This window comes from Mobula hypostoma, chromosome X2 (assembly GCF_963921235.1).
Source record: "Mobula hypostoma chromosome X2, sMobHyp1.1, whole genome shotgun sequence".
Classification (NCBI taxonomy): Eukaryota; Metazoa; Chordata; class Chondrichthyes; order Myliobatiformes; family Myliobatidae; genus Mobula; species Mobula hypostoma.
In genome coordinates this window covers 6332837-6468611 of record NC_086129.1, presented here as the reverse complement: position 1 = coordinate 6468611, position 135775 = coordinate 6332837, and the positions used below count along the sequence as shown (strand labels likewise).

General features: G+C 44.4%; 2 protein-coding genes across 2 annotated transcripts; one reads left to right on the top strand and one right to left on the bottom strand.

Moving 5' to 3' along the window:
- Positions 1-22117: 22117 nt before the first annotated feature.
- On the bottom strand, positions 22118-125610 carry LOC134340933 (zinc-binding protein A33-like). Its single transcript, XM_063038534.1, has 6 exons — positions 125200-125610; positions 44824-44919; positions 44173-44406; positions 35487-35509; positions 35282-35400; positions 22118-22650 (listed from the first exon to the last, which is right to left on the bottom strand). The coding sequence occupies exons 1-6, from the start codon at positions 125608-125610 to the stop codon at positions 22118-22120; spliced, it is 1416 nt and encodes a 471-aa protein (XP_062894604.1).
- Positions 105466-121881, top strand: LOC134340940 (zinc-binding protein A33-like). The gene is made up of 6 exons (XM_063038539.1): positions 105466-105891; positions 106585-106680; positions 107582-107815; positions 110501-110523; positions 110611-110729; positions 120998-121881. The coding sequence occupies exons 1-6, from the start codon at positions 105481-105483 to the stop codon at positions 121549-121551; spliced, it is 1437 nt and encodes a 478-aa protein (XP_062894609.1). The 5' UTR covers positions 105466-105480; the 3' UTR covers positions 121552-121881.
- Positions 125611-135775: the final 10165 nt, after the last annotated feature.

Here is a 135775-nt window from a genome sequence, read left to right as displayed (position 1 = left end):
TGTGTTTAACAGTTTCATAATGTCAAAATGTACATGACACAGAATGAAGTTTTCCAATTAGATACAAGGTATAATTAAGCATAGTGTGGACAATTCTAAGTTGTGTCAATATAATTCCTTCCCTTCTTGTTTTCAGGCCTTCTTCTATAAACCCAACAGGTTTATGTATTCTGTAAAGGTGTCTGTCCTTGTGTCCATAATCTTACAAGCCTTGCCATAAGCCACTAATTCTTAACCCTTAGCTTCTGATTTGCTAAGTGGAAGGTTGATTTCCACAGCTGAACTTTTAACAGGTTTTTTTGCTAAACAGTCAGCCTGATCATTTCCCTTAACAGTGCACCGTGCAAGATCCATAATGTGCAGACATATGAACCAAACCTTGTATATGAAATACTGTTTGATGAGTTTCTAACAGCAAATCTGACCTACTGCTAGAATAACCTGTTTCAAGTCTTATCAAAACCGAAAAGGATTCTGAAGAAATTACAAATTTGCAAGGACCAAATTCTTCCACCCACTGTAAGCCTAAAAGGATGGCAATTAATTTTGCTTCATGTACTGATTAGTAGCTGGTAAGTCATTTCTTTATCATTACCTGCAATTCAGACACAAAGAAAGAAAACAGCCACACCAACATTCCCAGTTAAATTATCATTTCATCCATCTGCAAAAATGGTTACCGTATGATGATAATTTTCATTAATATACTGATGAACCAGCAGACTCTCAGGCAGAACATAATCCTATTGTGTTACCTAAAATCAACTGAAGTCATTGGAAAAACAAGGTGGTGCTACAGAGAAAGCTACAGTGGGACATGTTGTATCATCCAATACACCCATATTCCCAGCCACCCAAAACTAAAAACATTCTTCTTGTGATGGTCCCAACAGTCCTCCAGCACACATTTAACATGATGATATTTCTTTACCCCTCAAATTAATCCAGTATGTTAACAGCAACTTCACCCTCTGTCATTGTGAGGGCAATTGTCCCATTTCAACCAGTAAAGCTGAAACAGGAGACGACCTTACTGCACCACAACACAATCTTAAAGCCTGTGCTGGTATCACACCCAAACAGAATAAAGTTGAAGATGAAGCTGATCCTTAAGTCACACAGCCAGAATCAAGAACAGATCGAATTAAACAAATATAGAAAATCAACAAAGATTTTCCTGTTGCACCCTAGAATATCCACACATATAAATTAATTTACTGATAGGGTGCTTCCATGTCAGTTTATTATCCATCCGCATGTCTGGAAAACTTATGACAGACTATTAAACATAGAAACATAGAAAATAGGTGCAGGAGCAGGCCATTCGGCCCTTCGAGCCTGCACCGCCATTTATTATGATCATGGCTGATCATCCAACTCAGAACCCCGCCCCAGCCTTCCCTCCATACCCCCTGACCCCCGTAGCCACAAGGGCCATACCTAACTCCCTCTTAAATATAGCCAGTGAACTGGCCTCAACAGTTTCCTGTGGCAGAGAATTCTACAGATTCACCACTCTCTGTGTGAAGAAGTTTTTCCTAATCTCGGTCCTAAAAGGCTTCCCCTCTATCCTCAAACTGTGACCCCTCGTTCTGGACTTCCCCAACATCAGGAACAATCTTCCTGCATCTAGCCTGTCCAATCCCTTTAGGATCTTATACGTTTCAATCAGATCCCCCCTCAATCTTCTAAATTCCAATGAGTACAAGCCCAATTCATCCAGTCTTTCTTCATATGAAAGTCCCGCCATCCCAGGAATCAATCTGGTGAACATTCTTTGTACTCCCTCTATGGCAAAGATGTCTTTCCTCAGATGAGGGGACCAAAACTGCACACAATACTCCAGGTGTGGTCTCACCAAGGCCTTGTACAACTGCAGTAGTACGTCCCTGCTCCTGTACTCGAATCCTCTCGCTATAAATGCCAGCATACCATTCACCTTTTTCACCGCATGCTGTACCTGCATGCCCACTTTCAATGACTGGTGTATAATGACACCCAGGTCTCGTTGCACCTCCCCTTTTCCTAATCGGCCACCATTCAGATAATAATCTGTTTTCCTATTTTTGCCACCAAAGTGGATAACTTCACATTTATCCACATTAAATTGCATCTGCCATGAATTTGCCCACTCACCCAACCTATCCAAGTCACCCTGCATCCTCCTCACTGCTAACACTGCCACCCAGCTTCGTGTCATCCGCAAACTTGGAGATGCTGCATTTAATTCCCTCATCCAAGTCATTAATATATAAATTGTAAACAACTGGGGTCCCAGCACTGAGCCTTGCGGTACCCCACTAGTCACCGCCTGCCATTCTGAAAAGGTCCCGTTTATTCCCACTCTTTGCTTCCTGTCTGCTAACCAATTCTCCACCCACACCAATACCTTACCCCCCAATACCGTGTGCTTTAAGTTTGCACACTAATCTCCTGTGTGGGACCTTGTCAAAAGCCTTTTGAAAATCCAAATATACCACATCCACTGGTTCTCCCCTATCCACTCTACTAGTTACATCCTCAAAAAATTCTATGAGATTCGTCAGACATGATTTTCCTTTCACAAATCCATGCTGACTTTGTCCGATCATTTCACCGCTTTCCAAATGTGCTGTTATCACATCCTTGATAACTGACTCCAGCAGTTTCCCCACCACCGACGTTAGGCTAACCGGTCTATAATTCCCCGGTTTCTCTCTCCCTCCTTTTTTAAAAAGTGCGGTTACATTAGCCACCCTCCAATCCTCAGGAACTCGTCCAGAATCTAACGAGTTTTGAAAAATTATCACTAATGCATCCACTATTTCTTGGGCTACTTCTTTAAGCACTCTAGGATGCAGACCATCTGGCCCTGGGGATTTATCTGCCTTCAATCCCTTCAATTTACCTAACACCACTTCCCTACTAACATGTATTTCGCTCAGTTCCTCCATCCCACTGGACCCTCTGTCCCTTACTATTTCTGGAAGATTATTTATGTCCTCCTTAGTGAAGACAGAACCAAAGTAACTATTCAATTGGTCTGCCATGTCCTTGCTACCCATAATCAATTCACCTGTTTCTGTCTGCAGGGGACCTACATTTGTCTTTACCAGTCTTTTCCTTTTTACATATCTATAAAAGCTTTTACAGTCCGTTTCTATGTTCCCCACCAGTTTTCTCTCATAATCTTTTTTCCCCTTCCTAATTAAGCCCTTTGTCCTCCTCTGCTGAACTCTGAATTTCTCCCAGTCCTCAGGTGAGCCACTTTCTCTCTTATTCCTCAAGAATTTAATCATATAATTTCATATCATATTCAGGTCTATTAATACTGTTTGTAAAACACATAACGTGTTTTAGCGACTGAAAGCTCAAAATCTTTATCCATTTCCCCACTGTTTGACCTATTAATTGTAAATTGCATCCTATTTACAGAGAAATTGAAATATCACCTCTAATCTATAAAGTTACATCATCTGCATGTAGTGATTTACCCACCAGAGTACTTATCTCAGAGAAAATAACATTAATTATAATATTAAATAATAAAGGGCTACAAATACTGCCTGGTGGGGTCCCATTCTCTATCTCGTAGAAACACAAACATAACATGCCCACCCATTCCTGCACAGTCCGTCCAAATAAAAAACTCAGATAAATTATGCAATCTGCCCTCATTCCTAATTTCCAAAATTTAATCAAAAATCCTTCCTTCCATAACATATCATATGCGTTTACAATATTAAAGAATATTGCTATTACAACATCTTTATTTAACTGTGCTTTCCCAATATCACCTTCCAAACTGAAAACTGAATCTAATGTTATTCTGCCCTTCCAAACTCCACTCTGATAAAACGCTATATCACCACTCTTTTCCAAAACGTAACTCAAGTGCTTGATTACCATACATTCCATCAGTTTACATAAATGAGTAATTAACGATATAGGCCCAAAACGAGAGGGATCGGACGGGGATCTCCCAGGTTTCAGAACAGGCACAACTGCTGCCATATTCCATGAGGGAGGAAGATGGCCTGATCTCCAAACACAATTCAAACATTTAATATTTTCACAAGAGAGAATTACAATTACATACATCACCCTTCCCTGGGGTGCCTGACCTGAATTAATAATAGACTTCTTAAATTCCGACAAAGAAAACTCTACATCAGTGATACTATGACTGGGTTCCAACACATCAGGCTATTTATTTACTGAAAAACATGTCCCTACATTGTTTAACTTCTTCACTTAAATGGTCTTGATTTTGAATGACAGTAAATGACACAGCCAGTAACACAACCTCCCCTGTTTCAATCACAATCATTTTGCCCTCACTAATCGACACTGGAATAATATGATCATTTCAAATCCCCCCCCCCCATCACATCTCAAACATCTCCAAGTTTAATATCCCTTCAAATATTATCTCAATATAATTCCACTAAATCACCGCCTTCCTCATCACGGCCTTCTATTATTAATAGTGTTACTCGGAGACTGATGCATCATCACATAAAAACTTACATTTCTCCCAATTTGCTTTACCAAATACTTTAAATATCCTGGCGACCTGTCCCCGATATACAGTAAATCCAAACTCCACCTCGTCCAGACAGAAGGCTGACTGACGTTCATATTAACTAATCACCGTCAGAGTTCTCATTTGACCGACAGGCACTATAGCCACTGACAGCAGGGGTAGTGGCGGGTCTGAGCTACGATAGGCTGATGGAAATCTGCCCCCTGTTAGCCCCTCCTCTTCCGCTCCATGGCCATGGCGAAGTTCAGCGAGTCGCTGCTGTCGATGGTCGCCGGACTCGGCGTCCACAGGGACGGGCGCGGTTCCCCTTCATCGCCTCAGACAGTCCGTTCCGGCAAAGCTTGCGGTGTCTGAGAAAAAATGTCTTTGCAGGGAGCTTGCGAGGAGACGAGGAGTATGACTACAACTCCCAGAAGGCCCCGCTGATTACAGACATTCGCACCGCACGCTGCCCCGCAAAGCTAACAGTACTGTGAAGGGTCCCACGCACCAGTGGCAGGTATTTCTGGGAATAATACAGAAGGTGCAGGGTCAGTTCATTCCAAAGAGGAAGAAAGATCCGAAGGGGAGTAAGGGGCGACGGTGGCTGACAAGGGAAGTCAAGGACAGTATAAAAATAAAAGAGAAGAATATAACATAGTAAAGATGAGCGGGAAGCCAGAGGATTGGGAAACTTTTAAAGAGCAACAGAAGATAACTATAAAGACAATACGGGGAGAAAAGATGAGGTAAGCTAGCCAAGAATATAAAGGAGAATAGTGAGAGCTTCTTTAGATATGTGATGAGGAAAAAAATAATTCTGACCAAAGTTGGGCCCTTGAAGATAGAAATGGGTGAATTTATTATGGGAACAATGAAATGGCAAACGAGTTAAACAGGTACTCTGGATCTATCTTCACTGGGGAATCTCCCAGATGTAATAATGGCCAGAGGACCTAAGGTAACGGAGGAACTGAAGGAAATTCACATTAGGCAGAAAATGGTGTTGGATAGACTGGTGGGACTGAAGGGGGATAAATCCCCAGGGTCTGATGATCTGCATCCCAGGGTACTAAAGGAGCAGGCTCTAGAAATCGTGGACACATTGGTAATCATTTTCCAATGCCCTAGATTCAGGTTCAGTTCCTGTGGATTGGAGGGTAGCTAATGTTATCCCACTTTTTAAGAAAGGAGGGAGAGTGAAAACAGGGAATTGTAGACCAGTTAATCTGAGATCAGTGGTGGGGAAGATGCTGGAGACAATTATTAAAGATGAAATAGCGGCACATCTGGATAGCAGTAACAGCATCGGTCCGAGTCAGCATGGATTTACGAAGGGGAAATCACGCTTGACTAATCTTCTGGAACTTTTTGAGGATGTATCTGAAAATGGACAAGGGAGAGCCAGTGGATGTAGTGTACCTGGACTTTCAGAAAGTCTTTGATATGGTCCAACATAGGAGATTAGTGGGCAAAATTAGGGCTCATGGTATTGGGGGTAGGGTACTGACATAGATAGAAAATTGGCTGGCAGACAGGAAACAAAGAGTAGAGATTAACGGGTCCCTTTCAGAATGGCAGGCAGTGAGTAGTGGGGTACCGCAAGGCTTGGTGCTGGGACCGCAGATATTTACAATATACATTAAAGATTTAGATGAAGGGATTAAAAGTAACATTAGGAAATTTGCAGATGACACAAAGCCGAGTGGCAGTGTGAAATGTGAGGAGGATGTTATGAGAATGCAGGGTGACTTGGACAGGTTGGGTGAATGGGCGGATGCATGGCAGATGCAGTTTAATGTGGATAAGTGTGAGGTTATCCACTTTGGTGGCAGGAACAGGAAGGCAGATTACGCTCTGAATGGTGTCAAGTTCCGAAAAGGGGAAGTAAAACAAGATCTGGGTGTTCTTGTACATCAGTCACTGAAAGTAAGCATGCAGGTACAGCAGGCAGTGAAGAAAGCTAATGGCATGTTGGCATTCATAACAAGGGGAATTGAGTATAGGATCAAAGAGGTCGTTCTGCAGTTGTACAGGGCCCTGGTGAGACCACACCTGGAGTACTGTGTGCAGTTTTGGTCTCCAAATTTGAGGAAGGACATTCTTGCTGTTGAGGGAGTGCAGCGTTGGTTCACGAGGTTAATTCCCGGGATGGCGGGATTGTCATATGTTCAAAGATTGGAGCGACTGGGCTTGTATACACTAGAATTTAGAAGGATGAGAGGGGATCTGATTGAAACATACAAGATTATTAAGGGATTGGACACGCTGGAGTCAGAAAACATGTTCCCGATGTTGGGGGAGTACAGAACAGGGCCACAGTTTGAGAATAAGGGGTAGGCCATTTAGAACAGGGTTGAGGAAAAATATTTTCACCCTGAGAGCTGTGGATCTGTGGAATGCTCTGCCTCAGAAGGCAGTAGAGGCCATTTCTCTGGATGCTTTCAAGAAGGAGTTAGATAGAACCCTTAATGATAGCGGAGTCAATGGAAATGGGAATAATGCGGGAACGGGGTACTGATTGTGGATGATCAGCCATGATCACAGTGAATGGCAGTTCTGGCTCGAAGGGCCGAATGGCCTACTCCTGCACCTATTGTCTATTGCACCTTTCATACAAACTCTTCTCCCTCCTGCCATCTGGCAAAAGGTACTGAAGCATTCGGGCTCTCACGACCAGACTGTGCAACAGTTTCTTCCCCCCAGCCATCAGACTCCTCAATACCCAGAGTCTGGACTGACATCTACATTGTTTATTATTCTATTGTAATTTGTCCTCTACTGTGCCTATTGTCTTGTTTATTAATTATTGTACTGCCCTGCACTGTTTTGTGCACTTTATGTAGTGCTGTGCAGGGCTGTAGTCTAGTGCAGTTTTTATGTTGTTTTATGTAGTCTAGTGTAGCCTTGTGCTGTCTCACATAGTCTAGTGTAGTTTTGTGTTGTTTTATGTAGCACCAGGGTCCTGGAGGAACGTGGTTTTGTTTTTACTGTGTATTGTACCAGCAGTTTATGGTCAAAATGACAATAAACTTGACTTGACTTGATGACACAAAAGTTGGGGGTGTTGTGGAGAGTCTGGAGGGTTGTCAGAGATCACAGCGGGAAATAGATAGGATGCAGAACTGGGCTGAGAAGTGACAGTTGGAGTTCAACACAGATACGTGTGAAGTGGTTCATTTCGACAGGTCAATTTTGAACACAGAATATAACATTAATGGTAAGACTCTTGGCACTGTGGCGGATCAGAGAGATCTTGGGGTCCGTGTCCATACGACACTGAAAGCTGCTGTACAGGTTGGCAGTGTTGTTCAGAAGGCGTCTGGTGTGATGGCCTTCATCAACCGTGGGACTGAGTTCAAGAGCTGTGAGGGAATGTTGAAGCTATATTAGGAGACATTTAGTCCCCACTTGCAGTACTGTGCTCAGTTCTGGTCACCTCACTACAAAAAGAATGTGGATATGAAAGAGGGAGTGAAATAACTAACACGAGGGGATATAGTTTTAAGGCGCTTGGAAGTCGGTACAAGGGGGATGTCAGGGGTAAGTTTTTCACACAGAGATTGGATGGGGTGTGGAATGCACTGCCAGTGACAGTGGTAGACGCAGATACAATAGGATATTGTAAGAGACTCTTAGATAGGTTCATGGAGCTTAGGAAAATTGATGGCGATATGATAGGGAAATCCTAGACAGTTTCTAGAGTAGGTTACATGGTCGACACAACATTGTGGGCCGAAGGGCCTGTAATGTGCTGTAGATTTCTATGTTCTATGTCAAGGGCAGGCAGAGGGATTAGTTTAAATGGACACCAGGACAGCATGGAAAGGTTGGGCCGAAGGGCCTGTGTCAATGCTGTCAGGGAGGGGTTCTGTTCCAAACATCGACTCCATTCCCCCCAATAGATGCTGCCTGACTTGCCAAAGTTCTTGAAAAGTTGTATTCAGTTCTGCTTAGCATTCTGTACAAAGGGTGTTTTGTGCTGGAAGAATGCAGAGGAGATTCATCATGATTGAGGGGGTTTGTGTCCATAAGACCACAAGTCATAAGGGCAGAATTAGGCCATTCAGGCCATTGAGTCTGCTGCCTTTCTGTCATGGCTGATCTCGGATCACTCAATCCCATACACCTGGCCTCACGCCAAATCCTTTGATGCCCAGACCGATCGGGAAATGATCAACTTCCGCCTTAAATATACCCACAGACTTGGCCTCTACTGTAGTCTGTGCAGAGCATTCCACAGATCCAACACTCCCTGGCTAATAAAAAAAAAATCCTCCTTACCTCTGTTTGAAAAGGTGGCCCCTCAACTTTGTGGATATGCCCTCTAGATCTTGATAGCCCCACCATCGGAAACATCCTCTCCACATCCACCTTATCTGGTCCTTTCAACATTCTGCAGATTTCAATGAGATCCCCTCTGCATTCTTCAGAATTCCAGGCTGTACATGCTCAAAGTTGACAAATGCTCCTCACATGTTAACCCCTTCATTCCCAAAATCATCCTTCTGAACCTCCTTTGGACTCTCTCCAATGACAACACATCCTTTCTGAGATATGGGGCCCAACGCTGTTGACAATACTCCAAGTGTGGCCTGACTAGTGTCTTATAAAGGCTCAGTTTTATCCTCTTGCTGTTATATTCATGGGGCGAGATTGGACACCAGGACAGCATGGAAAGTTTGGGCCGAATTGATTTGCAGAGGGAGCTCAGGCAGTTATGGTGCATCTGGAGAATTGCATTCTCATATAGGAATAACGCAGGAGTTTTTGGATGGTGAGTGGAAGAGGAATAACAGGATGCTGCCTGGGTAAAGTGAGACTGGACAATCTCGGAGAATTTTCTCTGGTGCTATGGAGGCTGAGGGAGGTCTGACAGAAATTTACAGGATCGTGAGAGGCACAGACAGAATGGACACTGGGTATTTTCTCTCTAAGGAGGAAATGTCCAATGCCAGTGGGCATGCACTTCAGGAGAAAGGGAGAACGTCACCTCATTGATCCTGTTTGCACTATTTATGTGTTTTGTAATTTAGTTTAATTTTGTGTCTTTGCTCTACACAACTGCTGTTTAAAAAAAACAATTACAAAATACAATGATTTTAACAACCTGACTCTGAATGTTTAAAGGAGATTTGCGTTTCAAGTTTTGTTTTTCATACCCATCGTGGTGAGTGTCTGGAATGAATGTCAGGGGTGGTGCTGGGGGCAGATGTGATGGAGGCTATTAGATACCACATGAATGTGTGGAGAATGGAGTGATGTGGACCTTGTGTAGGCAGAGGGATTGGTTTAGTAAGCCATGAAATGACCAGTTCAGTTGGTTCAGAACAACAGAGTGAGCAGAAGGGCCTGTTCAAGGACAAGTACAGCAAGCAGAGTAGGTAAATTTGACAAAGCGATCCCACTCAGAGAACAGACTGTGCCGTCAGTGGATATGCCGGCATCACAGTTCTCCCACCAAAGATACTTTACTGCCGGATAAAATGAAGTTTGTGATGCTTATAACTGATGTGGTGAATTGTACTGCTCAGACATCTCATCCTACTGAGGAAATTAAAACGACTTAGAGAGCTGTAGAAGGTTATCCTGGTGTAACTGGTGTTTTGTGGGAAGCGTTAAATGAAGTTTTGTTAGGTGGGGTATCTGTATGCCAGTCTACGTGTGAACATACATAATACGATTAAAATATTGCAATGAAATGCGAGAACTCTGATTTACAATGGTCAAGACTTTAAGAAGTTTATTTCTGATTTGTCAGATTCTTCCAATGTTATATCTATTCAGGAAACCTGCACATTTTTTTTTTATTCCTGTGCAGGGTTATATTGCCGTTCGGCTTGACAGGTTAGTTGGCAGAGGGGTGGTGTTGCCAGTTTTATAAGGAAAGGGGCAGGGTATAGAGTTGTTAATGGGAACAAAATATATGCGGTTCTGTCGTAGAAATTCTTGATTCAACAAGAATGTATGTAATTTTCCTTTGTGAAAACATTAACTGTTTGAATCGTATTTGGAGGTTTGGCCATCGACTTTCCTGGTGGAAAATCATTGTAGTTGTGCCCATTCTAAAATCTGGAGCTCTCCGTCTGATCCTCCTTGTTATAGGCCAATATCAATAACGTCTCCTTTATGTAAACTTGTGGAAGGTATGGTAATCGAGTAAATGGCGGTGCAGGCTCGAAGGGCCGAATGGCCTACTCCTGCACCTATTTTCTATGTTTCTATGTTTCTATGTATGGTAATCGAGTGTTTGAATTCATATTTTCAATAAAAGAAGTGATTTCACGTTTTATCAGAGGGGAATTCGGAATAGTAGAATAACATTGGAATCAGTTTTGGGTTTGGAAAGTACAGTTATATAAAGATGTAATAGCAATATTTCTATTATTAAAAAGGCCAATGGTATTTATTGAAGGACGGACTTCTGATGATTTTTTGGAAATGCAATTGAGGGTGTTATTGTGCAATTTTTTTCTGATTGTTTTTATTTGAAAGTCTAGAAGAAACATCCTGGACCCTGGCACCTGGGAGGCAAACTACCCTCTGAGTTACTTTCTTGCATCCACAATATCGCCCATCTGACCCTCTAACTATAGAGTCCCCTACCACTGCCTTCCTCTTCCCTTCCCTACCCTTCTAAGTTACAGTGCCAGACTCTGTGCCAGAGGCACGGCCACTGCTGCTTCCCCGAGGTAGTCTGTCCCCATCCCCAATCAAACAGGAGTACTTGTTGTCAAGGGGTACAGCCACAGAGGTACTCTCTAATACCTGACAATTCCCCTTCCCCCTCCTGACTCAGACCCACTTGTCTGTCTCCCGTGGCCCCTCTGTGACCACCTGCCTATAACTCCTCTCTCTCACCTCCTCACTTTCCCTGACCAGGCGAAGGTCATCGAGCTGAATCTCCAGTTCCCTAACTCGGTCCCTCAGGAGCTGCAGCTTGACACACCTGGTGCAGGTATGGCCATCCGGGCGGCTGGCAGACTCCAGGACCTCCCATATCTGACACTGAGCACAGAAAACTGGCCTCACACTCATACTACCTCCTTTCTGAAATTAACACATTTAAAGCTACCTCGCCTCGTCCCGTTAGCACCTCAGCCCATTGAGACAAAGCCCTATCACTCTGCTGCCTCTCACTCCGCTGCCTGCTCTGAACGCTGCCCGCTGGATATGGCGGACTTCTTTCTAAACCTTTTGCGCTCTACTGGCTGACGTCACGCGCCTGTGCAGTCTCACCTCTCTTTTACCCTGAGTAGTGAAAAACTCTCTTCGCTCCAGAAAATCAGCCGTTTACTTGCAGTCTTCTTGCTCGGAATCAAAAATGTTGTAACAGCCGTATTATTACTATTCAAAAGGGCAGATGGTATTTACGGAAGGAAAGACTTTTTTAATGAAATTTTGGAAATCAGGATGGAGGGGGTAATTATCTAACTTTTTCTGAGTTTTTAATTTGGACGTCTTGTGTCAGGTACAGCTGGGCAAGTTATATTTGGGTTGTTATGAGACAGAGATTGGGATCCAACAAAGCAGTATTTATTACTTAATATTATAATTAATGATATTTTCTTCTGAGATAGGTTTTGGGGTGTGTAAATCACTAGATGCAGATGATGGAGGTTTATGGATTAGAGGTAGAAATATCAATTTCACTGTATATAGAAACATAGGAACAAAGAAAATAGGTGCAGGAGTAGGCCATTCGGCCCTTCGAGCCTGCACCGCCATTTATTATGATCATGGCTGATCATCCAACTCAGAACCCCGCCCCAGCCTTCCCTCCATACCCCCTGACCCCCGTAGCAACAAGGGCTATATCTAACTCGCTCTTAAATATAGCCAATGAACTGGCCTCAACAGTTTCCTGTGGCAGAGAATTCCACAGATTCACCACTCTCTGTGTGAAGAAGTTTTTCCTAATCTCGGTCCTAAAAGGCTTCCCCTTTATCCTCAAACTGTGACCCCTCGTTCTGGACTTCCCCAACATCGGTAACAATCTTCCAGCATCTAGCCTGTCCAATCCCTTTAGGATCTTATACGTTTCAATCAGATCCCCCCTCAATCTTCTAAATTCCAATGAGTACAAGCCCAATTCATCCAGTCTTCCTTCATATGAAAGTCCTGCCATCCCAGGAATCAATCTGGTGAACCTTCTTTGTACTCCCTCTATGGCAAAGATGTCTTTCCTCAGATTAGGGGACCAAAACTGCACACAATACTCCAGGTGTGGTCTCACCAAGGCCTTGTACAACTGCAGTAGTACCTCCCTGCTCCTGTACTCGAATCCTCTCGCTATAAATGCCAGCATACCATTCGCCTTTTTCACCGCCTGCTGTACCTGCATGCCCACTTTCAATGACCGGTGTATAATGACACCCAGGTCTCGTTGCACCTCCCCTTTTCCTAATCGGCCACCATTCAGATAATAATCTGTTTTCCTATTTTTGCCACCAAAGTGGATAACTTCACATTTATCCACATTAAATTGCATCTGCCATGAATTTGCCCACTCACCCAACCTATCCAAGTCACCCTGCATCCTCTTAGCATCCTCCTCACTGCTAACACTGCCACCCAGCTTCGTGTCATCCGCAAACTTGGAGATGCTGCATTTAATTCCCTCATCCAAGTCATTAATATATATTGTAAGCAACTGGGGTCCCAGCACTGAGAAAAATATTAGATATAATAGGACTTGATAGGATAAATTTATTCAATCAAAAAAAATTATGAAATTGAAACCTTATTCGTATTGTATGTTTAGTTATTGGATTTATTGTTTGTTTATTCAGTTTAGTAAGTGCAAAGGGAAGCGAAGCCCCTAAAATAGAAGCCAATGTGAACCTCTGTACAGACTCACACTCGAGATTCACCCATCGTGGACACTGAATTTCGTCAACTCTTATGTCCAGAATGTTAAAAATCAAATATTTATTGCCCAATGATAGAATCTACAGTTCGGCAATGCCAAACCCCCTTCTTTTTTTTTTGATTTCTGTAAATATTTCTTACTTAACCTAGGATTTTTATTCTGCCATATCTATGAAGAAATTTTAGAATCACCAATAACAAAAAAGAATTTAGAGATGAAAATTGATACCGCCTGAAGTAGATACAGAACTTTAGGTAAAATAATCATCTTAATAGCATGAATTCGACCAATCAATGATGAGGACAGTGGGGACCATTTAGTAAACACTTGTTTAACATGATCAATTAAGGGTAAAAAATTAACTTTAAATACATCCTTATGCTTCTGTCACCAAGGGGGCGCTGGCAGCGGACCCAAATCCAAGACACAGACATTGAAGTACGAGGAACAGGACAAAGATGCAGGACCTGGGCTAGAACATGGACAAGAAACAGGGAAACCGGACAAGGAACTGTGAACTAGGAGCCTGGGCTTGAACCCCGAGCCAGAGACTGGACAAGGACCGAGAACCTGGGTCTTGCCTCGGGCTCGGGCCCCAGAACCAGGCAAGGACATGACATGACTGCAGGACTGGAGGTTGGGGTCTAGAGGCTTGAGGCTTGGAGACAGGCTTGGGGTCTTGAGGCTTCAGGCTTGGAGACAGGCTTGGGGTCTTGAGGCTTGTGGCTTGGAGGCAGGCTTGGGGTCTTGAAGCTTAAGGCTTGGAGACAGGCTTGGGGTCTTGAGGCTTGAGACTTGGAGATAGGCTTGGGGGCTTGAGGCTTGGAGACTGGCTTGGGGCATTGAGGCTTGAGGCTTGGAGACAGGCTGGGGGTCTAGAGTACTTCGAGGCTTGGGTATGGAATCCGAGCCAGAGACTGGGCAAGGACCTAGAACCTGGGACTTGACTCGGGCTCAGACTCCAGAACTAGGCAAGGACAAGACGAGGCTACAGGGCTGGACATGGCTTGGGTGAGGAACTCCTGGGTAGGGCGAAACACGGAGGTACATGGACAGGACTCGGATAGGACTGGACTAGGCACAGACTGGACGAGGGCCTTCAGGAGCACGGAGCCTTGGACTAGAAGAGACGGGAGCACGGAACACAGAGCCGGGACCCTCCCCCCTTGGGAACAGGACATAGGGCCGGGACTCATACACAGATCGCTGAACATGAAGAGCTGGATCCCAACACAAGGTGGAGACAAAAGGCCGGACCCACCTAGTGCAGGCGAGGATACAGAGACAGTTCCCAACACTAGGTAGCGGCAAACGGCTGGACCTACCTAGCGAAGGTGTGGACACAGAGAGACATTTCCAGACAAAGAAAGACAGTTCCTTTTCTTGACCGAACAAGGCTTCGGTCTTGCTCCGTCGGTAAAACATCAGCGATACAGGCAGGTTATCCAGGCTAGGTGAGCAGCCGGAGAATCAGGCGAGGTATCCAGGCAGAGAGTCAGGCGAGGTATCCAGGCATGGAGTCAGGCGAGGTATCCAGACAGAGAGTCAGGCGGGGGGGGTGGAGGGAATGACAGGGAGGGGAACAGGACAGTCCAGCAGGGAATCCCTGGTTTGCAGAGGTATTTGTGTCTCAGCCCCAAATGAGAATCATTTGCCGACAACAGAAATTGAGGAAAACCAGAAACCTTGGAATAAGGAACCATGGACCGAACCGTCAACCGGAATACGGACTTCACGGACCTGACCATGACAACTTCTTAGTAATTTTAACACCCAAATAAGTAAAATAATCATTAACCAGTCTAAATGGTAATTGTCTATACATTGGAATTTGCATATGTAATGGGAAAAGCTCACTCCTATTAAAATTCAATTTATAACCAGGAAGAAACAACTACTAAACTGAGCAGGTAGTGATATTAATACAGGGATGGATTTTTCTGGGTTAGAGATATATAGTAACAGGTCATCTGCATATAGTGATACCTTCTGCGTCCCATTTCCACAGATAATGCCAAATATATTGGGTGAATCACGAAGAGCGATTGCCAAGGGTTCCAAGGCAATATCAAATAGTAAAGGGCTTAAAGGACAGCCCTGTCTAGTACCTCGAAAAAGCCTAAAAAAAAGGGGGATCTCCTATTATTGGTAAGTACAGAAGCCGAAGGTGTATGATATATCATTTTAATCAAAGATATGAATTTTGGGCTAAAATTAAATTTCTCAAGCACGTCAAATAAATATTCCCATTCAAATCTATCAAACGCCTTCTCGGCGTCAAGCGAAATAACACATTCCGGAGTGTTAGATGAAGAAGTATATACAATGTTCATTAACCTCCTAACATTAAAATATGAATAACGATTTTTGATAAATCCTGTCTGATCCTCGGAGACAATTTGTGGCAATACAGTTTCCAATCTAACATCAGTTAATTGAATTGATAGTTTCAAAGGCGCATGATCAGAGATGGCAATTACATCATTCATACTCACAGGCAATAACAGAGCACATGATCAGAGATGATGATGATCATGATCACTAATCAGCAGTCTATAAAAAAAGTAATCAATTCTGGAGCAGTTATGAGATACATGAGAAAAGAATGAAAACTCTTTATCGTTAGGATATAAAACCTCCAAACTTCTAAAATTCCGGAGTCAACTAAAAAGAAATTAGTAAGAATAGCAGATTTGTTTGGAAGTACCTGATTAGGCGCAGACCTATCCAACAAATGATTCAGGGGATAACAGTTAAAATCTCCTCCCATTATCAATGTATATTCATTTAAGTTAGGAAGAGATGCAAATAAATGCTTAAGGAATTCAGGATAGTTGGCATTTGCTGCATAAATATTAGCCATAACAACTTTTTGGTTATAAAGTAAACCAGTAATTTATAGAAATCTACCATACGGGTCTCAGATTGTTTCATAGTGAACAAATGAAATTGAGGAGTCTATAAAAACAGAGACACCTTGCACCTTAATCAGTGAGTTGGAGTGAAATTGTTCACCCTTCCAAAACCTGAAAAAAATCACTGATTATCCTCCTTCCTTACATGAGTCTCCTGGGCAAAGATAATCTGAACATTCAATCTATGAAAAACCTTGAAAATCTTCTTCCGTTTAATAGGGTAATTCAAACCGTTCGTATTCCAAGGAACAAAGTTAATAATATTATCCATTTTCCTTAAGTAAACCATGTGGTAATTAAAGGGTAACCATGTTGCATAGAAAACTCATGAATCAGGAAGAGGGAGAAAAGTTTAAAGAGGAACCAGAAGTTATGACAATTCAGATATTTTTGCAGTTCCAGATCAGCCCAGATGAAAAAAAACTAAACTAAAATTAGCCAACCTCCCACTCGCAAAAGCCCAAAATCTGGCCAATAGACAGCCAGAAAACTATCTAAAAACTCCCCTAGCCCCATCTGTCTTGAAGGCAAATCTCCAAAATTGAAAAGAATGTAAAATACCGCCCGCAGTCAAAACATAGAGAAAAGAATGCCAAACAAATGTTTAAAAAACAGCCATTTGCAAAACATTTTAAAAGGCGAAGCCTTGAAAAGTGAAACAGAATACAATCTTATTAATATTTCAAGAAAAAAAGAATCAATCACCAAGTCAAAATCTTAATTATTTTCAAAAACGAAACAATTAAAAATATTAAAATAAAATAATAAAGGAAACAAAGAAACTTTAACATAAAAGCATGGTAAACATCCATACTCCAAAACAGGTACAAGTAAAATCAACCCAGGGGCAAAGTTCTACAACCTTTGAGTGTCCAAGTCTATGAATTCGTTATTAACATATAAGCCAAATGAATACAAACATGAAGAAACAGCAAATTTATTAGACATCTGAGCTTGAATCTTGATCCTCAAGAAACTGATATGCTTCTTCCACGGAGGTAAAACATTTACGCGATTTATCAGGCAGAGCAACCCTTAAGCAAGCGGAAAATAGCAGAGCTGGTCGGAAATTTCTTTGACATAACTTGGACATCACCGGTTTAAAAAAGCGATCCTTCTTGCATTACCTCAGGACTGTACCCTTCAACCAGACGAAACTTGAGATTTTCATGTTCAACAACCGCTGTCCGACGAGAAATTTGAATTAAATGCTCCTTAGTACGCACAGAGTGGAATCGGAGTATCGCAGATCGAGGTTTCAACTCCTTAGGGGGTTTAGCTGTTAAAGACTGGTGAGCGCAATTGAGTATGGGGGAGAATAAAAAACATCAGAACTGAATACCTCCATTAAAAATTGAGAAAAAAATTTAGTAAGGTCACCGCTCTGAATATCTTCACTGAATCCTATTATTCGCAAATTCTGTCTCCAACTACGACTCTCCGAGTCAATAGTCTTGACTTTATAGTGTTTTTGAGTAGTCAAAGTTAAATTCTTTCCCAATAGATCCATACTCTGATCTCTGTCTCCCAGCTTCAAAGAGTTCAGAAATTTGCCGTTGTTGTTTTCCGCTCTCCTGCATAATTACTGCCAATCTACCTTCGATCTTCTTTAACAATACTTACAAAGTAGCAAATCTGTTATCGAATTTATCATCCAGGAGCTTCGAGATAACCTCCAAAGTAAGTTGAGACGGTTTAGGCCGTTCAAAAACACATTGTTTCTTTCTTTCCATTTCCATTAGAGGCTTCCCTGCCTTCAGCTTATGGCTTTCAGCTCATGACTCTCTTGGGGCGCTAGATGGAGGAGTTCGCATCTTGACTTCGTTTAGGAGGCAGGGTTCTTATCACGCTGGGAAGATGGGTGTATTGGATGCTACAAAAGGCCTTGGTGAGTAGGATAAAGGAAAACCCCAAGGCATTCTTCAATTATGTGAAGAACAAAAGGATGACAGGAGTGAAGGTAGGACCGATTGGAGATAAAGGTGGGAAGATGTGCCTGGAGGCTGTGGAAGTGAGCGAGGTTCTCAATGAATACATCTCTTCGTTATTCACCAATGTGAGGGAACTTGATGATGGTGAGGACAATGTGAGTAAGGTTGATGTTCTGGAGCACGTTGATATTAAGGGAGAGGAGGTGTTGGAGTTGTTAAAATACATTAGGACAGATAAGTCCCCGGGGCCTGACGGAATATTCCCCAGGCTGCTCCACGAGGCGAGAGAAGAGATTGCTGAGCCTCTGGCTAGGATCGTTATGTCCTCGTTGTCCACGGGAATGGTACCGGAGGATTGGAGGGAGGCGAATGTTGTCTCCTTGTTCAAAAAAGGTAATAGGGATAGTCCGGGTAATTATAGACCAGTGAGCCTTACGTCTGTGGTGGGAAAGTTGTTGGAAAAGATTCTTAGAGATAGGATCTATAGGCATTTAGAGAATCATGGTCTGATCAGGGACAATCAGCATGGCTTTGTGAAGGGCAGATCGTGTCTAACAAGCCTGATAGAGTTATTTGAGGAGGAGACCAGGCATATAGATGAAGGTAGTGCAGTGGATGTGATCTATATGGATTTTAGTAAGGCATTTGACAAGGTTCCACACAGTAGGCTTATTCAGAAAGTCAGAATGCATGGGATCCAGGGGAGGTTTGGCCAGGTGGATTCAGAATTGGCTTGCCTGCAGAAGGCAGAGCGTCGTGGTAGAGGGAGTACATTCAAATTGGAGGATTGTGACTAGTTGTGTCCCACAAGGATCTGTTCTGGGATCTCTACTTTTCGTGACTTTTAAGAACGACCTGGATGTTGGGGAAGAAGGGTGGGTTGCCAAGTTTGCAGACGACACAAAGGTTAGTGGTGTTGTAGATAGTGTAGGGGATTGTTAAAGATTGCAGAGACACATTGATAGGATGCAGAAGTGGGCTGAGAAGTGGCAGATGGAGTTCAACCCGGAGAAGTGTGAGGTGGTACACTTTGGACGGACAAACTCCAAGGCAGAGTACAAAGTAAATGGCAGGATACTTGGTGGTGTGGAGGAGCAGAGGGATCTGGGGGTACATGTCAACAGATCCCTGAAAGTTGCCTCACAGGTGGATAGGGCAGTTAAGAAAGCTTATGGTGTGTTAGCTTTCATAAGTCGAGGGATAGAGTTTAAGAGTCACGATGTAATGATGCAGCTCTATAAAACTCTGGTTTGGCCACACTTGGAGTTCTGTGTCCAGTTCTGGTCGCCTCACTATAGGAAGTATGTGGAAGCATTGGAAAGGGTACAGAGGAGATTTACCAGGATGCTGCCTGGTTTAGTAGAGTATGCATTATGATCAGAGATTAAGTGAACTAGGGCTTTACTCTTTGGAGAGAAGGAGGATGAGAGGAGACATGATAGAGGTGTACAAGATAATAAGAGGAATAGATAGAGTGGATAGCCAGCGCCTCTTCCCCAGGGCACCACTGCTCAATACAAGAGGATGTGGCTTTAAGTTAAGGGGTGGAAAGTTCAAGGGGGATATTAGAGGAAGGTTTTTCACTCAGAGAGTGGTTGGTGTGTGGAATGCACTGCCTGAGTCAGTGGTGGAGGCAGATACACTAGTGAAGTTTAAGAGACTACTAGACAGGTATATGGAGGAATTGAAGGTGGGGGCTTATATGGAGGCAGGGTTTGAGGGTCAGCACAACATTGTGGGCCGAAGGGCCTGTACTGTGCTGTACTATTCTATGTTCTATATGTCCCACTGTATCTTTATCACTAACCTCACCTTGTTTCTTCCAATGGTTTTAGCTGATTTTAGGTTACATGATTGGATTTGGTTCTGCTGGAGCGGCTGTTAGTTCATGAGTATATTAGTGAACATTATTATCATACAGTAACCATTTCTACAGATGGATTGAAACATAATTTAACTGGGAATGTTGGTGTGTCTGTTTTCTTTTTGTGTGTGTCTGAATTGCAGGTACCGTAATGATAAAAGAAAAATGACTTACCAGCTATTTATCGGTATATGAAGCAGAATTGTTTGCCATCATTTTAGGCTTACAGTGGGTGGAGGAAATTAGTCCTTGACAAATTTGTTCAGTGTTTGATGAGCCTTTTCAGGTTTGATAAGCCTTAAAACAGGTCATTCTATCAGTGTGTCAGATTGACTTTTGGAAACTCATCAAGCAGTATTTCATGTACAAAGTTCGGTTTATATGTCTGCACCTTATGGGCCCTGCACAGCGCACTATTGAGGGAAATGATGGGGTTGACTGTTTAGCAACAAAAGCTGTTAAAAGTTCAACTGTGGATATAGACTTTCCACTTAGCAAATCAGAATCTAAGATTTAAGAATTAGTGACTTATGGCAAGACTTGTAGGACAATGGACATAAGGACAGACACCTTTACAGAATACATAAACCTGTTGGGTTTATAGAAGAAGGGTTTAAAACGAAAAGGGATGGAATTATATTGACACGACTTAGAATTGCCCACATGATGGTTAATTATACCTTGTATCTAATTGAAAACTCCATTCTGTGTCGTGTACATTTTGTAATTATGAAACTGTTACACACATACTATTTCAGTGTGAAGCATATAAGGCTGAAAAATCAATTGCAGTCTCAGTACAAATCTTTGGGTGGGCTTTTCATAGTTTTCAGATAAAACTTTATTAATTTATGGGAGTGACTTTAAGTTAATTCGCAATCTGGAGCTGGAAAAGGCATGTAATAATGGTAATGTCAGAATTGTTTAGGGAGACATCGATATGCAATGGGGTTGGGAAAATCAGGTTGGATTCAAATCTCAAAAGAGGGAATTTCTTGAATGCCTACAAGGCGGCTTTTTAGATCAACTTGTGTTGGGGCCTACTTGGGGAAAGTCCATCTCAGATTGGGTTTTGTGTAATAATCCTGACCCTATTCGGGAAATTAAAGTAAAAGAACCCTTAGGAAGCAGTGATCATAGTATAATTGAATTCATTCTGCAATTTCATCGGGAGAAACCTAAGTCACATGTATCAGTCTCGCAATGGAATAAAGGGAATTACAGAGGCATGAGAGAGGAACTTGCCCAGGTGAATTGGAGGAGGATACTGGTGGGATGACGGTGAACAGAGGTGGCTGAAGCATCTGGGAACAGTTTACAAGGAGCAGGATAGACATGTCCCACAGAAGGAGTTCTCAAATGACAGGTGTAGGCATCCAAAGCTGACAAGGGAAGTTAAGGACACCGTAAAATCTGTGGAAATGGCATATAAGGAAGCAAAGGTGAGTGGGGTTGGATTATTGGGATGTTTTTAAAATCTAAGTAAGAGCAAATTAAAAACCCGTTTAAGGAGGGATATTTTCAGGCAGAGTCGTAAACCTGTGGAATGCTCTGCCACAGACTGCGGTGGAGGCCAATTCTGTGGGTATATTTAAGGCGAAAGTTGATCATTTCTGATCGATCAGGCCATCAAATGATATGCCGAGAAGGCAGGTGTATGGGGTTGAGTGGGATCCGGGATCAGCCAGGATTGAATGCCGGAGCAGAGTCGATGGGCTGAACAGCCTAATTCTGCTCCTGTGTGTTATGGTCTGACCAAGATTCACCCTGACCCCCCTCTCCCAGTCAGCAGCACCCCCACCTGTCCCATTTAACCTGTCTCAGTGCGGGTGTACTTTAGGACCCGGGGGAGCTCAGGACCCGCCGCCCGCGGCTGCTGCTGAATCCGCGGTGTTTCTGTTCTGTTGTTGGATGCGGTGAACGAGTTAAAATTAACGGATCGATAATTCTCATCTCTTGTTTATTTCACTCTCCGGACATTTATATTTACAGGGACTTTACTCTTGATGCCGGTCCCGGAACCCGACCCGTTTACACACCCGGAGCGGAACCGGAGTAGATTCTCAGCCACTGGTTTCCATCCCAAGTCATGAAGAAAGGATAAAGTTTCCCCGTGAATTTATTCCCAGTGAAGGTGTGGAGATGGGACTTGGTCTCTGCGTTGTAAAACGAAACTGTCCCGGACTGGTAACTGAGATAAACTCCCACCCTCCCGGGGATGGGACCGGCAGGAAGACGGGACTCGGGGGAGGTGAGAACCTTCATCACATCATAAAACCACCCGATGACCCAGAATCCGGTCTCCGGACTCAGTCTGACTCCTCCCTTCCTCTCCACAGACTCTGCGGCAACTCCCAGACCCCAGCCCCGATTCCCCACCACATCCACCTCCCAGTAATGTCTCCCCGATGTGAATCCCGCCGATGCCAGCCCACAAGCCCAGAATGTGAATCTCTTCCCGGTGTCAGGGAGATCCCTCCGGGTCCCGGTGAATCTCACACTCTTCCGATCCTCAGACACCTCGAGCCACGGATTCGCCGTTTCAGCATCCAGGGTGAGAGAGACTGGGGGGAGAAGCAGAGAATTAGAGAGTCCCCGGGGATCGGGGGGAGACTCGGGCAGCGCGGCCCCGGGAATCGGGAGGAGACTCGGGCAATGCAGCTCTGGGACCGGTGGAAAGGCCAACGGATCTCAGGTGAGGTCGGGTGGCCGACATGAACCTTTCCTGTGATTTGACCCAACGGAAGTGGATGGACAACTATTGTTTTCTGCTGGACGGAGAGCAGAGATTTCCCGATCAAACAGACACAAACTGCTGGAGGAACGGAGTGGGTCAGGCAGCATATGTGGAGAGCGATTAACAGTCTACATTTCAGATCGAGATCCACCCCCAAAATAGTAATGAATAAGGGAGATAGACAGCAGAAACAAGTGCGGCAAAGGGGTGGATTAAGATAGGAAGGGGGTGGGTGAATGGATTTAAACAGCCGTCACAGAGGTTCTTCGGCCCAACTTGTTCGTGCCGACCAATTGCTTTAATGAACTAGTTCCATTTGCCCATTATTCCTTTCCACCTTTCTTATCCACATACCTGCGAAGATGAATTTTAAAACATTGTAACTGAACCCACCTCTACAATTGATCATGGGCCCGGTCTAAACAGAGATAACCCTCTTCCCTGTCCACTATACCATGTATTTTATTGTCACCCACAGACCTACTAACAATGTCACCAATATCATACAAATCATTAACATGAATGACAAACAACCGTGGCCCCAGCACCGTCCTCTCCAGGAACAGGCCTCCAGTCCTCTGGTTTGAGAGACACTTGGACAGACACTTCAATAGGCAAGGCACAGAAGGAGACTGACCTAATGCCGGCCAATGGGATGATGTAGATGGGTAAATAGGTCAGCACGAAGGTGATGGGTTGAAGGGCATATTTCTATGCTGTACGACGATGGCTCTGTGATTTTAAATGCACTGAATGTCTGTGAGCCCACTCCCACCCATGCCGTGCAGAAAATCCCAAAGAGACAGTAACCCCTGAACCTTGACACATCAGACAGAGGAAACATCCTCACTCTATCCTGCCTGTTGACTCCTGGAGGAATTTTGTATTTTCCTGAGATCTCCTCTCATTCTTCCAAACAGGGAACAGAGAACAGTACAGCACAGGAACTGACCCTTCATTCAATGTTAACATTCATTTGTGAGTGTGAAGTGAGGGAGTGTGAAGGTTCGAAACAGTAAAGGAGGTAATAATGGGAACCAGCAGGGGAGCGATAAACGGCAGATTGAACCAGAACCAGGTGGGGGAGGGGTGCAAAGCCTGTGGGTGAACTGTGTGTGTAGATATAACGAGAAGGTGGCGGGGGATAAAGATGGGAGATGGGGATCCCTTTGTCCCCTTTCCCACAGCCCCATCACCCGCAGCCCCTCATTAGGACACGGGAAGAATTTGCAGTGACCCTGAAGCAGCACAGGTTCTGATGAAGTGTTTCGTCCCCAACTGTCGACTGTTTACTCTTTTCCACAGATGCTTTCTGGACTGCTGAGTTCCTCCAGCATTTTGTGTGTGTTGCTCTGCTTTAAGTATACTTAATTAGTTAAGTAGCCTATGGCAGATTCACTATTCTGTGTTTAAAGGAATTCCTTCTCATCCTCTAGTCGGAGGATGAGCCTTCTGTCCTCGACCCATCCACTAAAGGAAACATCCTCCCGACATCAGCTCTCTCTAGCTAGATTTCAGAGAGATCAGGCTGAGACCCTTCATCAGGGCCTGTGTTGCTTGCGTTACCAGCATCCGCAGACTTTCTCGTGTGTGATTGTTAAAGCAAGAGTTGACAGGTAAACTTGTTGATTAGTCAGGGCATCAAAGGTTATGGGGAGGAGGTGGGAGAATAGGGTTGAGAGGGATTCTTCTCCACTCCTGTGAGTACAGTCCCAGAACCATCAATCACTCCTCATATATCAACTCTTTCATTCTCGAATCATTCTTGTGAACCTCCTGGACCCTCTCCAATGCCAGCACCACTTTTCCAATATAAGAGACCCAAAACTGCTCACAATATTCCAGTGTGGTCTGACTAATGCCTTATAAAACCTCAGAATTACACCCTTGCTCTTGTATTCTAATCCTCTCGAAATGAATGTTCACATTGAGTTTGCCAATCTTACCACTGACACACACTGCAAGTTAACCTTTAGGGAATCCTGCACAAGGACACACAAGTTTGTGCATCTGATTTTTAAAATTTCCCCCTGTTTACAAAATCATCTATGCCTTTATTCCTTCTACCAAAGTGAATGCATGACTTGTCTTAGAACCATAGAACATTACAGCACAGAAACAGGCCTTTTGGCCCTTCTTGGCTGTGCCGAACCATTTTTCTGCTCAGTTCCACTGACCTGCACCTGGGCCATGCCCCTCCATATACCTCTCGTGCCCAAGACTTTCTTAAATGTTAAAAGTGAGCCCGCATTTACCACTTCATCTGGCAGCTCATTCCACACTTTCAGCACTCTGTGTGAAGAAGCCCCCCTAATGTTCCCTTTAAACTTTTCCCCCTTCACCCTTAACCCATGTCCTCTGTTTTTTTTTCTCCCCTTGCCTCAGTGGAAAAAGCCTGTTTGCATTCACTCTATCTGTACCCATCATAATTTTATATACCTCTATCAAATCTCCCCTCATTCTTCTACGCTCCAGGGATTAAAGCCCTAACCTATTCAACCTTTCTCTGTAACTCAGTTTCTCAAGTCCCGGCAACATCCTTGTAAACCTTCTCTGCACTCTTTCAATCTTAATAATATCCTTCCTGTAATTTGGTGACCAAAACTGTACACAATACTCCAAATACGGCCTCACCAATGCCTTATACAACCTCACCATAACATTCCAACTCTTATACTCAATACTTTAATATATAAAGGCCAATGTACCAAAAGCTCTATTTAAGGCCTTATCTACCAGTGACACCACTTTCAGGGAATTTTGTATCTGTATTCCCATATCCCTCTGTTCTACTGCACTCCTCAGTGCCATACCATTTACCCGGTATGCTCTGCCTTGGTTTGTCCTTCCAAAGTCCAATGCCTCACACTTGTCTGTATTAAATTCCATCTGCCATTTTTCAGCCCATTTTTTCAGCTGGTCCAAATCCCTCTGCAAGCTTTGAAAACCATCCTCACTGTCCACTACACCTCTAAGCTTTGTATCATCAGCAAATTTGCTGATACAATTTACCACACAATTATCCAGATCATTGATAAGGATGAAAAATAACAATGGAGCCAGCACTGATCCATATAACAATTACAGCACAGAAACAGGCCATCTCGGCTCTTCTAGTCCAAGCCAAACGCTTACTCTCACCTAGTCCCACCGACCTGCACTCAGCCCATAGCCCTCCATTCCTTTCCTGTCCATATAGCTATCCAATTTTACTTTAAATGACAATATCAAACCTGCCTCTTCCACTTCTGCTGGGAGCTCGTTCCACACAGCTACCAAGCTACCCATCTCTGAGTAAAGAAGTTCCCCCTCATGTTTCCCCTAAACTTTTGCCCCCAACTCTTAACTCATGTCCTCTTGTTTGAATCTTCCCTACTCTCAATGGAAAAAGCCTATCTATGTCAATTTTATCTATCCCACTCATCATTTTACATACCTCTATTAAGAACCCCCTCAACCTTCTACGCTCCAAAGAATAAAGACCCAACTTGTTCAACCTTTCTCTGTAACTTAGGTGCTGAAACCCAGGTAACATTCTAGTAAATCTTCTCTGCACTGCCTCTATTTTGTTGACACCTGTCCTATAATTCCGTGACCAGAACTGTACACAATACTCCAAATTTTGCCTCACCAACACCTTGTACAATTTTAACATTACATACCAACTCCTATACTCAATGCTCTGATTTATAAAAGCCAGTATAACAAAAGCTTTCTTCACCAGCGTATCCACATGAGATTCCTCCTTCGGGGAACTATGCACCATTATTCCTAGATCCCTCTGTTCTCCTGCATTCTTCAATCCCTACCATTTACCATGTGTTTTATTTTGATTATTCCCACCAAAATGTAGCACATCACATATATATCAGCATTAAACTTCATCTGCCATCTTTCAGCCCACTCCTCTAACTGGTTCAAATCTCTCTGCACGCTTTGAAAACCTACTTCATTATCCACAATGCCACCTATCTTAGTATCATCTGCATACTTACTAATCCAATATATCACCCCATTATCCAGATCATTAATGTATATGACAAACAACATTGGACCCAGTACAGATCCCTGAGGCACACCACTTGTCACTGGCCTCCAATCTGACAAACAGTTATCCACCACCACTCTCTGGCGTCTCCTATCCAGCCACTGCTGAATCCATTTTACTACTTCAATATTAATACCTAACGATTGAACCTTCCTAACTAACCTTCCGTGTGGAACCTTGTCAAAGGCCTTACTGAAGTCCATATAGACAACATCCTCTGCTTTATCCTCATCAACTTTCCTGGTAACCTCTTCAAAAAATTCAGTAAGATTTGTCAAACATGACCTTCCACACACAAATCCATGTTGACTGTTCCTAATCAGACACTGTCTATCTAGATAGTTATATATACCATCTCTAAGAATACTTTCCATCAATTTACCCACCACTGATGTCAAATTCACAGGCCGATAATTGCTAGGTTTACTCTTAGAACCCTTTTTAAACAATGGAACAACATGAGCAATATGCCAATCCTCCGGCACCATCCCTGTTTCTAATGACATTTGAAATATTTCTGTCAGAGCCCCTTCTATTTCTACACTTACTTCCCTCTAGGTCCTAGGGATTATCCTATCAGGACCTGGAGACTTATTAACTTGTATATTCCTTAAAAACACCAGTACTTCCTCTTCTTTATTCATCATAGTTTCCATAACTTCCCTAACTGTTTCCCTTGCCTTACACAATTCAATATCTTTCTCCTTAGTGAATACCGAAGAAAAGAAATTGTTTAAAATCTCCCCCATCTCTTTTGATTCCACACATAGCCGTCCACTCTGATTCTCCAAGGGACCAATTTTATCCCTCACTATCCTTTTGCTATTAATATAACTGTAGAAACCCTTTGGATTTATTTTCTCTTTACTTGCTGAAGCAAACTCGTATCTTCTTTTAGCTTTTCTAATTTCTTTCTGATGATTCTTTTTACATTCTTTGTTTACATTTTTACAGATCCCTGTTGCACACCACTAATTACAGGCCTCCACTCAGAGAAGCAATCCTCCACTACCACTCTCTGGCTTCTTCCATTGAACCAATGTCTAATCTAATTTACTACCTCTCCATGTATACGTGGCGTCTGAATCTTCCGAACTAACCTGCCATGTGGGACCTTGTCCCTACTCGATAATCTTTGCCCAGTTTCCTCATCTCGCTATGTCCAGATTCTGAGTTTATACAGCACTACTTGTCCCTTCACCTATCTTCATATCATCTGCAAGCTTGGCCACAAAGACAAGAATCCTTTCATCCAAATCATTCTTTTTTCTACGTTGGCTTTGTGTTCCTCGAAGAATTCCAACAGATTTGTCAGGCAAGATTTCCCTTTCAGGGAAGGCATGCTCTACTTGCCCTATTTTATTATGGGCCTCCATGTACCCAAAAGCTCATCCTTAATACTGGACTCCAACATCTTCCCAAGCACCCCACCTCCAGACTAACACTCCTATAATTTACTTTCCCCAGCTGCTCTCTCTTCATAAAGAGTGAAGTGGCCTTTGCAGTTTCCAGTCGTTCTGAATGACCAAGTATCCAGTGATTCTTGAAAGATCATTCTTAATGCCCCCATATTCTCTTCAGCCAACTCTTTCCAAAAACTGGGCTGTAGTCCATCTGGTCCAGGTACCTTAAGACCATCAATCTTCCCACGCACTTTCTCCTTAGTAACATCAGCAACACTCATTTCTGTCCCCGGACACTCTCACATTTCTGACATACAGCTGGTATCTTCCACAGTGAGGATTGACACAAAATATTAAATAATTACCTCTGGCATGTCTTAATCTCACATTTCTCCTCTCCGGTGGCATTTTCCAGGGGTCCAATATCCACTCTCATCTCTCTTTTACGCTTTACAGTTTTGTGACATCCGAGTATGGTTCGTAAGGTTTCCCTCATATCTCATTTTCTCTCCTTCTGGCTTTGATATTGCTTTGTGTTGATTATCAAAATCTTCTCGATACTCCAAAGTCCTGCTAATTTTTGTTCTATTCTATGCCCTGTCTTTAGCTTTTATGCTGTCTTTGACTTCCCTTATATAATACTACATCATGTTTGGGATTCATCTATCTGAATTGCCCCTGGAACTTCAGGCTTTGCTGTTCTGCTATCATCCCTGCTCGTGTCACCTTTCAATCTACATTGGCTAGCTACTCTCTCAATCCTCTGCAATTATCTTTACTCCTCTCTAATACTGATATATCTGAATTTATCTCCCCCTCAAACTCTGGAGTGAATTCTATCATTTTATGATCACTGCTTCCTAAAGGTTCTTTCACCTTAACCGCCCAAATCATACCTTTACATTATACAAATCCCACTCCAGCCTTGCCTTTCATTGCCTTTCTCCCATTTGGCTCAACTGCAGGTTGTACTAAAAAGCCATCTTGGGGGCATTCTACAAATCCCTCTCTTGGGAGGCAGCACCAACAGGATTTTCCCAATCTACCTGCATGTTGAAATCCCCCATTCCTATCATCACCTTGCCCTTTTTGTCTATCTATGGTGTAATTTGACTCCCATTTTTATCCTTGCTAGTGTTTGGATGCCACATCATCTACCTTATTCCGTATACTGGAGCATTCAAATATAACACCTTCAGTCCTGTATTCATCAGCCTATTCGACACTGTCCACAGGAACTTAAGCCAGGCCTCTGTCACTGATAAACCACACTGGGGGTATTGTCTGCATTTCTGGTTCCCCTAATATGGGGAGGATGTCATTACACTGGACAGGAAGCTTCAGGAGGATGTTACCAGGACTGTGCGGCTTGGTTTAAAAAAGAGAGAGTGGATAAGCTGGGGCTATTTCCCTGGAGTGTAGGATGTTGAGGGTTGACCCCTTATCGAGGTAAATAAATTTATAAGGGCTTAGATAAAGTAAGAGTATTTTTCCCAGAACATGGGAGTGGAGAACCGGAAAGCTCAGATTTAAGGTGAGGGGGATCTATGGGGTAACTTTCTCACAGTTACCCCATAAGAGGTGAATACTTGGAATTTGCTGTCAGCAGAAACTGTTGAAACAGATAAACAGATAATTGAACTATTCTTTTTTAAAAGTTAGACAGGTACACAAATAGGAAATGGTCAGAGGGATATTGGACAAACACACACAAATGGGACCTGTTCAAGGAGACAACTTTGTCTTGCAGACGGATGAAGTGGGCCGTGAGTTCAACATCTGCTAAAGTCCTTCCTAGATCGTCGTCCTGAGGAGTCTCACCCTGGAGTCTGTCTGTGAACTGTTGATGTGACAGAGGGCAGCTCAGAACAGACAGACTGGGTAAGGATGGCTGATTTCATTCCAAAATGGGAATTTGTGCCTGTGATGAAATCTTGACCGACATCAATGCTGATCGGTGTGTCCGGACTCGGTTTCACAATGCTTCAATGCAGTGGTCTGATAACCATAAGACCATAAGACATACGAGCAGAATTAGGCCATTTAGCCCATTGAGTCTGCTCCACCATTCAATCATGGCTAATTCTTTTTCCCCTCCTCAGCCGTACTCCCTGGCCTTCTCACCGTAACCTTTGATGTCGTGTTAATCTAGAACCTAACAAGCTGAACGTTAAACATGAAGAACAACCTGGCCTCCACAGCTGCCTGTTGTATCAAGTTCTGCAAATTCACCACCCTCGGGCTGAAGGAATTCCTCTGCATCTCTGTTTATAAATGGACACCCCTCTATCTTGAGGATCTGCCTTCTTGTCCTACACTCCCCCACCACGGGAAACATCTTTTCCACATCTACTCTGTTTTGGCCTTTCAACATTTGAAACGTTTCAATGAGATACCCCTTCGTCTTTCTAAATTCCAGTCAGTACAGCACAGAGCATTCCAACGTTCCACGTATGATAACCCTTTCATTCCCGGAATCATCCATGTGAACTTCCTCTGAACCCTCTATGATGTCACCACATCTTTTCTCAGATGAGGAGCCCAAAACTGTTCACAATACTCAAGGTGAGGCCTCATCCGTGCCTTATAAAGCCTCAGCATCACCTCCCTGCTCTTGTATTCTAAACCCCTTGAACTGAATGCTAACATTTCCTTTGTCTTCCTCGCCACTGACTCTACCTGCAAGTTAACCTTTCGGGTGTTCTGTAGAAGGACTCCCAAGTCCATTTGCATCTCATATTTTTGGATTTTCTCCCCATATAAAATAAACTGCATATTATGTCCACTACCAAACTGCATGACAATGCATTTTCCAACATTGTATATCATTTGCCACTTGCCCATTCTCCTCATCCAAGTCCTTGTGCAGCCTACCAGTCTGGTCAACACTACCAGCTCCTCCATCAATCTTCATATCATCTGCAAACTTTGCGACAAAGCCACCTATACCATCAGCTAAATCATTGAGGTCTACATAGCATAAAAAGAAGCGGTCCTAATACTGACCCCTGTGGAACACTACTTGTCACTGGCAGCCAACCAAAAAAGCATCCTTGTATTCACATTTGCTGCTTCCTACCAATCAGCTGATGTTCCAACCATGCCAATAACATTTCTGTAATACCGCGGGCTCTTAACTTGGTAAGCAGCCTCATGTGTGCCACCTTGTCAAAGGCCTTTGGAGATTCCAAATATACAACATCCACTACATCCCCTTTATCTATCCTACTTGTAACCTCCTCAAAGAATTCCAACAGGTTGTCAGGCAAGATATTCCCTTAAGGAAGCCATGCTGACTTATCCTATCTTGTCCAGTGTCACCATGTATTCCATAACCTCTTCCTTAATAATTGACACTAACTTCTTCCCAACCACAGAGGTGAGGCTAACTGGTCTATAATTTCCTGTTTGCTGCCTTCCTCTTCCGTTAAAGAGCTGAGTGACATTTGCAATTTTCCAATCCTCTCGAATGAACGGTCGAATGATTTTTGAAAGATCATTGTTTTTGCCTCCACAGTGTCTACCGTTACCTCCTTCAGAACACTAGGATGCAGTTCATCTGGTCCGGGTGACTTATATACCTTTAGGTCTTTCAGCTTTTTGAGCACCCTCTCTATTGTAACAGTAACTGCACTCACTTCTCTTCCCCTGCATCATTCAACACCTTACACAGTGCTAGTGTCTTCCACAGTGAAGACTGATGCAAAATTCTCATTCAGTTCATCTGCCATCTCTTTGTGCCCCGTTATTATGTATCTGGCCTCATTTTCTAGTGGTCATATATCCACACTCATCTGTATTTTATTTTTTACAGTACTTAAAAAGCAATTTGATTTTGTTTGCTAGCTTGTTTTACAACGACGGGTTTGTAAAAAGGGCCCGAAGGATCATTGTAGACCCAAGTCACCCCAACCACAAACTGTACTAGTTGCTACCTTCCGGGAAACGGTACGGTAGCATAAAAGCCAGAACCAACAGGCTCCTGGACAGCTTCTTCCACCAGGCCATCAGACTGATTAACTCGTGCTGAGACAACTGTATTGCTATGTTATATTGACTAGCATGTTGTACATATTATTTGTCGTATGTTACTATAAATTGCACATTGCACATTTCGACAGAGATGTCACGTAAAGATTTTTACTCCTCGTGAATATGAAGGATGTAAGTAATAAAGTCAATTCAATTCAATGTCTTATTTCATTTTTCCCTTCCCAATCATTCTTTCAGTTCCTCGCTCTCTGCAGGTATTTAAATTTTTTCCAACTCTCTGTCTTCCTACTATTTTTTTGCTTTGTTCTATGCCATTCTTTTGCTTGTCTTCCTTGTCAGCCACAGTTATATTATTTTGGCATTTGAGTATTTATTTATCTATGGAATACATCTATCCATCACATTCCTCATTTTCAAAGAAACTGACACCATTTCTGCTCTGCTGTCATTCCTGCCAGCATGTCCTTCCAATTTACTTTGTCCAACTCCTCTCTCATACCTCTGTAATTTCTTCTACTCCTCTAAAATACTGCAACGTCAGACTTTATCCTTATCAAATCTCAAGTTGAACTCAGCCGTGTTGTGAGCATTGCCTCCCAAGGTTTTTTTTTCCCCCTTAAGCTCTCTTGGCACCTCCGGTTCAATACATAACCTCCAATCCAGCAGAGTTGTTCCCCTAGTGGGTTCAACGACAAACTGCTCAAACTGCTCGAAAAGCCATCAGAAAGCATTGAACAAATTCAGTCTCCAGAGATTCATTACAAACCGGGTTTTCCCAATTGATCTGCATGTTGAATTATCCCATGACTAACAAAACATTGTCCCTTTCATCAGCCGTTTCTATTTCCATTTGTAATCTGTGGCCCACTTCCCAGCTACTGTTGGGAGGCCTGTATATGACTGCTATCAGGATACTTTTATCTTTAAAAGTTGCTGGTGAATGCAGCAGGCCAGGCAGCATCTCTAGGAAGAGGTACAGTCAACGTTTTGGGCCGAGACCCTTCGTCACGACTAACTGAAAGAAGAGCTTGTAAGAGATTTGAAAGTGGGAGGGGGAGGGGGAGATCCAAAATGATAGGGGAAGACAGGAGAGGGAGGGATGGAGCTAAGAGCTGGACAAGTGATTCGCAAAAGGGATAGGAAAGGATCATGGGACAGGAGGCCCAGGGAGAAAGAAAGGGGGAGGGGTGAAGCCCAGAGGATGGACAAGATGATGGCATGAACATTGACTTCTCTAACTTCCGTTAATGCCCCTCCTCCCCCTCGTATCCATCCGTTATTTATTACATATATATATTCTTTTTCCTCTCTCTCCTTTTTCTCCCTCTGGCCCTCTCACTATACTCCTTGCCCATCATCTGGGCTTCACCCCTCCACCTTTTTTTGCCCTGGGCTTCCCGTCCCATGATCCTTTCATCTCCCTTTTTCCAATCAACCTTCCAGCTCTTGGCTCCATCCCTCCCCCTGCTGTCTTCTCCAATCATTTTGGATCTAACCCTCCCCCTCCCACTTTCATATCTTCAGTTAGTCCTGATGAAGGGTCTCGGCCTGAAACGTCAACTGTACCTCTTCCTAGAGATGCTGCCTGGCCTGCTGTGTTCACCAGCAACTTCTATGTGTGTTGCTTCAAATTCCAGCATCTGCAGATTTCCTCGTGTGTACTTCTATCTTTGCTGTTTCTTAACTAAACCCATAGGGATTTTTCCGATCCTACGTCTCGTGTTTCTACTGATTTACCAGCAGAGCCATTCAACCCTCTCTGGCGACCATCCTATACCACTGATACATTGTGCAAACCCGGAGATTCATCTCCCAACTACAACCATCCTTCAGCCACAACCTCACACCTGACAATCTGTAAAAGAGCAACAAGATCATCCACCTTATTTCTTATACTCCATGCATTGAGATGTAACATTAATGCACTGATACTCACCCTGATGGCTGCAATTTTGTCCTCGTATCTGTCCGCCCTATCTGACAATCTGACTGCACACTATCTTTGCTCTTTTACCATCAGTTCTATCCCTTCACTCCAGTTCCCAACACCCCAAATGTGTTAAGCCCTCCCCAACAGCTCTATCAAATCTCTCTGTGAAAATATTTTCCTCCCTCTGGTCCAGGTGCAACCCATCCCTTTTCAGCCTGTGATACCTCCATCACAAGAGATCCCAATGATGCAAGAGCCTGAAGCCCTGCCTCCTGCACCAGCTTCTGAGCTGTACTTTACTCTGCTGAATTATCCTGTTTCCACCCTCGCCAGTACGTGGCAGAGGCAGCAATTCAGAAATTACAACCCTGGAGGTACTGCTCTGAGCTTTCTAACAAGCTCTCCAAATTCTATTTTCAGGACCTCTTTGCTTTTACTTCCTTTGTATTTGTATTTGGTCCCAGAATGTACCAACATATCTGTTTGTTTCCCTCCCTCTCCGAGTTGTCCCTGACCCTGGCACCTGGGAGGCAACATAACATTCGGGTGTCCCACTCACGTCCACAGATTGTCTTGTCTGTTCTTCTGTCCATTGAATCCCCTATCACGACTGCTCCTATCTTCTCCCTCTAACAACAGTGAGAGTTGCCGATCCAGAAGGGAGGAGACCTGCGTCAATCAGAGTCTGCACTCACAGCGCCTGAAGGACTTGTGTATTTTTCTGATAATCCCAGTTACCACACTGAAACCCACTTTTGTTCCCTACAATATCATCAAGTCAGTATTAATTTCCCAGCTCCTGTGGTAGGATTCAAACGCTTGGCTTGGTGTGTTAGCGCAGTGTGCCTTGGATCAGGCCACAGTGGTTCATCTGCCAGTCCCGTGTATTGGTTGTATTGTGACCCTGTGCTGGTGTGTTCAGGGGTCTGAATTCTGCAGCTGACCATGTGATAGTCGGTGGGGTTGATGTGAAATAAACTTCAGTTCCCCTTCAGTCCATTATTACAGCCAAACTTGGCTTCAGATTAGAAGTTAATTATGTGTGTCTCAGAAACAAGGAGAAATTAACCTTCGTAAGTTTTACCTCGATTAATGCAATCAAGTGTTTCTGTCAGCACGGTGTTCAACAAATAGGGGTGATAGAATTTTTCAACAAGTAGTTTTCCATCTGTCACTGACAATTCCTGGACATCGTCATTAATCCTGTAAATATTAAACTTCTGGTGAAACCTGGAATTCTGAACTATTTTACAAATCCATATAGGGTTTTGGTAAAGAGCATGTCCTACCTTTTGTTCCGACGAGCTTCCTCCTGAAATAAATAAAACACAAATCTGATTAGACTTGAACTTACTGTCTACATCCTGAATTTCATCCAAATCATTACAAGATGTTGGAAATTCCCACTCCCGCAGTCACTCACACACACAAACAATAAAGAAGCACGAGGTAAATTACAGGGAACATTTCTGAAAGTTAGAGCATTGCTAAGAGGATGAAACTTATGGGAAAGACAGGACAGGCTGTGCATTTTCATCTGGATATGAAGTCAGAGTGATAAGGTGGGAGAACTTAAGATCAGTGATGGATTTGATTGTGTTCAGGTGGAGAAGGTACCACTATTTATGGGGAGACGAAATGTCAGTTGGATTTTTAATAAATTTGTGAAGAGGATGTGGAACTCACTGCCACAGAACTGGTTGAAGAGGAACAGCAGAGATTGAATTCAATGGGGAAGCTGAAGAAACACGTGAGGGACTATGTAGTTCGTGGCACTGCAGCTGGGAGAAGTGAGCAAGTGGAAGGAGGATTGTGAAGCAGGGAAATTGATATGAGAAAATGGACCAATTGGCCTCTTTATGATGGAGAATGGGATATAATCCCATGTGAAACTTATTTGAAAATGCAAAGAAACAGTAAAAGTTTACCTAATCTGATGGAAACCATACAGAGAGGGTAGATTGATGTGTGTGCTACATTCTTGCTCTTATTAATTGACAGAGAGACCCTCACAACCACCGCACCAGACAAACTCACAGCGTGTGACTGGAACTGGGTGTTAATGGGAGTTTTAGAGGGTGTTTAAATTGTTAATTAAGTGCAGAATCAGCATTTCAGAGAAGGTTGCATTCTGTCCTGGTATGTACAGAAGCTGTGGAAATCCAGTTTTGGGACAAAAACAACCCTGAATTGTTGCAGCAGTTGTCTGGTAAAGACAGTTCGCTGCCATTTGTAAATGTTGTGTGTAGGAGCAAGGCATCTGTTTTCTGTCTACGTTGTATTCTGTGTTGCGTATTAATGAAGGCAACTAGTCACGTGAGTGGGGCGTGGAAATAGCAAAGCGAAAAAGTTATGTATTCACAAGATCACAAGACAAAGGAGCAGAAGTAGGCCATTCAGCCCATCGAGTCTGCTCTGCCACTCCACAATGAGCTAAACTATTCTCCCATCTAGTTCCAATTTCTGGCTTTTTCCCCATATCCCTTGATACCCTGACTAATTAGATACCTATCAATCTCCTCCTTAAACACCCTCAATGATCGGGCCTCCACAGCTGTATGTGAAAACGAATTCCATAAATGCACAACCCTCTGGCTAAAAAAAAAATTCTCCTCATCTCTGTTTTAAATGGGTACCCTTTAATTCTAAGACTGTGGCCTCTTGTCCTGCACTCACCCATCAAGAGAAACAACCTTTCCACATCTACTTGGTTCAACCCTTTCAACATTCAAAATGTCTCTATGAGATCCCCTCTCATTCTTCTATTATCTAATGAATACCGTCCAAGAGCCGACAAACACTCCTCATATGTTAGCCCCTGCATTCCAGGAATCATCCTCGTAAATCTTCTCTGAACTCTCTCCAAAATCAGTACATCTCTTCTGAGGTAGGGGGCCCAAAACTGCACACAGTATTCTAAATGAGGTCTCACCAGTGCCCCATTGAGCCTCAACAACACCTCCTTACTCTTATACACTATTCCTCTTGAAATGAATGCCAACATAGCATTCGCTTTCCTTACTGCCGATTCAACCTGGTGGTTAACCTGGAGGGTATTCGTGCTTTGTTCTGGGCAGCTTTGAGCTCGGAGCAGTCATATCTTTTGTTGAGTGCTTCTTTTTCTTCTTCATGTGCCTTGCGTGTTACACGCTTGGGCGATCATGGCTCTCCACATCGAACGATCCCTCGCAGCGTCAACTTAGATCTGTTAGTTCTTTCACAGTGTCCATATATTTTATTCTTTGCCTTCCTCTTCCGTGTTTCCCAGGCTTACGGCCGGCCTTGTAATGTAAGGCATTCTATTTCTCCCTTTCTGATGACATGGCCCAGGAATTTAAGTTTCCTCTTGTTTAATGTTCTCATTAAAGATGTTTTTGTATGTGCACTTTGATGTACTATCTCATTAGTTACCCTATCTCTAGATGAAATTTTCAGCTTTCTTCTAAGAAACCACATTTCTGTTGCTTCTGAGTTTCTTTGGAGTTCTGGTGTTATAGTCCATGTTTCGGAAGCAAACAGCAGGATTGACCAGATGTAACATTTTAGTAGCCCAGGCCTTGTTGTGATAGAAATGTGTCTGCTGGTAAAAATGGGTTTCATTTTTTTGGAAGTTGGTTTTGGCAATGGCAATACTTATTTTTATTTTTACTTTACTTCGAGCAGCTTGTGATATAAAGCTACCAAGGTAATTAAAGCTGGTCTTATGTTCAATCTCTTGGTTACTGATGTACAATTGGCTGTTGGGAGTATACTGCTGTTTTGATATTACCATGCATTTGATTTTTTTACAATTGATGGTGAGACCAAAATCTGCACTTGTTTGTATTACTTTGTCTAGGAGAATTTATAGGTCTTCTGCAGCACTTGCTATTAGGGTGGTATTGCTTCCTTATAGTATATTGTTGATGTAACACCTCCAATTTTTATCCCATCTAGGTCTTCTATTTCTCTGAGAATCATTTCACTATAAATATTAAATAATTCCGGTGAGGAAACGCATCCCTGTCTCACTCCTCTTTGACTTTTAGTCCAACTGCTCATATTATCGTCAATTTTTACTGCCGCTGTTTGGTTCCAATATAAATTTAGAAGCAGTTATTGGTCCCTTCTGTCAATGTTTAGTTTAGTGAGAATTTGAAATAAGTTTTCTTGTTTCACTTTGTCAAATGCTTTAATGAATTCAATAAAACATAAAAAGACATCATTTTGATATTCAATTGCCCTTTCTGAAAGCATTTATAGTATGAAAATTGTGTTCCTCGTTCCTCTATCCTCAATAAACCCATATTGCAGTTTTGAAGTTCCTGGCCTTAACTTGTTTTTAATTCAACTCAGAACAATTATCAACAAAATCTTTAATATGTGAATCATTATACTGATTGTTCTATAATTTTCGCAGTCAATATTTCCAGGAATTTTTGGCAGAGTTATAAATACTGATTTCAAGAGATCATCTGGCAATACACCAGAGTCATATATGCCATTAAACAGTTCAAAAAGAAAATCTATGCCCAGATCTTTTAAGGCTTGTATCATTTCCACTGAAATGTCATCAAGTCCACTGGCTTTACCAGGTTTCCTGCTTTTCATTGCTTTAGTTATTTCTTCTCTGGTAATAGGTGGGCCAGAATTAGGATGTTTAATATCTGGGGGTTCCCCTCTATTATCTTCAAAAAGCTGCTCTATATACTGAATCCACCTCTCACATACTTTATATCTGGATCTGTTAGTATGGATCCATCTGCAGATCTTATGCATCCTGTACAGGAGGTTTTCTTAATTCCAGTAATTTCCTTAATTTTCTTGACTGCTTCATTGCAGCTTAATTTATGATGAATTACGCCTAAGTTTCATTGCTTCTGGATTGTTTGTTGCTGACAAAGTATCGAACACTTATCTTTGATATTTTGAAACGTATGTCATATCATTTGTTGACCACTTCATTTCAGCGTACTTTACATTTAATTATGCTTAAGTTTCATCATCTCAAGGTTGTATGTTGCTGATAAAGGATCGAATATATATCTTCGACATTTTGGAATTTCATTATTGTAGTGATTGGCAGGCGTGTCATACAAGTATAACAATCTGTGCGAGGTGGCCAGCATTGGCAAATGATTTGTTAGAATTGGCCGCTGTGGGATCCAGTGACGTCATCGTCCACAATGGCAGCTTAAATCAATAGCTCCTCCAGAAAAACACATGTTTTGCCCATTAATCCATCAAATATAAGATCTTTTGAAAATATCAGAATTGATAAGGAGAGCAAGTATGGGGAAAAAAGAATGGAGATTAAAAAAAAGCATCACTGCGGAGCCTATGGTAGAGAGAGGTACCACGAGTGGCTCTCCTACACGTGTGCGTGGTGGCAAAGCTGACGCTGGGCCTCGCTCAGGTGAAGCGGCAAATATGAGAAAGTTTCTGGAAGAGATAAGGGAAGTCCATAAAGATATGAAACAGCAACTAAATGATATAAAGTCAGAGCTCGCCAATGTCACTCAGCAAATAGCGATGGCAGAGACACGAATTGAGATGGTAAAAGATCGCATACAAAACATGGGATGGATACTAAGCAAGACGATAAAAATATTAAATCAACAGGAAAGTAAATTGTTTGGCTAGGAGGGAAGAATATCAGGAAAAATATCAAGATTTATAATGTTTCCGAAGGAGCGGAAGGAATGTCAATGATGGAGTTTGTAGAAAAGTTGCTGAGGGAAGCGCTGGAGATTCCCCCGACTATGGCGATTGAAATTGGGAGGGCACATTGTGTGCTCCTCCCGAGGCCTTGAAGTAAGCCGCCTTCAATAGTACTTCGAGTCCTTCGATTCAAGAGCAAGACGGAGATTCTACGAAGATTCTAAGAAGAGGGGATTGTGGAACGGGAAGTTAATGTACTTCGATCAAGATTACCCCCCGGCGGTCCTACAGAAATGGAAAGAATATTCTGAGGCAAAATGAATATTAAAGCAAGAAAAGATTAAATTCCAAACCCCGTACGCTGCTAAACTGAGGGTGTTTTACAAAGGAGGGATACAACTATATCAGACGGTGGAAGAGGCGACTACAGACATGAAGAACAGAGGGCTGCCATTTAGTGTGGTCAAACCAAGGGAAAGGCTGGCTGAGCAGTTATCCCGATCTGCTTGGCAAATAGTAAGAGAACTGAGAAAGCAGGGGACAGGAGAAGGACAAGAGAAGGAAATTAGGAGGAGACTGTGAGTTCTCCGAAGACAGCCCTCACCTCCTCCAGAAGAGCCATATGGTTCAGCTAACTTTGAAAGTGCTGATAAACTAAATGGAAGCAAAAATAGACGGTGATATACCCATCTCGAGATATACGTATTATGATGTGAATTTTCTGTTACTCATTTTTTTTTATTCATTCATTTACTCATTTTCCCCACCTAAATGAGAATATATACATGGGACGATTACACAGGGAAATTATTTCTGTGTAACGAAAATGGATGTTTTTACTTACTTTTATAGGTACTGCAGTGGGGGCCCTCAAATCACAGGTAGGAGGGCCTATCCCCATGGCTAGACGTTTCTTCTAGCTCAACCCAGGGTCATCTAGAGACCCCTGCCTAGGAGTCACACCTTTGTTACATTTTTTTTTATTATTCGCGTTCCTTGGCTCTTATTTGTTCAGGGAGTAGATCGATTAAGTTATATTCTGAAAATTCCAATGATATACTAACAGATATATACACATGGCTATGGACAAAGTAGAATTCATTTCTTTTAATGTCAATGGGGCTGTTAAATCTAATCAAACGCAGTAAAATTCTACCAAAAAATGAAAAAAAAGAATAAGCCCATGTAGTATATTTACAGGAAACTCACTTAAGTGATAATCAGCATGGGAATTTAAAGAGAATGGGCTTTGCTAATTTGTTTTTCTCCACATATAAATCAGAAGAGGAGTTTCTATTCTCATCTCAAGCGAGCTAATTTGTTAAAAAGTATTCGAAATGGGAGATAAGGAGGGCAGATATATTCTGGTAAGGGGGGACATAGATGGAAATCCACTTACTTTATTGAATATATACACAACCCCTGGAAGTGATATTAGTTTCTTCCAGAAAGTTACTAATATTATGGTAACGGAACCAGAATGTCTCTTGATATGTGGGGGAGACTTAAACTTACAATTGCAACCATAGTTAGACTCTTTCAATTCATCACTAATGAAACAAAGTCCTTACATAAGAAAGTTAATACTCTTTTTGAGGATGTTGGTCTAATTGATATATGGAGGGATCTTATCCCTGACAGAAGGGGAAAATACAAGAAAAGACTATTTCATAACAATTGGAAAAGAAAAAGATAAAATAATCACCTATGGAATGGGGACAATAGATGTAAGTGACCATGCACCTATATATTGAACTGTTGATTTTGACCTACAACCTAAAAGAACTTTTTGGAAACTAAATTCAAGTTTACTCAATGATCCCGATTTTAAGGAACAAATTAAAAAAGAAATTGGTCTTTACTCAGAATTCAACGATAATGGAAAGGTCTCACCTCCCATTCTATCGGATACTCTGAAGGCTGTCTTAAGAGGGAAAATTACAGCGATATCTTCATATAAGAATAAAGAAAGGAATAAAACTTTAGAGGAATTACAAAATAAGCTGAAGGAACTAGAAAAAAGAACACGAATTGAGTTTGGCACAGGGTACAGTAGAGGAAATTTTTTAAATTAGGAATGAAATTATTAGTTTGGCTACACAAGAAATTAGAAAAAAAAAATAATGTTTCTGAAACAGAGACACTATGAAAGTCAATCTTAATCTATGATAATACTGGCTTGAAAACTGAAAAAAAGATAGCAGAAACTGTAATTCATAGAATTAGGGATCCAAGAACACAAGTGATAAAAAATAAGCTAAGTGAAATTCAAGAAGCTTTTGAAATGTTTCACAAAATGCTATATTTTAAAGTTCCAGGGGGAAGCATAACCCAAATTGACACCTTCCTGAATTCTTTAGAGTTGCCCACTTTAAGCAAAGAACAAAATAAAACCATGACGACTGACATAATTGAAGCTGAACTAAAAAATGCAATTAGTAGGCTTAAATTAAGAAAGTCACCAGGATCAGATAGATATACCTCAAAGTGGTATAAGGAATTTAGAAATAAGTTAATTCATGTCTTACTCCCCACACTGAACAGGACTCTAAGGAAGGCACAAATGCCACCCAGCTGGAAGGAGGCGATAATCTCCACTATACCGAAAGAAGGCAAGGATAAAATGGAATGTGGGTCATTTAGACCAATATCTGTTCTTAATGTAGATTTACCTCCATCATGGCCAAACAACTAGAAGAGTTTCTACCCATACTGATACATAATGATCAGAGAGGTTTTATTCAACAACGCCAAACACAAGACAATATTTGAGGGACACTTCACATTATGGATCACATAAAAAAATGAAATTGAAGCAATCATGATAAGTGTGGATGCTGAAAAGGCATTTGATTCAGTTAACTGGAATTTTCTTCACAGCGTTTTACACAGATTTGGTCTACGTGACACAATTATTAAAACTATACAGGCACGATATGACAATCCTACTGCTAGGATTAAAATCAATGGATATTTATCTAATAGATTTACCCTAGAAAGGGGCACGAGATAGGGTTGTGCATGGTCACCATTACTCTTCGCATTATATCTGGAACCGTTAGCTCAATACATCAGACAAAATGAAGATATCAGAGGAATTACTATTAAAGGGACAGAGCAGAAATTGGCCTGTTACGTGAATGACATTTTGATCTATCGAGGGGAACCAACATACTCTTTACCTAAATTGATGCAATCCATTGAACAATATGGCCAATTATTAGGATACAAGATCAACACAGATAAAACCCACCTACTTTCATATAACTATAGCCCACCAAGAGAAATTGAAAGTAGATATCCTTGAGCATGGCAAACAGAGTCTGTCAAATATTTGGGCATAATTATGCCAAAAGATTTGGCAAAATTATCAGAATGCAATTATCAGCCTATATATTACAAAATTAAGGAAGATATAACAAGATGGATCCTAATTCCTTTAATTGGTCTCAGAATTAAAATGAATATACTGAGGTATCAATGGAAGTGTACCAGTTCACAGAAATGGAGGGAGTTCAGGTGGAAAAACTTGATACAATATTGTATTACACCCTCTCAGAAATCTCATTATGCTAGTAACCTCCCTGTTTGCTGGAGAAATTGTGGAAATCAAAATGTAAACCATTATCATATTTTCTGGGAATGCCCCGTTATCAAAGACTATTGGAGTGGGATACACGATGCCCGACAAGACATCTTTAAATGTGAAATACCCTTAGAGAGAAAGACCATATATTTTGGGTATATACCTCAAGAATGGTTGAAAAGAGATAAATATTTAATGAATATACTGCTAGTGGCTGCTAAAAAAGACCCTTACCAGGCAATGGTTATCACAGGAGAGCCCTACTTTAAATGTATGGATGGAAATTACAATGGACGTTTACAAAAAGGAGACGATAACAGCATCTGTTAATCATAAGTTGGAACAATTCGATTCATACTGGGGAAAATGGTTTAACTACATAACACCTCATAGGCCTTATTTTATTCTCACAAGTCAATGAATATGCTGTAAAAAAAAGACCATTCCCTACTTTGTACATAGTTTTCTCCTTTCGATTGTTCTTTCTTTCCTCTTCTTTCTATAAGTGTATACCTCAGATAAATATAATGTGGAGATTTGTGACAACTATATGTACAGCATCTGAAATATATGATATATATGTACAGTATCTGAAATACATCTTATGGAAATATTTGTTTGATGATCAACTTCAATAAAAAAATAAATTACAAAAAAAAAGAATTGGCCGCTCTGCTGTGTTTATTTCAAATATACCACCGTTCATTTAGTGCTCTTTCATGGAAACAAATTAAAATATAATCCCTCACCTTGAGAAATATCACACCGTTTTTTTGATCCATCTGTTCGTTTAACTTTGAAATTTCCTTCTGAATAAACCTTATATTCTCTTGAATCTCTCGAAGATTTTTCTTCATTGGATTGAGAATCCTCTTCTCTTCCTCCCTGAGATCCCTGAGTAAACTCTGCTCTTTCTCAGTGATAATCTGCCGCAGTTCAGCAAACTGGGATGTGATGTGGGTCTGAACGCTGTGTGACTGTTCCTGTCGAATGAAAGGTGAAAATTAATTTACTGTATTGCTGTGTTGTATTTCCTTATGACATTAAGGTGACAATTCGGTCCATTGAAGACCATGCTAGTTCTGAGAGCATTCCTGTCAACCTCATTCCCTCACGTTTTCCTGAAACCTATTTCCCTCATTGACCCATTAACTCCCACCTGATTCACATACACCCTCCCCCACCTTCACAGGGTTAATTGTAATTAACCATTCATCCAGCATGTCCTTGGGATGTGTCTGAAACTGTCGGGGTCACAGGGAGAACATGCAAACTCCACAAAGACAGCACCAGAGGTCAGGATCGAACCCAGGTCACGGGAGCTGCGATACTCGGCTATTCTGCATTAAAGGGAGCAAAACTATACAGTAATATCAGAAATTCCGTTCAGGAAGCCTCACCCGAACTCCGGAAATCTTCTCTTTCTGTTGCTGCTCCTTTTCCTGGAAGTCTGATTTCTTTTTTGTGAGAGAGTCTAAGGAAGATTTCAGCTGATCCTGGAAGTCAGAGTGCAAAGGAAATTGAAACAACAACAACAACAATAGAAACTGGGAAGGAATGGGGCAGAAGCCAGAATAAAAAGGTTGGGGATGAGAACCAGCTGACAGGTGTGACGGGTGAGACAACATGAGAGGGATGTGGGGGAGGGTGATGAAGTGAGAAGCTGAGAGGGGACAGGTGGAAGAGGAAAATAGCTAGAGAAGAAGGAATCTAATACGAGAGGACAACCGACCATGGAGGAAACGGGAGGAATTCGGTCTGTTTGGGGCCCTGAATGGTGACGAGGGAGGAGGTGTAGGAGTCAGGTTTAGCACTTGTCCCGCTTGCAGATATCGGTGTCAGGAGGGAGATCGGTCGGGAGGAGCGAGTGGATAAGGGAATTACGTAGAGACCGATCCCTATAGAGAGCCGAGAGTTGTCGGGGTGGAGGGTGGGAGTGGGAGTGAAAGATGTGCTTCGTGGTAGAATCCCATTGGAAATGGCGAAAGGTGGGGGAATGATGTGTTGCTTATGGAGGCTCGTGTCGTGGACAATGGACGGTGGGGTGAGTTTCAAATTCGGATTAGTTTTACCTTGTAGATTTTAACAGCTTCTTTAATCGGCATGAAGCGGTGCTCTCTGTGTTCCTGCGTAACTGCACAGATCAGACAGGTCAATGTCTTGTCCGTTTCACAAAACAGCTTCAGTTCTTCCTCATGTTCCTCGCAGTGACGTTTACTTTCCTTCCCTTTCTGATTCAGGTTTATATTTCGAGCTTTTTCAGCCAGATTTGCTAAAGCCCGATTGACCCTGAGGGTTCCGGCAGCAAACACCTCTCTGCGTTCGGGGCAGGAATTCCTCTCCTCACTTTCCCAACACCGTGTGATACAAGAGCGACAGAAGTTGTGTCCACACTCCGCTGATACCGGATCGGTGAAGAAATCCAGGCAGATGGGACAAATTGCCTCCTCGCTCAAACTCTGGATCGGTCCTTTCGAAGCCATGTTAACTCCCGGCACTTCCTGATTCAGAATGATCGCATTTTCGGGGAGCTGCTGATCGCCTGCAGTACCGCGATTGTCCACTACACACGCTGCAGACTCGGGGGATGAACATTATGCTGCTGGACATGTTCTGTGGGAATTGTGGCCTTTTCCATGTCAGTGTGGGATGAGAAACACATTAAACAGGTCGGAACACAAATGACACCGGCCATGGACTGCTCAAGTCCGGCTGCGATAGGAGGAGGGTTTGGCATGGCGCTAACAACCCCATCCCTCAAAAATCCAGTGTGACAGATACGTCAACTGAACCTTGACAGGCCTCATCCCTGGGATCGGAAGGACATTCACCTGGAAGATGATTGAAGTCGGGTGGTGAAAGGAAAAGCCACAGGGCCAATCAACCTTCGCCCCGGACAGGGAAATCTGGCGAGTTGCTGTTGGTGGCCTTTGCCCTGGTAGGCGCGATGGGCTAAAGAAGAAACAGAACAGAAATGAAACCGGAGAGAAAAGGCAAACAACAGGAATTCTGCAGATGCTGGAAATTCAAGCAACACACATCAAAGTTGCTGGTGAATGCAGCAGGCCAGGCAGCATCTCTAGGAAGAGGTACAGTCGACGTTTCAGGCCGAGACCCTTCGTCAGGACTAACTGAAGGAAGAGTTAGTAAGAGATTTGAAAGTGGGAGGGGGAGGGGGAGATCCAAAATGATAGGAGAAGACAGGAGAAGATGGAGACAAGAGCTGGACAGGTGATAGGCAAAAGGGATACGAGAGGATCATGGGACAGGAGGTCTGGGGAGAAAGACAAGCGGGGGGGGGGAACCCAGAGGATGTGCAAAGGGTATATTCAGAGGGACAGAGGGAGAAAAAGGAGAGTGAGAGAAAGAATGTGTGTATAAAAATAAATAACGGATGGGGTACGAGGGGGAGGTGGGGCCTTAGCGGAAGTTAGAGAAGTCGATGTTCATGCCATCAGGTTGGAGGCTACCCAGACGGAATATAAGGTGTTGTTCCTCCAACCTGAGTGTGGCTTCATCTTTACAGTAGAGGAGGCCGTGGATAGACATGTCAGAATGGGAATGGGATGTGGAATTAAAATGTGTGGCCACTGAGAGATCCTGCTTTCTCTGGCGGACAGAGCGTAGGTGTTCAGCAAAGCGGTCTCCCAGTCTGCGTCGGGTCTCGCCAATATATAGAAGGCCACATCGGGAGCACCGGACACAGTATATCACCCCAGCCAACTCACAGGTGAAGTGATGCCTCACCTGGAAGGACTGTTTGGGGTCCTGAATGGTGGTAAGGGAGGAAGTGTAAGGGCATGTGTAGCACTTATTCCGCTTACAAGGATAAGTGCCAGGAGGGAGATCAGTGGGGAGGGATGAGCGGGGGACGAATGGACAAGGGAGTCACATAGGGAGCGATCCCTGCGGAAAACAGAGGTGGGGGGAGGGAAAAATGCGCTTAGTGGTGGGATCCCGTTGGAGGTTATTTCCCCATTCAGAAATGTGATAGTGGAGGGAATGACGCTGTTCCTGAAATGTTAAGTGTGTCTTCAGGGTCCTGTGCATCCTGCTTGATGGTAGCAATGAGACGAAAGCATGCCCTGGGTGATCAGGGTCCTTAATGATGGATGCCACTTTTTTGTGGCATCACCTTTTGAACATATCCTGGATGCTGTGGAGTCCAGTGTCCATGAAGGTGCTGGCTGAGTTTACAACTTTCTGCAGCATTTTCCGATCCTGTGCAGTGGCCTCTCCACACCAGGCAGTGATGCAACCAGTTAGAATGCTCTCCACAGTACATCTGTAGAAATTTGCAAGTGTCTTTAGTGACAGACCGATTCCCCTCAATCTCCCAATGAAATACAGCCGATGTTGTGCCTTCATTGTAACCGCATCAATATGTTGGGCCCAGGATAGTTCCTCAGAGATGTTGACAGGCAGGAAATGGAAACTGCTCACACTTTTCACTTCTGATCCCACGATGAGGACTGGTGTGTGTTCCCTCGACTTCCCCTTCCTGAATCCACAATCAATTCCTTTGTCTTAATGACGTTGAGTGCAAGGTTGTTACTGTGACACCACTCAACTTGCTGATCGATTTCACTCCTGTCCTCCTCCTCGTCACCATCTGAATTATGAACTCAATATTCAGCGTTGCCTTGATTTCTGCTCGTTCTTTATTGTTTGATCTTTTTGACTCTATAGGGAGCATTCTCTGGAGGATCATTCTGTTCTCGAAAGTGGAACAAGTCTGGTTTGTAAGGGGTGAGATATGGCCCATGTAGAATTCAGAGAAGTCAGTGCTAACAAGCAACACCAACAAACCTCAAAGAATCATGCTTAGCCCGCTGCTCTGCTCTCTCTGCACCCACTACTATGTGGCTAAGCGGAACTTAAGCCGCATATATAGAGTTGCCAGTAACTCAATGCATTGTTGGCAAAATTTCAGATGGTGACAGGGAGGTGTACAGGAGCAAGATAGATCAGTTGGTTGAGTGGTGTAACAACAATAACCATTGCAGTGAACGTCAGCAGGACCAAAGAATTGATTGTAGACTTAAGGAAGGGGAAGTCGAGGGAACACAGACCAGGCCTTGTCCAGAGATCAGCAATGGAAAGGGTGAGTCATTTCAAGTTCCTGAGGTGTCAATATATCTGAAGGTTTAACCTGGGCCTAACATCTTGATTCAGCTACAAAGAGCGCATGACAGCGGATATACTTCATTTGGAGTTTGAGGGGAATTGGAATGTCACTGAAGCACTCAGAAATTTTCAAAAGTACCCTGTAGAGTGTTCCAACTATTTGCGTCACTGTCTGGTATGGAGGAGCCACTGTACAGGATTAGCAAAAGCTGCAGGTGATCATTTAAAACTCTGTCAGCTCCATTAGAAGCACGAGCCTCCCCAGCATTGAGAGCATCTTCAAAGACCCCCAACACCCTCTTCTCATGGTTGCCATCAAGGAGATTGAAGACAAACACTCAATGCTTCAGAAACTAATTAAACAGCGTATGCTGGTGGTATTAAACCTGACTCTGATTCCGAATGAAGAAGGCTTGATGTAAAAGAGGGGCGGGGAAACTATATCGCAAATTCAGTCTGCAGTTAGTGAACTGGAAGGTATAAAGTGGTCCCAAGGCTGAATAACTTGTACAGGCAAAATAGAATGAGAAAGTGGAATGAATTTCATGGGTCAGGACAAGAATTTTAAAAGTGGAAACAGCAGGGATAAGTTGTGACTAGATGCCAATAAGCAGAAAACTCAGAAGGAATGTTCGGCATGTTTTGACATGATGAGACACTGTGTGAGTGAAAATTCAGGGAGCTGCTCCAGTATACTGGAGATATTTACTACAGGTTTCACACCCAGTTAGTTGTGCTAAATGTACCAAATTCTGGTAGTTTTGCCTGTTCCTGAAATTTGCTTTATTTAACTCAATAGATCCATATTTCAGAAGTGCCAATTTAAAGGGATAACTTTCCTAGCAATTGAATTTAAAGATGGTAATGTAAAAGTCATTTTAATGCATAATAGTTTGGTATAATAGTAAGCTTAGTATTATTTATGCATTTTTTTTTCCTTTCAGAATACTTTGTACTGTTCATTGTGATGGCCAAATCCACCATCCAGATTTTTCATTCAATCCAACAGTTGTGTGACTTGGTGCTGATAGACATTCGAGGATGAGCTGGGACATATTGGAGGTGATGTAAACTGGAGTCATTGGGTGTTTTTGGTTTTTCAATATTAGACACCCTTACCCAGGCCACCCAGCGAGGGTTGATCAGACCCGAGTTTGTGTCCCGGGCACATTGGTCACAGCTCACACTTCTTGATCCATAGCCATTTGGAGGCTCATTCTGCAGCCTCTGTGATAGTCCTGATGGCTCTTCTCTTTGTAGCCCCCTTACTGCCAGGGACAGAGTAGGTTCTGCACTGTCTATTCCGGATGGTTTACGGCGATATATACACCACTGGACTAGATATGCCCAGGCATCATCTGCATTGAAGATGGCAGAGTTTCTAATCGAAACATCAGTTAAAGTCTGTACCTGTGCCCACCTGGAATCAGGAGAGGAATTATTAGTTTATTATTCATTCATCACTATCGAAATAACTTTGTTTATGTTATAAAAGTGATAGATCTTACAGAAGCACTCTCTTTAATTTCTTTGCCTCAGACTTCAGAGCATTAATTCCCCTCGGCATCGTTTCTCAGCTCTTCATCCAGTTTGCTTAGTATTTGTCCATTTCTTTGTACTCTGAGATAAACTGAAATCTTGGAATTAAGGTCACTCATTATTTTTTTGACTCCTGAGAGAGCCCAAAGGATCAGAATTGAACAGAGTAGCAACAGGAGAAGAAATCAGTCATGAAGGGATGGCAGGGCAGGCTCGATGGACCTAATGGCCTAATTATGCTCCTGTGTCTCATGGTCTTTCAGTCCATCAACTTGCGCGGCTGCCTTGAGGGATCTATGACCAGAGGAGACCATAAGATACAGGTGCAGAATTCGGAGAGTGCTCGGTAAATACACTCCTTATACACACAGACATTGTCTTGTTGTACTGTTGTCGATCGGCTGAATATACACACTTATTTGTCTTCCCCGGTATTTCACCAGGTTGATATGCTTGGGTTGACTTTCTGGAGCCTTTCCCATCATACGCAGAGGAATATTCAATGTCTCTGGTGATGGGGATGAGTAAATGTGTATATGTTGTTTGTATACTGGATGCAAATAGATTTTTCTGTTTATTTTGTAATATCATTGTCACTGTATTGTTTGGTGCATCATATTCTAACATGTGTGATTTTAAGTTAACTTTATGGCTAATTAAAAACGGTGCGTCCTGTGCCCAATAAAATGCTGAAAGGGAAGTTGAGATGGGAATCTTCACTCAGTTAGTGAGAGTGTGAACGAGCTGCCAGAGCAAATGGTTGATGTGGCTTCGATTCAACATTTCAGAGTAATCTGCACAGATGCTGGAGGGTAGGGGTTTGAAGAGGTACGGGTGTCGATGGGTCAAGGCAGAATGGCAGTTTGGCACCAGATAGATGGGCTGAGTGGCCTGTTCGGGTTCTATGATTTTATGTTAACGGTCAGTAGCAGCTCTCTAACAGTGGATCCCGCAGTTCTGCCCTCTCACGGTGATTTGCCCAAGGTAAAGCGGATATGAATCAGTGACCAACTATTTCAGCTATTTTTATTTATGTTTTACTTGTCGTGTGGCTCCTACATCACGATGGTAGGATGTCTGCTGATGATCAGTCCTCGACCCTGAGTGTGGCCAGTCTCACAGGGAACAACAATCGAGCTCATTATCGCAGAGGATTTTGTCCACAGCATCACTGTACGGACACGGCCCCATGGTACAGAATCCTCAAATGTCTTCACATTCACAACTGTTGGGATCTGCCCAGGGAGAAGGAGGGATAATGTAGAGCTGGCTCGTCTATGGTGAGGCCTGTTACAGTCGAACAGCCTTTCCCCGAAGGCTTTAAGTTCTGGTAATGCCCCCCATCCCACCTCTCCTTTACCATTTCCCATACCCTTTCCACTCTCTCACCTTATCCCCTTGCCCCCTCCCCATTTGCCTCCCTCTGGTGCTCCCTTCCCCCACCTTTTCTTTCTTCCAAGGCCTTCTGTCTGTTTCACCAATTTACTTCCCAGCTCTTTACTTCATCCCCCCACCCTTCAGGTTTCTCCTATCACCTGGTGTTTCTCTCTCTCCCCCCCCCCCCATTTTAAATCTACTCCTCAGCTCTTTCCCCCCCAGTCCCGCTGAAGGGTTTTGCCCTGAAATGTCAATTGCACTCTTTTCCTAGTTGCTGCCTGGCCAGCTGAGTTCCTCCGGCATTTTGTGTGCGTGCTGTGTCAAGTTCAAGTTCCAGTTTACAGTGATTCAGCCGTACACCGGTATAGAGCTAAAACTAAACAACACCCTGGTAAATTTCCGACGTGCTCTCTCTAAAACTTCCACATCTTTCCTATCAGGAAGAGACCAGAACTGAGCTGTGCTGTCTAACTAGACTTTCAGAGATCTGTAACATTATCTCGATAAAATCCCCGACTAATGATGACCTTACGCCGTTTTAAACACCCGACCATCTTCATTGCAATGAGGTGATTGTGCGGGCAATGGGGAAAATGTCCCTTCAGTGTTTGTCGATCTCTTACTGGAGATTCCATATCACTTCACGCTACCACTTTGTTTGGGCCCACGTCTTCATTATCCAGGTTCCCCACTTGCCTTTACTGGGATCTTCCTCCTCGTGAAACCCATTTTAAAGTTTAAAGCTGCCTGTATGTTCAGCAGGAGGGGTTATTAATCATGGACTTGGGAGAGCCTCCACAGTTTCGCCCTGTCCTGAGGCTTTCTCAAGGGAATCTGCTGTTCGGGCCTCAGACGGGCTCACCTTAAAATTAGCATTCACTGCCTCCCCCTCCCGGAGTGATCAGCCCAACCCCCAACAGTCCCGGCATTGTTTTACCAAACCTGTTTGTCTGCCTCGGCTGCAAGTCCTTACTGTTGCTGGGTTACCGGCCTGTGTGTGTTTGTTTATTCCGCTCGAAGTACTGTCAGGGGTTCGGGTTTAGAAATACAATTGGACAGGGTGTTGGTGAGGCTGAATCGTGATATTGATTGTGGGTCAGGACCCCTGTGTAAGAAAGTGATCAGTATATTAACACTGAATAAGGTCAAACAGATATTCATTCTTCATAAACAAAAACAACTGAAACAATTAGCTCCAGATTTCTTGGTCGTTTAGAAGAAGGTTTGCCGATTTTACCGAGCCGTGCAATATCCCACTGGGACATGAGTGTGAGTAGACGGAGAGATTCAGCTGCAGAAACAGACAACGTGGAAACACCCCGCTGTCCGACTTATGGCCGGTAGTGTTCATTGTTGTCACGTTCAAATGTAGTTGTTATTCAACCAGACTCTTGTCTGCGAGACTGCATAAGACCATAAGATATGGGAGCAGAAGTGGGCCATTCGGACCATCTATTCTGCTCCGACATTCAATCATGGGCTGATCCAATTCTTCCACTCATCCCCACTCCCCTGCTTTCACACCATGCCCTTTAATGCCCCGGCTAATCAAGAGCCGATCTATCTCTGCATTAAATACACCCAATGATGGCCTCCACAGTGGCTCATAGCAACAAATTGCACAGACTTCCCACTCTCTGACTACAGTAATTCCTCCGCATCTCTGTTCTAAGTGGACGTCCTTCAATCCTGAAATCTTGTCTGCTTCTCATAGACTCCCCTACCATGGGAAATAGCTTTGCCTTATCTAATGTTTTCTGGCCTTTTAACATTCAGAATGTTTCTATGAGATTCACCAGGTTTTCCTGAACTCCAGGGAAGACAGCCTAAGAGCTGCCAGACGTTCCTCATAAGGTAACCCTTTCATTCTTGGAATCATTTTCATGAATCTTCTCTGAACCCTCTCCAATGTTAGTATAACCTTTCTAAAATAAAGAGCCCAAAACTGCACACAATACTCCAGGTGTTGTCTCATGAGTGCCATATAGAGCCTCAACATCACATCCTGCTCTTATATTCTATACCTCGAGAAATGAATGCCAACATTCCATTTGGCTTCTTCACCAATGACTCAACCTGGAGATTAACCTTTAGGGACTCCCAAGTCCCTTTGCCTTTCTGCATTATCAATTCTCTCCCCATCTAAATAATAGTATGCCTGTTTATTTCTTCCACCAAAGTGCATGACTGTACACTTTCCAACATTGTATTTCATTTGCCACTTCTTTGCCCATTCCCATAAACTATCTAAGTCTCTCTCCAGGTTCTCTGTTTCCTCAACACCGCCAACTCCTCCACCCATCTTAGTATCTTTAGCAATTTAGCCACAAATCCATTAATCCCATACTGGAAATCATTGACATATATCGTAAAAAGCTGCAGTCCCAACACTGACTGCCCGCCATACACCAGCATACAGCTAAAAGAAACAACACTCTTGTAAATTTTCTATACACAACCCCACTCCTTAAAACTTCCACATCTATTTTTATTTCCTTTCTGCTTTGTGTTTTCGTCATTTAAACATGTCGTGTGGCTCCTACATCACGATGGTGGGATGTCTGCTGATGATCAGTCCTTCACCCTGAGTGTGGCCAGTCTCACAGGGAACAACAATCCAGCTCATTATCCCAGAAGCTTCTGTCCACAGCATCACTGTCCGGACACGGCCCCATGGGACAGAATCCTCCAATGTCTTCACATTCAGGAGTGTTGGAATCTGCAGTGGGAGACGGAGGGTTAATGTAGAACTGGCCCGCCTACGGTGAGTCCTGTTACATTCCAGCAACCTTTCCCTGACTGTTTCAAGTTCAAGTTCCAGTTTGCCATGATTCAGCCGAACAGCTGCATACAGCTAAAACCAAACAATATCCTGGTAAATTTCCGACGCACCCTCTCGAAAAGCATCCATCAGGAGGAGACCAGCACTGACACAAAATTCTCACAACACACACAAAAAGTGCTGGTAAACACAAAAGCACACATCAAAGTTGCTGGAGAACGCAGCAGGGCAGGCAGCATCTCTAGGAAGAGGTACGTTCGACATTTCAGGCCAAGACCCTTCGTCAGGACTAACTGAAAGAAGAGCTAGTAAGAGATTTGAAAGTGGGTACGTGGAGGGGGAGATCCAAAATGATAGGAGAAGACAAGAGGGGGACGGATGGAGCCAACAGCTGGACAGTTGATTGGCAAAAGGGATATGAGAGGATCATGAGACAGGAGGCCTAGGGAGAAAGAAAAGAGGGAGAGGGGGAAAAAGCCCAGAGGTTGAGCAGGATGTGTATGTGTATGTATAAATAAATAAGGGATGGGGTACGAGGGGGAGGTGCAGCATTCGTGGAAGTTTGAGGTCAATGTTCATGCCATCAGGTTGGAGGCTACCCAGATGGAATACAAGGTGTTGTTCCTCCAACCTGAGTGTGGCTTCATCTTTACAGTACAGGAGGCCATGGATAGAGATATCAGTCGACTGTACCTCCTCCTAGAGATGCTGCCTGGCCTGCTGCATTCACCAGCAACTTTTATGTGTGTTGCTCGAAATTCCAGCACCTGCAGATTTCCTCGTGTTTGGGTAAACACAGCAGGCTTGGCAGCATCTATAGGAAGAGGTACAGTCGATGTTTCAGGCTGAGACCCTTTGTCACGACTAACTGAAAGAAGAGATCGTAAGAGATTTGAAGGTGGGAGGGGAAGGGGGAGATCCAAAATGATAGATGAAGACAGGAGGGAGAGGGATGGAGCTAAGAGCTGGAAAGTTGATTGGCAAAAGGAATATGAGGCTGCAGAAGGGAGAGGCTCATGGAACAGGGAACCTAGGGAGAAAGAAAAGCGGGGAGGGGAGCCCAGAGGATGGAGAGCGGGCAAGGAGTTATAGTGAGAGGGACAGAGAAAAAGAGAAAGAGAGAGGAAAAAAAAGGGGGAAAAATTAATAATAATAATAAATGAATAAATAAGGGATGGGGTACGAAGGGGAGGAGGGGCATTAACAGAAGTTAGAGAAGTCAATGTTCATGCCGTCAGGTTGGAGGTTACCCAGACGGAATATAAGGTGTTGTTCCTCCAACCTGAGTGTGGCTTCACCTTGACAGTAGAGGAAGCCGTGGATAGACATATCAGAATGGGAATGGGACGTGGAATTAAAATGCGTGGCCACTGAGAGATCCTGCTTTCTCTGGCGGACAGAGCGTAGGTGTTCAGCAAAGCGGTCTCCCAGTCTGCGTCGGGTCTCGCCAATATATAGAAGGCCACATCGGGAGCACCGGACACAGTATATCACCCCAGCCGACTCACAGTTGAAGTGTCGCCTCATCTGGAAGGACTATCTGTGTCTCTGAATTGTTGTGAGGGAGGAAGTGTAAGGGCATGTGTATCACTTGTTCCACTTACAAGGATAAGTGCTGGGAGGGAGATCAGTGGGAAGGGATGGGGGTGGGGGGACGAATGGACAAAGGAGTCGTGTAGAGAGCGATCCCTGCAGAAAGCAGAGAGAGGGGAGGAGGGAAAGATGTGCTTCGTGGTGGGATGCCATTGGAGGTGGTGGAAGTTACGGAGAATTATATTTTGGTCCCGGAAGCTGGTGGGGTGGTAGGTGAGGACAAGGGGAACCCTATTCCTAGTGGGGTGGCGGGAGGATGGAGTGAGAGCAGATGTGCGTGAAATGGGAGAGATGCGTTTGAAAGCAGAGTTGATGGTGGAGGAAGGGAAGTCCCGTTCTTTAGAAAAGGAAGACATCTCCTTCGTCCTGGAATGAGAAGCCTGATCCTGAGAGCAAATGCGGCGGAGATGGAGGAATTGCGAGGTCTGACAAGGTGAGGGTGCTAAACAAGATAGGAGTGCAGGTAGTACAGGAACGATACAAGCATGGATAAAGCATTGGCTGGTTGGCAGCAAAGAGTGGGAGCCTTTCCGGGTTGTCTGCAGTGACCAGTGGTATTCCTCAGGGATCAGGGTTGGTCCTCTTCTTTTCCGTGTTGTGTCAATGATCTGAATGATGGATTTAATGCCTCAGTGGCAATGTTTGTGGAGAATATGAAGGTGGGTGGAGGGGCAGGTTGTGTTGAGGAAGCAGGGAAGCTACAGAAGGAACTGGATAGATTAGGAATATGTGCAAAGCAGTGGCAGATGTAATACAGTGTTCAAAAGCACATGACCATGCATTTTGCTGGAAGGAATAATAGGGCAGACGGTTTTTCTAATTAGTGACAAAATTTTAAAATCCATGGTGTGAAAGGACCTGTTTGTGTGTCCCAAAAGGTGAACATGCAGTTTGAGTTATGGTGAGGAAGGTCAATGCATTGTGAGCATTCATTTCAAGTAGGATATAAATGCAAGTATGTATTGCTAATGATTTTTAAGGTGCTGGTGATGCCTCACTTGGAGTACTGTAAGAAGTTTTGGTCTCATCATATAGGGAACGATGTGCCGACATTGGGGAGGGTTCAAAGGAGGTTCACAAAACTGATCTGTACATGAAAGGCTTATAAGAAGAGAGTCTGAAGTCACTTGTCCCGTATTCACCGGAATTTAGAAGAAAAATCAGGGAGGTGTTAATTCAATCCTACTCAATATTAAAAGGCCTACAGTGGATGTAGAGAGGATGTTTGTAGTGTGGCAGCCTATGACGAGACAAGACAGCCTCAGTATACAGGGACATCCCTTTGCATTGGAAATGCGTTGGATTTTCTTCACCAAGAGTATGGAAAATTTATGGAATCCATTCCCAAAGGGGGCTGTGGCAGCCTTGTCATTGGGTGTATTTAAGGTAAACATGTGAAGAAGGATCGGAGAAGAGAGTGGACCATGGATAGAGCATTGGCTGGTTGCAGGAGGCAAAGAGTAGGAATAAATGGAGCCTTTGCTGATTGACTGGCAGTGACTAATGATGTTCCCCAGGAGTCGGTGTTGGGACCGATTCATTTATGTTATATGTCAGTGGTTTAGATGAGGGAATTTTTGGCTTTGCAGCCAACTTTCCAGATGATATGAAGACAGACAGACAGGCAGGCAGAACTGAGGAAGAAGGTGTTACAAGATTCACCCCTTGTAATAATGATCAAGGGGAGTACATATCAACTAAGTTTTCCTGACCTTGCATGCATAGTCAAAGAAGAGAAATTGAAATACCAGTTAAAAAGGAGTTTCTGCTGCTGGCCAGATGTTCCTCCCTGTCCCGTTTTGTATATCCTCACGGCCATCAGGCACCTCACATCCATGATAGTAGTTCTCCTACAGAGTTACCTCCAACCGCACACTTGAAGCATCTGCTTTTATGTTCACTTGTTACCAATTTAAATATCACATTCCAGTGACATTGGCTGTAGGTCATAGCCAGTCCCACACAGAACACGTTTTTTCAGGGTCCATAAGAAGATTTCTTTGGGAGATGAAAAATCCCAATTGCGGATGTGAAACCCACTCTTCTTTAATTTCACATACAGGTGATTCTTCAACAGGAACTGAAGAATTGAACTTTCGTGCTCCCCAGAAGTGTTTCAGAAAATCAGAATGTCATCGAGGCACACAAACATGAACGTTCCTCCAGAATGCCACTGATAAATGTCTGAAAAAAACAACTGGAGGGATGAAGTAAGAAGCTGGGAGGTGACAGGGAGAAGAGATAAACAACTGAAGAAGGAATCTGATAGGAGAGGACTGCGGACCATGGGAGAACGGGAAGGAGGAGGGGTACATAAGGAAGGTATGTGAGAAGACAAGAGGTGAGAGGGGAGCCAGAATGGAGAGGGGGCAGAAATTGCCAGCACCTGAGGAAGTCAACGTTCATGGCATCAGATTAGTGGCTAGGCAGCCGGACTTTGATGTGTCACTCTTCCAACCCGAAATTATTGTCATCGTGGCAGTGGGGGTGTCCATGGCATGCATGTTGGAATGGGAATACTGAATGGAATAGACAGAGGAATAAGACAAAGGAGCAGAATTAGGCCATTTAGACACTGCATTTTTCTAAATTCCAGTGAGTACGGGCCAAAAGCTGCCAAACACTCCTCATATGTTATCCCCTTCATTCCTGGAATCATCCTCTTAAAACCAGAATCATCTGTCGTGATGGTTAGAGCAAAAGTACTCAACAAAGCAGTTCCCGAATCAATGCCAGGTGTCGCTACCGCAGAGGAGAGTGGTTACTGTCTCTGACTCTGACAGATTCACAAAGTGGAGTGTCACCTCATCTGGGTGGGCTGTTCTGTACAGTGAATTATCGGTATGTGAGGAGGTGAGTGGGCAGCTGTAGCAATTGCTGTGACCCAACAGACATGAGAAGCAGAGATTAGACAAACGTGTGTTATTTTCTCTGGAGCTGTGGAGGCTGAAGGAAGATTCAACAAATGTTTGCAGGTTTACAGAGTTATAGACAGAATAGACGATTGGTTTTGTTGTCCCAGGACTGAAATATCACAGACTAGGGGGCATGTATTTACGCTGAGAGCGGTTAAATTGAAAGGAGATGTGGGGGGCCTGGTTTGTTACACATTGTGGTGGGTGCATGAATTGCCCTTCCGGGGTGATACTTGAGGCAAATGTAACAGAGAGGATCTAGAGGCTCTAAAATATGTACATGAATGTGCAGGGAATGGACAAGCGAGGATATTATATTGGCAGATGGCATTTTTCCATTGAGAGTGGGGGAGATTCAAACAAGAGGACATGAGTTGGGAGTTCAAGGGCAAAAGTTTAGGGGTAACATGAGGGGATATTTCTTTACTCAGAGAGTGGTGGCTGTGTGGAACGAGCTTCCAGCAGAAGTGGTAGAGGCAGGTTCGATGTTGTCTTTTAAAGTTAAATTGGATAGATATTTGGACAGGAAGGGAATGGAGGGTTATGGACCGAGTGCAGGTCAGTGGGACTAGGTAAGAGTAGGAGTTCGGCATGGACTAAAGGGGCCGAGATGGTCTGTTTCCATGCTGTAATTGTTATATGGTTATGGTTATATGTTTATAGTTCAGTGGGGCATTAAATGATAAATTACAGACATGCTTCTGGAATGTATTGTTCACCGTTTGATGCTCATCGGAATGTTGTTCCACCCTTGGACTGGATACAGAAAAACTGGCTGAATATGTCACTTCTTAAGAAATATTCATCACCATCCACACCCTTACAGCAATAAATCCTTTCTTGACAGTTCCAGGTAAATTTATGATCAAAACACACATACATTCCCTCACACTTCGTGGAGGTTCAATTTCTTGAAGCTGTTTAGAAGGAAAAAAGCACAACAGAATTTATTTAAAAACTACGCAGGAAGAGACAAAGATGGAGAAACAACCAATGTGCAGGGAAAGTTAAGTTTGCAAATAAAAAAATACGATGAAGACATTGAGTAGTAGACTCCTTGAAAGTTAGTCTGCAGGTTGTGGAATCCTTTTAGATTTATTGGTGATTTAAATTATCCATATAGGTTCAGAGATTGATGGTTGTAGGGTAACAACTGTTCCTGAACCTGGTGATATCAGACCAAAAAGGTCCAGTATCCCTCTCCCTGATGTCGTGGTGAGAAGAGGGCATATCCTGAATGCTGGGCATCCTTTAGGATAGATGCTGCTCTCTTGTGGCAGGGGTCCATGAGAATGTATTCAATTGTGTGCAGAGCTTTGCCTGTGATGGACTGGGTTGTATCCACCACTTTCCCAACGCTTTTTCTTCACTGGGTTATTGAAGTAAACATGAAAGGATGTTGTCCAGGAATAGCTTAACGTGGAGCAAATTGAGAGATCAGATGTGCAAAGGGAGTTGTGAGTTGATTAAAAGTCTGAAGGTCTAAAATTGCAAATGTCACTCCACTCTTCAAACAGGGAAGGAGTCGGTAGCTTGAGCTGAGTGGTTGGGAAGATGTTGGAGTCGATTAGTAAGGATGAGGTTTCTGGGTACTTGGAGGCACATTAGAAAATGGGCCAAAGAACTGCACAGGTTCCTTAAGGGAAAACCTTGTCCGACAAATCTGCTGGAATTTGTTGAGGAAATAACAAATTGTTCTGGAGCTGCTCCGGCCTATGGTCAGGCCACACTTAGATCCCCTCCAGTTCGCCTACCAGCCCTGACTAGGAGTTGAGGATGCCATCGTCTACCTGCTGAACCGTGTCTACGCCCACCTGGACAAGCCAGCGAGCACTGTGAGGGTCATGTTTTTTGACTTCTCCAGTGCGTTCAACACCATCCGCCCTGCTCTGCTGGGGGAGAAGCTGACAGCGATGCAGGTGGATGCTTTCCTGGTGTCATGGATTCCCAATGACCTGTGTGAGGGGACCTCAAAACCTTTCTGTTGCTCAGAGACCACTTCTGGTTTACATGGGTTATAATCCATTAATGTTTCTAAATAAGATGAAGGATAAAAATAAGAGGTTGTTGAATTAGAGTCTAGTACTGCAGGAATTTGATTGATAATCAAACATGTAAAAGGTACTGATAACATCATAGCTGATTGCTTATTCCGATGTTAAGTTGGAAACTGTAACCCTTTTTGCCTTGTCATCTGATGTTCTTCCCTGTATTGTTTAAAAACCTGTGATGGACATTTTTAAAAAATCGTCTTTGACAGTTTTTTTTTCCCTGAGCAAGGGAAGTGTGAGGGGATCCAGGAGGGCCCCTATTAACTGTTTGAAGAGAGACAGAGAGAGACATTCATCATTGAATGGAGAGAGAGAGAGACGAAGATTGACAGTTAGATTGACATGGAAGTTAACTTTGGAGTTTTACTTCGGAGATAAAAACTGAACAGCTCGAAGGTTACTATAGTGACTAACAGGACATTATTGATGTTACTTCCAAGGACTTGTTGCCCGCTCGCATCCCTTTACAGACAAAGGAAGGAGGGACTCTTTGAATGACAGGTGATGTTCAGCCTGGTGGGATAAATGGGAGGTCAGATGATACAGACCTCAGACACATGATCTGGACACTGAATGAGCATTGTTGTGCCCACAGAGAAAGTGGGTTTTGGAGGATCGATTCCAAATTGCTATCCCAGTGAAGGAGAAGGGGTTCATTGGTGGGGAGTTGTCTATGTGTCCACCCTTGCTGGGGTGATAACTCCACCACAGGAAAACCGGTCCCCTGGTTAAAGTCACAGTCGGTGACTTGTAAAGGATTTCGGAGGAGGACGAGAAGATCGACAGCATCAGCTCACCTGAAGACTCAACTCACTCTCTCTCTCTCTCTCTCTCTCTCTCTCCATCACTACTCAACAACATACCATGAACTGAACTGAACTTTACTCAACATCGTAAGACTGTATCTTTTTACCCTTAGACTTAAAGAAACTTGGTTTTCATATATATATTTCCACACTCACTGACTTGCGTACTTATATATATGTATTCATTGCTAACCTGTGTCAATCATTTACTTCGATATTACTGTATTGCGTGGTTACTAATAAATATTATTAGTTGTTAGCAATACGAGACTCCAAAGTGGTTTCTATTTCAGCTGGTTCTTTATCCCAGTCACGGGGTGCATGACACCTGACTGGCAGACCACAGTACATGTGCTTGCAGCACTGTGTGTCTGACAGAGTGATCAGCAGCACTGGGGCTCCACAGGGGACTGTCTTGTATCCCTTTCTCTTCACCATATACACCCTGGACTTCAACTACTGCACAGAGTCTTGTCATCTCCAGAAGTTTTCTGATGACTCTGCCATGGTTGGATGCATCAACAAGGGAGATGTGGCTGAGTACAGGGCTATGGCAGGAAACTCTGTCACATGGTGTGAGCAGAATTATCTGCAGCTTAATGTGAAAAAGACTAAGGAGCTGGTGGTAGACCTGAGGAGAGCTAGGGTACCGGTGACCCCTGTTTCCATCCAGAGTGTCAGTGTGGACATGGTGGAGGATTACAAATATCTGGGGATACGAATTGACAATAAACTGGACTGGTCAAAGAACACTGAGGCTGTCTACAAGAAGGGTCAGAGCCGTCTCTATTTCCTGAGGAGACTGTGGTCCTTTAATATCTGCCGGACGATGCTGAGGATGTTCTATGAGTCTGTGGTGGCCAGTGCGATCATGTTTGCTATTGTGTGCAGGGGCAGCAGGCTGAGGGTAGCAGACACCAACAGAATCAACAAACTCATTCATAAGGCCAGTGATGTTGTGGGGATGGAACTGCCATCTTGGTCAATGTCTCCCATCCACTACATAATGTACTGTGTGGGCACAGGAGTACATTCAGCCAGAGGCTCATTCCACCGAGATGCAACACAGAGCGTCATAGGAAGTCATTCCTGCCTGTGGCCATCAAAGTTTACAACTCCTCCCTTGGAGGGTCAGACATCCTGAGCCAATAGGCTGGTCCTGGACTTATTTCATAATTTACTGGCATAATTTACATATTACTATTTAACTATTTATGGTTCTATTACTATTTATTATTTATGGAGCAACAGTAATGAAAACCAATTTCCCCCATGATTAATAAAGTATGACTATGACTATGACTATAGTTAATGTACTGTTCACTTTCTTACACGGGGGATCCGGACACCTGAACTACAATCAATATTAAGATTCAGCCTCACCAACACCCTGTCCAATTGTATTTCTAAACCTGAACGCCTTACATACCTGGAGCGGAATAAACAAACACACAGGCCGGTATCCCAGCAACAGTAAGGATTTGCAGCCGAGGCAGACAAACAGGTTTGGTAAAACAATGCCGAGGACTGTTGAGGGTTGGGCAGATCACTCCGGGAGGGGGAGGCACTGAATCCCAATTTTAAACTGAGCCCGTCTGAGAGTCGAAAAGCAGATTCCCTTGAGAAAGCCTCAGGACAGGGCGAGACTGTGGGGGCTCTCCCAGTCCATAAGTAATAACCCCACCACCTGAACATACTGGTACAGTAACTTTAAACTTTAAAGTGGGTTTCACGAGGAGGAAGATCCGAATAAAGGCATTATGTGGGGAACCTGGATAATGAAGACATGGGCCAAAACAAAGTGGTAGCGTGAAGTGATACGGAATCTGCAGTACGAGATCGACAAACACTGGAGGGATGTTTCCCCGCTGCCCGCACAATCACATCCTTAAAATGAAGCTGGTCGGGAGTTTAAGAAGGCGTGGAACGTTTTGGCTTCATTAGTCGGGGCTTTTATCGAGATAATGTTGTCGCTTTGTAAAAGTCTAGTTAGACGACACTGAGATCCTCCTGATAGGAAAGAGCTGGATGTTTTGGATTGGGTGCGTAGGGAATTTACCAGGGTATTGTTTCGGTATAGCTGTATGCTGGTATACGGCTCAATCACGGTAAACTGGAACTTGAACTTTATGCTGCACACACAAAATGCTGGAGGAACTGAGCAGGCCAGGCAGCAACGAGGAAATCTACAGTGCAACACATATTCAACATATCAGACCAAAACCCACCGGCAGGACAGGAGAAAAAAAGCTGAGGGGTAGAATTAAAATATGTGTGTGTGTGGGGGGAGGGGTGGTGGTGAGGGGAGATGGATACAAGGGGTGATAGGTTCAACCTGAAATAATCTGCAGATGCTGGGGTCAAAGCAACACTCACAACACGCTGGAGGAACTCAGCAGGTCGGGCAGCATCCGTGGAAATGATCAGTCAACGTTTTGGGCCGGAACCTTCATCAGGACTGAAGAGGGAAGGGGCAGAGGTCCAATCGTGAAGGTAGGTGGGGATGGTGAGAAGGAGAAGGCTGGGAGGTTCCAGGTGAAAAACCAGTTAGGGGAAAAATAAAGGGGTGGGGGAGGGGAAGCAGGGAGGTGATAGGCAGGAAAGGTGAAGAAGGAATAGGGGAAAACACAATGGGTAGTAGAAGGAGGCGAAACCATGAGGGAGGTGATAGGCAGCTGAGGGAGGGGGCAGAGTGAAACTGGGATGGGGGAAGGGAGGAGGAGGGAATTACCGGAAGTTGGAGAATTCTATGTTCATACCAAGGGGTTGGAGGCTACCCAGATGGTATATGAGGTGTTGCTCCTCCACCCTGAGTTTAGCCTCATCAAGGCAGCAGAGGAGGCCATGTATGGACATATCTGAATGGGAATGGGAAGCAGAGTTGAAGTGGGTGGCGACCGGTAGATCCTGTTTGTGGCAGACGCTCTGTCGACGAAGCAGTCCCCCAATCTGTGTCGGGTTTCACCGACGTAGAGGAGGCCACACCAGGAAGGGCTGTTTGGGGCCCTGAATGGTGGCAAGAGAGGAGGTGTAGGGACAGGTGCAGCACTTATGCTTACAAGGATAAGTGCCGGGTGGGAGAATTTGTGGGGAGGGGCATGTGGACCAGGGAGTCGCAGAGGGAATGATCCCTGTGGAAAGCGGAGAGGGGTGGAGATGGAAAGATGTGCTTAGTGGTGGGGTCCTGTTGAAAGTGGCGGAAGTTGTGGAGGATAATGTACTGGATCCGGAGGCTGGTGGGTTGGTAGGTGAGGACAAGGGGAACTCTGTCCATGTTGTGGTGACAAGAGGATGGGGTGTGGGCCGAAGTGCGGGAAATGGAGGAGATGCGGGTGAGGGCATCATTGATGACGACAGAAGGGAAACCACAATCCTTAAAGAAAGAGGACACTTGAGGTGTCCTGGAATGGAAAGTCTCATTCTGGGAGCAGATGCGGCAGAGACGGAGGAACTGGAAATAGGGAATGGCATTTTTGCATGTTGCAGGGTGGGAAGAGGTATAGTTGAGAACACAGAGGGGGAGCAGTGAGAGAGGGTCTCACTGAACTCCCGTCGAAGGGAAGATTTAAACTTCTTCAGGGTTGGCATACCTTGAAGAGACTTCACAGCGGAGTAGCGAATCGTAAACACAAAATACTCTGCACGTGCTGGAGTCAAAGCAACACTCACAACGAGACACTTCATCAACTGAAAGAAGAGATGGTAAGAGATTTGAAAGGGGGAGGGGGAGGAGGATATCCGAAATGATAGGAGAAGACAGGAAGGGGAGGGGTGAAGCTAAGAGCTGGACAGTTGATTGGCAAAAGGGATACCGGTCTGGAGAAGGGAGAGGATCATGGGACGAGAGGCCTGGGGAGAAAGAAAGGGGGAGGGGAGTCCAGAGGAAAATATAGTGAGAGAGACAGAGGGAGAAAAAAGAGAAAGAAAGAAAGGGGGAAACATAAGAGAGACTGGCCACACTCAGGGTGGGCACTGATCATCAGCAGACAGCCTACCATCCTGATGTGGGAGCCACACGACATGTTTGAATGAAGAAAACACAAAGTAAAAAGCAAATAAAAACAGCCAGATCGCCTCTACATGTTGGTCACTGATTTATATCCGCTTTAACCTGCGCAAATCACCGAGAGAGGGCAGATACGCGAACCCACTGATACAGAGCTGCTGCTAGCTGTGGTGACCATAGAATCATAGAATCGAAACAGGCCATTTGGTCCATCTACTCGGTGCTGAACTACCATGCTGCCTAGTCCCATCGAACCGGTGTGTAAGTATTCGAACCTCTCCCATCCATGTACCTATCCACATTACTGTTACCTGTTGAAACCGAAGCCACGCCCACCACTTGTGCTGTTAGCTCGTTCCACTCACCTATCACCCACTGAGTGAAGACGGTCACCTTCATATTCCCTTTAAGGATTTCAATTTTCACGTTCAGTTCATCACCTCCTGTACTTGTCTCACAGCTACATTGAGCCACTGAGTTAGTTATTCATTGTAACGGTGATAACTGTGGCAGAAATCGGTCAGATTGATTAACACCTTCGAATCAATCTCCTACCATTGTCTGGGATCGAGTCAGTGTTTGCTGCCTATCAACATGATTGACATCACCGTTAACCCCGCCCACCTGGACGGCTGATCCGCCCACCATCTGCCGCGCTATTCACCTCATTTCACTTTGCTCTCCGAATAGAGAGAGGTATTGCGTGCGGAGTTAATTTGATTTCTGCCTTTTAATATGTTCCGTCGACGCAAAAATCTGTTTTTCTGCTGATCTATTGTCTTTTCCATCCTGCTCTTTTGGAATATTCTGTGTAGTTTTTTTTCTAAATCAGCAAGTTCTCGTTTCAAAGTTTCGATCAGCATCTGTAACTCAATAAATTCTCGGCTTCATAGCTCCGCTAGAGTCGCCCGTGCCCAGTTGTCGTTTTAGTTACCCACCACATCCTTCTGATTTTACAACATACCGGTTCAACATCACTGATAACCCCGTCCTCTCCAGACCGAGCATCGATAGCACATTCCTTCCGTATTTCTTTACCAACGGTGTCAAGTTTATCTGCATCACTTAAGGAGGCGCTTAAAATTCCAGTTAACGTTTCTCTCTCAGCTCTGGCCATTGTATTGGTTTCGACCGCAAGGAGTATTTCTTTCTTTTACACGTCAGATACCTACGAAAACTAACAACACAGTGGTGAGGATATCAGATTACAACCATCCGTCTGAAACATCGGGGCAGATCGGCAGGAGTTCGGGTGGGTTTAAAATATTTTGGCAGGAGAGTGGGAACCGGAGTGACCCCGCTGAAGAAGAGGCCATTCGTTTGGAAACAGTGAAGGTGCGGGGGCGAGGGGAGAGAGAGAGAGAGCGAGATTTAAAAAGAGAGAGAGAGATAGTGAGATGGAGATAGGGAGAGAGATAGTGAGACATAGAGAGGAAGAGAGGGAGAGAGATACCATTAGACAGATAGAGAGGCGGAGAGAAATAAAGGGTGATAGAGAGAGAAATACTTTATTGATCCCCAAAGCAATTTAAGTATCACAGTGACATTACCAGTGCACTGATATACAAATAGTAGAAGAGATGTAAAGAAGAGTAAAAAATATGTTCCCTTAAAAAAAGATGTACGAGGCTTCCAGGTGAAAGATGACAAGACTTCCAAGTTCACACTGATAATTTGGTAGTGCAAGAATGACCATAATTTATACAGCGACGTGTGCACACTCACACCGTCAAGATAAGAAGTGATAGTAGTATCCTGCATTGTGCGTTGTACAATGAACCGAAATTTATTAAAGAGTTTAAGGTACAGAAACTCTTAGGGGAATGTGATCAAAATATGAAGGAATTCACCCCACAATTTGAGAAGGAAAAGTTTCTGCTCATATATCTTTTGGTCTTATGGTACAACAGAATGATGGGGCGAAAGGTCTGTTTCCATAGTCTTGTGACTGTAACTAACTCTGAAGGGACAGGAATGGCATGGTGATGGGCTGAAGGATATGTCTTTTTTGTTTGCAATGGTGTCTGGGACTGATTAACAGGAGGGGACTATCCAGTATGATGGACCAAACAGTTTGTTTCTGTGCTGTAGTGTCTGTGACTCACTCTAGATGAACAGGTTCAGCTGGATGATGGGCCAAATAGCCTTTATCTTTCCCGTCATGTCTGGGACTGACTAACGGGAAAGGAATGTAAGATGATGGGTCGATGGGTATTTTCATCTACTGCTGTGTCTGTGACTGACTCTAACAGGACAGGTCAGCCAGGGTGATGGGTCGAAGACCCTTGTTCTTTCCAATCATGTCTGGGAATAACTAGCGGGAGAGGAACGTCGAGATAATGGGCCGACCGGTCATTTCCTCTACTGCCGTGTCCGTGACTGACTCTAACTGGATAGGAATGGCATGGAGATGGGCTAAAGGGATTGTTTCTGCACTATCGCATCTGCGATTCAGTCCAGCAGGAGAGGAATAGCAGAATGATGTGTTGAATGGTCTGTTTCTGTGCTGTCGTGTCCGTGACTGACTCTGGCAGAACAGGTACAGCCGGATGATGTGTCAGAGAGCCTTTTTATTTGCTGTGGTGTCTGTGTCTGTCTCTACCGGGAGAGGAACAGTGTGATAATGGGCCGAAGGGCTGTTCTAATGCTGTAGTGTCCGTGACTGACTCTAATAGGACAAGAACTGCAGAGTTAGGGACAGATAAAGATAAATAGATACAGCGAGATACAGAAAGATAGAGACAGATACAGATATATAAATAAATTTACCTGGAACTGTCAAGAAAGGATTGAGGGTTTGATTTATTGCTATAAGGGTGTGGATGGTCATGAAGATTTCACAAGAACTGATATAATCAGCCGGATTTGCTGGATCCAGTCCAAGGGTGGAACAACATTCTGATGAACATCGAGCACTGAACAATACAGTCCAGAAACATGTCATTAATGGATCGTTGAATACCCCACCTAACTAATATAATCTGCCAGTAATATCCCCGCTTGCCCATTTTCTGCACATTCATCTACCTGTTTAACAGCCTTGTGATCCTCTCTGCCATATTTGCCTCGACTATCACCCACCAAAATGTGTCAACAAAAACTTGTCCTGTTCATCCCCTTTCATCTGAACCCCTCCCAGCAGAAATGCATTCCACCTAGTCTCTAATCTCTGGGAAAACAAAACCAATTGTCTATTCTATCTCTGCCTCTGTAATCTTACTAACATTTGTTAAATCTTTCCTCAACCTTCACTGCTGCAGAGGAAGAAACACATGTTTGTCCAGTCTCTCTTTATAATCTGTGTTGGGTCTCAACATGTGCCACACCTGCCCATTCACCTCCTCACATACCAACATTGAAGGTCCCCAACACCCCCCTCAAGGGAGGTGGCACTTCACCTGTGAGTTTGTCGGTGTTACCGACTGTTTCCAGTCTCCTCTGTAGTGACCAGACCTGTTAATCACTGGGGAACAGCGTTGCTGAGAACTTTTGCTCTCTCCACCACACAGATGATTCCGGGTGCACAAGGATGATTCCGGGAATGAAGGGGTTAATGTATGAGGAGCGTTTGGCAGCTTTGGGCATCTGCTCACTGGAATTTAGAAGAATACGGGGTGATCTCATTGAAACCTACCAAATGCTGAAAGATTAAATAAGGTGAATGTGGGAGGATGTTTCCAATGGTGCAGGTATCCAGAACTAGAGGACACAGCCTCAAAATTTAGGGAAGCCCTTCTAGAAACGAGGTAATGAGGACTTTTTTCAGTCAGAGAGTAATGAATCTGTGGAATGCTCTGTGGAATGTGGTGGAGTCCAAATCTATGGGTAGATTTAAAGTGGAATTTGATAGTTTCCTGACTGCTCAGGACGTCAAGGCATATGGCGAGCAGTCAGTTGTATGGTGTTGAGTGAGATCTGGGATCTGCCATGATGGAATGGCGGAGCAGTCTCGATGGGCTGAATGGCCTAATTCTGCTCCTATGTCTTGTGGTCTTAAGGCCAGGATCTGCTGTTGGCTATCCATTGTAATTCCAATCCCCATTCCCCTTCCAACACGCCTGTCCATGGCCTCCCCTCCTGCCATGATGAAACTACTCCCTGTTTGGAGGAGTAACATCATACTCCGGGTGCCTAGCCCCAACCTGATGGCATGAACACTGATTTTCCAACATTCAGGAATTTCTCCCCCCACCCTTCTCCCATTCTACATTCTGGCTCCCCTCTCACCTCCTGTCTTCTCCTCACATCTCCATGACCTTCCTCTGGTACCTCTCCTCCTTACCATCCTTCATAGAAACAAAGAAAATAGGTGCAGGAGTAGGCCATTCGGGCCTTTGAGCCTGCACTGCTATTCAGTATGATCATGGCTGATCGTCCAACTCAGAACCTTGTACCTGCCTTCTCTCCATACCCACTGATCCATTTAGCCAGAAGGGCCATATCTAACTCCCTCTTAAATATAGCCAATGAACTGGCCTCAACTGTTTCCTGTGGCAGAGAATTCCACAGATTCACCACTCTCCGTGCAAAGAAGTATTTCCTCATCTCGGTCCTAAAAGACTTTCCTTTTATCCTTAATCTGTGACCCTTCATTCTGGACTTCCCCAACATCGGTAACAATCTTCCTGCATCCTTTTAGGATTTTATATGTTTCAATAAGATCCCTCCCAATCTTCTAAATTCCAGTGAGTATAAGCCTAGTTGATCCAGTCTTTCATCATATTAAAGTCCTGCCATCCCAGGAATCAATCTGGTGAATCTTCTTTGTACCCCCTCTATGGCAAGAATGTCTTTCCTCAGATTAGGGGACCAAAAGTGCACACAATACTCCAGGTGTGGTCTCACCAAGGCCTTGTACAACTGCAGTATACCCTCCTGCTCCTGAACTCGAATCCTCTTGCTATGAATGCCAGCATACCATTTGCCTTTTTCACCGCCTGCTGTACCTGCATGCCCACTTTCAATGACTGGTGTATAATGACACCCAGGTCTCGTTGCACCTCCCCTTTTCCTTATTGGCGACCATTCAGATAATAATCCGTTTTCCTGTTTTTGCCACCAAAGTGGATAACCTTACATTTATCCACATTAAATTGCATCTGCCATGAATTTGTCCACTCACCTAACCTATCCAAGTCACCCTGCATCCTCTTAGCATCCTCCTCACAGCTAACACTGCTGCCCAGTTTCATGTCATCCGCAAACTTGGAGATGCTGCATTTAATTCCATCATCTAAGTCATTAATATATATTGTAAACAGCTGGGGCCCCAGCGCTGAGCCTTGCGGTAACCCACTAGTCACCGCCTGCCATTCTGAAAAGGTCCCGTTTATTCACACTCTTTGCTTCCTGTCTGCCAACCAATTCTCCACCCACACCAATACCTTACCCCCAATACCGTGTGCTTTAAGTTTGCACACTAATCTCCTGTGTGGGACCTTGTCAAAAGCCTTTTGAAAAGCCCTTCCATGATCTCTTCTCACTATCAGCTCTCAGCTTCTTACTTCAGTCTCCTTCGTCCACCCACTCACCTTTCCCCTCACCTATTGCCTGCCCGTTTTGTAATCCTTCCCCTCCCGCACCATTCTTATTCTCGCTTCTGCCCCCTTCCTTTCCAGACTGCAAGAACTGTCTGGACCAGAACCATCGACTCATTATTCATCTGCCTGATATGCTGAGTTCCTCTTGCATTACACTGTGATTAAAATGACGAAGAACAACGATCTTGAGCAGATCCCTGCAGAACACCTGACATAGTGAATTGGCTTTGCTGTACATCATTATTTTATTAATCATCAGGACCAAGTCTGTTAGTTCATTAATTCTTTCTGTAATCAGCAATGTTCTCAGTTGCCAGTGTCACGTTGCTGATTGTGACATTATCGTCATCCAGAGGTAAGTCTAGTGGCTGTAATGTGTCCGTCCTGTTGGATGCAATCGACTCGGGTTTGTTCCAATATCCGGTCCATGTGACGTCTCCATGTATGGTCTCCAACAGCCAGTTGTCTTCTCAGTAATGATGTGCGAGAACGTCCTGTCCGACCTCGAAGTGCCTAGTCAATCTACTTCAAACTGGCTGAACAGATTATTCTGCACTTCCCTCCATAGATCTGTTTTCAGGAGGTCTATGCAAGATAACAGATTCGTGTTCATGAGCAGCATTGCAGGTATTTGATTTGTTGTCGCATGAACAGAGTTTGAATGCCAAAAAAGAAAGCTGCCCACCTTGTGCTTTAGAGAAATGTCCTTCTTGTCCATAGTTGTATTTTTTTGTCTTCAGCAAAGTACAGGCCCTTCGGCACACAATGTTGTACCAATCCTCAAACTCTGCCTCCCACATAACCCCCCACCTTAAATTCCTCCATATACCTGTTTAGTAGTCTCTTAAATTTCACTAGTGGATCTGCATCCACCACTGACTCAGGTTGTGCATTCCATGCACCGACCACTCTCTGAGTAAAAAACCTTCCTGTAATATCCCCCTTGAAATTCCCACCCCTTACCTTAAAGCTATGTCCTCTCATATTGAGCCGTGGTGCCCTAGGGAAGAGGCACTGACTATCCACTCTATCTATTCCTCTTATTATCTTGTACACCTCTATCATAGAAACATAGAAACATAGAAAATAGGTGCAGGAGTAGGCCATTCGGCCCTTCGAGCCTGCACCGCCATTTATTATGATCATGGCTGATCATCCAACTCAGAACCCAGCCTTCCCTCCATACCCCCTGACCCCTGTAGCCACAAGGGCCATATCTAACTTCCTTTTAAACATAGCTAATGAACTGGCCTCAACAGTTTGCTGTGGCAGAGAATTCCACAGATTCACCACTCTCTGTGTGAAGAAGTTTTTCCTAACCTCGGTCCTAAAAGGCTTCCCCTCTATCCTCAAACTGTGACCCCTCGTTCTAGACCTCCCCAACATCGGGAACAATCTTCCCACATCTAGCCTGTCCAATCCCTTTAGGATCTTATACGTTTCAATCAGATCCCCCCTCAATCTTCTAAATTCCAACGAGTACAAGCCCAGCTCATCCAGTCTTTCTTCATATGAAAGACCTGCCATCCCAGGAATCAATCTGGTGAACCTTCTTTGTACTCCCTCTATGGCAAAGATGTCTTTCCTCAGATTAGGGGACCAAAACTGCACACAATACTCCAGGTGTGGTCTCACCAAGGCCTTGTACAACTGCAGTAGTACCTCCCTGCTCCTGTACTCGAATCCTCTCGCTATAAATGCCAGCATACCATTCGCCTTTTTCACCGCCTGCTGTACCTGCATGCCCACTTTCAATGACTGGTGTATAATGACACCCAGGTCTCGTTGCACCTCCCCTTTTCCTAATCGGCCACCATTCAGATAATAATCTGTTTTCCTATTTTTGCCACCAAAGTGGATAACTTCACATTTATCCACATTAAATTGCATCTGCCATGAGTTTGCCCACTCACCCAACCTATCCAAGTCACCCTGCATCCTCTTAGCATCCTCCTCACTGCTAACACTGCCACCCAGCTTCGTGTCATCCGCAAACTTGGAGATGCTGCATTTAATTCCCTCATCCAAGTCATTAATATATATTGTAAACAACTGGGGTCCCAGCACTGAGCCTTGCGGTACCCCACTAGTCACCGCCTGCCATTCTGAAAAGGTCCCGTTTATTCCCACTCTTTGCTTCCTGTCTGCTAACCAATTCTCCACCCACACCAATACCTTACCTCCAATACCATGTGCTTTAAGTTTGCTCACTAATCTCCTGTGTGGGACCTTGTCAAAAGCCTTTTGAAAATCATGTCTCCTGTCATCCTCCTTCTATTCAAAGAGTAAAGCCCTAGCTCGCATAACCTCTGATCATAATCCATACTCTCTAAACCAGGCAGCATCCTGGTAAATCTCCTGTGTACCCTTTCCAATGCTTCCACATCCTTCCTATAGTGAGGTGACCAGAACTGGACACAGTACTCCAAGTGTGGCCTAACCAGAGTTTTATAGAGCTGCATCATTCCCTCACGACTCTTAACTCCATCCCTTGACTTATGAAAGCTAACACCCCATAATTTTCTTAACTATCCCATCTACCTGTGAGGCAACTTTCAGTGATCTGTGGACATGTACCCCCAGATCCCTCTGCTTCTCCACACTCCCAAGTATCCTGCCATTTACTTTGTATTCTGCACTGGAGTTTGTCCTTCCAACCTGTACCACCTCACACTTCTCCTGGTTGAACTCCATCTGCCACTTCTCAGTCCACTTCTGCATCCTAATCAATGTCTCTCTGCAACCGTCGACAATCCTCTACACTATCTACAACACCACCAACCCTTGTGTTGTCTGCCAACTTGCCAACCCACCCTTCCACTATCACATCCCCGTCGTTAATAAAAATAATGAAAAGTTGAGGTCCCAGAACCGATCCTTGTGGGACACCACCAGTGAAAACCCTCCAATCCATATGTACTCCCTCCACCATGACCCTCTGCCTTCTGCAGGCAAGCCAATTCTGAATCCAACTGGTCAAACGTCCCTGGATCCCATGTCTTCTGACTTTCTGAATAAGCCTACCATGTGGAACCTTGTCAAATGCCTTACTAAAATCCATGTAGATCACATGCACTGCACTACCCTCATCTATATGCAAGGTCACCTCCTCAAATAACTCTATCAGGCTTGTTAGACATGATCTGCCCTTCACAAAGCCATGCTCACTGTCCCTGATCAGATCACAATTCTCTAAATGCTCATAAATCCCATAACTAAGAATCTTTTCCAACAGCTTTCCCACCAGAGACGTAAGGCTCAGTGGTCTATAATTAACCGAACAATCCCTACTACCTTTTTTGATCAAGGAGACAACATTCGCCTCCCTCCAATACTCTGGTACCATCCCCGTCAGCAACGAGGACATAAAGATCCTAGCCAGAGGCTCAGCAATCTCTTCCCTCGCCTCGTTGAGCAGCCTGGGGAATATTCTGTCAGGCCCCGGGGACTTATCCGTCCTAATGTATTTTAACAACTCCAACACCTCTTGTCCCTTAATATCAACATGCTCCAGAACATCAGTCTCACTCATATTGTCCTCACTGTCATCAAGTTCCCTCTCATTGGTGAATACTGAAGAGAAGTATTCATTGAGGACCTCACTCACTTCCACAGCCTCCAGGCACATCTTCCCACCTTGATCTCTAATCAGTCCTACCTTCACTCCTATCATCCTTTTGTTCTTCACATAATTGCAGAATGCCTTGGGGTTTCCCAGTCCATAAGTAAGGAACTTCAGCACTTGAACATACAGGTAACTTTAAACTTAAAAATGGGGTTAACAAGGAGGAAGAGCCCAATAAAGACAAGTGGGGAACCTGGGCCAAAACAAAATGGCAGAGTGAAGTGATATGGAATCTCTAGTACGATCTTGACAAACACGGGAGGATATTGTCCCCACTGCCCACACAAGATACATCCTTGCAATGAAGCTGGTAGGGCGTTTAAAATGACGTTAAGGACTCATAAGTCGGGGATTTTATTGAGATAATGTAAGGAGATCGCTAAAAGTCTAGTTAGACGACGCAGAATTTTGTGTTCCGTTCTGGTCACCTCCAGATAGGAAAGAGGTGGAAGATTTAGAGAGGGTGCATAGGGAATTTACCAGGGTGTTGTTTCAGTTTAACTGAATGCTGGTGTACGGCTGAATCACGACAACCTGGAACTTGAACATGATGCAGCACAAACAAAACGCTGGAGAAACTCGGCAGGCCCGACAGGAACTAGGAAAAGGGTACAGTCGACATTTCAGGCCAAAACACTTCGGCAGGACCGGATGGGGAAAAAAACGCTGAGGAGTAGATTAAAAGCTGGGGGAAGGGGAGAGAGAAACACCAGGTGATGGGAGAACCTGTTTGTATGAAGAAAAGACGAGTTGACGAGCAGAGATATATAGATAGATAGATTAGATAGATAGATAGATAGATACTTTATTGATCCCAAAGGACATTACAGTATCACAGTGGTATTACAAGTGCAGATATACAAATAATAGAAGAGATGTAAGAAAGCATAAAAATAAGCCCCCTTAAAGATAAGATTTACAATATTTACAAGTGAGAGGTGACAATATTTCCAAGTTCACACTGATCAGATGATAGTGCAAGAATTATTGTAATATTCTACAGCAATGGGAGCACATTAACACCGTCCAGATAAGAAGTGATGATAATATTGCACAGAGTGTCCGCGATGGCAGGGTGTGGTAAACAGAGGTTAATAACAGTCTAACGGGAGGGAAGAGGGTGGTCATCATATTCCCTGTTTTAGATTGTCTGATTATTGAGCCGAATGGCGAGGGTATGGATGGCCTCATATAGCGCTCTATGGAGTAAGAGTCGCGGAGTTGTCTTGGTCCATGACTAAAAGTGCTCCTCTGTTCAGCCAATGTGGCTTGCAGAGGGTGAGAAACATTGGTGATGGATAGTGAGACTGCTGGCAAGAAGAGGCTGATGACAGAACAAAATAGCAGTCAGCAGACCGAGTTGCAGCGTTAAAGATGGACAAAACGGAAAAGGGCGAACACAGGACTGAAGGTGTCCTATTTGAATACGTGCAGTATGTCCAGGACAGGGTCGATGAACTTGTAGCATAGTTGCAGATTGCCAGGTATGGTGTTGTCGGCATCACAGAATTATGGCTGAAAGAAGATTATAGACAATAAGACCATAAGACAAAGGAGCAGAAGTCGGCCATTCGGCCCATCGAGTCTGCTCCACCATTTTATCAGGAGTTGATCCATTCTCCCATTTAGTCCCACTCCCCCGCATTCTCACCATAACCTTTGGTGCCCTGGCTACTCAGATACCTGTCAATCTCTGCCTTAAATACAGTACACCCAATGACTTGACCTCCACTGCCGCCCGTGGAAACAAATTCCAAAGATTCACCACCCACTGGCTATAAAAAAGTTCTTCACATCTCTGTTCTGAATGGGCGCCCTTTAATCCTTAAGTCATGCCCTCTCGTACTAGACTCCCACACCATGGGGAACAACTTTGCCACATCCACTTTGTCCATGCCTTTCAACTTTCGAAATGTTTCTATGAGGTCTCCCCTCATTCTTCTAAACCCATGGAAATCAGTCCAAGAGCGGTCAAACGTTCCTCATATGTTAACCCTCTCATTCCCGGAATATTCTAGTGAATCTACTCTGAACCCTCTCCACCGTCAGCACATACTTTCTTAAATAAGGAGCCCAAAACTGCAAACAGTACTCTAAGTGAGGTCTTACTAGTGCTTTATAGAGCCTCGACATCACATCCCAGCTCCTGTACTTTATTCCTCTAGAAATGAATGCCAACTTTGCATTCGTCTTCTTCACCACCGACTCAACCTTAAGGGTATCCTGCAGGAGGACTCCCAAGTCCCATTGCATCTCAGAACTTTGAATTGTCTCCCCATTTAAATAGTTGTCTTCCCGTTTATTTCTTCTACCAAAGTGCATAACCATACACTTTCCAACATTGTGTTTCATTTGCCACTTCTTTGCCCATTCTCCCAATCTATCCAAGTCTCTCTGCAGACTCTCTGTTTCCTCAGCACTACCGGCCCCTCCACCTATCTTTGTATCATCAGAAAACTTAGCCACAAAGCCACCTATTCCATAATCCAAATTGTTGATGTACAGCGTAAAAAGCAGCAGCCCCAACACGGATCCCTGTGGAACACCACTGGTGCACTGCGGCCAACCAGAATGGGATCACTTTATTCCCACAGTCTGTTTTCTGGCAATCAGCCAATGCTCTATCCACGTATGTAACTTTCCCGTAATTCCATGGGCTTGTTTAGCAGCCTCATGTGTGGCACCTTGTCAAAAGGCTTCTGAAAATCCAAATATACAACATCCACTGCATCTCCTTTGTCTAGCCTACTTGTAATTTCCTCAAAAAATTGTAATAGGTTTGTCAGGCAGGATTTTCCTTTAAGGAATCCATGCTGAGTTCTGCCTATCTTGTCATGTGCCTCCAGTTACTCCATAACCTCATCCTTGACAATCGACTCCAACAACTTCCCAACCACCGATGTCAAGCTAACAGGTCTATAATTTTCTTTATGCTTCCTTGCTCCCTTCTTAAACAGTGTAGTGACATTTGCAATCTTCCAGTCCTCCGGAACCATGTCAGAATCTATCGACGTTTGAAAGATCATCGCTAATGCCTCCGCAATCTCCACAGCTACTTCCTTCAGAACACGCGGGTGCATTCCATCTGGTCCGAGAGATTTATCTACCTTTAAACTATTCAGCTTCCTGAGTACTTTCTCTGTCGTAATTGGGACTGCGCACACTTCTCTTCCCTGCCACCCTTGAGTGTCCGGTATACTGCTGATGTCTTCCTCAGTGAAGACTGATGCAAAATACTCATTCAGTTCCTCCGCCATCTCCTTATCTCCCATTACAATTTCTCCAGCATCATTTTCTACCTGTCCTATATCTATTCATTTTCTATCGGTCCTATATCTATTAGAACTGGGAGTTTAATGTCCAACGATACACATTGTGTCGAAAGGACAGGCAGGAAGGCAGAGTGGGTGGCACTCTGTTGGTCTAAAAGTGAAATCAAATCATTAGAAAGAGGTAACATAGGATGGGTGGGTTTGAATGATTGTGGATGAAGCTACGTGACTGCAGGGGTGAAAAGACCCTGATGGGAGTAATATACAGACCGCAAACAGTAGGAAGCATGTGGTCTACAAATTACAATGGGAGATAGAAAATGCATGACAACAGGACAACGTTACACTAGTCATGGGGGATTTCAATTTCCAGGTAGATTGGGAAAATCAGGTTGGCTCGATTACAGGAGGCGGCTTTTGCAAGCAGCTCGTGGTTGAGGCCACCAGGGGATCAGTGATCCTGCACTGGGTGTTGTACAAGGAACAGGAAATGATCAGAGAGTTTAAGGTTCAGGAAGTCTTCGGGAAAAGTGATCAGAAAATGACGGAATTCACCCTGCAATTTGAGAAGGGAAAGCTTCTGCTGATATAACTGTAGCCCCCTGGTCAGCCTCAGGCTCGCTCAGCTCGCTTTCGTCTAGTGGGAGCAGCCTTCAGCCCCAACAAACTGGGTAATCAAGTTTGTGTGGATGCTGTGTGATGTACCCCACCCCGCCAAATAACAGACAATACACCATATGTAATTAAATGATTACACTTTATAAATCTGACTGGAACGATGTAGTTAATAGAGATAAAATATAAAAGGAAAGTAAAAGGTGCCAAACTTATCAAAGTTCAACAACTTAGTGCACAATAATTGGAACTCAAGTAACGGAGTCTTCTTTCCACCATTCGATCCCCTCCGACCACTTCAACCTGCCGCCTGGGGTCAACCACGATGGCCAACCAGACGCTCCACACGAGTCTGTCCTCGTCTCCTCTCCTCGCCAAAGTCCCTGGGCATCGGACTCCCACACGAGATTGGTCCATCACCCAGATTACAGCATCGCATCTCCTCTCTCCGTCCCCATCGCGCCTTCTGCCCCAAAGCCCGTGAAGACAAATAGCTTACAGACACACAAGAAAGAATAACATCTATCCCAATTGGTCAGCAAATGAATAAAATTCTCTTATCAGTAATATAATCCAAACAAGCTGCGAGAGAGAAGCACTTTGTCAGCAGAAAGCATAACAAATAAGACATTTTATTTTAACATAACAAAGAAACCATTTTTATTCACCTTAACAGTAACATAAAATATAAAAAAACCCTTGCATATCTTATTGTCTTATGGAGCAGCAGAATGAAGGACTGAAAGGTCTGTTTCTGTAGGTTTGTGGCTGTAACTGACTCTAACGGCACAGGAGCGGCCGGTGATGGGCCGAAGGGTTGTTCCTGTGCTGTTGTGTAGGTGACAGGAACTTCAGGGTGATGGGCCGAAGGGTTGTTCCTGTGCTGTTGTGTAGGTGACAGGAACTTCAGGGTGATGGGCCAAAGGGTTGTTCCTGTGCTGTTGTGTAGGTAACAGGAACTTCAGGGTGATGGGCCGAAGGGTTGTTCCTGTACTGGTGCATCTGTGACTGTTTCTGATGGGACAAGAATGGCAGGGTCATGGGCCGAAGGGGCATTCCTTTGCTGTTGTGTGTGTGACTGACTCTAATGGGATAGGAGCATCAGGATGATGGGCCAAAGGTTTGTTCCTGTGCTGTTGTGCATGTGACAGACTCTGATGGGACTGGAACAATCGGATGATGGACCGAAGGGGTGTTCCGGTGTTTTTGTGTTTGTAACTGACTTTAATGGGATAGTAGAAACCTGGTGAGGGGCCAAAGGTGTGTTCCCGTACTCTCCTCTCTGTGGGGTTCTCTAATGGGACAGGAACATCAGGGTAATGGCCGAAAGTGTGTTCCAGTACTGGCTTGTCTGTGATTGCCCCTTTTGGAAAAGGAGAATCCCAGTAATGGGCCGAAGGTGTCTCCTGGGCTGTTGTTTATGTGACTGACTCTAATAGAACATAGAACATAGAGTACAGTAGAGTACAGGCCCTTCGGCCCACAAACTTGTGCCAAACCTCAGACACTGCTTCCCATATAACCCCTCACCTTAAATTCCTCCATATACCTGCCTAGTAGTCTCTTAAACTTCACTAGTGTATCTGCTTCCGCCACTGACTCAGGCAGTACATTCTACGCACCAACCACTCTGTGAGTAAAAAAAAACTTCCTCTAATATCCCCCTTGAACTTCCCACCCCTTACCTTAAAGCCATGTCCTCTTGTATTGAGCAGTGGTGCCCTGGGGAAGAGGCGCTGGCTATCCACTCTATCTATTCCTCTTATTATCTTGTACACCTCTATCATGTCTCCTCTATCCACCTTCCCTCCAAAGAGTAAAGCGCAAGCTCCCTTAATCTCTGATCATAATGCATACTCTCTAAACCAGGCAGCATCCTGGTAAATCTCCTCTATACCCTTTCCAAAGCTTCCACATCCTTCCTATAGTGAGGTGACCAGAACTGGAACCAGTACTCCAAGTGTTACTTAACCAGAGTTTTATAGAGCTGCATCATTACATCGCGACTCTTAAACTCTGTCCCTCGACTTATGAAAGCTAACACCCCATAAGCTTGCTTAACTACCCTATCCACCTGTGAGACAACTTTCAGGGATCTGTGGACATGTACTCCCAGATCCCTCTGCTACTCCACACTACCAAGTATCCTGCCATTTACTTTGTACTCTGCCTTGGAGTTTGTCCTTCCAAAGTGTACCACCTCACACTTCTCCTGGTTGAACTCCATCTGCCACTTCTCAGCCCACTTCTGCATCCTATCAATGTCTCTCTGCAATCTTCGACAATCCTCTACAGTATCTACAATACCACCAACCTTTGTGTCATTTGCAAACTTGCTAACCCACCCTTCTACCCCCACATCCAGGTCGTTAATAAAAAATCACGAAAAGTAGAGGTCCCAGAACAGATCCTTGTGGGACACCACTAGTCACAATCCTCCAATCTGAATGTACTCCCTCCACCACCACCCTCTGCATTCTGCAGGCAAGGCATTCCTGAATCCACCTGACCAAACTTCCCTGGATCCCATGCCTCCTGACTTTCTGAATAAGCCTACCGTGTGGAGCCTTGTCAAATGTCTTACTAAAATCCATATAGAGCACATCCACTGCACTACCCTCATCTATATGCTTGGTCACCTCCTCAAAGAACTCTATCAGGCTTGTTAGACATGATCTGCCCTTCACAAAGCCATGCTGACTGTCCCTGATCAGACCATGATTCTCTAAATGCCTATAGATCCTCTCTCTAAGAATCTTTTCCAACAGCTTTCCCACCACAGACTTAAGGCTCACTGGTCTATAATTACCCGGACTATCCCTACTATCTTTTTTGAACAGTGGAACAACATTCCCCTCTATCCAATCCTCCGGTACCATTCCCGTGGACAACGAGGACATAAAGATCCTAGCCAGAGGCTCAGCAATCTATTCTTTCGCCTCGTGGAGCAGCCTGAGGAATATTCTGTCAGGGCCCGGGGACTTATCTGTCCGAATGTATTTTAACAACTCCAACACCTCCTCTCCCTTAATATCAACATGCTCCAGAACATCAACCTCACTCATATTGTCCTCACCATCATCAAGTTCCCTCTAATTGGTGAATACCGAAGAGAAGTATTCTTTGAGGACCTCATTCACTTCCACAGCCTCCAGGCACATCTTCCCACCTTTATCTCTAATCGGTCCTACCTTCACTCCTGTCATCCTTTTTTTCACTTACCAAGCTCTGCCCCATCTAAACCCTTGGAACTAATCAGGTGCCAATCAACATTAAGGAAGTTACAGTCACCCATGATAACAACCCTGTTATTTTTGCACCTTTCCAAAATCTGCCTCCAAATCTGCTCCTCTGTATCTCTGCTGCTACCAGGAGGCCTATAGAATACCCCCGGTAGAGTAACTGCTTCCTTCCTGTTCCTGACTTCCAAGCATACTGACTGAAAAGAGGATCCTGCTACATTACCCACCCTTTCTGTAGCTGTAACAGTATCCCCGACCTGATGGGATCGGAGGATCAGGGTGAGGGGCCAAATGTGTGTTCCTGTGCAGTCATGTCTAAGACTGACTCTAATACGACAGCAGCAACAGGATGCTGGGCTGAAGGGCTGTTCCTCTGTTGTTTTGTCTGTGACTGACTCCTATTGGACAGGAATGTTAGGATGATGGGTGAAGCTCTGTTCCTGTGCTGTTGTGTCTGTGACTGACTCTACTGGTACAGGAGCATCAGGGCGACTGGCCGAAGGGGAGGTCCCTTGCTGTTGTACCTGTGACTGTTGCTAATGGGACAGGAACTGGAGGAAGATGTGACAAATGGGTGTTCACGTGCTGTTGTCTCTGTGACTGACTCATATGGGACAGGAAAATCATGGTGATGGGCAGATGGGGTTTTCCTGTGTTGGTGTGACTGTGACTGTCTCTAATGGGACAGAAGCATCAGGGTGATGGGCTGAAGGACTGTTCCTGTGCTGTTGTATCTAAGAATGACTAACGGGACAGCAACTTCAGCGTGTTGGGCCAAAGGTGTGTTCCTGTAGTGTCCTCTCTGTGGGATTCCCTCATGGGACGGAAACATCAGGGCAATGGGTCAAAGGGGTGTTCCTGCCTTTTGTTTCTGTGACTGACATTAATGGGACAGGGACAGCCTGGTGATTGGCCGAAGGGGTGTTCCTGTGTTGTCGTGTCTGTGGCTGACTCTAATGGGACAGGAATATCAGAGGGATGGGCTGAAAGGGTTTTCCTGTACTGTCGTGTCTTTGAGTGACTCTGATGGGACAGGAAGTCCCGTGCTAGTGCGTCTGTGACTGACCCTAATGGGACAGGAACATCAGGGTGTTGGGCCGAAGGAGTGTTCCTTTGCCGTTGTGTGTGTGTGTGGCTGACTATAATGGGATAGGGGCAGCCTGGTAGTGGGCCTATTTGTTATTCCTGTGTTGTCGTGTCTGTGGCTGGCTCTAATGAGACAGGTATATCAGGGTGATGGGAAGAAGGTGTGTTCCAGTACTCGCTTGTCAGTGACTGACCATAATGGAATAGGAGATATCTGGTGATGGGTAAAGGGGTGTCCTGGTGCTGTTGTATCTGTGACTGACTCTTACGGCACAGGAAAATCAGGAAGACTGCTTCAGCCCATCATGTGCTTCTGTTATCCCAATAGGGTCAGTCACTGACAAGCCAGTACTGGAACACAAATTCAGCCCATCACCCTGATTTTCCCGTCCCATTACAGTCAGTCACAGACACAACAGCACAGGAAGACACTTGGGCCCCTCATCCTACTGTCCTGTTCCATTAGAGTCAGTCACTGACACGACAGCATAGGAACACCCCTCCAGCATGTCACCCTGATGCTCCTGTACCAGTACAGTCAGCCTCACACAGACACAACAGCACAGGAACACACTTTCAGACTTTCATCCTACTGTTCCTGTCCCATTAGAGTCAGTCACAGACAAACAACCCAAGGAAAACCCCTTCGACCCATCACCCTGATGCTCATTAAAGTCAGCAACAGACACAACATCACAGGAATTGATGATGGAGATTATGAAAGGAAACAGGAGGTTTATCTTCAATTACCAAATCAGAAAGAAATTCCGGTAACTGAAATGAAGTTAAGCGACGGCTGGGGGTATATATACCACCAGAGTGGACATGACCAGGTATCATCCCCAAAGAAGATGGCACAGTTTGAAATTGAAATGTTGGTCAAAATCGATACCTGTATCTGGCTCGCAGTCTGAGAGTTATTAATCTATTAATGATTTTGTCACTGTCTTCAGAATTCTCTTCATTTTATTATCAAAGTGCTAGATATTACAGATCCTCTATCTTTTATTACTTTACCTTACACTTCTGAGTATTAATTCATCAGTTAGCATCATTTATCAGCTCTTCATTTAGTTTGCTTAGCATTTGTATTTTTGTTTGTACTCTGAAACCTTGGTGCTAAGGTCACTCATCATTTTGACTCCCAGAAGAACCCTAAGGATCAGAAATTAAACAGAGGTCCAATAGGAGAAGAAATCAGAGTCAATGGGCTGAATGGCCCTGTTCGACTCCTTTGTCTCATGACCCTTTGATCGATGAACTTGTGCAGCAACATTGAGGGATCTCAGACCATCAGAGACCATAAGATACAGGAGCAGAACTTGGACTTTCGGCTTGTGATGGGGATCACTTGGTAAACATACTCCTTACACACACTAACATTGTCTTGTCGTTCGGCTGAATGTTCACACTTCAATGTCTTCACTGGTGTATTTTATAAAGGGTTTTAAATCAGGTTGATACAATTGGGTTGTCTTTGTGGTGCCTTTCCCAACATACACGGTGGAATATTCAAGATCTCTGGTGATGGGGATGTGTAAATGTGTATGTTGTTTGTATACTGGATACAGATGAATAATTATGTTTATTTTGTAACATGATTTTAACTACATTGTGGGGAGCATCATGGTCTAATTCATGTGTAATCTTAAATTAACTTTGTGGGTAATTAAAGATGGTGTGTCCTGTTGCCGAATAAACGGGGTTTGTGGCTTTCAGTAGGTGAGAGAGGTCACACTGGGCAAACATAGGATGGAGTTATTTTTGTTTATTTCTTGTTGCAATCTGTTTTTTTTAAATATTGGCAACTTTCTTTTTACTATTTTTGTGATTTTCACTTTTTGATGCACAGAGTAACCACCTTTCCACTGAGCAACTCCAGCAATTATTTTCTTTGGTCATATGCCGCATAGTTAACCTGGCCCATCCAGTCTGCTTCACCATTTCATCATGGCTGATCCATGTCCCTCTCAACACCATTATCCGGCTTTTCCCGAAAACTTTCACACCCTGAGCAGTCAAGCATCCACCAATCTCTGCCGTGAATACACCCAGAGACTTGACCTCCACAGCCGCCTGTGGCAATCCTGGGGTCCATGACGTGACCACAGGTTTGCTGTGTTCCTCCACACTGCCGAGAGTCCTGACATTGACCCTGAACTCTGTCGTCACGTTCACCTTCCAAAATGAATCAATTTTCACTTTCCAGTGTTGAACTCGACAGGCCAATTCATCGCATCTTGTCCTTGTCCTGTTGTAACCTTCAACAACCTTCTACCCTGTCCACAACTCCACCAACCCTTGTGTCACCTGCAAGAGAAGAGATTGTCCTATTAGTGTGAGGAATGCCCGTTGCGTAGGACACTGATTCAATGGTGTTAGTCAACCTGACGGATTTCTGCCACAGTCGTCACCGTCACAATGAACAGCTAACTCAATGGCTCAATGTAACTGCGGCTTTTCCACATAGGTTCTGTGAGAGAAGTACAAGAGGTTATGGGCGGAACGTGAGAGTTAAAATCCTGAAGGGGAACATCTTCACTCAGAGGGTGATGGGTGTGTGGAACGAGCTAACAGTGCAAATGGTGGATTGGGTTTGGTTTCAAAATTTAACAGTGATGTGGATTGGTTCATGGCTGGGAGAGGTTTGGTGAGCTACGCACTGAGTTGATGGGTCTAGTCAGCCTGGTAGTTCAGCACGGGTAGATGGACCAAATGGCCTGTTTGGGGTCTGTGATTCTATGTTCAGCACAGTCAGCAGCAGCTCTCTAACACTGGGTCCCACAGTCCTGCCCTCACATGGTGATTTGCCCAAGGCAAAGCAGATATCAAGCAGTAACCAATGCCTAGCAACAACTGGGCTATATTTATTTGCATGTTATTTTGTGTTTTCATCATTTAAACATGTCGTGTGGCTCCTACATCACGATGGTAGGATGTCTGCTGATGATCAGTCCTCGACCCTGAGTGTGGCCAGTCTCACAGGGAACAACAATCAAGCTCATTATCGCAGAAGCTTCTGTCCACAGCGTCACTATACGGACACGGCCCCATGGTACAGACTCCTCCAATGTCTCCACATTCAGAAGTGTTGGAATCTGCCCAGGCAGAAGGAGGGTTAATGTAGAGCTGGCTTGTCTATGGTGAGGCCTGTTACAGTCGAACAGTGTTTCCCCGACCGCTTTAAGTTCTGGTAATGCCCCCCATCCCACCTCTCCTTTACCATTTCCCATTCCCTTTTTACTCTCTCACCTTATCCCCATGCCCCCTCTCCATCTGCCTTCCTCTGGTGCTCCCTCCCCCCACTTTTTCTTTCTTCCACGGCTTTCTATCTGTTTCACCAATTTACTTCCCAGCTCTTTACTTCATCCCCCCACCCTTCAGGTTTCTCCTATCACCTGGTGTTTCTTTATCCCCTCCCCTCACCTTTTTAATCTACTCCTCAGCTTTTTTTTTCCCCAGTGCTGCCAAAAAGTGTTTTGCCTGAAATGTCGACTCTACTCTTTTCCCAGTTGCTGCCTGGCCTGCTGAGTTCCTCCAGCATTTTGTGTGTGCTGCAAGTTCAAATTCCAGTTTGCCGTGATTCAGCTGTACACCACACAGAGCTAAAACTGAACAACACCCTGGTAAATTTCTAAAACTTCCACATCTTTCCAATCAGAAAGAGACCAGAACTGAACACAAAATGCTGTGCCGTCTAACAAGACTTTTTGAGATCTATAACATTATCTCGATTAAATCCCAAACAAATGAAGGCCAACACACAAACACATTTTTAAAACACCCTACTAGCTTCATTGCAAGGATGTGATTGTGCGGGCAATGGAAAAAATATCCCTCCAGTGTTTGTTGATCTCTTATTGGAGATTCCATATCACTTCACGCTACCACTTTGTTTTGGCCCACGTCTTCATTATCCAGGTTCTGCACTTGCCTTTACGGGGATCTTCCTCCTCGTTAAACCCATCTTTAAGTTTAAAGTTACCTGTATATTCAGGTGGTGGGTTATTAATTATGGACTGGGAGAACCCCCACATTTACGCCCTGTCCTGTGGCTTTCTCAAGGGAATCTGCTTTTCGACCCCCAGACGGGCTCCGTTTAAAGTTAAGATTCAGTGCCTCCCCCTCCCGGAGTGATCTGCCCAACCCCCAACAGTCCTCAGCATTGTTTTACCAAACCTGTTTGTCTGCTCCTGCTGCATGCAAGTCCTTACTGTTGCTGGGATACCGGCCTGTGCGTGTTTTTTATTCCGCTCGAGGTATGCAAGTGTTTGGGTTTAGAAATGCAATTGGACAGGGCGTTGGTGAGGCTGAATCTTAATATTGATAATTGTTCAGGACCTCCTGTGTAAGAAAGTGTAGAGTACATTAACATTGAATATGATACAACAGAATTATTCTTTACATACAAAAACAACTGAAACAATTAGCTCCATATTTTTGTGTCGTTTTTAAAATGGTTGCTGATTTTATGGAGCGGCACAAAATCCCACTGGGACATGAAGGTGCAGAAAGGGACGGCGTGGAAACACCCCGCTGTCCGATTTATGGCGGTACTGTCACTGGTCCTCAAGTCCATGTTGAAGTGTAATTGTCATTCAGCCGTGCTCCTGTATACGAGACAGTACGGTAGTGTGGTGGTCAGCACAACGCTTTACGGTACAGCTGACCATACAGTACGGGGTTCACTCTCTGGCGCTGCCTGGAAGCAGTTTGCACTTTATTCCTCTGACCGCGTGGGTTTCCTCCGGATGCCCCGGTTTCCTCCCACAGTCCTACTGGCTGGCAGAGGGAGTCCAGTGGAGGTCCCGAAGATACCTCATCTTCCCACGACCTCTGGGTATGTGTGCCTTCTTTATTGACCTGGGGTGGCACGGAAATGGCCTTCGGATTTTTCTACACTCCAGCTCCACAGGTGGCCTGACAAATTTCTAATTGGAGTCCCAATCTCTAAGCACAAAGAAGAGAAAATCTGAAGATGGTGGAAATCAGAGCAGCACACATAAAATGCTGGAGGAACTCAGCAGGCCAGGCAGCACCTATGTACAGTTGACATTTCGGGCCAAAACCCTTCAGCAAGACCGATGTCCCAGTCTCTAAGTTAACCATCTCTTAACACTTTTGATGGGAAGGCACTTGAGTCAGGAAAGGTGTGTATTGTTTCAGAATCCCTGCGGTTGCTGATAGATTTCACCTTCTCCATTCCCCACAGTCCGTCTCATCTTAGTATCTCTGTGGTTTTCACAGCATGGTCCCGTTATGGTTGAATGGTAGTATACTCGGCTGGGCTTCCAGCTGTCATCAGGTCTGCCTCCGAGAAGCTTACCGAATTCCCAAGTCTGTCACCCATGTTTCCCAGTCTGACTCTGACATTCCCAAGCTTTCCACCTATGATGATTTCAGAGAGTTTCCCAGGAATATTCCAACCTTCAGTAAAGAGATGCCAATCACATGTACCGCCCCATCGGCACTATGATTGTGCCATAAAGTTATTTCAGGGACCTGTCCACCGTGAGGGAGAGTCCTTTTCCCGTCTCCTGACCTGAAATTCTGGTCAAGGACCAGTACATTTAAGAGGCTCTTGCCTCAGTGTTTATCAGATACTGCATTTCCCCAGCGGGAGCGGTGTTCCTTTTGTAACCGAAGAGATGGGCGTCTGAGACTTGCATAGATGATAGGGGCTTTAATAAAATAACAGTTTGAATCACTCCCCCTGGCCCATAATTAACACAGGGTTTGAATTACTGCAAGTGGTAACTATTCTCACAAAACTGAAACTGAGGAACGTTTCTAATTTAATTTGTATTCGTGAAGAGGATGAGTGGAAGACAGCTTTAAACACCGCGACAGGCCATTATGAATAGTTAGTGATGCTCCTTGAGCTGGCAACCCTTCAGTTGTCTTTCAGACAGTGATGAATGACATTCTGGAGGAATTGCTTAACAAGTTCGTGTTTGTGTACCTCGATGACATTCTGGTTTATTCAAACTCTTATGGAGAGCATGAAACATATGCAAATCCAGTTCTTCGGTGCCTGTTAAAGAATCACCTGTCTGTGAAATTAGAGAAGAGTGGGTTCCACATCCACTATTGGGATTGTCATCTCCCAAGGAAATCTTCTTATGGACCCTGAAAAACCACGTGCCGTGTGAGACTGGCCTCCACGACCCACAGCCAATGACACTGGAATGCAATATTTGAATTGGTAAGAATTGAACGTAAAATCAGACACTTCATGTGTGCAGGCAGGGGTAAATCTGAATGAAAACAACTATCGCGGATGTGAGGTGCTTGATGGACAGGTGGAGGTTCGAAATGGGACTATGAGGAACATCTGGCCAGCAGCAGAAACTCCATTTTAACTAGTTGTATATTTTCTTTTCTTTGACTGTTCATGGAAGGTCAGCAAAACTTAGTTGATGTGTAATCCCCTTGATCATTGTTACAAGGGGTGAATCTTGTAACACCTGCTTCCTCAGAACTGCCTGCTCGTCCATCTGTCTTCATAACCTCTGGAAAGCTGGCCACAACACCATCAATTACATGATCTGAATCACTGACATAGAACATAAATGAATCGGTCCCAACAACAGACTCCTGAGGAACACCATTAGTCACTGGCAGCCAACAAGCAAAGGCTCCTTTTATTCCCAATCTTTGCCTCCTACCATCAGCCAATGCTCTATCTATGCTCCAATCTTTCCTGTAATACAATGGGGTCTCATCTTGCCAAGCAGCCTCATGTGAGGCACCTTGTCAAAGGCCTTCTGAAAATGCAAGTACTCAGCATCCACCGGTTCCCTGTGATTGTGCAGGTTTTCACTGGGTGCTCCGGTTTCCTCCCACATTGCAAAAATGTGCCTGTTGGTTGGATCATTGGAAATTGTAAATTGTCCCATGATTAGGGTCGGATTAAGTTGCATGCCATCTTGGACAATGTCTCCCATCCACTACATAATGTACTGGGTGGGCACAGGAGTACATTCAGCCAGAGACTCATTCCACCGAGATGCAACACAGAGCGTCATAGGAAGTCATTCCTGCCTGTGGCCATCAAACTTTACAACTCCTCCCCTGGAGGGTCAGACACCCTGAGCCAATAGGCTGGTCCTGGACTTATTTCCTGGCACAATTTAGATATTACTATTTAACTATTTATGGTTCTATTACTATTTATTATTTATGGTGCAACTGTAATGAAAACCAATTTTCCCCGGGATCAATAAAGTATGACTATGACTATGACTATTAAATTGGGGGTTCGCTGGGTGGCTCAGCTAGAGGAGCCTGAAGGGGCTACACAACTCTGAGTGTTCATAAATAAAATTTAAACATCTCTATTCTGGAGACTTCCTGTCTTGTGTTCACATCTCCATCGCCTTCCTCTGTAATCCCTCCACCTTCCTGTTCTCCCACAGCCCAGTCTCCTCTCCTATACTTCTTCACAAGTTTACCTTAAATACACCCAATGACGAGGCTGCCACAGCCCACTGTGGGAACGGATTCCATAAATTCACCACACACTTGGTAAAGAAAATCCTCTACATGTCCATTGCAAAGGAATGTCCCTGTATACTGAGGCTGTCTCCTCTGGTCACAGGCTGCCACACTGCAAACATCCTCTCTACATCCACTTTAGGCCTTCTACTATTCAGTAGGATTCAATTAGCACCTTCCAAATTCCAGTTAATTCAACTGATCCCATAAAGTGCAGTTTTACTTTCAAGGAGTCTGCAACTTAATGTCATCGTCATGTTTTTGTTTGCACCTTTTTTTACGTTCCCTGCACATCGATTGTTTCTCCATTATTGTCTCTTTGTGTGCAGTTTTTAAATAAATTTTGTTGTGTTTTTTCCTTCTAAACAGCTGCAGGAAATTGAATCTCTGTGCAGCATGTGGTCATGTATGTGTGTTTTGACAATAAATTTACCTCGGACTGTCAAGTTCGGATTGCAGGTTTGGTTTATTGCAATAAGGGTGTGGATGGTGTTGAAGATTTCACAAGAGCTGATATAATCAGCCGGATTTGCTGTATCCAGTCCAAGGGTGGAATAACATTCCGATGAACATCGAACACTGAACAATACAGTCCAGAAACATGTCAGTAATTTATAATTTAATGACCCACTAAACTAATACCATTTGCCAATATAATGTCCCCACTTGTCCATTCCCTGATGTATCTATTTAAGAGCCTCTTAATCTCCTCTGTTGTATTTGGCTCAAGTATCACACCTGGAAAGGCATTTCATTCACCCACTATGATGTGTCAACAAAAACTTGCCCCCACTCATCTCCTTTCAACTTAACCACTCCCAGCGTAAGTGCACGTCACGTAGTCGGTGATACTTTAATCCTGGGAAAACAGAACCAACTGCCTATTCTATCTATGACTCTGCAATCTTACAAACATTTGTGAAATCTCCCTTCAACCTCTGAAACTCCAGAGCATAGACAGCACAATTTTGCCCAATCCCTGTTTATAATCCATGTTGGGCCTCAATTAATGTTACACCTGCCCATTGACCTACTCACATACCAACATTCAAAGTCCCAAACTGTCCCCCCACGGGAGGTGACACTTCACCTGTGAGTTCTTCGGCGTCACCGACTATCTCCAGTCTCCTCTGCAGTGTCCAGACCTGACGCTTATTGGGGAACTGATTTGTTGAGTCATTTTGCTCTATCCAGCACCACAGATGATGCCGGGATTTTGGGAATGAAGGGGTTAACATATGATTAGCATTTCGGCAGCTTTGGGGATGGGTTCACTGGAATTTAGAAGTATGCCGGGGTAGGGGGGGATCTCATTGAAACATAATGATTGTTGAAAGATTAAATGAGGGGGATGTGGGAGTATATTTCCTATGGTGCAGATATCCAGAACTAGAGGACACAGCCTCAGAATTGAGGGGAGTCCATTTAGAATAGCGTTAAGGAGGAAGGTTTTACCCCGAGAGTAGTGAATCTGTGGAATGCTCCGTGGAATGTCGTGGAGTCTAAGTCCATGGTTAGATTTAAAGCAAAAAACAATAGTTTCCTGACTGGTCAGGCCATCAAAGGATATCACAAGAGGGCAGATGTATGGGGTGAGTGAGATCCGGGATCAGCCATAATGGAATAGTGGAGCAGACTTATGGGCTGAATGGCCTAATACTGCTCCTATGTCTTATGGTCTTAAGGACAGGATCTCCTGTTGGCTACCCATTGTAATTCCACTCTCCATTCCCATTCCAACATACCTGTCCATGGCTTCCTCAACAGCCAGGATGAGAATACGCCCTGGTTGGAGGAGTAACATCATACTCCAGCTGCCTGGCCTCCAACCTGACAGCACGAACACCGATTTACCCAAATCCAGGAATTTCTGCCCCCCCCCCAACTCTTCTCACATTCTCCATTCTGGCTCCCCTCTCTTTTCCTTACATCTCCATCACCTTCCTCTGGTACCCCTCCTCCTTACCATTCTCCCATGATACACACTCCTCTCCTATCAGATTCCTTCTTCAGCTGTTTACCTCCCTATCACCCCAGCTTCTTACCTCATTTCCCTTCCTCCACCCACTCGCCTCTCCCCTCACCTATTACCTGCCCGATTGTACTCCTTTCCTTCCCACACCATTCTCATGTTTGCTTCTCCCCTTCATTTCCATTCCACAAGGAATGTCTCGACCACAACCGTCATCTCCTTAGATGCTGCCTAATCTGCTGGGATCCCCCAGCATTTTGTGTGCATTATGCCATTATAAAAATAACCAAGAGCAATGATCCGGCGCAGATCCCTGTGGAACACCACGTGTCTCTGATCTCCAGGCAGAATACTCTCTATCTGTAACAACACTCTGACTTCTATGGACAAGCCAATCCTGTATCCTCACAGCCCTGTCTCCCTGCATCCCATACCTCCGGACAAACCAGATCCCTGTGGAACACCACGTGTCTCTGACCTCCAGGCAGAATACCCTCGATCTGTAACAACACTCTGACTTCTATGGACAAGCCAATCCTGTATCCTCACAGCCCTGTCTCCCTGCATCCCATACCTCCTGACAAACCAGATCCCTGTGGAACACCACGTGTCTCTGACCTCCAGGCAGAATACCCTCTATCTGTAACAACACTCTGACTTCTATGGACGAGCCAATCCTGTATCCTCACAGCCCTGTCTCCCTGCATCCCATACCTCCTGACAAACCAGATCCCTGTGGAACACCACGTGTCTCTGACCTCCAGGCAGAATACCCTCTATCTGTAACAACACTCTGACTTCTATGGACAAGCCAATCCTGTATCCTCACAGCCTTGTCTCCCTGCATCCCATACCTCCTGACAAACCAGATCCCTGTGGAACACCACGTGTCTCTGACCTCCAGGCAGAATACCCTCTATCTGTAACAACACTCTGACTTCTATGGACGAGCCAATCCTGTATCCTCACAGCCCTGTCTCCCTGCATCCCATGCCTCCTGACTCTCTGAATGTTTACCATGAGGAACCTTATCAAGTGCCTTGCTACTATCCATATACACCCCATCCACTGCTCTGACTTCATCAAAACACGTTGTCACATCCTCAAAGAATTCAATCCCGATCTTTACAAAGCTGTTACTGATACTTGAAGACCTTGGTTGTAGGGAAAGATTGAATGGGTTAATTTCAGGTTGAATAATGAGAGGAGATTTGATAGACGCATATTGTTTATGAGGTGTATAGAAACATAGAAAATAGGTGCAGGAGTAGGCCATTCGGCCCTTCGAGCCTGCACCACCATTTATTATGATCATGGCTGATCATCCAACTCAGAACCCCGCCCCAGCCTTCCCTCCATACCCGCTGATCCCCATAGTCACAAGGACCATATCTAACTCCCTCTTAAATATAGCCAATGAACTGGCCTCAACTGTTTCCTGTGGCAGAGAATTCCACAGATTCACCACTCTCTGTGTGAAGAAGTTTTTCCTAATCTCGGTCCTAAAAGGCTTCCCCTTTATCCTCAAACTGTGACCCCTTGTTCTGCACTTCCCCAACATCGGGAACAATCTTCCTGCATCTAGCCTGTCCAATCCCTTTAAGATTTGATACGTTTCAATCAGATCCCCCCTCAATCTTCTAAATTCCAACGAGTACAAGCCTAGTTCATCCAGTCTTTCTTCATATGAAAGTCCTGCCATCCCAGGAATCAATCTGGTGAACCTTCTTTGTACTCCCTCTAGACCAAGGATGTCTTTCCTCAGATTAGGGGACCAAAACTGCACACAATACTCCAGGTGTGGTCTCACCAAGGCCTTGTACAACTGCAGTAGTACCTCCCTGCTCCTGTACTCGAATCCTCTCGCTATAAATGCCAGCGTACCATTCGCCTTTTTCACCGCCTGCTGTACCTGCATGCCCACTTTCAATGACTGGTGTACAATGACACCCAGGTCTCGTTGCACCTCCCATTTTCCCAATCGGCCACCTTTCAGATAATAATCTGTTTTCCTATTTTTGCCACCAAAGTGGATAACTTCACAGTTATCCACATTAAATTGCATCTGCCATGAATTTGCCCACTCACCCAACCTATCCAAGTCACTCTGCATCCTCCTCACAGCTAACACTGCCACCCAGCTTCGTGTCATCCGCAAACTTGGAGATGCTGCATTTAATTCCCTCATCCAAGTCATTAATATATATTGTAAACAACTGGGGTCCCAGCACTGAGCCTTGCGGTACCCCACTAGTCAACGCCTGCCATTCTGAAAAGGTCCCGTTTATTCCCACTCTTTGCTTCCTGTCTGCTAACCAATTCTCCATCCACATCAATACCTTACCCCCAATACCGTGTGCTTTAAGTTTGCACACTAATCTCCTGTGTGGGACCTTGTCAAAAGCCTTTTGAAAATCCAAATATACCACATCCACTGGTTCTCCCCTATCCACTCTACTAGTTACATCCTCAAAAAATTCTATGAGATTCGTTAGACATGATTTTCCTTTCACGAATCCATGCTGACTTTGTCCGATGATTTCACCGCTTTCCAAATGTGCTGTTATCTCATCTTTGATAACTGACTCCAGCAGTTTCCCCACCACCAACGTTAGGCTAATTGGTCTATAATTCCCCGGTTTCTCTCTCCCTCCTTTTTTAAAAAGTGGGGTTACATTAGCCACCCTCCAATCCTCAGGAACTAGTCCAGAATCTAACGAGTTTTGAAAAATTATCCAATTGTATAGATAGGGTGACTAAAATTTTCCACTGAGCTTGGATAAGACTACAAGTAGAGATGATAGGTTAAGGGTGAAAGGTGAAATATTTAAGGGAATATCTTCACTGAGAGTATTTTGGGTGTGTGGAATGAGCTGCCAGCAGAAGTTCAATTTCAACATTGATGAGAGCTTTGGATGGCTACATGTGTTTGAGGGGTATGGTCTAGCACAGGTCAGTAGGACGAGGCAGAGTAATAGTTCAGCAATGTCTAGATGGTTCGAATGGCCTGTTCTGTGTTGTAGTGCTCAGATAAAAGATGCTATTATGAAGGGAAACCACAGGCCAAGCGTAGAAGTAGGGACAAGGATTGCAGCAGTGACAGCACCTAAGTTTCAGGAACTTCACCAATGATATTACAGTGTGCACCAGTTGTTGTCATAGAGAATTGTTTTTTTCTGTTAGACCTCTGCATAACCATTTTATTCAATCATCAGGATAAGTCTGTTACTTCATGAGAGATTTCTGCTATCAAAATGGAGCTTTACTGGTAATTTTGTCAACAGAGAATTTAAAAACTGCACTGACTTCATACTCGGGCAGATCAGATTTCACGGTTCTCCTGGTGTGCTATGGTCTGCATGAGGGACCCTTCCCATTCCCACAGTACTTCACAGACTCCCTGCTTTCCACCAACACCATTCCTTACAGTGTCAGCAATTCCAGTTCCCCGTGTCTGTGTCTCAGGTAAAGTTGGTTAGGTAATTGATTTCCAAAGTCAATTAGATCACAAGACCATAAGACACAGGATCAGAATTAGGCCATTTGATGCAGCACTTCTACTCGGCCATTCTATCATGGCTCATTTATTGTCACTCCCAATGACATTCTCCTGCCTGCTCCCCACTGAAAAGCTTCAGCATCTTGATATTAACGAAGAGGACAGGATGGAGCTTTTGGAAAGCATCAAGTTGGATAAGTCACCAGGACCGGGCGAGATGTATCCTGGGCTACTGCGGGAAGCGGGGCAGAAGATTGCTGATCCTCTGGCGATGATCTTTGCAATTCTGGAGGATTGCAGATGTCGTTCCCTTATTCAAGAGAGGGAGTATTGATAGTCCAGGAATTTAGAGACCAATGAGTCCTACTTTGGTGGTTAGTAACTTGATGGAGAAGATCCTGACAGACAGGATTTATGAACAGTTAGAGAGGCATAATATGATTATGATAATAGGGACAGTCAGCATGGCTTTGTCAAAGGCAGGTCGTGCCTTATGGGCCTAATTGATTTTTTTGAGGATGTGACTAAATATATTGATGAAGGGAGAGGCGTAGATGTAGTGTATATGGATTTGAGCAAGGGATTTGACAAGGTACCCCATGCAAGGCTTATTGAGAAGGTAAGGAGGTAAGGTGACCAGTGGTTTGCCTCAGGGATATGTTCTAGGACTTCTTCTCTTGATTAGTTTTATAAATGACCTGGATGAGGAAGTGGAGGAATGGGTTAGTAAATTTGCAGATGACACAAAGTTTCGAGGTGTTGTGGTTAGCGTGGAGGCTGTCAGATGTTACAGCGGGACATTGATAGGATGCAAATTTGGGCTGAGAAGTGGCAGATGGAGTTCAACCCAGATAAGTGTGAGGTGGTTCATTTTGGTAGGTCAAATATGATGGCAGAATATAGCATTAATGGTAAGACTCTTGGCAGTGTGGAGGATCAGAGGGACCTTGGGTTCTGAGTTCATAGGACGCTCAAAGCAGTTGCACAGGTTGACTTTGTGGTTAAGAAGGCGTTTGGTGTATTGGCCTTCATCAACCATGGGATTTAGTTTAAGAGCGGAGAGGTAGTGTTGCAGCTATATAGGACACTGATCCACCCCAGTTAGAATACTGTACTCAATTCTGTTCGCCTCAGTACAGGAAGGACGTGGAAACCATAGAAAGGGTGCAGAGGAGATTTACAAGGATCTTACCTGGATTGGGGAGCATGCCTCATGAGAATACGTCAAGTGAACTCAGCCATTCCCCCTTGGAGCGAGGGAGGATGAGAGGTGACCTGACAGTGGTGTACAAGATAATGAGAGGCATTGATCGTCTGAATAGTCAGAGGTTTTTTCACAGGGCTGAGATGGATAGCACGAGAGAGCATAGTTTTAAGGTGCTTGGCAGTAGGTACAGAGGAGATGTCAGGGATAAGTATACTTTACGCAGAGTTTGGTGAGTGCGTTGAATGGGCTGGTGAAGGTGGTGGAGGCAGAAACAATAGGGTCTTTCAAGGGACTCCCAGATAGGCACATGGAGCTTATAAAAATAGAGGGCTATGAGTAAAGCCCAGGTAATCTCTAAGGTAAGGAGATGTTCGGCACAGCTTTGTGGGCCGAAGGGCCTGTATTATTCGCAGGTTTTCTATGTTTCTATAATCCTTCACACACTGACCAATCAAGAAACTGTCAGCCTCACAAATCTCCTGTCCACTTGTATTTCTAAATGGTGTCCTTAAAGCGTTTATGGTTTGGAAATACTCCAATCCCCAGACCTGCCAGAGGATCGGCCCAAAACGTCGACAGTAGTTTTTTCTTGCATACACACTGCCTGGTCTGATGAGTTCCTCCAGCACTTTGTGTGTGTTCTTTGATTTCCATCATCTGCAGATTTTCTCTTGTTTGTGAATTGTTTTTCTTGATTTTGTTTGTAAAGAATGAATCTCTGTTGGAGCGCATTCGATGTTAATAGACTGTTCACTTTCTTACACAGGGGGTTCTGAACCACCATCAGTACTAAACTTCAGCCTCACTAACATCCTGTCCAATTGTGTTTCGAAGCCCAAATCCCTTACAGGATGTTTTCCTGAATGGGAGTACGGTTTAGAAATACCCTCACCGAATCCCCAGTCCTGCTGAAGGATCGACCCGAAACTTCGACTGTACTTATTTTCCCACAGATGCTGCGTGGTCTGCTGTTACTCCAGCATTCTGTGTGCGTTGCCTGGACTTGCAGCATCTGCGGATTCTCTCTCGTTTCCCTTTACAGTACCTCGATCAGACTAAGTAAACACTACAGGCTGGTATCCTAAGTAAGGACTTGCAGCCGAAGCAGACGAACAGATTTTGGAAGACAATGCCGAGGTTGCCAGGGATCAGGCAGAACACTTCGGGAGGGGGAGACACACGAGCCAAACTTTAAACAGAGCCCGCCAGCAGATTCCCTTGAGAAAGCCACAGGCCAGGGCGGAGTTGTGGAGGATCTCCCAGTCCATAAGTAATGCCCCCCATACTTAACACAAACGTAACTTTAAACTTTAAAATGGGTTTCACGAGGAGGAAGATCCCAATAAAGGCAAGTGCAGGACCTGGATAATGACGACGTGGGCCAAAACAAAGTGGCAGGGTGAAGTGATACGGAATCTCCAGTACGAGATCGACAAACACTGGAGGGATATTTCCCCATTGTCCACACAATCATATCTTTACGATGAAGCTGGAAGGGTGTTTACGAATGCGTCTGGTGTGTTGCTCTTTATTAGTCTGGACATTTATCTGAAGAGCCAGGAGATCATATTGTTGCTCTCTAAAAGTCTAGTTGGACGGGACTGAGAATTTTGTCAGTTCTGGTCTCCTCCTGATAGGAAAGACACGGATGTTTTTACAGAGGGTGCATAGGAAATTTACCAGGGCATTGTTTGGTTTTAGCTGTATGCTGGTGTAGGGCTGAATCACAGCAAACTGGAACTTGAACTTGAAGCGGTCATGGAAAGGCTGCTGGAATGCAACAGGCCTCACCGTAGACGGGCCAGTTCTACATTAACCCCCGTTCTCCCACGGCAGATTCCAACACTCCTGAATGTGAAGGCATTGGAGGATTCTGTACCATGGGGCCGTGTCCATATAATCATGCCCTGGACAAAGTCTTCCATGATAATGATCTCGATTGTTGTTCCCTGTGAGACTGGCCATGCTCAGGGTGGAGGACTGATCGTCAGTAGAAATGCAAACATCGGGATATTGAAGCCACGCGCCATGCTTAAATGGCGAAAACACAAAGTGAAAAAGGAAATAAAAATAGATGTGGAAGTTTTAAGGGGTGGGTGCGTGCAGAGGAAATTTGCAGGAGTAGTGTGTCTCTTAGCTGCATGCTGGTGTACGGCTGAATCACTCAAATTGGAACTTGAACTTGAGACGGTCGGGGAAAGGCTGCTGGAGTGTCAATGTTCCTCACTGTAGACGAGCCAGTTCTACATTCACCCTCCTTATCCCTCGACAGATCCCAGCATGTACGAATTTGTGCCTCACGGTAGACGGGCACCTCCACATTAACCCTCCTTCTCCCTCAGCAGATTCCTACACTTCTGAATGTGAAGACATTGGAGAATTCTGTCCGTATAGTGATCTGTGGACAAAATCTTCTGTGATAATGAGCTGGATTGTTGTTCCCTGTGAGACTGGCCACACTCAGGGTGGAGGACTGATCATCAGCAGACATCCCACCATCGTGATGTAGGAGCTACAGGACATGGTTAAATGATGAAAATACAATGTAAAAGGCAAATGAAAATAGTCGAATCGCTGCTACATCTTGGTTACTGATTCAGATCCGCTTTGCCTTGGGCAAATCACCGTGAGAGGGCAGAACTGCGGGACCCACTGTTAGAGAGCTGCTACAGACGTGAACATAGAATCATAGAAACCAAACAGGCCATTAAGCCCATCCATCTGGTGCCAAACTACCATTCTACCTTGACCCATTGACCACCGTAACTCTCCAAACCCCTCCCCTCCATGTACCTATGCAGATTACTCTGAAATGTTGAAATCGAAGCCACATCAACCATTTGCTCTGGCAGGTCGTTCCACACTCTCACCACCTGAGTGAAGGCTCCCCATCTCACCTTCCCTTTCAGCAGTTCAATGGAGAAAGAATGGCTGAAATCGCTTCTCATGTTTATGCAAGATCGACAAGCCCAATTTATTGGACACAGGACACACTGTTGTTAATTAGCCACAAAGTTAACTTAAAACCACACATGTTAGAATATGATGATTATGATTGTGTTTATGAAGACACGTGGTCCTCTTTAATTGTCATTTAGTAATGCATGCATTAAAAAATGATTCAATATTTCTTCCGGTGCCATGCCGATCACAATCCAACTCTGAGTCATCCGAAAACTTTGAATATGATGCACCAAACCATATAGTGACAATCATATTACAAAATACACAGAAATATCTATCTGCATCCAGTATACAGACAATATATACACATCTACTCATCCCCATCACCAGAGACATCGAGTATTCCACTGTGTATGATCGGAAAGGCTCCAGAAAGTCAACCTGAGCATATCAACCCGGTGAAAATACCGGGGAAGACAATGGAGTGCGTATATTCAGCTGATCGACAACAGAACGACAAGACAATGTCTGTGTTTGTGAGGAGTGGTGTTTACCGAACGCTTTCCGTCACAAGTGGAATGGCTGAATTCTGCTCCTGTATCTTATGGTCTCCTCTGGTCATAGATCCCTCAAGGCAGCTGTGCAAGTTGATGGACCGAAAGACCATGAGACACAGGAGCAGAATTAGTCCATTAGGCCCATCGAGCCTGCTCTGCCATCCCTTCATTACTGATTTGTTCTCCTGTCGCAACTTTTTTCAATTTCTGATCCTTTGGGCTCTGTCAGGAGTGAAAAATAACAAGTTTCCTTAATTTCAAGATTTCAGTTTTTCTCAGTGTAAAAACAAACGTACAGACTTTAATCAAACTGAAGAAAGAGCTGAGAAACAATGGCAAGAGAGGAATTAATGCTCCAAAGTCTAAGGCAAATAAATTAGAGATAGCACTTCTGAAAAAATCTATCAATTTTATAAGATAAAGGAAATTATTTCGACAGTGATTGATTCATTAAGAAGCTAAAAAAATGTTCTCCTGATTCCAGATGTGTACAGTTATCGACTTTAACTGATGTTTCGATCAGAAACTCTGCCATCTTCAATGCAGATGATGCCTGGGCATGTCTAGTCCAGTGGTGTATATATCCCCGTAAACCATCCGGATTAGACAGTGCAGAACCTACTCTGTCCCTGGCAGTAAGGGGGCTACAAAGAGAAGAGTCATCAGGACTATCACAGAGGCTGCAGAATGAGCCTCCAAATGGCTGTGGATCAAGAAGTGTGAGGTGTGACCAATGTGCCCGGGACACAAACTCGGGTCTGATCAACCCTCGCTGGGTGGCCTGGGTAAGGGTGTCTAATATTGAAAAACCAAAAACACCCAATGACTCCAGTTTACATCACCGCCAATATGTCCCTGTCCATCCTTGGATTTCTATCAGCAGCAAGTCACTCAACTGTTGGATTGACTGAAAAATATTGACGGTGGATTTGGCCATCACAATCAACAGTACAAAGTATTCTGAAAGGAAAAGAATGCATAGTTAATATTAGGCTTACCATTATACCAAACTACTATGCAATTAAATGACTTTTACATTACCAGCTTTAAACTCAATTGCCAGGAAGGTTATCCCTTTAAATTCGCCTTTCTGAAATATGGATCTATTGAGCTAAATAGAACAAATTTCAGAAACAGAGCAGAACTGCCATAATATGGTACATTTAGCACAACTAACTGGATGTGACTCCTGTAGTAAATATATCCAGTAACCTGGTGCAGCTCCCTGAATTGTGACTCACACAGAGTCTCAGCTTGTCCAAATGTGCAGAACATTCCTTGTGAGTGTTGTCCTCATTGGCTTCTGCTCGTAACTTATCCCTGCTGCCTCCACTTTTAAAATTCTTGTCCTGACCCATGAAATTCATTCTACTTTCTCATTTTATTTTGCCTGTACAAGTTATTCAGACTTGGGACCACTTTATACCTTCTAGTTCACTAACCACAGACTGAATTTGCGATATAGTTTTCCTGCCCCTCTTGTAGATCAAGCCCTCTTCATTCAGAATCAGAATCAATTTAAAATCACCAGCATATGCTGTTTAATCACTGTTTTTGTAGCAAAAGTATATTGCAATACGTAATAATATGAACAGTAAACTAGGAGTATTGTGGGGAAGGCGGACGAGTTAAGGGCGTGGATTGACACGTGGAATCATGACGTTATAGCCATTCGTGAAACTTGGCTACAGGAGGGGCAGGACTGGCAGCTTAATATTCAAGGGTTCCGATGTTTCATATGTGATAGAGGCGGAGGAATGAAAGGTGGGGGGCGGGAGGTAGCATTGCTTGTCAGGGAAAATGTTACAGCAGTGCTCAGGCAGGACAGATTAGAGGGCTTGTCTACTGAGTCCTTATGGGTGGAGCTGAGAAACAGGAAAGGTATGGCCACAATAGTGGGGTTGTATTATAGACCACTCAATAGTCAGCAAGAATTGGAGGAGCAAATCTGCAGAGAGATAGCAGGCAACTGCAGGAAACATGAAGTTGTGGTGGTAGGGGATTTTAATTTTCCACATATTGATTGGGACTCCCGTACTGTTAGGGGTGTAGATGGGTTCGAGTTTGTAAAATGTGTTCAGGAAAGTTTTCTATATCAATATATAGAGGTACCAACTAGAGGGGATGCAGTATTAGATCTCCTATTAGGAAACGAGTTAGGACAAGTGACGGACGTGTGTGTAGGGGAGCACTTTGGTTCCAGTGATCATAACATCATTAGTTACAACTTGATCATGGACAAGGATAGATCTGGTCCTAGGATTGAGTTTCTAAACTAAAAGAAGGCCAAATTTGAAGAAATAAGAAAGGATCAAAAAAGCGTGGATTGGGACAGGTTGTTCTCTGGTAAGGATGCGATCGGTAAGTGGGAAACCTTCAAAGGAGAAATTTTGAGAGTGCAGAGCTTGTATGTTCCTGTCAGGAGTAAAGGCAAAGTGAATAGGAATAAGGAACCTTGGTTCTCAAGGGATATTGGAACTCTGATAAAGAAGAAGAGGGAGTTATATGACATGTATAGGAAGCAGGGAGTAAATAAGGTGCTTGAGGAGTATAGGAAGTGCAAGAAAATACTTAAAAAGGAAATCAGGAGGGCTAAAAGAAGACATGAGGTTGCCTTGGCAGTTAAAGTGAAGGATAATCCAAAGAGTTTTTACAGGTATATTAAGAGTAAAATGATTGGAAGGGATAAAATTAAGCTTCTTGAAGATCAGCGTGGTCGGCTATGTGCGGAACCAAAAGAAATGAGGGAGATCTTAAATGGGTTTTTCGCATCTGTATTTACCAATGAAACTGTCATGAAGACTATGGAATTAAGGGAAACAAGTAGTGAGATCATGGAAACTGTACAGATTGAAAAGGAGAAGGTGCTTGCTATCTTGAGGCAAATTAAAGTGGATAAATCCCCAGGACCTGACAGAGTATTCCCTCGGATCTTGAATGAGACTAGTTTAGAAATTGCAGGGGACCTGGCAGATATATTCAAAATGTCGGTGTCTACGGGTGAGGTGCCGGAGGATTGGAGAGTGGCTCATGTTGTTCTGTTGTTTAAAAAAGGATCAAAAAGTAATCCGGGAAATTATAGGCCGGTAGGTTTGACGTCGGTAGTGGATGAGTTATTGGAGGGAGTATTAAGAGACAGAATATACAAGCATTTCGATAGACAGGGTCTTATTAGGGAGAGTCAACATGGCTTTGTGCGTGGTAGGTCATGTTTGACCAATCTATTGGAATTTCTCGAGGAGATTACAAGAAAAGTGGATGAATTGAAGGCAGTGGATGTTGTCTACATGGACTTCAGTAAGGCCTTTGACAAGGTCCCGAATGGGAGGTTAGTTAGGAAGATTCAGTCGCTAGGTATACATGGAGAGGTGGTAAATGGGATTAGACATTGCCTCAGTGGAAGAAGCCAAAGAGTGGTAGTAGAGGATTGCTTCTCAGAGTGGAGGCCTGTGACTAGTGGTGTGCCACAGGGATCAGTGCTGGGTCCATTGTTATTTGTCATCTATATCAATGATCTGGATGATAATGTGGTAAATTGGATCAGCAAATTTGCTGATGATACAAAGATTGGAGGTCTAATGGATAGTGAGGAAGGTTTTCAAAGCTTGCAGAGGGATTTTGACCAGCTGGAAAAATGGGCTAAAAAATGGCAGATGGAGTTTAATACAGACAGGTGTGAGGTATTGCACTTTGGAAGGACAAACCAAGGTAGAACATACAGGGTTAACGGTAAGGTACTGAGGAGTGCAGTAGAAGAGAGGGATCTGGGAATACAGATACAAAATTCCCTAAAAGTAGCATCACAGGTAGATAGGGTCGTAAAGAGAGCTTTTTGTATATTCGTCTTTATTAATCAAAGTATTGAGTATAAGAGCTGGAATGTTATGAAGAGGTTGTATAAGGCATTGGTGAGGGCGAATCTGGAGTATCGTGTTCAGTTTTGGTCACCAAATTACAGGAAGGATATTAATAAGATTGAAAGAGTACAGAGAAGGTTTACAAGGATGTTGCTGGGACTTGAGAAACTCAGTTACAGAGAAAGGTTGAATAGGTTAGGACTTTATTCCCTGGAGCGTAGAAGAATGAGGGGAGATTTGATAGAGGTATATAAAATTATGATGGGTATAGATAGAGTGAATGCAAGCAGGCTTTTTCCACTGAGGCAAGGGGAGAAAACAAACAGAGGACATGGGTTAAGGGTGAGGGGGGAAAAGTTTAAAGGGAACATTAGGGGGGGCTTCTTCACACAGAGAGTGGTGGGAGAGTGGAATGAGCTGCCGGATGAGGTGGTAAATGCGGGTTCTTTTTTAACATTTAACAATAAATTGGACAGATACATGGATGGGAGGTGTATGGAGGGATATGGTCCGTGTGCAGGTCAGTGGGACTAGGCAGAAAATGGTTCGGCACAGCCAAGAAGGGCCAAAAGGCCTGTTTCTGTGCTGTAGTTTCTATGGTTTCTAAATTACCATAAGAAATATATATATATTTATATATATACACAATTAAATTAAATAAGCAGTGCAAATAGATAGCAAAAAGAGGTAGTGAGTAGTGTTCATATGTTCATTGCCTACTCAGAAATCTGATGGCGGAGGGGAAGCACCTTTTCTGAAGCGTTGAGTGGCTGTCTTCAATCTCATTTCTGTTAGGACCTATTTAATCTGTTTCTGATCCCACCCTGATATGGAAACGGCCACAATTCCTTCCCACTGAACATACGCAGCGACATAATATTCATTCCCCGAGACTGCAGCGCGTGTAGTGGACAATCGCGGTACTGCAGGGAATCAGCAGCTCCCCGAAACTGAAATCATTCTGAATCAGGAAGTGAGAGGAGTTAACATGGCTTCGAAAAGAAAGGCCGAGAGTTGGACAGAGGAGGTAATTTGTCCTGTCTGCCTGGATTTGTTCACCGATCCGGTTATACTGGTGTGCGGACACAACTTCTGTCGCTCTTGTATCACACGGTGTTGGGAAAGGGAGGAAAGAAACTCCTGCCCGGAATGTAGAGAGGTTATTGTGGACCGCACACTCAGGGCCAATCGGGCCTTAGCAAATCTGGCTGAAAAAGCTCGAAATATAAACTTGAGTCCGAAAGACAAGGAAAGTAAACTTCACTGCGAGGAACATGAGGAAGAACTGAAGCTGTTTTGTGAAACGGACAAGACACTGATCTGTTTGATCTGTGCAGTTGCGCAGGAACACAGAGAGCACCGCTTCATGCCGATTAAAGAAGCTGTTACACTCTACAAGGTAAAACTAACCCGAATTTGATATTCACCCCATCGTCATTATCCACGGCACGAGCCTCCGTAAACAGCACATCATTCCCCCACCTTTCGCCATCTCCAATGGGATTCTACCACGAAGCACATCTTTCTCTCCAAAAGCCCACTCCCACCCTCCACCCCGACAACTCTCCGCTCTCTATAGGGATCGGTCTCCACGTAATTCCCTTATCCACTCTCTAATCCCCACTGATCTCCCTCCTGACCCCGATATCTGCAAGCGGGGCAAGACCTGACTCCTACCACCTGCTCCCTAGTCACCATTCATGGCCACAAACAGACCCAATTCCTCCCGTTTCCTCCATGGCCGATTGTCCTCTCGCATTAGATCCCTTCCTCTTCAGCTCTTTATCTTTTCCACCTGTCCCCTCTCAGCTTCCCACTTCATCACCTCCCCCACGTTCCCCTTCACGTTGTCTCACCCGTCACCTGTCAGCTGGTTCTCATTCGCAACCTTTTTATTTTGGCTTCGACCCCATTCCTTCCCAGTCCTAATGAAGGGTCTCATCCCAAAACGTCGAGTGTTTATTTCCCCTCGTAGATGCTGCCTGACTCACTGAGTTCCTTCTGCATTTTGTGTATAATGATCGGGTTTGATCGCCTGTTTATTTTGATCCATCTTTTTTTTTCTCTATTTCCTTCCCTTTCTGACATCCAGGATCAACTAAAATCTTCCTTAGACTCTCTCACAAAAAAGAAATCAGACTTCCAGGAAAAGGAGCAGCAACAGAAAGAGAAGATTTCCGGAGTTCGGGTGAGACATCCCGAGCAGAATTTCTGATATTACTGTAGAGTTTTGCTCCCTTTCATGCAGAATAGCAGAGTATTGCATCTCCAGTGATCTGGGTCGATCCTGACCTCTGGTGCTGTCTGTGTAGATTTTGCATGTTCTCCCTGTGACCATGACAGTTTATGTCACGTACACGCAACCCTGTAAAAATATCAGCAGCAATAGAACCCACCTGGAGTCTGGTTTTGCTGTTAACAAAACACTATTTTATTAGTAACTACGTCATAAAGTAACTTAAACCAGGTAAATCAAGAGTTAACGGTGTTATGCATATATAGGTCTGCATATATCTATATCCCCAATCTTCTTCAGAGCAAGGGTGGTAAGTGATACGGTCTTACGATGATGTGGTAGGGCAAGTTTATTCAGTCCATGGGATTGAAGTGAGAGAGAGAGATTTGTAATCCAAGTAAGCAGGTGTCGTCAATCCTCCTCGATGTCCTCCAAATCTTCGAAATAAATGCCGGAGTGCTGAACATCAGCTTTCCATCATGTAGCTTCTCCTCTCTCTCTCTCTCTCTCTCTCTCTCTCTCTCACACTCACTTACAGGCATGATTCTTAAAGGCACAGTCCATAATGAGTAAAAGTTAAGATTCCATCACAGTTTCAGACACATCCCAAGGACGTGTTGGATGAATGGATAATTACAATTAACCCTGTGGAGGTGGAGGACGGTGTATGTGAATCCGGTGGGAGTTAATGGGTCAATGGGGAGATTAGATTTCAGGAAAAAGTGAGGGAATGGGGTTGACTGGAATGCTCTCAGAACTAGCATGGACTCTACTGGACTAAATGGTCACCCTAATGTCATCAGGAAATTCACACAGCAATACAGTAAATTAATCTTCACGTTTCATTCGACAGGAACAGTCACACAGTGTTCAGACCCACATCACATCCCAGTTTGCTGAACTGCGGCAGATTATCACTGAGAAAGAGCAGAGTTTTCTCAGGGATCTCAGGGAAGCAGAGGCATGGATACTGAATCCAATGCAGAGAAATCTTCGAGAGATTCAAAAGAATATAAGGTTTATTCAAGAGGAAATCACTACGTTAAAGGAACAGATGGCTCAAAAAGACAGTGTGATATTTCTCAAGGTGAGGGATTTTTATTTCAATTTGTTTCTGCCACAGGTCACTAAATGAACAGTGGTATATTTGAAATAAACACAGCACAGCGGCCGGTTCTAACAAACCAATTACCGCTGCTGGCGACCTCTCGCAGATTGTTATACTTGTATGACGCGCCCTCCGATCACTCCAATAATGATGTTATAAAATGTCGAAGATATGTATTCGATCCTTTATCTGCTACATACGATCATGAAGTGATGAAACTTCAGCGTAATTAATCGTAAATTAATCCGCAATGAAGCGATCAACAAACGATGTGACATCCATCCGTCCTCAGCTCAAAACAGCCCAGAACAAAGCACGAATATGTAACTTATTCCCTTCGGTAGTACCAGACCCCAACACACGTGACTAGTTTCCATAACAATTACGCAACACAGAATACATTGTAGACAGAAAACAGATGTGTTGCTCCTACACACAGCATTTACAAATGGCAGTAAACTGTTTCTCACCAGACAATTGATGAAACTATTCAGGGTTGTTGTTGTCCCAGAACTGGACTTCCACAACTTCTGTACATCCCAGGACAGGATGCAATCTTCTCTGAAATGATTTATTCTGATCATAATACCAAGCTGCTGATTGTGTATTTAATTAACACATTAAATATCCTCTTAACTCCCATTAACACCCAGTTCCAGTCACAGGCTGTCAGTGTGTCTGGTGCGGTGGGTGTGAGGGTCTCTCTGTCAATCACTGAGAACAAAGAATGTGACCCGCACATCAGATTTATCCTCTATATCCGGTTAATGTCACATTAGGGAAACTTTTAATGTTTCTTTATTTTTTTCAGATAAGTTCCACATGGAATTGTATCCCATTAGAAGCATAGAAACAGAAACATAGAAAACCCACAGCACAATACAGGCCCTTCAGTCCACAATGCTGTGCTGAACACGTCCTTACTATGGGAATTACCTAGGGTTACCCATAGCCCTCTATCTTTCTGAGCTCCATGCACCATCAAGAAGCCTCTTAAAAGATGGTATCATATCTGCCACCTCCACCATTACCGGCAGCCCATTCCACACACTCAGAAATCTCTGCGTAAAAATATTACCTCTGACATCTTCTCTGTACCTGCTTCCAAGCACCTTAAAACTGTGTCCTCTCGTGTTAGCCATTTCAGCCCTGAGAAAAAGCCTCTGACTCTGATCAATGCCTCTTATACAGCTCCATCAGGTCACCTCTCATCCTCCGTCGCTCCAAGGAGAAAAGGCCGAGTTCACTCAACTGATACTCATAAGGCATGATCCGTAAGCCAGCCAACATCCTTGTAAATCCTCTGCACCCTTTCTGTGGTTTCCACATCATTCCTATAGTGAGGTGACCAGAAATGAGTACAGTACTCCAAGTGGGGTCTGACCGGGGTCCTATATAGCTGTAACATTACCTCTCGGCTCCAAAACTCAATCCCACGGTTGATGAAGGCCAATGCAGCTCAACCACAGAGACAACTTGCTTAGTAGATTTGAGTGTCCTATGGACTCGGACCCCAAGATCCCTCTGATCTTCCACACTGCCAAGAGTCTTATCATTAATACCATAGTATGCCATTATATGATCTACCAAAGTGAACCACTTCACACTTAGCTGGTTTGAACTCCAACCTGCCACTTTTCAGCACAGATTTGCATCCTATCGATGGCCTGCTGTAAATTCTGACAGCTCCCCACACTATCCACAACACCCCTAACCTTTGTGTCATCAGCAAATTTACTAACCCATCCCGTCCTTTCCTTATACAGGTCATTTAGAAAACTCACCAGGGGTCCTCGAACAGCCATGTTGACTATTCCTAACCATATTATTCCTCTCCAAATGTTCATCATTCCTGCCTCTCAGAATCTTCTCCATCAACTTACCAACCACTGAAGTAACACTCACTGCTCTATAATTTCCTGGGCTATCTCTACTCCCTTTCTTGAATAAAGGAAAGACATCTGCAACCCTCCAATTCTCCGGAACCTCTCCCGTCCTCATTGATGATGCAAAGATCATCGCCAGAGGCACAGCAATCTCCACCCTCACCTCCCGCAGTGGACTGGGGTGCATCTCATCCGGTCTCCATCATAAACAGGCCATTCGGCCCATCATTTTCTATCAATTTCCCTGCTTCGCAATCCTCCTCCGACCTACTCACCACACTCAGCGACAGTGCTCTGAACTCCATGGTCCCTCATGTGTTTATCCAGTTATCCCATTACATTCAATCTCTGATGTTCCGCTTCAAACCCTCCTGTGGCAGTGAGTTCCACATCCTCTTCACTAAATTTCTTATGAGACTTATTAAAATCCTTCTGGAATTTCATCTCCTACAGTTCTCCCCATAAATACAGGCTCCCCCCACCCCTCCATCGCCCCGCACATGATTAAATCCATCACCGATCTTAAATTCCTCCATATTATCACCCTGATGTCATACCCAGGTGAAAATACACAACCTGTAAAAGTCTTCCCTGTATGTTTCATCGTCCCAGTAATGGTCTAACTTTTCCTTTAATTTAACCTCTGTTTCTGTTTTGGTTGTGTGAGTGAGTGACTGTTTGAATGGGAATTTTCAACACCTTGTAATGATTTGGATGAAATTCAGGATGTGGACAGTGAGTCCAAGTCTAAACAGATTTGTGTTTTTGTTTATTTCAGGAGGAAGCTCGTCGGAACAGGAGGTAGGACATGCTCTTTACTCAAACCCTGTATGGATTTGTAAAATAGTTCAAAATTCCAGTTTATCACCAGCAGTTTAATATTTACAGCAAGAATGACGATGTCCAGGAATTGTCAGTGACAGATGAGTCCCTACCATTTGAAAAATTCGATCACCTCTATTTGTTGAACACAGTGCTGAGAGAAACACTTGATGCCAATTATCGAGGTAAAACGTACAAAGATTCATTATTCATTGTTTGTGAGACACAATTAGGTTCTAATTTAAAGGAAATATTGGCTGTAATAATGGGCTGAAGGGGAATTGAAGTCTATTCGACATCAGACCCACCGACTGGGGGGGGGGCATCACCGTCACGTGGTCAGCTGGAGATGTCAGACCCCTGAACACACCAGCACAGGGTCACACTACAAATAATACACGGGACTGGCAGATGAACCACTGTGTCCTGGTCCCAGGCCACTGCACTAACACGCCAAGGCATGAGTTTGAATCCTACCACAGGAGTTGGGAAATTAATACTGACTTGATGATATTGTAGGGAATAAAAGCGGGCATCAGTGTGGTCACTGGGCTTGTCAGAAAAATGCACAAGTCCTTCATGTGCTGTGAGTGCAGATTCTGATTGACGCAGGTCTTCCCCCTTCTGGATCTGCAACTCTCACTGTTGTTAGAGGGAAAAGAGGGGGAGTGGTAGTGATTGGGGACTCAGTCGGGGAACAGACAGGAGAATCTGTGGATGTGAACGGGACACATGAATAGTATGTTGCATCCTCGGTGCCAGAGTCAGGGGCATCTCGGATCGTGCCTGCAGCATTTTGGAGAGGGACGGAAAACAGCCAGATATCTTGGTACATTTTGGAACCAATGACACAAATGTAAAAGCAAAGTGGTCCTGAAAGTAGAATTTGGAGAGCTTAGTAGAAAGCTCAGAAGCAGTAACTCGAGGATTATAATTTCTGGACTGCTGCCTGTGCCACGTACTGGTGAGGGTAGAAGCAGGATAATTTGGCAGATTAAAGATGGCTGAGAAGATGGTGCAGGGGGCAGGGCTTCAGGTTCTGGGATCATTGGGATCTCTTCTGGTGGGGGTATGACCTGTTCAAATGGGGTGAGTTGCACCTGGACCCGAGGAAGAACAGTATTCTCACAGAAAGGATTGATAGAGCTGTTGTGGAGGGCTTAAACTAATTTGGTGGTGTGGGGGGTTGGAACTGGAGTGAAGGAATAGGACTGACGGTAAAAATGCAAAGACATCATGCAGTCAAACTTTCAGATAGGACGGACAGATGCGAAGACAAAATTGCAGCCAGCAGGGTGAGTATCAGTGCATTAGGGATGCAGCATTGAAACGGGTAGCAAATACAGTACAAAAAGTGTTATATCTTAGTGCACGATTATAAGAAATAAGGTGGATGATCTTGTTGCACTATTACAGATTGTCAGGTATGGTGTTGTGGCCATCACTGAATCATGGCTGAAGGATGGTTGCAGTTGGGAGCTGAATGTCCAAGGTTACACAATGTATCGGTGGTATAGGAAGGAAGGCCGATGAGGTGTCATAGCTCTGCTGGTAAATCAGTAGCAAGATGTGACATAGGATTGGAAGATGTTGATTCCTTGTGGGTTGAGTGAAGGAACTGCAAAAGTGAAAATGACACTGATGACAGTCATATACAGGATCCCAACAGTAGCTGGATGTGGACCACAGATTACAACTGGAAATAGAAAAGGCCGATGAAGAGGACAATGTTATAATAGTCATGGGAGATTTCAACATGCAGGTCAATTGGGAAAATCAGGTTGGTAAAGGATCTCAAGAGAGTGAATGTGTTGAATGCTGTGTGATGTTTTATTGAGCAGTTTGTCCATGAGACTACTCAGGGAACAGCTCTACTTGATTGGGTGTTATGTATTGAACCGGAGGTGATTAGGTAAAAGAACCCTTAGGACAGAATGCTCACAACATGACTGAGTTCAACTTGAAATTTGATAAGGAGACAGTAGATTCTGACATGGTAGCATTTCAGTAAAGTGGTCTGAGAGAGGAGATGGCCAAAGCAATTTGGAAGGAGATGCTGGCAGGGATGAGAGCAGAGCAGAGATGGTGTCAGTTTCTGGGAAAATGAGGAATGTGAAGGATAGATGTATTACAAAAATAAATAAATACTCAAATGGCAAAACAGTAAAACCGTGGCTGACAAGGGAAGTCAAGTTAATGTAAAGGCAAAAGAGAGGGCATACAACAAAGCAAAAATTAGTCGGAAGACAGAGGATTGGGAAGCTTTTAAATACCTACAGAGGTGAACTGAAAGAATGATTGGGAGGGAAAAAACTAAACATGAAATTGATTTGAATTGAATTGACTTTATTCCTTACATCCTTCGTATACATGAGGATTAAAAATCGTCTCCATCTAAATGTGCAATTTACAGTAATTTATGATAAATAATATGTACAACATGCTGGTCAATATAACATAGAAATACAGTTGTCTCACCACGAGTTAATCAGTCTGATGAGCTGGTGGAAGAAGCTGTCCCCGGAGCCTGTTGGTCCTGGCTTTTACGCTGCGATACTGTTTCCTGGATGGTAGCAACTGATACAGTTTGTGGTTGGGGTGACTCGAGTCTCCAAAGATCTTTCAGGCCCTTTTTACACACCTGTCTTTGTAAAACAAGCTGGCAAACAATATCAAATTGTTTTTCAAGTATTGTAAAGAAAATAAAATAGAGATGAGAGTGGCTATAGGACCGCTAGAAAATGAGGCCGGATATGTAATAATGTGGGATAAAGGGATGGCAGATGAACAAAATGAGTATTTTGTATCAGCCTTCACTGTGGAGGACATGAGCACGGTGGCAGATGTTAAACGAAGAGAAATGGTGCAGTTACCGTTACAAGAGAGAATGTGCTCAAAAAGCTAAAGGTACATAAGTCACGCGGAATCCTAGGGTTCTGAAAGAGGTTGCTGTAGACATCGTGGAGGCATTAGTAATGATCTTTCTAAAATCATTGGACTCTGGCATGATGCCAGAGGACTGGAAAATTGCAAATGTCACTCCACTCTTTAAGTAAGGAGGAAGGCAGCAGAAAGGAAATTATAGACCAGTTAGCCTCACCTCTGTGGTTCAGAAGAAGTTGGAGTCAATTGTTAAGTATGAGGTTATGGAATACTTGGTGACACTGGACAAGATAGGACAAGTCAGCCTCGCTTCCTTAAGGGAATATCTCGCCTGACAAACTTGTTGGAGTTCTTTGAGAAGGTTACAAATAGGGTAGATAAAGAGGATGCAGTGGATGTTGTATATTTGGAATCTAAGAAGGCCTTTGACAAGGTGTCACACATGAAGCTGCTTTCCAAGTTAAGAGCTCATGCTATTACAGAAAAGGTATTGGCATGGTTAGAATATTGGCTGATTGGTAGGAAACAGCGAATGAGAGTAAAGGGATCCTTTTCTGGTTGGCTGCCAGAGACCGGTGCTCCACAGGGGTCAGTGTTAGGTCACCATCACTTTATGCTGTATATCATGATTTAACTGATGGATTAGACCATAAGATATAGGAGCAGAAGTAGTCCATTCGGCCCATTGGGTCTTCTCCTTCATTCAATCTTGGGCTGATCCAATTCTTCCAGTCATCCACACTCCCCTGCTTTCACCCAATACCCTTCGATGCCCTTGCTAATCAAGAACCTATCTATTTCTGCCTTAAATATACCCAATGACCTGGCCTCCAGAGCCGTTCATGGCAACAAATTCCACAGATTTACCATCCTCTGACTAAAGTAATTTCTCCGCATCTTAGTTCAAAAAGGACACCCTTCAATCCTGAAGTTGTGCCCTCTCGTACTAGAATAGATGGCTTTGTTGCCAAGTTTTCAGATGATATGAAGATTGGTGGAGTGCAGGTTGTATTGAAGAAACAGGTAGGCTGCACAAGGATGAGGAGAATGGGCAAGAAAGTGGCAAATGTTATACAATGATGGAAAATTCATGGTCATCCACTTTGGTAGTAGAAATAATGTGCAGATTATTTATTTTTTTTAATCGGAAGAAAATCCAAAAGCCGAGATGAAAATAGACTTAGGAGTCCTTTTGCAGAACACCCTAAAGGTTAACTTGCAGGTAGAGGCAGTAGTGAGGAAGGCAAATGCAATGTTAGCATTCATTTCAAGAGATTTAGAATAGCATTCAATTCAAGAGCAGGGATATGATGTTAGGCAATGGTGAAGCCGCGTTTTCAGTATTATGAGCAGTATTGGGCTCCTCATCTAAGAAAAGATGTGCTACATTGCAGAGGGTTCAGTTCACAAGGATGATTCCGAGAATGAAAGCGTTATCATATGAGGAACGTTTGATAGCTCTGTGTCTGTACTCGCTGGAATTTAGAAAGATGAGGGGGGATCTCAATGAAACCTGGAATGTTGAAAGACCCAGACAGAGTAGATGTGGAAAGGATATTTCCCATGGTTGGAGAGTCTAGGACAACAGGGCACAGCCTCACAGTGGAGAGACGCCCGTTTAAAACAGATGTGGAGAAAGTTTTGAGCCAGAGTCTGATGAATTTGTTAGTTTGATAGGCTCTAGATTGGACATGGCATCAAAGGTTACGGGGAGCAGGCTGGGGAGTGGGGATGAGGAGGGGGGAAAGGATCAGCTATGACTGAATGCTGGAACAGACTCGATGGGCCAAATGGCCTAATTCTGCTCCTATATCTTATGCCCTTATGGTTATCAGACCACAACATTGAAGCATTGTGAGAATGAGCACGGACAACCCGACCAGCATTGACATTGTTCAGGATTTCATCTCGGAAGCAGCACACACAGCACAACCGTCTGGCAAAACACCCCCACACATACTTACACTAGAAGTATATAGTCAAAGCCTCAGCAATATACGTCGTTATTTCCCTCAGTAACCTGGAAACCATTCTCTTCAGACACGGTAACTTATTTATTGAAACAACACACACACACACACATGTCACACATTGTCAGCACACACCAGACATGTGATGACACACTGTAACACACAAATACTTCAATATGCACACTCTCCTTCAATGTGTACACACAAACACACTGATATTTACCACAAACAACAAACACACACACACAGAGTAACACATACCCAGACATATTATCAGAGTGTGACACACAGTCAAAGAGACAGCCACAAGTTTCCATTTGGGAATGAAATCTGTTGTCCTTACCCAGTCTGTCTGTTCTGTGGCATGGAGCTGCCCTCTACCGTGTTGTTACATCAACAGTTCACAGACAGACTCTAGGGTGAAATTCCTCGGGATGATGATCTGGGAGGATTTGACAGATGTTGAACCCACAGCCGACTTCATCCATCTACAAGACTAAGATGTCTTCCTGAGCATGTCCCATTTATGTGTTTATGCCCCATATCCCTCTAACCACTTTCTATCTGTGTACCTCTCTAAATTTATTTTAGAATATTTTACCTGTTTCTGCAGCATCTGACAGCAAGTTCCATATACCTACCCACCTCTCTGTGAGAATGCTACCCCACAGATCCTTCATAAAAATTTTCCCTCTCACTTTCAATCTGAGTCTTTTGGTTCTGTACTACCATTTTTTTGAAAAAAGACACACTTTATCTAAGCCCTTTATGAATGTATTTACCTCGATAAGGGGTCATCCCTCAACATCCTACACTACAGCTAAATAGCCCAAGCTTACTCACTCTCTGCTTTTAACTCAAGCCCCCCAGTCCTGGTAACATCCTTCTGAAGCTTCCTGTCCAGTGTAATGACATCCTCCCCATGTTCGGGGAACCAGAAATGCAGACAATAGCCCCAGTGTGGTCTATCATCAATATCAAAGACCTTCCTTAAGTTCCTGTGGACAGTGTCGAATAGGCTGGTGAATACAGGACTGAAGGTGTTATATTTGAATGCTCCAGTATACGGAATAAGGTTGATGATGTTGTCGCGCAGGTAGAGATTGGCAGGTACAACGTTGGTGGCATCACTGAGTTGTGCTGGAAAGGGGATGCTGGTTTGAAGGTGAACTTTCAAGGATACACCTTGTATTCAAAGGATGGGCAGGTAGGCAGAGGGGATGGGGAGGCTCTGTTGGTAAAAAAAATGAAATGAAATCCTTCAAGAGGTGACAGGACTAGAAGATGTTGAATCATTGTGGGTAGAGTTGAGAAACCGCAAGGGTAAAAAGACTCCAAATGGGATACAAATTACACCATGAGGTGGAAAAAAAACGCAAGGTGATGGTCGGAATGGGGTATTCCAACATGCAGGTAGATTGGGAAAATCATGTTGGTGTTGCATTCCAGGAGAGGGAATTTGTAGAATGCCCCCGAGATGACTTTTTAGAACAGCTTGTGGTTGAGTCCAATGGGAGAAAGGCAATTCTGGAGTGGGATTTGTATAATGAAACAGATATGATTTGGGAGATTAAGGTAAAAGAACCTCCCGAAAGCAGTGATCATAGAATGATAGAATTCACTCAACAATTTAAGAGGGAGATAATGTCAGATGTATCGGTATCAGAGTGGAGAAAAGTTGGTTACAGAGGCATGAGGGAGGAGCTGACCAAAGTAGATTGAAAGGGGACACGAGCAGAGAAGATTGCAGAACAACAAAGACTGGAGTTCCAGGGGCAATTTGGATAGATAACGACCAAAGATGAAGAAGAATTATACAGGGAGGATGAGGTAACTGTGTTTGACACGGGAAGTCAAAGACAGCATGAAAGCAAAAGAGAAGGCACACAATAGAGCAAAAATTAGCAGGATGTTGGAGTATCAAGAAGAATTTGATAATCAACAGAAAGCAATTGCAAAGCCATAAGGTGACAAAATGAGATACGAGTGAAAGCTTGCCAACAATACTCAACAGGACAGAAAAATGTAAAGAGTAAAAGAGAGGTGAGAGTGGAATTTTGACACCAACAAAATAACACTGGTGAGGATAAATGTGAGATAAAGACATGACAGAGAAACGTATTTCATATTTTGTGTCAATCCTCACTGTGGAAGATACTTGGTCTATGTCAGAAATGTGAGAGTATCTGGGGACAGAATTGAGTGTTGCTGATGTTACTGAGAAGAAAGTGCGTGGGAAGATTGACGGTCTGAAGGTACCTGGACCAGATGGACTACACCCCAGTGTTCGGAAAGAGTTAGCTGAAGGGAATATGGGGGCATTAGTAATGATCTTTCAATAATCACTAGATATTTGTTCACTCAGGGTGACTGTGATTTGCAAAGGTCACTTCACTCTTTAAGAAGGAAGAGCAGCTGAGGAAAGAAAATTACTGGTGTGTTAGTCTGGATGTGGTGTGCTTGGAATGATGTTGGAGTCCAGTATTAAGGAGGAGCTTTTGGGTACATGGAGGCACATGATAAAATAGCGCAAAGACAGCATGCCTTCCCTTAAGGGGGAATCTTGCCTGACAAATATGTTGGAATTCTTTGAAGAACACAAATCCAGGATAGACAAAGAATGATTTGGATGACAGAGTTGTTGCCTTTGTGGCCAAACTTGTAGATAATAGGAAGATAGTTTAAGGGGATGCAGTGCTGCAGAAACTCAGAGTCTGGGGAAGGACAGAGACAGATCAGGAAATGGGCAAATAAATGATAGATGGATTATCGAGTAGTGAAGGTGTGCACGCCCTTTGGTAGAAGAAATAAAGGCATAGACGATTTTGTAAACAGCAAGGAAATTCAAAAGTCAGAAGTGCAAATGTACTTGGGGCTCCTGGTGCAAGATTTACTGAAGGTTAACTTGCAGTTTGTGTCAGCGGTAAGATCCACAAACTCAATGTTAGCACTCATTCAGAGAGGATTTGAATAGGATGTCATTCTGAGGGTTTAGAAGGCATTGATCCGACTACACTTGGATTATTTTGAGCAGTTTTGGGTCTCTTATATTGGAAAAGATGTGACGGCATTGGAGAGGGTCCAGGAGGTTCACAAGAATGATTCTGGGAATGAAAGAGTTAACATATTCAGAGTAACACACATAAAAGTTGCTGGTGAATGCAGCAGGCCAGGCAGCATCTCTAGGAAGAGGTACAGTCGACGTTTCAGGGCGAGACCCTTCGTCAGGACTAACTGAAGGAAGAGTTAGTAAGAGATTTGAAAGTGGGAGGGGGGGGGAGATCCAAAATGATGCGTTCACCAGCAACTTTGATGTGTGTTGCTTGAATTTCCAGCATCTGCAGAATTCCTGTTGTTAACATATTCAGAGTGTTTGATGGTTCTGGGCCTGTACTCACTGAAGTTTAGAAGAATGGCTGATTTCTTATCCCTCTTAACCCTATTCTCCCACCTCCTCCCCATAATTTTTGACGCCCTGACCAATCAATGGTTTACCTATCAACTCTACTTTAAAAATCAAACACAAGAAAATCTGCAGATGCTGGTAATCCAAGCAACACAGGTCCTGATGAAGGGTCTCGGCCTGACCTCTCTGAAACTTGTCTGCAGAGAGTAGATGTCGGAAGGATGTTTCCTATAGTGGGTGGGTTGAGGACAGAAGGCACAGCCTCTGACTAGAGGGTGTCCATTTAGAACAGAGATGAGGAGGAATTCCTTTATCCACTGGATAGTGAATCTGCCACAGGGAATATATTTCATTGAGTATATTTAAAGTGGAGCCACACACACAAAATGCTGGAGGAACTCAGCAGGCCAGGAAGCATCTATGGAAAAGAGGAAACAGTCGACAGTTCAGACTGAAACCCTTCATCAGGACCTGTGTTTCTTAAGGGTCCCTGTTAATTCATCCCCCTGTCCAAATGAGGGGCTGCGGGTGATGGGGTTGTGGGAAAGGGGACAAAGGGATCCTCATCTCCATCTTTGTCCCCCGCCACCTTCTCGTTACGTCTACACACACAGTTCACCCACAGGCTTTCCACCCCTCCCCCACCTGGTTCTGGTTCAATCTGACGTTCATCTCTCCACTGCTGGTTTCCATTATCACCTCCTTTACTGTCTCGAACCTTCACACTCTCCCACTCCAAACACTTCACACTCACAAACGAATGTTAACATTGAATGAAGGGCCTGTTCCTGTGCTGTACTGTTCTATGTTCTCTGTTTCCTGTTCAGAAGAATGAGATGAGATCACAGGAAAACACAACATTCTTTCAGATCTCAACAGGCAGGATACAGGGAGGATGTTTCCCCATCTGAGGAGTCAAGGGTCAGGGGTCACTGTCTGTTTGGAATTCTCAGCACCCGTAGGCGGAGGGGGGTTTGGGGGTTCTTATCCATTCAGTTCACAGAGCCATCGCCGTACAGCATAGAAATGTGCCCTTCGACCCTTCACCTCTGTGCTGACCTATTTACCCATCTACATTCATCCCATTGGCCAGCATTAGGTCAGTCTCCTTCTGTGCCTTGCCTATTGAAGTGTCTGTCCAAGTGTCTCTGAAACACAGAGGACTGGAGGCCTGTGACCTGCAGAGGTCGGAGCTGGGGCCGGGGTTGTTTGTCATTCCTATTAATGATTTGGGTGATAATGTAGCTGACAGAGTTGGTTGGTCTGTGGGTGACACTAAAATTCATGGCACAGTGGGCAGGGAAGAGGGTTATCTCTGGTTACACCGGGCCCTTGTTCAACTGTAGAGATGGGTACAGTGACAATGTTTTAAAATGCATCTTGCCAGGTACGTGGATAAGAAAGGTGGAAAGGAATAATGGGCAGATGGACCTAGCTAATTAAAGTAAATTGGTCGGCACGAACAAGTTGGGCCGAAGAACCTCTGACCTCCTGTTTAAATCCGTTTACTCACCTCCTTCTGATCTTAATCCACCCCTTTCCCGCACTGTTTCTGCTGTCTATCTCCCCTATTTCTGTTCTTGAGGGAAGATGTCGACCTGAAACGTAGACTGTCCATCTTTCTCCAAACCTCCTGCCTGACCCGCTCGGTTCCTCCAGCATTTTGTGTCTGTCTGATCGGGAAATCTCTGCTCTCCGTCCAGCGGAAAACCCTTGGGGAGACATTAGTTGTCCATCCGCTTTCCTCGGGTCAAACACGGGAAAGGTTCTTGTCGGCCGCCCGACTGCGCCTGAGGCCCAGCGGCCTTTCCACCGATCCCCGGGGCCGCGCTACCCGAGTCTCCCCCCGATCCCCGGGGCCGCGCTACCCGAGTCTCCCCCCGATCCCCGAGGCCGCGCTGCCCGAGTCTCCCCCCGGTCCCCGGGGCCGCGCTGCCCGAGTCTCCCCCCGATCCCCGGGGCCGCGCTGCCCGAGTCTCCCCCCGGTCCCCGGGGCCGCGCTGACCGAGTCTCCCCCCGATCCCCGGGGCCGCGCTGCCCGAGTCTCCCCCCGATCCCCGGGGCCGCGCTGCCCGAGTCTCCCCCCGATCCCCGGGGCCGCGCTGCCCGAGTCTCCCCCCGATCCCCGGGGCCGCGCTGCCCGAGTCTCCCCCGGATCCCCGAGGACTCACTAATTCTCTGCTTCTCCCCCCAGTCTCTGTCACCCTGGATGTGGAAACGGCGAATCCGCGGCTCGAGGTGTCTGAGGATCGGAAGAGTGTGAGACGGACCCGGACCCGGAGGAATCTCCCTGACACCGGGAAGAGATTCACATTCTGGGCTTGTGTGCTGGGATCGGAGGGATTCACATCGGGGAGACATTACTGGGAGGTGGGGGTGACGGGGAATCGGCGCTGGTGTCTGGGAGTCGCCGCAGAGTCCGTGGAGAGGAAGGGACGGGTCAGTCTGAGACCGGAGACCGGATTCTGGGTCATCGGGCGGGATGATGACGTGTTACATCGGGATTATTACGTGCTCAGTGGTCTCTTCTACTTCGGGTCCCGTCTCCCTGCCGGTCCCATCCCCGGGAGGGTGGGAGTTTATCTCAGTTACCAGTCCGGGACAGTTTCATTTTACAACGCGGAGACCAAGTCCCATCTCCACACCTTCACTGGGAATAAATTCACGGGGAAACTTTATCCTTTCTTCTGGACTCGGCGTGCAAATCGGTGGCTGAGAATCTGCTCCGGTTCCGCTCCGGGTCTGTAAACGGGTCGGGTCCCGGGACCGGCGTCAGGAGTAAAATCCCTGTAAATATAAACGTGCGGAGAGTGAAATAAATACGAGATGAGAATTATCGATCCATTAATTTTAACTCGTTCACCGCATCCGACAACCGAACAGAAACACCGCGGATTCAGCAGCAGCTGCGGGGCGGCGGGTCCTGAGCTCCTCCGGGTCCTAAAGTCTACCCGCACTGAGACAGGTTAATTGGGACAAGTGGGGGTGGTGCTGACTGGGAGAGGGGGGTCGGGGTGAGTCTTGGTCAGAACATAACAGACAGGAGCAGAATTAGGCCGTTCAGCCCATTGACTCCGCTCCGGCATTCCATCATGACTGATCCCGGATCCCACTCAACCCCATACACCTGCCTTCTCACCATGTCCTTTGATGTACTGATAGATCAGGAAATGATCAACTTCCGCCTTAAATATACCCACAGCTTGTCTCCACCGTAGTCTGTGATAGAGTATTCCACAGGGTCACTACTCTCTGGCTAAAAATATCCCCCCCGACCTCTGTTCAAAAGGTCTCCCCTCAATATTGAGACTGTGTCCTCTAGTCTGGATATCCCCACCACATGAAACAACCTCTCCACATCCACCCTATCTAATCCTTCCAACACTCGGTAGGTTTCAATGAGACCCCCCTTTCCTTTATGAGATATGGGATCCAAAACGTTGACAAAACTCCAAGTATGGCCTAACTTGTGTCTTATAAAGGCTCAGCATTATCTCCTTGCTTAAATATTCTATTCCCCTTCAAAGAAAAGCCAGCATTGCATTTCCCTTCTTTACCACAGACTCAAAATGTGAAATAACCTTCTGGGACTCTTGCAGGAGACCTCCTAAGCCCCCTGCACCTGTGAATTTTCTGTCTATTTAAATAATACTGAACAATATTATTCCTTGGACAAAAATGCATGGTCAGATATTTCCCAACACTGTATTTAATCTGCCATGTTTTATACTATTGGCTAGTTTGCCTCAGATTTCATCTTTAACATTCTTATCACATTTAAGATGATGAGAGGCATTGATCCGAGTCATATTCCCAGGGCTGAAATGGCTAGCACGAGAGGACACAGTTTTAAAGTGCTTGGAAGTATGTACAGAGGAGATGTCAGGGGTAATATTTTTACGCAGAGAGTGCTGAGTGCGTGGAATGGGCTGCCAACAACTGTAGCAGATGCGGATACGACAGGGTCCTTTAAGAGACTTTTGGATAGGCACATGGAGCTTGGAAAGATAGAGGGATATGGGTAACCCTAGGTAATTCCTAAAGTAAGGACATGTTCGGCACAGCATTGTGGACTGAAGGGCCTGTATTCTGCTGTAGGTTTTCAATGTTTATATTTCTATGTTTCTAATGTGAAACTTATGTGAAAAATTAAAGACACATTGAAAGTTTCCCTAACCTGATGGAAACCGGATACAGGGGATAAGTCTGATGTGTGGGTCACATTCTTTGTTCTCACGGATTGACAGAGAGATCCTCACACCCACCGCACCAAACACGCTCACAGCCTGTGACTGGAACTGGGTGTTAATGGGAGATTTAGGGGATATTTAACGTGATAAGTAAGGACACAATCAGCAGCTCTGTGTTATGATCAGATTAAATTATTTCAGAGAAGTTTGCATTCTGTCCTGGGATGTACAGAAGTTGTGGAAGTCCAGTTTGGGGACAACAACAACCCTGAATAGTTGCATCAATTGTCTGGTGAAAAACAGTTTACTGCCATTTGTAAATGCTGTGTCTAGGAGTGACGCATCTGTTTTCTGTCTCTGATAGCCATGTCTGCATTGTATTTTGTGTTAGGTAATTGTTATGGTAACTAGTCACGTGTGTGGTGGCCTGTTAATAGCGAAGGGAATGTGCTTTGTCCTGGGCAGTTTTGAGCTGAGGACAGACCGATATCATATCATTTGTAGACCACTCCATTGCTGATTAATTTATGATTAATTACGCTGATGTTTCATCGCTTCAGGATTGTATCTTGCAGATAAAGGATCGAATACCTGTCTTCGACATTTTGGAAGGTCATTATTCGTGTGACTGGTGGGCTCGTCATACAATCATAACAATCTGTGTGATATCTCCAACAGCGGCAATTGGCTTGTTAGAATTGGCCGCTGTGCTGTGTTTATTTCAAATATACCACTGTTCATTTAGTGTCCTTTGACAGAAACAAATTGAAATATAATCCCTCACCTTGAGAAATATCACACCGTTTTTTTGATCCATCTGTTCATTTAACTTTGAAATTTCCTTCTGAATAAACCTTATATTCTCTTGAATGTCTCGAAGATTTTTCTCCATTGGATTGAGAATCCTCTTCTCTTCCTCCCTGAGATCCATGAGTAAACTCTGCTCTTTCTCAGTGATAATCTGGCGCAGTTCTGCAAACTGGGATGTGATGTGGGACTGAAGGCTGTGTGACTGTTTCTGGAGAGTGAAAGGTGAAGATTAGTTTACTGTATTGCTGCGTTGCACTTCCTGACGACAGGAAGGAGACCATTTGGTCCATTAATGTCCATGCTAGCTCTGAAACATTCTCGTCAACCCGATTCATTCACGTTTTCCAGAAACCTATTCTCCCCATTGACCCATTAACTCCCACCTGATTCACATACACCCTCCCCCACCTTCGCGGGGTTAATTGTAATTAACCACTCATCCAGCATGTCCTTGGGATGTGTCTGAAATTGTCGTGGTCACAGGAAGAACATGCAAACTCCACATAGATAGCACCAGAGGTCAGGATCGGACCCAGGTCACTGGAGTTGCGATACTCTGCTATTCCGCATTAAAGGGAGCAAAACTATACAGTAATATCAGAAATTCCGCTCAGGAAACCTCACCCGAACTCTAGAAATCTTCTCTTTCTGTTGCTGCTCCTTTTCCTGGAAGTCTGATTTCTTTTTTGTGAGAGAGTCTAAGGAAGAATTTAGCTGATCCTGGAAGTCAGAGAGAGAATGAAACAGTAAAAAAACAAAGGATCAAAAAGAAATAGGCGATCAAACCCGATCATCGCACAAAATGCTGGAGGAACTCAGTGAGTCAGGCAGCATCTACACAGGGGAAATAAACAGTCGGTGTTTCGGGATCAGACGCTTCATTGGGACTGGGAAGGAGTGGGGCAGAAGCCAGAACAAAAAGTTTGGGGACGAGAACCAGCTGACAGATGACGGGTGAGACAACGTGAGGGGGATCGTGGGGGAGGATGATGAAGTGAGAAGCTGAGAGGGAACAGGTGGAAGAGGCAAAGAGCTGAAGAAGGATTCTGATACGAGATGGAAGAAACGGGAGGAACTGGGGCTGTTTGGGGCCTGAATGGTGACGAGGGGGGAGGTTAGGAGTCAGGTGTAGCACTTGTCCCGCTTCCAGGTCTCAGAGCCAGCAGGGAGATCAGTGGGGAGGAGCGAGTGGATAAGGGCGATACAGTACGGGGAGCGATCCGTATAGAGAGCGGGGAGTTGTGGGGTGTGGGATGGGTTGTGGGACGGATAGATGCTAGAATCCCGTTGGAGATGGCGGAAGTTGCAGAGAACGATGTGTTGGTTACGGAGGCTCGTGTGATGGCATGTAGGAGAAAGGAAATGCGTTAAGTATTAAATTAACGTTAATTTTTACCATGTAGATTTTAACAGCTTCTTTAATCGGCATGAAGCGGTGCTCTCTGTGTTCCTGCGCATCTCTACAGATCAGACAGATCAGCGTCTTGTCCGTTTCACAAAACAGCTTCAGTTCTTCCTCATGTTCCTCGCAGTGAAGTTTACTTTCCTTGTCTTTCGGATTCAGGTTTAGTTTTCGAAATTTTTCAGCCAGATTTGCTAAGGCCCGATTGACCCTGAGGGTGTGGTCGGCAAACACCTCTCTACATTCCGGGCAGGAGTTTCTCTCTTCCCTTTCGCAACACCGTGTGATACAAGAACGACAGAAGTTGTGTCCACACTCCAGTGTAACCGGATCGATGAAGAAATCCAGGCAGATGGGACAAATTACCTCCTCGGTTAAACTCTCGGCCGGTCCTTTCGAAGCCATGTTAACTCCCAGCACTTCCTGATTCAGAACGCTTCCGCCTTCGGGGAGGGGCTGATCTCCTGCAGTACCGCGATTGTCCACTACACGCGCTGCAGACTCGGGGAATGAACACGGTTTTGCGGGATGTGTTCAGTGGAAATTCTGGCCATTTCTATGTTTAGTGTGGGATCAAAAACACATTAAACAGGCAACAGATAAGAAAACGCGGCCATGGACTGTCTAAGCCCGGCTACGAGCGGAGAAGGGTTGGCTATATGGATAGCAACCCCATCTCGTAAAAACCTCGTGCGACAAAAATGTCAGCTGAATCTCCAAAGGCCCCATCACTGCGATCAGAGGACCTTCACCTGGAAGGCGATTGAAGTCGTGTGATCATCCTCGGATCGAGGATGAGGAGAAATTTCCCCACCCACAGTGCGGTGAATATTTGGAGTATTCTCCACAAGTTTTCTAAATTAAAAGGGCTGCTGCTGGCGGCCTGTGCCCCAGTGGGCGTGATGGGCTGAAAAAGAAGCTGAACAGAAATGAAGCCGGAGAGAAGAGCCTGGTTCAGTCTGAGGCAGGGCTCAGGGGGGAGTTCTAAAGACATGAGAGACTGCAGATGCTGGAATCTCTGGCAAGAAACATGATGCTGGAGGAACCGAGAGGGTCAGGCAGCATAAATGAAGAGACATGTACAATCGACTTTCCGGGTCGAGATCCTTCATCTGGGCTGTCTCAACCCGAAATGTCGATTGTCCATTTCCCTCCACAGATGCTGCCCGACCCGTTGAGTTCCTCCAGCAGCTCGTGTTTTTTTTTTATCTTTCTTCAGGTCTAAAGAATTCAGAGTGGAGTGTAAAACCGCGGATTTGTGAACAGTGACAACAACTATTAAATTAGCTCATGCCAGGAGAGTGGGGATGTGGAGAGAATATTGTGCTGTGCGGTGGTGATGACCGACCTGTGGCTGCAGGAAAAAGCACAGCACTGGACATTGTACGTCACAGGGTGGAAAATGTTATATTTTTCGGCGAGGTCCTGATTTCAACAGCCCTTTATGTGAAAAACTTCGTGACTTAACCCTTGTCCGTCCTGTCTCCAATAGAAGCCCAGTCTCCCTCACTCTGGACACAGATCAGATGTTGATACTTTATTGTATCAAAGTAAGCAAAGAGGTGAGTGACCGTCTCGTCTCCACTGCAGTAATCTCGGGGCAGCGCGTTGTGAGACTGATCTCCGGGCATGCAGCAAGGATCAGACTGGGAGGCCCCTCTCGCCGCCAGACAGGTAAGGTCTTGCTGCCTGTTGGTGAGATCTGGTGATGAGGCATTTTGCCAGATGGTCTGGACTGTCTGCTCAGGGAACCACTCCACTGTGTCCATCCAGTCCTTCTCCTGCAGTAACTGCAGGACATTCCGTGCTGACCACTGTCTGATGTTCTTGTGGTCAAAGCTGCTGGTCTGAAAGAACTGTAACCAACTTCATTATCACAAGGTTCACATGGAGAAGGTTTCTGATTGAGACAGACACAGTCTCACAGGGTATTTACAGGGTAGGGGCAGGACTGATGTTTCTCCTGGCTGGGCAGTGGAACCGGGGATCACAGACACGAAATCCGAGGTCACCTCAGCAGGATTGAGATGAGGAGAAATTTCCCCACCCACAGTGCCTTGAATATTTGGAGTTTTCTGAATTAAAAGGACATATTTAGGGACTCGGCGATGATGGATGGGAACTTTGAAGGAAAGTGGCGTTGAGGTCAAAGATCAGCCATTTATAACTGAGGGGCAGAACAGCGCAAGGGGCCGAACGGCAACGCCTGCTCCTGTTCCGTATTTTCTAAAGCACGAGTTTACCTTTGCGCCTTGTTCTCCCTTGGCCTTCAGCTATTCGGATTACACATGGGAGCGGTGAGAGCTCCACAGATCCATCGGCAGCCGCTGCCGTTATTTCATCTCTTGTTATTTATCGCTATTTCTCCATATTTGCATTTGTACCGTTTGTTACCTTCAGCACTCTGGTTGATCTTTCAATGCCTGCCTCTGTTATGGTTACTATTGTTTACTTTTTCTAAGTATGTCCGCAGGAAAATGCTTCTCGGGATTGTATGTGGTGATTTATCTAAACTCCGATAATAAAATTTACTTTGAACTTTGAGCTTCGGGGAACTTGTTTTGATTCTGAGAACAAACTGTGACTGATATCTCCGTCTCCCGGCAGCAGCCCGTCCTCAGACAAACTCTCAGCCAATCAGCGATCACTGCCAGGATAAGGATGCTCTCATTGGCTGAGGGGTGTCAGTGGGCGGGACGCTGAGCGCTGGAAGCGGGCCGGAGTCTGGAACCGGGTCCGAGTGAGGCCGGAGACCGGGAGCTGCGCCTCGGGTTTCGGCTGCAACACCGGCGGGTCCTGAATCCTTTCGAAGGCAGAGCTGAAGTGACTGGCGGAGGTTCTGTGAGATGTTTCAGCTACACGGAGGGCGTCCGGCCTTTCCCCGCCGAGGATCGGGGCCTGTTGTCTGGACTCGTCCCCTTTTGCTGGGAGACGGGAGCTGCCCCGCAGCGGCTGCCGGTGGACCTCCGGAGCTCTCACCGCTCCCCTGTGCAATCCGAATGGCTGAAAACCAAGGGAGAACAAGGCACAAAGGTAAACTCATGCTTTAGAAAATAAGAAACAGGAGCAGGCGTGGCCATTCGGCCCCTTGCGCCTGTCCTACCCTTTCCTCAGAATACACTCGATCTTTGACCTCAGCGCCACTTTCCTGCAACATTCCCAGCATCGCAGAGCCCCTAAATTTGGCTTTTGAGTTTAGAAAACTTGTGAAGAAAATTCCAAATATTCACCACAATCTGGGTGAGGAAATTTTTGCGCACCCTGTCAAAACCCTGTGAATCTGTGTCTGTCTCAGTCAGACCACCTCTTATTTCTCTAGTTTTGAGACAGGCCCAGTCAATGTAATCTCTCTGAGGACACAACCTAAACCCTGAAATCAATCTGGGAAAATTCTTCATTCCCTTTATCCCATAGACTGTCTCTGGGAAGGAGACCAGACCTGTGCACAGTGTTCCATGTTGGCCCTCAACAAGACCCCACATACCTTCAGAGGAGCTTTGTATTCTTGTATTAAACCATAAAACCTTTTTCCCTATCAGGTCTGTTTAACTATTTCATCACGGCTGATCCATTTTTCCTGTCTGCAGCTACAGGATCTCCTGCCGCACCCCCCGCCCCCCCCTCCGTATCCCGTTATGCCGTGACCAATCAAAAATCAATCAACCTCTGTCTTCAATATACATAATGACTTGGCCTCCCAAGCTGCCTGGGGCAAAGATTTCCACAGACTCAGTTCTCTCTGCTACAGAAATTCCTCCTCATCTCCGTTCCGAAAGGACGCCCCTCTATTTTGAGGCTATGTCCTCTGGTCTTAGACCCTCCTACCACAGGAAACATCTTCTCCACATTCACTCCATCACTGTCCTTCAGTATTCAATAGGTTTCAATTAGGGTACCCTTCAGTCTTCCGAATTCCAGTGAATTCAGGCCCAGAGCCAGCGAACGATTTTCCTATAACAAGTCATTTAATCCTGGAATCATTTTCATGAACAGCATTTGAACCCTTTCCAGTTTCAGCACACCCTTTCCAAGATAAGGGACACAAAACTGCCCTCAGTACTCCAAGTGAGGCCTCACCAGTGCTTTATAAAGACTCAACATTACATCTTTGCATTTGTAGTCTCGTCCTCTTCAAATGAATGGTGACAACACATATGCCTTCCTCACCACAGACTCCTGCAAATTAACCTTCATGGAATCCTGCACAGGGACTCCCAAATCCCTTTGCATCTCAGTTTTTGAATTTTCTCTCCATATAGAAAATAGTCCATAACTCTATAAGAAGCATAAGACATAAGAGCAGAATTAGGCCATCTGGCCCATCGAGTCTGCTCCACCATTCAATCATGGCTGATCCTTTATTTTAAAATCTCCTCCTCAACCCCAGATCCCGGCCTTCTCTCTGCAACCTTTGCTGTCATGTCCAAACAAGAAGCTGTCAGTCTCTGCATTAAATACACCCAATGACCTGACACCACAGCTTCATGTGGCAACAAATTCCACAAATTCACCACCCTTTGGCTGAAGAAATTTCTTTGCATCTCTGTTTTGAAAGGGCGCCCCTCTATTCTGAGGCTGTGCCCTCTTGTCCTGGACTCTCCCAGCATGGGAAACATCCTTTCTATATCTACTCTGTCTAGGCCTTTCAGCACTCTAAAGGTTTCAATGAGATCCCCCCATCATCCTTCTGAATTCCAGTAAGTACAGACCCAGAGCCATCAAACGTTCCTTGTATGATAACCCTTTCATTCCTGGAATCATCCTCGTGAACCTCCTCTGGACCCTCTCCAATGCCAGCACATCTTTTCTCAGATGAGGGGGCCAAAACTGTTCACAATACTCAAGGTGAAGCCTCACCAGTGCCTTATAAAACCTCAGCATCACATCCCTGGTCTTGTATTCTAGACTTCTTGAAATGAATGCTAACATGGCATTTGCCTTCCTCATCACCGAACCAACTCAACCTGCAACTTAACCTTCAGGGTGTTCTGCACAAGGACTCCCAAGTCCATGTGCAGCTCAGATTCCTGGATTTTCTCCCCGTTTAGAAAATATTCCACATGTTTATTTCTACCACCAAAGTGCCTGACCTGGTATTTTACAACATTGTATTTAATTTGCCACTTTCTTGCCTATTCTCCTAATCTGTCTAAGTCCTTCTGCATCCTACCTGATTCCTCAACAGTACCTGCCCCTCCATCAATCTTCGTGTCATCTGCAAACTTGGAAACAAAGCCATCTATTCCATCATCTAAATTATTAATATACAGAATAAAAAGAAGTGGTCCCAACACCGACCACTGTGGAACACCACTAGTCACTGACAGCCAACCAGAAAACGATCTTTTTATTCCCACTTGCTGCCTCCTACCAATCAGCCAATGTTCCAACCATATTAGTAACTTTACAGTAATACCATAGGCTCTTAACTTGGTAAGCAGCCTCATGTGTGGCACCTTGTCAAAGGCCTTCTGAAAGTCCAAATACACAACGTCCACTGCATCCCCTTTATCTATCCTACTTGTAATCTCCTCAAAGAATTCCAACAAATTCATCAGGTAAGATTTTCCCGAAAGGAAACCATTCTGACTTTGTACTATCTTGTCCTGTGTCACCAAGTACTCCATCAGCTCATCCTTAACAACTGACTCTAACATCTTCCCAACCACTGAGGCCAGGCTAACTGGTCTATAATTTCCTTTCTGCTGCCTTCCTCCTTTCTTAAAGAGTAGAGTAACATTTGCAATTTTCCAGTCCTCTGGCACCATGCCAGAGTCCATTGATTTTTGAAAGATCATTTCTAATTCCACAACAATCTCTGATGCTCCCTCTTTCAGAACCCTAGGGTGCAGTTCCTCTGGTCCGGGGGACTTACGTACCTTTAGGTCTTTCAGCTTTCTGAGCACCTTTTCCCTTGAAACAGTAACTGCACCCACTTCTCTTCCTTCACACATTACAACATCAGACATACTGCTAGTGTCTTCCACAGTGAAAACTGACACAAAATACTCATTTAGTTCATCAGCCATCTCCTTGTCCCCTGTTATTATTTCTCCTGCCTCATTTTCTAGCGGTCCTATATCCACTGTCATTTCTCTTTTGTTTATAACAAACTTGAGAAAACTGTTACTATCCACTTCGTTATCATTTGCTAGTTTGTTTCAGATTTCATCTTTTCCCTTCTAATGATTTTTTTAATTGCTCTCTGTAGGGTTTTAAAACTGTTCCAATCGCCTACCTTCCCAGTAACCTTTGCTTTGTTGGGAGGCCTGTATATATCTGCCATCAATGTCCTTTTAACCTTGCAGTTTCTTAACTCAATCTACAATGATTCAACATCTTCTGACTCTATGTCACATCTTTCGACTGATTTAATGCCATTCTTTACCGGGAGAGCCACATCACCCCCTCTGCCAACCTTCCAATATCACGTGTAAACTGGGACATTCTGCTCCCAACTATAACCATCCTTCAGCCACCATTCAGTGATGGCCACAACATCACACCTGGAAATCTGTAATATTGCAACAACAAGATCATCCACCTTATTTCCTATACTACGCGCATTTAGATACAACACCTTGAGTACCGTATTTTCTGTCCTTCCTGATTTTGCATCCCTAATGATTTGATACTCAGCCTGTTGGCTGCAACTAAGTCCCATCACCTGCCTGCCCTTTCTGACAGTCTGACTGCACGCAATCGTCAGTTTTTTACCAACCATCCTATTCTGAGTCCCTTCACTCCGATTCCCACCTCGCCCTGCCAAGTTAGTTTACACCCTCCCCAACAGCTCTAACAAACCTGCCCGTGATAATATTGCTCCCCCTCGGCTGCAGGTGCAACCTGTCACTTTTGAACAGGTCGTTCCCTCAGAAGAGATCCCAGATATTGAAGAACCTGAAGCCCTGCCCCTTGCACCAGCTTCTCAGCCATGTACTGTATTTATCTGCCAAATCATTCTGTTTTTACCCTCACTGGCGTGTGGCACAGGGAGCAATCCAGAAATTACTACCCAGGAGTTCCTGCTTCTCAGCTTTCTACCTAGCTCTTGAAATTCTCTTTTCAGGACCTCATTGCTTTTCCTTCCTATGTCATTGGTACCAATATGTGTCCAGACATCTGGCTGCTCCCCCTCCCTCTCCACAGTGTTCTGGATGCGATCTAAGACATCCCTGACCCTGGCACCTGGGAGGCAACTTACCATCGGGGTGTCCTGCTCACGTCCACAGAATCTCCTGTCTGTTCCCCTCACTGTCGAATCCCCTATCACTACCGGTCTCTCCTTCTGTCTCTTTCCCTTTCAGTCAACCCTTTTATTTCTGAAACCACAGTGCATGACCATACACTTGCCAACACTGTATGCCATCTGCCACTTCACTGCTCTTTCTCCTGATCTGTCTTAAGTCCTTCTGTAGCCCTTCTGTTTTCTCAGAACTTCCTGCCCCACCACCTGTCTTCATATCGTCTGCAAACTTTGCTGCAAAGCCATCAATTCTATCATCCAAATCATTGACATGTAACGTGAAAAGAATTGGCCCAACGGAGAACCCCGTGGAACATCACCAGTCTCCGGCAGCCGACCAGAAAAGGCTCCCTTGATTCCCACTCTGCCTTCCACCAGTCAGCCTCTGCTCTTTCCATGCTAGAATCTTTCTGTAATACCATGGTCTCGTACCTTGTTAAGCAGCCTTGTGTGTGGCACCTTGTCAACACATTAACCAATTCTCCTTTGTCTATTCTGCTTGTTATTTCTTCAATGAATTCCAGCAAATTTGGCAGGCAAGATTTTATCTTGAGGAAACCATGTTGACTACGTCCTATTTTATCATGTGCCTCCAAGTACCCTGAGAACACATCCTTAGCAATCGACTCCAATGTCTTCCCAATGACCAAGGTCAGATTAAATGGCCTATTAAATTTCCTTTCTTTTGCCTTTACCCCTTCTTGAAGAGTGGAGTGACATTTGCAATTTTCCAATCTTCAGGAACTATTCCAGAATCTAGCGATTCTTGAAAGATCATTACAAATGTCTCCACAGTCTCTTCAGCCACCTCTTTCAGAACCCTGGGGCGTACACCATCTGATCCAGGAGACTTATCTACCCTCAGTTTATCAAGAACCTTCTCCCTACTGATGGTTATTTTACACACTTCATGACCCTTGACACCAGCAACTTCCACCATTCTGTTAGTGTCTTCCACGGTGAAGGCTGATGCAAAATACTTATTCAGTTCATTAGCCATTTCCTTGTTCCCAATTACTAACTCTCCAGCATCGTTTTCCAGCGGGCTGATATCCCCTCTCAGTTCTCTTTTACACTTTATGAATCTTTGGTATCCTCTTGAATATTATTGGCTAGTTTACTTTCATATTTCATCTTTACTTCTTTAATGATTTTTTAGTTGCCTTCATCAGTTGGTGTTTAAGACTTTCCCAACCTCACTCATGTATGCATTTCAAAATGACAATAAAAGAGGACTGAATGTTCTCATAAACTAAAAAAAAAAAAAAAAATCCACTCTGTTATATACCCTCGCTTTGGTTTTTATGTTGGCTTTGAATTCTCTTGGCAGACATGGTTGTGTCAGCTCACCTTTAGAATACTTCTTCTTTGGTGTGTATATATCCTGTGCCTTCCCAATTGCTTCCAGAGGTTCCAGCCATTGCTGCTCTGCCGTCCTCCCTGCCAGTGTTCTTTTCCAATCAGTTCAGGCCAACTCCTCTCTCATGCCTCTGTAATTCCTTTTACACCACTGTAATACTGATACATCTGATTTTACCTTCTCCTCAAATTTCAGGGTGAATTCAATCACATTTTACCATAAGGATTTTTTTTTTACCTTAAGCTCTCTAATCAATTCCAGGATTCATTGCAGAATACCTCTCGTGGGCTCAGCCACAATGAACCATCTCGAGGGTATTCTAGAAATTCCCCCTATTTGAAACTAGCAGCAACCTAATTTTCCCAGTCTGCCTGCATATTGAAATCCGCCATGACTATTGTAACTTTGCCCTTTTGGCATACATTTTCTACTTCGCACTGGAATTTGTAGACCACATCCTTACTACTGTTTGGTGGTCTGTACATACCCCCAATTAGGGTATTTTTACCCTTGCAATGTCTCAGATCTCTCCACAATGATTCAACACCTTCCGAGCCATTTTCACCTTTCTAATGATTGAATTTCCTTGTTGACCAACAGAGCCACGCCACCTTTCTCTGCCTTGCTGCCTGTCCTTTCAATGCAATGAGTGTCCTTGGACAGAACCAGCTATAGTCTGCTTTCAGCCATGATTCAGTGATCCCTGCCAATCTGTAACTGTGCTACAATTCATCCACCTTCCTCTGTATACTGCACATATTCAAATATAACACCTTCAGTCCTGTAGTCACCTTTTTCTATTCTGTCCACCTTTTACATTGGCAACTCCTCCTGTTGATCGTAATGTTGCCCTGTCATCAGCCTCTCCTGGCCAGGAGTCTCACTACACTTTGCCTCTTTTTATCCCAATAAAATTATATGTTCATAGTTTATGAAGGCTTCAAAGATTGAGTTTCTTTTATAATTTATAGCTTTGTCTTGATGTTTTCAGATCTATTTGCTGCTAACTTTTAATTACTTTGTGACAAGCTGCATTTTTATCTGACTGCATTGTTTTCAGTTTAACAAACAACAATTGACTTTGGTTCCTGCTTAGTTCACCACTGCCTGACAACATGCAAGCACAAATACAAATGAGAAGCAGGAATCAGATACTTGGGTCTTCTCTGCCAGTTATTAACAATAATGGTGATCCAGATGTGACCTCAATTCTCCATTCCCCGTGGCTCTGTTGCTTGTGGAGAATCTAATTTTGGCTTAAAGTTACTCAAAGACTGCTTCAAATATCCTTGAAGGAAGGAAGTCCCAAGGGCTAAAAACCCTCTGAGAGAAAAAAAAACACATTGTCTAATTTGTTTCAAATGAATAACCCTCGTACAGTAACCGGAGTGATGGAATGTAATGTCATTTCCACATTTACTCTGCCATCTCCTCTTGCTCTTCCAAAAGAAACAAGACTAGATTGTCCGGTATTCCCCATAAGACAATCTGCCTGTTCCATTCAATATCCCAGTAAACCTACTCTGAACCACTTCTAATAAAAGGAAAAAAATGCAGTACACAGGGAAGATGAAGGAAAGATGAGCTTTATTTGTCACAAGTACATCGGAATATTGAATGACAATGAAACGTGTTGTTTGAGTCAATGACCAACACAGCCCGAAGATGTGCTGTGGGCACCGAACAAGTGTTGCCATGTTTCCAGTGCCAACATAACATGCCCACAACTTACTAACCCGGACCCGTTTGTCTTCTGGAATGTCGGAGGTGTTACATACCTCAAGGAGATCTGTGATTTTTTTTTTGTGAGAATGATGTAATGGTCTTTTGGAGGTTACCTGATGTAATTTTCCTGCCGATGTGAGGTCACGTCATGACATGTGCACCACGGGTATATAACGGAAGACCTCAGATGACGCAGTTAGCTTTCAGTTTTTAGTTTTCGAGCTGGAACGTGCGTCTGT

Bases quoted from the DNA above. Each gene is read 5' to 3' on its own strand.
- LOC134340933 (XM_063038534.1), bottom strand. From the start codon at position 125,610: ATGGCTTCGAAAGGACCGGCCGAGAGTTTAACCGAGGAGGTAATTTGT. The intron at 44,920-125,199 runs GTAAAAATTAAC...TCTGACTTCCAG, and splicing joins AAGCTGTTAAAATCTACATG to GATCAGCTGAAATCTTCCTT. The intron at 22,651-35,281 runs GTAAAACTTACG...TTCTCCCCCCAG, and splicing joins ACTTGATTGCATTAATCGAG to TCTCTCTCACCCTGGATGCT.
- LOC134340940 (XM_063038539.1), top strand. From the start codon at position 105,481: ATGGCTTCGAAAAGAAAGGCCGAGAGTTGGACAGAGGAGGTAATTTGT. The intron at 105,892-106,584 runs GTAAAACTAACC...TCTGACATCCAG, and splicing joins AAGCTGTTACACTCTACAAG to GATCAACTAAAATCTTCCTT. The intron at 107,816-110,500 runs GTGAGGGATTTT...TGTTTATTTCAG, and splicing joins ACAGTGTGATATTTCTCAAG to GAGGAAGCTCGTCGGAACAG.